This window comes from Phragmites australis, chromosome 9 (genome assembly GCF_958298935.1).
Source record: "Phragmites australis chromosome 9, lpPhrAust1.1, whole genome shotgun sequence".
In the NCBI taxonomy this organism is placed as follows: Eukaryota; Viridiplantae; Streptophyta; class Magnoliopsida; order Poales; family Poaceae; genus Phragmites; species Phragmites australis.
Window position 1 is genome coordinate 33,368,754 of NC_084929.1, and position 126,896 is coordinate 33,495,649.

The 126,896-nt window shown below is 43.3% G+C and overlaps 10 protein-coding genes, 1 long non-coding RNA gene and 2 pseudogenes across 19 annotated transcripts; 7 read left to right on the forward strand and 6 right to left on the reverse strand.

Moving 5' to 3' along the window:
- Positions 1–10,398: 10,398 nt before the first annotated feature.
- LOC133929889 (probable serine acetyltransferase 5) lies at positions 10,399–11,647 on the reverse strand. Its single transcript, XM_062376644.1, has one exon. The coding sequence runs from the start codon at positions 11,588–11,590 to the stop codon at positions 10,619–10,621; it is 972 nt and encodes a 323-aa protein (XP_062232628.1). The 5' UTR covers positions 11,591–11,647; the 3' UTR covers positions 10,399–10,618.
- Positions 11,648–18,857: 7,210 nt separating this feature from the next.
- LOC133928174 (uncharacterized) lies at positions 18,858–19,376 on the forward strand. The gene has a single exon (XM_062374420.1). It carries the CDS (start codon positions 18,858–18,860, stop codon positions 19,374–19,376), a length of 519 nt encoding a protein of 172 aa, XP_062230404.1.
- Positions 19,377–43,247: 23,871 nt separating this feature from the next.
- On the forward strand, positions 43,248–51,446 carry LOC133929294 (probable starch synthase 4, chloroplastic/amyloplastic). 4 transcript variants are annotated; one of them, XM_062375991.1, is made up of 16 exons: positions 43,248–43,556; positions 44,069–44,177; positions 44,766–44,841; positions 44,941–45,886; positions 46,005–46,056; positions 47,456–47,578; positions 47,659–47,734; positions 47,816–48,000; positions 48,108–48,299; positions 48,393–48,461; positions 49,337–49,546; positions 49,667–49,792; positions 50,137–50,286; positions 50,531–50,592; positions 50,685–50,760; positions 50,851–51,446. In XM_062375991.1, the coding sequence occupies exons 1-16, from the start codon at positions 43,432–43,434 to the stop codon at positions 51,019–51,021; spliced, it is 2,748 nt and encodes a 915-aa protein (XP_062231975.1). In that variant the 5' UTR covers positions 43,248–43,431; the 3' UTR covers positions 51,022–51,446. The 4 variants fall into 4 exon arrangements, 3 of the variants coding, with proteins under 3 accessions (XP_062231975.1, XP_062231976.1, XP_062231977.1); XM_062375992.1 differs by lacking the exon at positions 49,667–49,792; XM_062375993.1 differs by lacking the exon at positions 43,248–43,556 and having other exon boundaries at positions 44,157–44,177; positions 44,973–45,886.
- Positions 51,447–52,305: 859 nt separating this feature from the next.
- On the forward strand, positions 52,306–52,893 carry LOC133928175 (NADH dehydrogenase [ubiquinone] iron-sulfur protein 7, mitochondrial-like; annotated as a pseudogene).
- A 108-nt stretch (positions 52,894–53,001) lies between these two features.
- Positions 53,002–54,219, forward strand: LOC133929296 (uncharacterized). The gene is made up of 3 exons (XR_009911588.1): positions 53,002–53,511; positions 53,628–53,750; positions 53,834–54,219. It is a non-coding gene; the product is annotated as an uncharacterized LOC133929296 (long non-coding RNA).
- Positions 54,220–54,240: 21 nt separating this feature from the next.
- On the reverse strand, positions 54,241–56,852 carry LOC133929295 (pentatricopeptide repeat-containing protein At3g49240, mitochondrial-like; annotated as a pseudogene).
- Positions 56,853–59,099: 2,247 nt separating this feature from the next.
- On the forward strand, positions 59,100–61,231 carry LOC133929297 (uncharacterized). Its single transcript, XM_062375995.1, has 2 exons — positions 59,100–59,790; positions 60,851–61,231. The coding sequence occupies exons 1-2, from the start codon at positions 59,188–59,190 to the stop codon at positions 61,010–61,012; spliced, it is 765 nt and encodes a 254-aa protein (XP_062231979.1). The 5' UTR covers positions 59,100–59,187; the 3' UTR covers positions 61,013–61,231.
- A 6,122-nt stretch (positions 61,232–67,353) lies between these two features.
- On the reverse strand, positions 67,354–70,137 carry LOC133929890 (protein SODIUM POTASSIUM ROOT DEFECTIVE 2-like). Its single transcript, XM_062376645.1, has 3 exons — positions 69,611–70,137; positions 69,409–69,484; positions 67,354–67,702 (listed from the first exon to the last, which is right to left on the reverse strand). Exons 1-3 carry the CDS (start codon positions 69,821–69,823, stop codon positions 67,575–67,577), a joined length of 417 nt encoding a protein of 138 aa, XP_062232629.1. The 5' UTR covers positions 69,824–70,137; the 3' UTR covers positions 67,354–67,574.
- Positions 70,138–71,961: 1,824 nt separating this feature from the next.
- Positions 71,962–77,845, reverse strand: LOC133929298 (protein MLN51 homolog). 2 transcript variants are annotated; one of them, XM_062375997.1, is made up of 11 exons: positions 77,162–77,845; positions 75,856–75,958; positions 75,368–75,774; positions 74,480–75,237; positions 73,761–73,875; positions 73,354–73,476; positions 73,167–73,219; positions 73,034–73,079; positions 72,761–72,947; positions 72,361–72,443; positions 71,962–72,270 (listed from the first exon to the last, which is right to left on the reverse strand). In XM_062375997.1, the coding sequence occupies exons 1-9, from the start codon at positions 77,638–77,640 to the stop codon at positions 72,920–72,922; spliced, it is 2,112 nt and encodes a 703-aa protein (XP_062231981.1). In that variant the 5' UTR covers positions 77,641–77,845; the 3' UTR covers positions 71,962–72,270; positions 72,361–72,443; positions 72,761–72,919. The 2 variants fall into 2 exon arrangements, with proteins under 2 accessions (XP_062231981.1, XP_062231980.1); XM_062375996.1 differs by having other exon boundaries at positions 71,962–72,443.
- A 6,183-nt stretch (positions 77,846–84,028) lies between these two features.
- On the forward strand, positions 84,029–89,408 carry LOC133929300 (probable ADP-ribosylation factor GTPase-activating protein AGD14). Of its 5 annotated transcripts, XM_062375999.1 has the most exons (14): positions 84,029–84,145; positions 84,273–84,435; positions 85,402–85,463; positions 85,633–85,720; positions 85,813–85,874; positions 85,958–86,051; positions 86,148–86,543; positions 87,055–87,492; positions 87,602–87,766; positions 87,861–87,968; positions 88,060–88,140; positions 88,574–88,712; positions 88,822–88,879; positions 89,036–89,408. In XM_062375999.1, the coding sequence occupies exons 2-14, from the start codon at positions 84,337–84,339 to the stop codon at positions 89,148–89,150; spliced, it is 1,905 nt and encodes a 634-aa protein (XP_062231983.1). In that variant the 5' UTR covers positions 84,029–84,145; positions 84,273–84,336; the 3' UTR covers positions 89,151–89,408. The 5 variants fall into 5 exon arrangements, with proteins under 5 accessions (XP_062231983.1, XP_062231982.1, XP_062231984.1 ...); XM_062375998.1 differs by lacking the exon at positions 84,029–84,145 and having other exon boundaries at positions 84,155–84,435; XM_062376000.1 differs by lacking the exon at positions 84,029–84,145 and having other exon boundaries at positions 84,155–84,435; positions 88,574–88,709.
- Positions 89,409–90,928: 1,520 nt separating this feature from the next.
- Positions 90,929–96,497, forward strand: LOC133929301 (pentatricopeptide repeat-containing protein At4g18520, chloroplastic-like). The gene is made up of 5 exons (XM_062376004.1): positions 90,929–94,172; positions 94,266–94,339; positions 95,056–95,137; positions 95,583–95,899; positions 96,001–96,497. The coding sequence occupies exon 1, from the start codon at positions 91,111–91,113 to the stop codon at positions 93,787–93,789; it is 2,679 nt and encodes an 892-aa protein (XP_062231988.1). The 5' UTR covers positions 90,929–91,110; the 3' UTR covers positions 93,790–94,172; positions 94,266–94,339; positions 95,056–95,137; positions 95,583–95,899; positions 96,001–96,497.
- Positions 96,498–102,544: 6,047 nt separating this feature from the next.
- LOC133929302 (type I inositol polyphosphate 5-phosphatase 1-like) lies at positions 102,545–107,909 on the reverse strand. Its single transcript, XM_062376005.1, has 10 exons — positions 107,747–107,909; positions 107,454–107,634; positions 106,480–106,551; positions 105,721–105,808; positions 105,377–105,481; positions 104,258–105,074; positions 103,727–103,911; positions 103,430–103,538; positions 103,220–103,362; positions 102,545–103,090 (listed from the first exon to the last, which is right to left on the reverse strand). Exons 1-10 carry the CDS (start codon positions 107,882–107,884, stop codon positions 102,907–102,909), a joined length of 2,022 nt encoding a protein of 673 aa, XP_062231989.1. The 5' UTR covers positions 107,885–107,909; the 3' UTR covers positions 102,545–102,906.
- Positions 107,910–122,109: 14,200 nt separating this feature from the next.
- Positions 122,110–124,564, reverse strand: LOC133929303 (uncharacterized). Its single transcript, XM_062376006.1, has 2 exons — positions 124,291–124,564; positions 122,110–122,609 (listed from the first exon to the last, which is right to left on the reverse strand). Exons 1-2 carry the CDS (start codon positions 124,411–124,413, stop codon positions 122,490–122,492), a joined length of 243 nt encoding a protein of 80 aa, XP_062231990.1. The 5' UTR covers positions 124,414–124,564; the 3' UTR covers positions 122,110–122,489.
- Between the last annotated feature and the right edge of the window lie 2,332 nt (positions 124,565–126,896).

The window sequence follows — 126,896 nt, forward strand, 5'->3', positions numbered from 1 at the left end:
CTCAGCCTCATGTGCATGCGCCAGCATCAGTAGAGCCTTAGGCTATTTTGCAAAAATCCCCTAGAATTTCTCACAAATTGCAAAATGGTCCAACTACTAGTACTTTGTATTAAGTACTTTTCATGTTTAGGCCCTCAATGTTTATTATAATTACATTCAGTACTGTTTACTGTTGTAATTTAAAATTTCAGACCCTGTTTTTCTGAAATATTATACATTGTTCAATGTGTTTGCTTCATGCAATCACTTTAACATGCAATTATGTTTACAAACACTTTAATTTTGCAATTGAGATTTATTTTCTTGCAAGATTATACAGTAATTCACTTTAATTAAGCTCAAAGAGCTTTATGCCCAAAAGTGCTTAATTCAAGTAGAATTACAATGCAAAATCAAATTAAGTGATTACCTCAATTCAATATTTGTGAAACACAAAGTAATGGAAATATGGATCTACTGCATATTGCAGATTATCCATCATTACTGTGAGGTCTACATTTTGTCATCTTGACAGAATGACTACCTTCAATGTGCTCTTTCAAATATTCTATTTAGTCTAACACAAGGTAATAGGAACATAAACCTCTACTGACCAATATCAGATTATGCCTCCTACTACTGTGAGATTTACACCATATTTGGTGATTATCTTCAATGTGTTAGCTATATAATTTGAGGTCTACACTATGTAATTCAAGTCTCAACTTGAGTTTATAAATTTTGCATAATTATTACAACATTACCATGATAATTTTTAATTTACTTATAGTAAATTAATCAAATCTATGGTTTAAACCCATGTAGGTCAAGATGACCGGCAAAGAGTTCGATATACTCGCACTCGATGGTCACAACTACCCGACATGTGCAATGTACGTCAAGGTCAGCCTTGCGTCCCGCGGAATAGTAGCGGCACTCCAACCTCCCTAAGAGAGACCCACCGCTCACAAATCAAGTTAAATATGGTGCATTATACATAATAAGGCAACATATCCATCCAGATCTTAAATCTGAGTATCTGATGGAAGAAAATCCGAGCACATTGTGGCTAGCTCTCAAAATTAGATATGAATAGCAAAAGGCAGTCATTCTGCCTGATGCAAGTCATGAATGGACATATCTCTGACTCTAGGATTTCAAATCCGTCGGAGATTGCAATCATGCTGTTCATAAAATATGTTCTAAGTTGTGTTTTTGCGAAAAAGAACCTACAGAAGCGAAAAAGATAGAGAAAACTTTATCTATTATGCTTCTCACTGATAGGATCTTACAGCAACAATATCGTGTAAGAGAATACCAAGTTTATTCTGACTTAATATATGTATTACTTCAGACCGAAAAGCATGATGAACTCCTTCTGAGGAATCATCATCAGCGTCCAATAGACGCTGCTCCTTTACCTGAAGTACATTCTAATGTTTAGAATAGCAATAAGTTCGATTACTCTTCCAGAAGCCAACCAACGAACTTTAAAGGTAAACGCAGACGCAACAAGAAGCAGAAGCCACATGCACCGGAAAAGGGGAAAGACATTTCTAAACCCAGATTTAACAAATCTAATGTTTGTCGCAAGTGTGGCTGCTACAAGCACACTACTAAGAAATATCGAACCCCGAGATATTTAATTGATCTATATCTACAATCCGTAGAACGCAATTGACCTGCTCAAGGACAAAGATATGAAGCGCACTTCAATCTTCAAATTGATACCTCCAAGGAGCCTAGTTGTTCACAACAAGTTCCACAAGAACCAAATAACAACCAGACTCTTCAGCTGCCAGAAGATCCCATGAGCATGGAAAACATGATCGTCGAATTCGCTTCGCACGACTTGTTTGGGGACCTTATTTAGTCTTCCAATTTCAAAGATACTATGTTATCTATGTCTATTAGTTGTTGTAATAAAAAGTTGTCATCATTATATATTGTATGTCACAATATTGTATCAGCACTTATGATATTAAATAAAGTTTGTATGTATTCTATATATCTGATAAAAAATTTCATATTAAATTCTTCAATTATATATATAAATTTCTACAGGAGTCAATCCGATGGAGGAGGAAATGTGCCTTGTGGATAGTTGCACCATAAATTCTATATTTAGAGAAACAAAATATTTTCAAACTCTTACCAAGAGACAAGAAAATATTTTGACAATCGCTGGACGCGATGCAGTAATTGTTGGCTCAGGTCGTGCCATAATTACACTCCCTATAGGTACTCAAGTTATAATCAAGGATGCTTTATTGTATCCTGATTCAACTCGTACCTTACTAAGTTACAGAGATATCTGTCAGAATAGTTTCCATATTGAAATCGATGATGACAACAAGGAGGAATGTCTTCACTTAACAAAAAACAACGGATATGACAAACAAGTACTTGAAAAAATTCCCTCTTTAACATCCGGATTGTACTACACATACATCAAACTCGTAGAAAATGTTGCGTACAAGTTAATTTTTCATAATGTTAATGCATTCCAAACTTGGCATGATCGCCTTGGTCATCCTGGCATAGGGATGATGCGAAAAATCAGTAATTTTATTGGTCATGATATAAGTGATGCTAAATTCCATCAATCTTCGGATTTTGTGTGTACTTCATGTGCCATAGGGAAGCTAATTTTAAGGCCATCTTACCTTAAAATTCAAGCAGAATCACTCAAATTCTTTGAACGCATTCAAGGCGATATATGTGGTCCTATCCAACCATTAACCAGACCATTCAGATATTTCATGGTTCTAATAGATGCATCTACACGATGGTCTCACGTGTGTCTCTTGTCCACACGAAACCATGCATTTGCCAAAATAATGGCTCAAATTATTAAATTACGAGCACATTATCCTAAACATCGAATTCAATCAATTCGAATGGACAATGCTGCAGAATTCTCCTCACGTGCCTTCAATGACTATTGTATGACCTTAGGAATTCAAGTTCAACATTCTGTTCCATATGTTCATACTCAAAATGGTTTGGCAGAATCCCTTATCAAAAGAATTAAGCTCATTGCACGACCCTTATTACAGAATTGTAATTTACCAACTTCTTGTTGGGGTCATACAATTTTACACACTGCTGACTTAATTCAATTGCGACCTATTGCATATCATAGTACTTCCCCTCTACAATTAGTACATGGAAATACACCAAGTATTTCCCATTTGCGTAAATTCGGTTGCGCTACATATGTACCGATCTCATCACTGCAGCGTACATCCATGGGCCCACACAGGAAATTAGGGATCTACGTGGAGTATCAATCTCCGTCAATCATTAAATACCTCGAGCCCCTCACAGGGGATCTATTCACGGCCCGGTATGCTGATTGTATATTCAATGAGGACCATTTTCTGGCATTAGGGGAAGATTTCAAGTACCAGAAAGAATGCTAGGAAATCAATTGGAATGTCTAAGACATTTCCGCCTCAGATCCACATACTCAAGAATATGAACTCCAAATTCAGAAAATCATCAATTTACAACATATTGCAAATAACCTGCCAGATGCATTTACTGACTACAAATGTGTCATAAAATCCTATAATCCTGCCAAAAATGTGCCCGAAAGAGTGAAAGTACCAATAAAAACCACTCAACTCCCTGTTCAAAATAAGAGGTGGAGAAGTACGGCCACAAAGGAAGATACAGTTTCTTGCAAACGTCAAAGGAAACAGAGGAAGAAACCCTCTGAAACAGTAAGTGTAAGTCAACCTCAAGTTGATAGACACCCAATGGGTAGTATACACCCAGTGGATGGGCAACATCCACAACCCAGCTCAAAAGTGCACTCAATTAATGATGCTGGGACATCGGAATACCCTGACTCAATCGTATTGGGAAATCACGAACAGTCACCAAGGGTACAAGAAATTTCCACCAACTATCTAGATTCTGGAAAATCATATGACCGAAAGACTAAAATTGTCGACACATACTTCTCCACTATGATTGCAAACAACCTCCAAAATGATCCAGATCCCAAGACCATGGCAGAGTGTAAATAACGCTCGGACTGAACTCAATGGAAGGATGCAATCCAAACAGAGATAGCCTCGCTCACAAAAAGAGAGGTATTCACAAAAGTAATACATACACCTCCAAATATCTTCCCTGTGGAATTTAAATGGGTTTTCGTCCGGAAACGGAATGAGAACAACGAGGTGGTGAGATACAAAGCAAGGCTAGTAGCACAAGGGTTCACACAGAGACCCGTCATTGATTTCAATGAAACCTATTCTCCAGTCATGAGTGGAATCACATTCCGATATTTTATCTCATTGGCAGTACAAAATCATCTATCTATGTAGTTGATGGATGTAGTGACTGCATATCTATATGGGTCACTTGATTCGGACATATACATGAAGGTTCCTGATGGAATCCAAATTTCGAATCCAAACGCAAACCGCAACATATATTGTGTAAAGCTTAATAAGTCATTATATGGCTTAAAGCAGTCGGGACGAATGTGGTACAACCGACTTAGTGAGTTTCTTCTGCAGAAAGGTTACTCCAACAATGATGATTGTCTATGCGTGTTCATCAAGAAATCCTCGACAAGATTTTGTATTATCTCAGTGTATATTGATGATCTAAATATCATTGGCAACGCACAAGATATCAATAAAGCACGTGATTATCTAAAGGCGGAATTTGAAATGAAGGATTTGGGTAAAACCAAATTTTGCTTAGGTTTACAACTCAAGCACCTTCCCTCAGGAATTCTAGTACACCAAGCTGCCTATATCCAGAAAATATTGGAGAAATTCAATATGGGCAAATCATATCCATCTAAAACCCCCATGGTTGTTCGATCTCTAGACATGGAGAAAGATCCATTTAGACCACGGGAAGATGAAGAAGAGATACTGGGACTCGAGATTTCATATCTCAGTGCCATTGGAGCGCCTATGTACCTTGCAAATTGCACTAGACCTTATATCGTATTTGTAGTGAACTTACTAGCTAGACATAGCGCTGCTCCAACTAAACGCCATTGGGTGGGAGTTAATAATATCTTTCGATATCTCCAAGACACCAAAGATCTTGGTCTATTCTTTCAATTTCAAAGAAACCAAGATTTAAATATGATTGGATACACTGATGCTGGCTACTATCAGATCCCCACAATGCCATATCACAGTCAGGCTTCGTGTTCCTACATGGTGGGACAGCCATTTCATGGAAGCCTTCCAAACAGACTTTAGTGGCTACATCCACCAATCATTATGAAATAATTGTATTATATGAGGCATCACGTGAATGCGTGTGGCTTCGCAGAATGATAAACCACATACAAATATCATATGGTATTAGTTCCATTGAATCACCTACCATTATCTACGAAGGTAATGTTGCTTGTGTTGCTCAGATACAAACAGGTTACATAAAGAGCAATATCACTAAGCATATTGCCCCTAAATTATTTTATCCTCATGAGTTACAACAAAGTGGGGAGATAAACATCTTACAAATTAAATCTTGTGATAATCTCGTAGATTTATTCATAAAGTCCTTACCAACTTCGACATTTCAAAAATATGTTCATGATATTGGTATGCGACGACTTCGAGATTTGCAAAAATCAGGGGGAGTCTCCTTCTGAATTTAACATGTTCATACATCATATTGTACTCTTTTCCCTTTATGACTTTTACTTATAAAGTTTCTCATAAAAGGTTTTTAATGAGACGATATATACACAAGATCATATGTCATATCTCTTATTTTCCCTATCAGGATTTTTAAAGGAGGTATACAAGACATATCTATTGTTCCCTAAACTTGCTTATGGATTTTTCCTTTTACAAGGTTTTTCTCATATAAGTTAACAAAGAGACAATAATCAATATATGTTGTATCATTTTCTCCTTATTTTTCCACTGGATTTTAAAAGAGTTTTAACAGCATATCACTATTACTCTCCTCACATTTTTTCCATAAGGTTTTTGAAGGAGCTTTCAAGATGGATTATATACGTACATGGATCGGCATCGATCAAGGGGGAGTGTTATAAATAATATGATTTAAGTCAGGCAACTATTGTACAGTTGCTACATGTCCGTTGGTCGAATAGATGTCCGTTCGGGAGGGATGTCTTCCGAACGGACACCTCTTAAACATGTATATATATCAATCATCAATCAATGAAAGATATAGTTCGAATCATTTGTTCATTTGCCTACTTTACAATCCAATCAACTTACAATGATAGTATACTGTATGTACCACCTAGGCAGGGTCCGGCGCGCTGTCCTGGTGTGCGCTTCTTTCGGTGAGGCTGCATTCGGGCGTCCGAGCCGACCAAAAATATCTGACGCCTCGAGTACCCCTCCAATCGTTAAACCAAGTCACCAGCCATATCCCCTCCTTCCCCAAGCTACATCGCTCCTCTTCCTGGTCTCTCTATCTCGCCATGAGCTCGAGGAAAATGAGCTGCATCCACATCTGCGAACTGAAGCCCCTCCCCGCTGAGCTCTATCCTCCATCTCTCTTTATTTCTCTCTCTCCTAAGTAGGGATGCCAATTGTGTCCGATTAGCCGTCTACCCGTGGGCCTAATGGAGTCATATATGTTTCTTGTTCTCTGTCCACAGGCACGTTCGTGGATGAGCAGCATATATGTTCCTTGTTCTCTGTCCACGGGCATGTTCGTGGGCGAGCAGCTCTACCCGACAGGTAGATGAGCAAGAATATAGGTAAGACTTACTCATATCCGCGTCACCCGTTTACCCATGTACTTATATGGCAAGTGGGCCTAAAGGTGAAACCCAACTCCCCAATCGGTTGCAGGCACGGGTAAAGCTCCCCCATACCCAAACATGTCCACGGGCGACTGCTCACGGACGATGAGTTTGTTTTCCAGTTCTTTGTCCATTGCTGTTAGCAGGTATGTCCGCAGACGAGAAAAATCTAGAGAGCGTTGCATGGAGAGCTCTATCCGTACCCGCCACGCCCAATTACCATCCCTACTCATGAGCCACATCCACATCCACAAGTTTCAGCCCGTCATCCAGTGGCGGACTCAGAGGGTAGTTCAGGTGGGCCTAGGACTACCCTGAGATCTAATCCAAATTTGATTTAGTATGTGATCTAGCTCACGATTCGTAAAAAAAAAAGAAAAAAAAGAAAAAGCCTAATCGGTGCCTACCCAGCACTCTGACACTAGATCCGCCACTGCCGTCATCTACCTCCATCTTCCAATGAGATCGACCCTTCCCCCACCTCTGCCCGCTACCTTAGCCATTGCTTTAGTTAAACTAGACACATGAAATAACTCCTCTCCAAAGTTCCACCCCACCACAGCACCGCCCGTTCCCTTTCATGATGTCGTCGTCGAGCGCGTCGCGCTTCCATCACAGCGCAGCATCCGCGGCGCCCTTGGCCTATAGCTCCGAGGCCACCACCATCCTCATCGGCGACGCCCTTGGCGGACCGCCACGGGACGCTGCCCCAACGCCTCAGCGCACGGTAGAGGTAGGTCACGAGCTGCGCGTTGCCGTTGTGGAGCGAAACACGACGGCCATGGCGTCGTTCACCCGCAGCTCGTATGCCACCACCATCCTTGCCAGTGATTCCCCCGGCGGACCACCCAGCCGGACAGATTAGGCAGAGCCGGCCAGCAGCGGCGGTTGCACATGCGAGAGCGCATCGGAGCACGGATTGCGGCGAGTCAAGTGCGAGGAGGAGGCAGGATGGCGGTGGGTCCACAACACAGACGCGAGTGACAGCGATTCATGGCGAGCGGCGGCTGCGGGCGCCAATGCCGTTGAGGGGGAGGCCGACGCCAAAGTGGCTCGTAGGGATCCGGTGGCGATGGGGTTGTGGGGAGCAGAGGACCCATCGGTGGTGGAGGAGACGAAGGGGGCACTGGAGCGGGCAACGCGTGGATGGTGAATATGGGCCAAGTGTTTCCATGTATGATGACCGCGTGAGTGAGGGGCACCTGGACGGACGGATGGACCTAAGGAAATGATCCAACGTCTGTCAATGAAGTCTGTGACACACGTCGTGAACGGATAGGCATAGAGGCGGTCAGATAGTTGGGAGGGCTCCAATTTCATGTACTATCAGGATGTAGATATAGATATAGGCGTAGACCATGGTTTCACAAAGAGGTAGGTTTTAAATGTTGTTAATTTTCTTAGCCATGAATAGGGATGAGCACAACGAATATATGTTTTGTTCAATGGATGTGATTAAGATTCTGTTTGGTAGAGCTACAGCTATGAGATCTATGTAGGATTTAAAATTTATAGAATAAAATAAAGTTGTTTAAATATCGGTTTCCAATCCAAAATAAGAAAAGATGCCTAAACCAATGACCTTCAATCTGTCCACAGCTCCAGCTCTAAAAATTTCTGGAGCTAAAGATGACCAGCTCCAACTAAAACTCTGCCAAACAGACCCTAAATTAGTAAAGATCTTTACAAAAGTCTACATGATAGTGTTAGAAGCATGTAAATTTCTTTATCCTACCAATGTTATCTTTTTAAACCACTTGCCATGAACTTTTGCAGTGACAGCAACTTGTGAATGCCAAATGAAACTACGTGCTCGTTAGTAAATGTTATAATAAAAGCAATTTGTGAAAACCAAACGACGCTCATTATATTATTATGAAACTTGTAATGTGATAATGTTGATTTTTGACTTTCATATTCGAGTGTAGTAGCAATGAATCTGAACTGAATCATGGGAACATGCGATATCTGGGACACTGTTATTCATCCCCTAGTTTCTGATGGCCAATCGGTTTTGTGTTGCTTTTGTTATGTTATACCTATACGGTATAGACCAAGGTTTTAGAATTGGGCGGACTTTAAATGCAAATAAATTTCTTAGTTCCATGAATAAATTTGACTGTGTTTATTTGATGAATGCGACTAAAGTTACTTTGTAAAGGTTCCCTCAAAAGACACATGATAAAGTTTGAGAACATATGTAATATATTTATCCATTCAACATCATGTTCCTAGAACTGCTTGCACTGACAACTACTTGTAAAAATCACATGAAACTACTTGCGCATTTACTAGTTGTTCCAGACAAACAAAGCATGTGTAGCTCAATGATAGCGAAATGGTACCATCGGATCCATACTAGAAAGGATTTGGTAACAAAAATGTGAAAATTAATGAGAATGAACTACCATCGGATCCATACTGGCAGAAGAAAGAAAAGTTACTTATAATATAGGAATGTTTAAAAACATTCACAACAAGCATGCACCAATTTGAAGAAGTTCAGACAAACAAAGAAGTTGTATTGACACTCATCACCTTGTTTGAAAATTTGACAACGACTAAAATAATAGTGACAGTGCAAGCAATATTTAGTACTTTGGCTTAATTGAAAATAATGATACCAGAGTTAGGGGGGGGGGGGGGGGAATGTGTGGCAGCTACATCCATTCTAGATCTACATTTTGTGACATGATTAAGGTTGATATGCAGTCTGGTTTTGATGCCGATATATAATTATTATTATATATTCTATAAATATCGTATATCTATAAATGGTATGTGATGATCCTGTATATCTTACTTGATTTGGTATAATTTACAACCTCCATGGAGAAATGCATGAAGATAAAATATAAGAAATGTAATCTTATTGAATAGGAAAGCTATCCCCTATTCAGAGGAGTCTCCTAGATTTTCGGGAGATGAGCATTTGGAAAGGATTGCACTCGAAAGGAGTCCGCGTATGGTACACCCTCTTTGCCCCGACTATAAAAGGAGGGGAGGGGGTACGTCCAAGACACGCCAATTTACAGGAGCACAAGTCTCATAACAACTCGCGCATTCAGATCTACGAAGTCGCGAAACCCGAGAGCAAGTCTAGTCGGGTAGAACTATTGATACCCATTGAAGATTCACGACAAAAGTAACTTTCATCCGACTAGGGCATTAGCAGAAGGAACACGGAGAAATCCGCAAAGTTTCTTAGGACTAGATCCATACACACCTCCTTATTGTAAACTCTAATCCTAAAAATAATCGAGGCAAGTGACATAAGGCTATTATCCACTCGGAAGCCCGAACCTGTATAAATACCGTCTCTCTTTTACAATATTTTTCTACTACACGCATGTATTTTATATTTAAATTACAAATATTGACAGTCATGTACAATTTCTTGACATGTTTACAGAGTAAACTTGCAAAACAAACTGATTGATTGTTCAAATAATTTTGAATCTCCGATGAGTGAGCAAAATCTTCAATGTGTGCAGCAGATTCAAGTCACAAAATCATTCCATACCAAAGAAAGAACAAAATATAGAATGAAGAAACCTCCTCCAGATAAGATATCGTTTTAGACACTTCAATCTGTCCTTGAAGCTTGATTCATAAGGCAAGTGACAAAATCCAACCAACTCCTGATGGATACACAAACTTTATTCATCACAATTTATCAGTATCTGAGCATCAGAGCATGGCACATTCAACTGACAAAACGTTTGATCACAAACACTACACCTCTACAATACAGTTTGTTGCAAACAAAACCAAAGCACACAACTCATAGCAGTACATCACTATTTGGTACATCAAGACTACAGATGGTACAGAGGAAGAGTAATAAACCTCGGAAAATCCCTCTCAAATGGTGTACGACCAGTGCCGTATGAAGGACGTGTGATCCATGGACTCCCCCGGCATGTCCTCGTCCTCGCCTTCGGCCTCCTTCCCACCGATCATCCTTGCAGTTGCAGGGTTCCCCACCGCCGTGCTCCTCGCCGGCACATCTTTCAGCACCACCGACCCAGCCCCAATCTTAGCCCCGGCACCAATCTTCACGTTGCCAATAATCGTGGCTCCTGCGCCAATCAGCACGCCATCCCCAATTTTTGGGTGCCGGTCGCCCACCGCCTTCCCAGTGCCACCCAAGGTGACGTGGTGGAGGATCGAGACGTTGCCACCGACGAAGGCGGTCTCACCGATGACGACGCCGGTGGCGTGATCGAGGAGGATGCCCTTCCCGACGACGGCCGCCGGGTGGATGTCGACGGCGAAGACGTCGGCGATGCGGGACTGGAGCACGAGCGCGAGGGGGCGGCGCTCCTGCGCCCAGAGGACGTGCGCGACGCGGTGGGCCTGGATGGCGAGGAAGCCCTTGTAGTTGAGGAGGCAGTGCGAGAAGCCGACGCAGGCGGGGTCGCGGGAGTGCGCGGCGAGGAGGTCGGCGACGACGGCGGCGCGGAGGGAGGGGTGCGCGGTGAGGGTGGCGACGAAGAGGTCGTAGAGGAGCGTGGAGGGGAGGATGGAGGAGCAGAGCTTGTTGGCGAGGTGGAAGGAGAGGGACCGCGGCAGGGAGGGGTGGGAGAGCACGGTGGCGTAGAGGAACGACGCGAGCACCGGCTCCGCGTCCGCGTCGCGGCGGGCCTCCGCCTTGATCTGGGTCCAGACCCAGGTCTCGTCGTCCTCCGACTCCGGGGGCGGGTACGCCGGCACCACCTCCGCGGGGAGCGCGGGGGGCCTAGGCGGCGGCGAGTGGGTCCGGTGGTTGGAGTGGTTCGCGACGCGACCCCCGCCGTTGTCGGGCTCGTGCGCGTGCGTCTGGTCGGCCGGCATCGCGGGGCGCGCGGAGGGGTCTGTCTGATTGGTGTGCGAAGCGAGGAACTCAGGCCACTTGCGGCCGGTGGTCGATTGCGGCGAATTGGCAACGGGCAAAGCGGGTATATATATATACGCACGCCACGACGACGTTGACGATCCTACCAATCACCAATGTCATCTTTTTAAACCACTTGTGAATGCCAAATGAAACTACGTGTGTGCTCGTCAGCAAATGTTACAATAAAAGCAATTTGTGATGACCAAACGACGCTCGTTATCATGAAAATTGTAACGTGATAATGTTGATTTTTACTTTTATATTCGAGTGTTGTTGCAATGAATCTGGATTGAATCATGAGAACATGCGATATCAGGGACACTGTTATTCATCCCCTCGTTTATGAAGGCCAACCGGTTTTGTGTTGCTTTTGTTATGTCATAACTATATGGTATAGACCAAGGTTTTATAATTAGGCGGACTTTAAATGTAAATAATTTTCTTAGTTCCATGAACACAGGGGTGGATCCAAAGGGTGGCATGGGTGGGCCATAGAACACCTTAAGATTTTGCTTCGGCCCAAGGCCCATCGGTGGATCCGTAAAAAAAATTCAGCGTAATTTGTTCAGCCGTACCTCCGTTGCAGCGCCACCGGCCTGGCTCGGTGGCTCCCGTCCGCTCGCCGTTGCCGTCCGTCAAGCAGTCAAGCACCGCCGGCCCTAGCTCCCGTCCGCTCGTGCTCGGAGGCTCGACCGCTTGGGTCCCAACTCCCCATCTCGGCAGCAGCTCCTGTCCACTCCCATCCGCTCCTTGGCGCCCGTCCGCTCGGCAACAGTGAGCGCCATCGGCCATCCCCATCCCGTCCGCAGGTTCGCTCCCATCCGCAGTTCGCTCCTGCTCCCGTCCGGAGGTCCGCTCCCATCCGCAGTTCGCTCCTGCTCCCGTCCGCTCAGCAAGTCTGCAGCAGTGCTACTGCATTGTGCAGCGCCATCCGCATCCGGCCAGCAGGTTGCCATCTTCTTCTCTTTTTTTTAATGTTTTCTTTGCTTTGTGCTATGTGTATCATTGTATCAGACAGCAGTGGATTCTTTGTTTTTTTTATGTGTAGCAGTCAGCAGTGTTCGCTGCTTGCTTTCTTCTTCTTTTTTAGCTGTGCTTTCTTTCTTTTTTGCTTGGGTAACATTGAGTATTTTTGTTGTAGAATTGTTAAAACATGAAGAGGAATGGAGACATTGCATCTCTTTTTCGGAAACATGCAGCAAAGAAGATTGCCTCTTCTTCGTCTCCTTCTCCGGTTGCGGCTGTGGCGGAAGAGCAAACTCAAGAACAAGAAAGCACGTCAGAGCAAGAGAGAGTAATTGAAGAAATTGTGAATCTGATGCCATCTTCTCCACCTTCGGTTCCACTTGAAGATGTCTCACCACCGCCACCGATTTATGATATTAATCGCCTTCCACATGATCCTGTGGAAAGATTACCCATTACAAGTTATCCTGTCAATGATCAAGATGCAATTCGAAGAGCATATTGTCTTAAAGGTCCATTCCAACCTTATGCACATGATTTTGCAAAAAGAAAAATTGGAAATAGAGATCGGCAATTCACTCCTTTATGGTTTCATAAATATCATTGGCTTGAATATAGTATCAAGAAGGAATCTGTATTTTGCTTTGTATGCTACTTGTTCAAAAAGGAAAAAAGTAAGGGCAAGGGGACTGATGCATTTATTAAATGTGGTTGGAGAAATTGGAATAGAGGAGAGGAAGCACTTGATAAACATGTGGGTGGTGTAACAAGTGTGCACAATGCAGCTCAAGAGAGATACAACTTATTTGTCAATCTTAGTGCGGCAATTGATAATCAAATTGTGAAGGTGAATAATGAGGATCTACGTCTTTACAAGATCAGGTTGACTTATTCACTTAGATGTTTGAAATTTCTTTTGCATTAAGGATTGGCATTCTGTGGACATGCTGAAAATGAAGAGTCTAGCAATAGAGGAAACTTCCTTGAACTTTTGAAATGGCTTACAGCAAATAGTGAAGAGGTGACTAAGTATGTTTTGAAGAATGCTCCAGGTAATTGCACCTTAACTTGCCCAGAGATACAAAAGCAAATTATTCAATGTTGTGCCATAGAAACTAGAAAGCAAATTATTGAAGAACTTGGTGATGAGCACTATGCTATTCTAGCTGATGAGTCTAGTGATGTATCGCATAAAAGAACAACTAGCTCTTTGCTTACGTTATGTTGATAGACTGGGAAGGCCATGTGAGCACTTTCTTGGAGTTGTTCATGTAGATGATACTACTTCTTTATCACTTAAGGAAGTAATTCAAGCTTTACTTGTTAGTCACCATTTGACTATAACTCAAATCCGTGGTCAAGGTTATGATGGAGCTAGCAACATAAAAGGAGAGATTAAAGGGCTAAAAACATTTATCATGAAAGAGTCACCTTCTGCTTATTATGTCCATTGTTTTGCACATCAACTCCAACTAGTCCTTGTTGCTGTTGCCAAGGGAAATGATGATTGTGTGTGGTTTTTTGATCAAGTATCTTTCTTGTTGAGTATTATTGGAGTTTCTTGTAAGCGTCATGGCATGCTTCGAAATGTTAGACTTCAGAATATCTTGAAAGCACTTGAATGTGGTGAACTAGAAACTGGGAGTGGATTAAATCAAGAGATGGGGTTAGCTAGGCCTGGTGAGACTCGGTGGGGCTCTCATTACAAAACTGTTGTTAACATTATTGCTATGTATCACATAATCTGCGAGGTACTCATAACTCTTGGAGAAGATACTTCACAAAGGGGTCATTGGCCGAAAATACATACTATGGTTGGAGTGTTTGAGTCATTTGACTTTATTTTCAGTGCACACTTGATGCTTGTTATTCTTGGATACACAAATGATTTGTCCCAGTGTTTGCAAAGAAGAGATCAAGATATTCTTAATGCAATGTCACTTGTTAGTTTGGCATAGAGTAGAATGCAACAATTGAGGTCTGATGGGTGGGATGCATTCCTTCAAAGGGTCAATTTGTTTTGCAACAAACATGGCATCGAAGTTCCTGCAATGGAGGGTAATTATGTGCCTTATGGAAGATCAACACGGTTTGCTCGAAACCAAACAAATGATGACCATTTTAGAAGAGAAGTATATATTGGGGTCATTGATCAAATTAATCAAGAGCTTGACAGTCGGTTTGATGAGGTTAATATGGAGTTGCTTTCTTGTATGTCGGCCTTGAATCCTGTCGACTCATTTGTTTCTTTTGATGCAGACAAGGTACGTAGACTTGCTGAGTTTTACCCTAATGATATTTCAAGCACCGACTTGATACGACTTGAAATGCAACTTGATTACTATATTGATGACATGAGGAGAGATGATAGCTTCAAAGGCATAGACAACCTTGTTGAGCTCTCAATTAAGCTTGTTGAAACAAAGAAAGATAAAGTTTATGATTTGGTGTACTTGCTTCTCAAATTGGTATTGCTTCTACCGGTGGCGATGGCAAGTGTTGAAAGGGTATTTTCTGCAATGAGTTTAGTCAAGAGTAAGTTGAGAAATAGGATGGGTGATAGTCTTTTGGATGATTGTCTAGTCACGTTCATTGAGCGAGATATTTTCCTCAAAGTGAATGAAGATGATATAATCGAGACTTTCATGACCATTAGAAGGCGTAAGACCAACAAGAATTAGTATTGTAATCTTCTTTGAACTATTGTATGTGTGTATGCTTTGTAACGCAAATTTCAGACTTGTATGTTGGTAAAATTTCAGACTTGTATCATGCTTTTAGTAAAATTCTATACTTATATGTTGGCACGTTATATTTGTGGTATTAAAAAAATTATGTTAAGTTGGACCACCCTTGACCAAAATTCTGGATACGCCACTGCATGAACATGAATAGTTCTATTGGGGGATGCTCTCACTTGAGTGTGTGCGGCCACTGTTTACCGACAAGGATTACAACTGTCGTGGATTTATCATGTTGCAGAAACCCTTGAGATCTGCCAAAGATGCCTTATGGATGCTTGGCACCGCCGGAGTGTGTGCTGGTGCCGAGATCGACAAAGCCAGTGTGGGGCCTTCAGAAGTTCACCAAGGGCTTTCGTTGGGCTTCACGAGGGAATTGACTGAAGGGGCGTCGTAGGTGTCGCGGGCGAAGCACTCGGCGAACCTTCGGATGCCAAACGAAGGCTATCGCATGATGTCGCGAGGAGATCGTCTGAGGGAGCACCGAAGGTGCCATCGAATGCAGACCTTCGCGAGCCCAGGCGAAGGGGAGGACCTTCACTAATAGCTGAAGACTGAGAAGGGCATGATTGTAAATAGAACAGGTGTGCTTAAGGATAATACCGTATTGCCCACGAATATGCTGGGAATGTGGCAGTTGGAGGGGTATTACGGTACATTGTAACAGAGAATGGTTGGGTACGACCTATAAATAAAGTGACACTGTACCTAAAAAGACATGTGACAATTAATAGCAGTGCTCTATTCCCTAGATTGAGTGGGCCTTCCAGCAAGCCTTCGGATCTCAACCCAAATCCGAAGGCCCACCACTTTGTTCAGTTATGAAAGTTTCCAACAAGTTCAAAAAAGTTGACTGTGTTTATTTGATGAATGTGACTAAAGTTACTTTGTAAAGGTTCCCTCAAAATACAAATGATAAAGTTTGAGAACATATGTGTCAGTGTAATAGGTAAGGGGTACCCTGCCAGACTAGCGCCACACTGCCGAATGTCAGTCGGCGGACGGATATCATCAAGACAACGGCCTCACCTTGTGACCAGAATAGGGCTCCGTCGACCAGTCCCTGGTCAAGGATAAAACCATGCAACCAGCCTCTGTTGGTCGTAAGGTAGGTATCCACCTAACTAGTCAAATCACATTTAATGTCGCTCACTCAAGTGTTTTCATTCCCCAGACACCTCCTTTCGCGAGCAAGGTTGTGGGCGGACATGGAGATGGAGTGACCTGTCTCGTAGCATTTAATGCTACGGGATGGCCTTGTCGGCGAGCGTAACAACGTTTAGCGAATGGGACAAGACCTGCAGGACGACCAGAGTAGGTCGGGCATGCCTCTAGGAGTAGGTCTGCTATCATTAAGAATAGATTAGCTACATGGCTTGGCCCTATCCATTTGTACGTTCTCCTTTTCCCCTGCTATATAAAGGTGGGAGGGGAGACCGAGAGAGAGATTCTAGAACAAGTTCATCCAATCCATAAGAAAATACACAGGACATAGGACTATTATCCCACGGGAGGCCTGAACCTGGATAATCCCCCGCGTTCTGGTGTTCTTTCGATCCAACCGCAAGAAATGCCGATCTATGGGCATGTCGTCCGGTACACCCCGGATCAAACCGCAAGAAAAGTTCTGGCTTTTTTCGCGTTTCTTCAGGTTTTGAGACCATGCTTGGGCTTCCTATGTTCGGATCTGTGATGGCCGCGGAGTCCTATTTCGAGGACCCTGGCCGTCACGAGGTTTTCGTCATGGAGTACGACCTAGACAACCCCAGTGAGCTCCGAGTATGGGACACCATGACGGAGTCCGAAGATTCAGAGACCAAACATGAAGTCTGCATGGCGGACCATGCAACGGGGGGCAGCTGAGACGCTCGTGTCTCAGGAATCGGAGGTGAGCCCCAGGCCATTGGCCAAGAGGGAAACTAACCCAATGCCAGGCATGGTGGCGGTCCTATACTACCCCAGTGACTACAACACCACCTGCGTCGTCTTCAAGACCGTCGTGCCACACCACAGACTCACGTTGTATGCGGAACACGAGCATCGGGGGCTCTCCCCTCATGATATCTCAGCACTCCGTGGTCAGCGGCTCAATTACGAGGCCATAACCCTCACGCGGAACCTGCAGACTGCACGAGTGCTTCTTAGCCAGCCGCCGGTGGCGGTGCTGGAGAGTTCATCAGTAGCGCCATGGTTGCATGACCTCGCCCTCTTGGTAGAGACCGCCCAGCGCCAAACCGTTGTGGCAGCCACCTCATCCATCACAAAGAGTGGCTGAGGTCGCAATCGCCAGGATTCGCAACGAACCCCGTGGTAGGAGAGAATTCGTGCTTCCTTAGTAACAGGGAGTACGCAGAGACCCCCACCATGCCGGAACAGTCAACCCTCTGACTTGCGTGACTCTCTATGGGGCCAGAGGGCCACCCGAAGTTAGGAGAACCATGCCCGGCGTGAGTAAGCAAAAGGCAAGCAGCCTTGCCACTCGCCTTCTCCTCGTGGGGGACGGTGAACTCCTCCACCCCGTCGCCAGGGCCGTGAGACCATCAGCTCTCTCCCCGGTCGCGTGAAGCTGCCCATCGGCGGGTGGCTCCCCGTTACGAGATGGGATGCAATGTTTTCTCTGCACAGCTGCGGGAGGTACGCTGGCCGGATAAGTTCCGTCCGGTCTTAGCCGAAAAGTATGACGGCTCAACCAACCCGGAGGAGTTCCTATAGATCTAAACCACCATGGTGCAAGCCGCGGGTGGTGACGGGAATGTCAGGGCGAACTATTTCCCAACCGTCCATACCGGTTTCCCTCGGTCCTAGCTCATGAACCTCCCCCGTGAGTCGGTTAATTCTTGGGAAGACTTATGCATCCAATTCGTCGTTAAACTTCCAGGGAACCTACGCCTGACCGGGGGTCGAGGATGACCTGTACCAGGTCAGGTAGTGGCATGGCGAGTCTTTGCGAGATTACATCTAGCGCTTCACCAAATGCTGGAATACCATTTTGAAGTTCAAGGGTGAGTCTGTGATCATCGCATTCCGGAGGAGGGTCAAAGATCAGAAGATGGTCGAAAAGCTGGCCACCAAAGAGATCCAGAGCACCACCGAGCTCTTCGAGCTCGCGAACAAGCACGAGCTGGTCGCCGAGGCCCAAGAGCGCCATATCGGCATGAAGCAGCTGCCAAATGCTGGCCAGCCCATCTCTTCTAAAGGGACCGGTTGGAAAGAGAAAAATAGGAACAAGCACAAGGCGGGAATCACCCGACGTCATGGCAGTCGAGTAGGACGGCCAATCGCACCGATGCTTCGAAAAGAAGGGTGGCAAAAAGGACAGAGGCTACTTCCCAATCCACCGCATCGACGCGCATGACCTGACGGAGTGTAAGATCATGCGAAGCATCATCGACAAAGAGCTTGGGGCCACAAACCAGAATGCGACGATGATGATTCTTCGCACATGCGTCAAGCGCCCCACATGCATCAAGCGCCCCGGACGTTACCCCATCATGGTGGAGACCACAATACACATCGAATGGGGTGCGTACTGGTCGATGGTGGGAGTTCCATCAACCTCCTCTTCGCCGATCCACTAGACACCCTGCAGGTCCTGAGGAATCTGTTGAAACTATCTCCTCCCTTCTTTGAGATCACCCCCGACTCTTCAGCCAAGTCGTTGGGGTATATCGAGATGCCCGTCACTTTCGGTTTGCTGAGCAACTTTAGGACCGAGAGGGTCCTATTCGACGTGGTGGATTTTGGGACCGTGTACAACGCGATCCTAGGACGACCAGCGATGGCTCAGTTCATGGTCGTCGCCCACTATGCATACCAGGCAATCAAGATCCCTGGTCCTAAGGGAGCCATCGCCATTTTGGGCAACAAAAAGACGGCCCTACACTACGACAAGAAGAGCCTCGACATGGTCGAGCTGACTCTCGGGTCACAGCCTGAGGAAGAAAGGCCAAGCTGCTGCCTAGAGAAGGTCCACGTCATTGCCAATCCTGATGACCGGCTCAAGGCAGTGAGCCTAAACAGTGCCGACCCATCCTGAACGGTCCAGATCGGGGCTGGCCTGGACCCAAAATAGGAACTCGTGCTGATCACTTTCCTCCGGGCAAACACAGATGTTTTTTCTTGGAGTCTGTCGAATATGCCTAAGGTCCTTAGGAAAGTGATTGAGCACAAGTTGTCAGTGCGACCCAACGTGCTACCAGTAAACAAAAGGCGTGTCGGTTCGCACCCTACCGAAATGAAGTACTTCATGAGGAGATCGATAAGCTCTTGGAAGCAGGCTTCATCCGAGAGGTGCAGTACCTAGAGTCGTTGGCTAACCCTGTCATGGTCCGAAAACCCAATGGTAAGTGGAAGATGTGCGTCGACTTCACCGACCTCAACAAGGCGTGCCCAAAAGGTTTCTTTCCTCTACCCCGGATCTACCAGCTTGTTGATTCAACTACCGGTAGTGACCTGGTATGCTTCTTAGACTCCCATTCAGGGTACCATCAGATCAGCAAGTATGAGGTAGATGAGGAAAAAACCGCTTTTGTAACGCCCTTCAGGATCTTTTGTTATGTAAAGATACCTTTTGGCTTGAAAAGTGCCGGTGCCACTTGCCAACAATGCATTCAGCCCATCCTTCAACCACAGATCGGTAGAAATGTCGAGGCATACATTGATGACATAGTCATAAAAACTAGGACCAAGGACGCCCTGATCGCGGACCTCCAAGAGACATTCGACAACCTCTGAAAGTACCGCATGAAGCTGAAACCGGAGAAGTGCACGTTCAGAGTCCTGTCAGGGAAGTTGCTCAGTTTCCTCGTGTCCAGCCGGGGAATAGAAGCAAATCCTAAAAAGATCAAAGTCATCGACTAGATAAGGTCCCCGATAAGGTTGAATTAAGTCCAGAAGCTGACGGGGTGCGCTGTGGCATTGAGCTGGTTCATCTCGAGGATGGGAGAAAAGCGGTTGCCGCTCTTCAAACTTCTGAAGAAAAGCGACAGCTTCCTGTGGACGCTAGAAGCGGATGCGGCTTTCTGAGATCTCAAAAAGTGCCTCCCTTCCCCTTCTGTACTAACCGCTCCTTGACCAGATGAGGAGCTCCTGCTCTATGTTGCAGCTATCCCGCAGGTCACGAGGGCAGTCCTGATCATCAAGCATGAAGGTCTTCAGTGACCAGTCTACTACGTCAGCGAAGTCCTACACGACGTGAAGGCTCGGTACCCGCATCCACAGAAGTTGTTGTACGCCGCGTTGATGATCTCTTGTAAGCTCAGGCACTACTTCCAGGCCCACAAAATCAAGGTAGTTTCCTCGCTTCCGATTATGGAGATCCTCCACAACAAGGATGTAGCAGGGAGAACAATGAAGGGGGTAGTGGAGCTCATGGAGTTCGATATTCAGTTCATCCCCCGAACTGCTATCAAGTCGCAGACGTTGGTTGATTTTGTGGCTGAGTGGTCGTCCTTAGAGCCCGAGCAAGAACAACAAAAAAGAGACGGAAGAGCACTAGACCATGTACTTCGACGGGTCATTCACCCTGAAGGGAGTGAGGGCTAGAGTGGTCTTGACCTCACTGACCAGCGACAACCTCAGGTACATGGTCCAATTGTGTATTCCTGCAACTAACAATGCTACAGAATATAAGGGCCTCTTGTTCGGAATGAGAGCAGCCTCCGCACTTGGTATAAAATACTTGCTAGTGAAAGGGGACTCGCTAATGGTGGTAAACCAAGTGTAAAAGGATTTTTAGTGTTCGGACCGAACAATGGTGGTGTACCTTGCTGAAGTGAGAAAGCTAGAGTGACATTTTCTCGGTTTTGATGTTAAGCATGTCCAGCGCAGGGACAACTTCCTCGCGAATGAGCTGACCCGTCTAGCTTCTTCTCGTGCATCTCTCCCGATCGGAGTCTCACACGACCATCCATCGCGGCCCCAGGAAAAAGTGAAGGGGATGCTTCACTCGAATATGGAGCACCCGAGGTAACACCTTTGGAGGCAACGCCTCCTTTGGTGCAGTCCTCGGGTGACCATACTGTGGCCACCCAGCTTGATTCTGGTGCGACCTAGATGGATCAGATCTTAGCATACCTTCAGAATCGACCGATCCCTGATGATGATGCGTCAGCAGAAAGGGTCACGCGGCAAGCTCGCAGATACTCCGTGGTAGAGGGACACCTTTACCGCAGGGGGAGCAACGGTCTTTTACTGAAATGCATCACTCAGGAAGAGGGGAGCACCCTGCTCTCTGATATCCACGAAGGCATATGTGGTAGACACGCTTCATACCGCATTCTGGTCGAAAAAGCGTTTCGACAAGGATTTTATTGGCCCACATCTCTCCAGGATGCTTGTGAGCTGATGAAACGGTGCGAGCCGTGTCAGTACCATGGTTGGCAGACCAACCTACCAGCCTAAGCACTGCAAACCATATCACTCTCTTGGCCTTTTGCTGTTTGAGGGCTCGATATTGTGGGACATTTCCCAAAAGCACTTGGCGGTTTCGAATTCCTGTTCGTGGCAGTCGACAAATTCACTAACTGGATTGAGGCCGAGCCGGTCAGGAAGATCACAGCCGCGGTAGTGATTAAGTTCAAACAAGGGCGGGTGGCGTGGTTTGGTATTCCAACCCGCATAATTATGGACAACGAGACTCAGTTCATCAGTACTTTTACAGACAACTACGAAGAGATTGGGACCAAAGTATGATATGCATCGGTGGCACACCCCCAAAGCAATGGGTAGGTCTAAAGGGCAAACAAGATGGTACTACAAGGGGTCAAAACTCGAGTCTTCAATTGGCTTCAGAGCTATTAGAAATGTTGGGTCGACAAACTCCCCACATTACTATGGTCGCTGCGAACGACTCCTAGTAGAGCCACGATCGAAACTCCATTCTTTCTGGTGTTTGGCGCTAAAACAATGCTCCCCTCTGAGATCACCCTCTAGTCTCCTTGAGTAACCAGCTACTCGGACAATGACCAATTGGCTCGATAAGAGGATGACATAAATTTGATCGAAGAGTTCCGCGATCGCGCTCTAATTCGAGCAACCCGATACCAGCAAAGCCTCAGGCGTGACCACAATTGCAAGGTATGGGAGCGAACCCTAGTTGTAGGCGACCTCATCCTAAGGAAAATCCAGAATAAGGCAGACTGGAACAAGCTCTCCCTCAAGTGGGAAGGAACCCACACAGTGGTCGGGGTTACCCAACCTGGTACGGTCAAAATAGCCATCGAGGATGGCTGGGTATTACACAATTCATGGAACATAGACCAGTTGTGCAAGTTCTATGTGTAAGGCTGCTCGAGCGTGAGCTCATTTTCTCTGTTTTGCAGGATCTCCTGGACAAGAGCGGACTGCCCTCGGCTTGCAAATTTTTCCGATTCAAATGTTAGACCGCCTTGTCGGCAATTCTTCCGCCGACCAAATGGCCGGGGGGCTAGAGTAGTATCAGATTCATGTTCCTTTTTATGCTCCTAGATTATTTTGCCTGTTCGCGCATATTGTGAGTACCAATTCGCTTAGGGGGGGGGAAGAAAATTACCACTCGCGCAATGTCAGGGATGTGGGTGGCTAAAGGAAAACAACCAAGATGTCGTAATTCCCGATTCGTGTCGAGTGCTGGTCGCCACCGAAGAGCTTGTTGTGCTAAAAGTTGTACCAGGCACCACAGACCTAACTAGCGAGCAGTACGGAAAACCTTGTCCCCCTGTACGTGTAACGAGCAATTAGAGCCTACTCACAACATGAGCGTAGGGAAAATCTATTTAGGAGCAAATCCTTAGGTTACAAAATGACCACCTGTATAATGCCTGGGGCTTAATCTATGGCAAGGCTGGCGCACCTCGAAGATCGCTCTGCAAAGTCTCTCGCTCGACTGCGAACTTAAGTTCACACTCGGCCACTGCTTCCCGGCTATGCTGGTCGATGGAGTCATCGATAGAGGTGGTCGGGGGCATGGAGCGAGTAGAAGAGCTAGTCAACGCAGAAGCACTACAACCACAACAGCAACACAAGCCCATCAAAGAAATGAAAAACTTTATTCAAATATGCTACAAGCCTAAGGTACAGTGTGGTGTTTTACTCTTCGGTGGTCACCACCAGGAAGAGAGACCCTACATACTCCACTGTCCCTTGACACTCCACTTGCAGCCTCGCCTCGGCTTCAGGACCAGCGGTCACAACCCCCTCCCAAACAAGCTCGAGGTTGAAGTCAGGGTCGCGGCAATGGTAGCACTAAAGAACGTACTCCGCCACGGCTTTCGCCGCCTTCGCAATGTTCTCCGCGGTCCTTGATGCCAGGATGCCCGGGAGCTGGGTGAACTTCTCTGCCAATACGTTGATGGTGTAGACCCAGCCCTGTGCGGACTCTTCCTATGGCCCAATGACTTTCAGACCAACGCTCCTCAGGGGCCACCACATTGCCAGGAAGGCATCCCTCAGAAAACCGTAGGTCATCCTCTCAGCCTCCAACTGCTTGGCGCTTTAGGTGATGAGCACGACCTTCTCCTGCTCAAGAGTGCGCCTCGCCTCCTTTTTGTCGGTCACCAGCCTCTCCAGCTCGGCACATCTGTAGGATGCCACCTCTTTCTCTGCGATCAATTTGCTAATGGAGGTAGAGAGGCTGGCGACTAGGGAGAGCGGGTTGGAGATAGGAGCAGGCACCGCGGGCGGCTCTGTAGTTGTGGAGGCCACAACAGGTAGTGTCAGTGTCAAGACCATGGTTGTCCCGGAGGAGTTGCGGCTGGAATCGTTGAGGGGGCCAGGGACCTAAAGCGACAACAATTTGCGGAGTCAAGGAAAGAACGCGAAGAGGCTGGGACTAACTGAAAAGCTTATAGCTGGGTCGTGGCAGTGAGCACAACGCTTGTCCTCGTGAAGCTGCTTTGAATAGGCAGAGGGGAGGATGTGGCTGCCAGACAGCTACCAGTGGTCGGCGTCTTACGAGCGCGTTAGGGGGAGGCTGGATCCGTCGTAGGTCTCTTCTCCCCTTACTCTGAGGCTTGGCGAGTAGCAGCATGGGCACCACTGGCTGGTTTGGAGCAGGGCTGGTCGCTTCCATGCTGGCCGGCACTGCTCGCAGAACCCTCATCCATGGTCGATGGTTGACTTTAAGCAAACTGGTCGATGCCACAACCAAAAGAGTTAGTACCGCGACCAGGTTGGTTGTCGACTGGGCCAGTACTAGGCGGGGTAGAGATCGGTTGGGTGCCAGGTTGGCTGTCTAGTCGAGCCTCTCTCACCGATGCAACCTCAAGGACCCCCATGACCTCATTGATTATCAGGTGCAGGACGTCGACATCCGGAAGACCCTACGATGGCACAAACCTTGAAAGCCTAGCCCATGAGAAGGCTTGAGGCAGAAATTTTGGTGAATGTTGAACATACCCTCCTGAGTCGTGCTCTTTCCGGCAAGGTAAGATCGCACGGCGGAAGGGCACCTGCTGGAGGACACTCTTTCCTCGGGGCTACCGTCGGAGGATGAACCCCTTGAGCGGGGATCCAGAGGGACCCCCTTTTGAGATTCGGCTGGGGGGATGATTATGAGTTCCCCTCGCCGCACGGAGTGGACGCGCGTGTGTATATGGGAACCAGTAGGGCTGGTGGACAAGGGAGAAAGAGGCGATTTATACAGGTTCAGGCCGCGCGGAGGCGTAATACCCTACTCCTGTGTGTGTGTATTGTATTATGAGGGCTCTTGGAATGCCCTTCCCTGGATCTCCAACTCTCTAGAGCTGGTATGTATTACAAAGGTGTTTTTGTCTATCTATCTTGAGCCCGGGTCTTCAAGTGTCAGACTCTCTGAGCTTGATGAACTTCCTTCTGGTCTTTTCCGCCTAGACCTCTGTAGCCCTCTTCGATCTCTTTCGACCCCTTTCTTCCTGATGAAGTGCTCCCCCTCTTATACAACCGGGGGAGGCTTGCGTGCCCAGCACTGGGGCACAAGTTCCCGTAAACCATAAATGGAGAACAAGCATCATGGGTCTACAGTTTGATGTTACAGGGGTTGAAAACACACCCCCTGAGTTGTCCCGTCGGCCTTCACGTCCCAGCTTTAGCAGGTGTAAGGGAGGGGGCCCGCTGGGCAGCCTTCGAGCCGCCCCGCACACCACTCGGTCAGAGTGGGTCTGACACAGCAGGGGGGTAGGTGATAAGCCTCATTGCATTAAATGTCCCCACGCCTCCCTGCCAGGCGGTGGCAGGGTTTGACGATAGGCGTGGGGGGAGTGGTCGGAAGTGACAGGCCATGCTCCTGTTGAATGCAGCATCGGGCCTCCCACCGATTGACACCTCACCGCTGAGCCCTTGTGGGGTCCAGCGGCAAGGGGCTTCTAACGTCGTCGGGAAACTGCGGGTGCCCAGGGGCCACGCCCGAGCACCCTCTTCCCGGAACTGTTCGTCTTGGGTCTTCGGGGAACTCGGGTGCTCGGGGGCCACTGTTCCTGACCCCGAGCACCCTCTCCCGGCACTGTTCGTCTTGGGTCTTCGGGGAACTCGGGTGCTCGGGGGCCACTGTTCCTGCCTCGAGCACCCTCTCCCAGCACTGTTGGCTTTGTGTCATCGGGGAACTACGGGTGCCCAGGGGCCACATGTCCGTGGCCCCGAGCACGCCACCTCCCGGAACTATCTTCCTCAGGTCCTCGGAGAACTCGGGTACTCGGGGGCCACTGTTCCTGGCCCCGAGCACTCTCTCCCGGTACTGTTTGCTTCGTGTCCTCGGGGAACTCCGAGTACTCCGGGGCCATTGATCCTGGCCCCGAGCACTCCTTCCTGGTACTGTTCATGTCGGGTCTTCGGGGGACTCCGAGCACTCGGGGGCCACTGATCCTGGCCTCGAGCACTCCTTCCCGGTATTGTTAATGTCGGGTCTTCAGGGGACTCCGAGCACTCGGGGGCCACTGATCCTGGCCCCGAGCACTCCTTCCCGGAATTGGTTCTCGGATCCTCGAGGAACACAGGTACTCGGGGACCACTGAGCATGGCCCCGATCACCCTCTCCCGGAACTTGTCTTCCTTGGGCCCTCGGGGACCTCCCGGGGAGGCGATCCCTAAGGCATGGCGCCACATGGCACTGCTGCAGTCCTGGCCTCGGGAGTCGGGGACCCCCCGATCCCATTTCACCGACAGCAGCCCCCGGGCCCATTTGCAGTCGATGGCCCAGAGACTGCAGATGGGGCCTTTATTTCTTCGAGGCCGACTACAGCATGGGTGCCATGTGACCTTTTGTTGTTTGATGATGTAGAGCGTCCTGGAGGGTGTCGTCGACGAGGTACGCCGGTCACTGCGTCCGGCGAGCTCCGACTGCAGCCCCGCCTGGGGCCTCGCCACATCCCCCGAGCTCGCACGGAGAATCCTGTGCCAGGGGTGCGCAGCCCCCGAGCGCTCGCGGGTATGATGCTGCTGAATCAAAAAGACACATACAGACAAATTTCTTTGTTCGGGAAACAAATCCGCCTGACACGGTACACGCCATGACTTGTGAACGCTTTTTGCCCTACGACCTCTCAAACAAATAGACCGGAGACACGCGCAGGTGGAAAAGCCACCACGAGTCCCCCACGGTTTGGTGGTGTCCGGGGGAGGATTGACCAGGCCGAGCACCGACAGCCCGCCCCTGGGGTCTAGACGGTCCCGACCACTCTTTGCTCAAGCGGTAGGATTACCCGAAAACCCCAGAGGCTCGGTAGTGCTTGGGGTACTGCCACGATAGCCGGACACCACGGCCACCATAAAGGACTTAGGTAAGCGATCGTCGCCTGCGCGGTACACTGACTACCGTTTGTTCTTATCATTCTGGAAAAGCGAACACGAAGGCAGGGTTTTTGCTCGCGAGGAGATTGCCTCACCGAACAGATTAGAATACGAGGGTCCCGAGGAGCAACTCAGGAACAATAGTTTATTGCGAATGTATGAAAGGAAATTCAGATAACTTTAGTGACTCATCGAGTCGGTGGTTGGGCGCCCGAGAGCACGGATTCCCCTATGCAGAGCGCTTAAGCCCTTGGGACATCCTTTTAGCACCCGAGTACTGCAAATCTGGTGATGGAGCCGATCCTATTTTACCGACAGCTACCGACATTAAGTTCCGGACCCGTGAGTCAACAACCTCGTCAGTAAGTTCTAGATAAAAGGGGAGAAGTTAGAGGTCGCACACTTAACAAAAAACACCAAGGGAATGATTGTGGTATTACTTGACGAGCTCTCCCGGGTGACATCGTCAGGCCCAGCATATTGGAACGTCGGACGTGCTCTCCTCCGCAAGGGGCACAACCGGCGCTTGATGAAGTCACGGACGACATCTGACCCCGTCAGCTTAGCCTTTCGAAGCTGGCCGATAAGTTTTGCGAGGGTCAGCAGCTCCGGGGTGGTCGTGGGGATGCTTCCCCAATTGTTGATGACTTGCGCCGGTGAGCGCAGCACACGGAAGTTGTCCTTCCGCTACAATGTGGAACCACTCCTCCCTCCAGCTTGCACGCGACGACTTGAGGCCCACTTCGATGTAGGAGTCCACGGTGCCATCGCTGAGGCAAAACTCGTAGTTTTTTGTGACTGGCCCGGTCACCTCCTGACATTTATAGAAGAATCGGAAGAGATCCCGGGACGGTTTGACCCCGACGAAATTCTCACACAGATGAGCAAATATGCTCAGCATGAGAATGGAGTTGGGGTTGAGATGGAGGTGGCAGATGTCATAGAAAGATATGATTGTGGTAAAAAAAACTCGGAGAAGGGTGGCACGAGGCCAGCCAAGAAGAAGGAGGCGAACATCACAATCTCCCCCTAGCGGAGAGCAGGCACGCTCTCCCCAGAGCAGTACATAGAAGACAGGCATCGAGTGAGCTGGCTGGCGTTGTGCATTTGCTTTAGCCTCGCCGCATCGCACTTGGATCTGGGGAAGGCAGGCTCGCTGCTGGTGCGCACCATCGAACGTCGGAGGAGGATGCTTTGGTGGTGAGAACAGGAGTGGAGATGAAGGGCTCTGGGCGTGGAAGCTTGGAAGTAGAGGGAGACACAGTGAGACGATGGAAAGGTACGAGAGGGGCCTCGACGCTCCAATTTAAAGGGTCATCGCGGTGCCTCAACCACCGCGGGGACCACTCCTCTCAAAATTTGAAAGGCTGCGCTTGGGGAAACAAAAATCCCTTAGGTTTGGCGGGGTCTCATATCTCCCTCCCACGTTCTCTCTCTCTCCCCAGACGTTTAACCTCCCCTCGGGATGCGATTTCCTGAGTCAACCATGAAAGCGGACCGTGTCGTCGACAACTTCCCAGGCGAACATGTGCTCACCTAGGGCCCATGTGGCATGACTGGACCTAAGCACGACCACAAGACGCGTAGCGACTATGGGCCGCTATGGTGAACCATTCAGTCCACTACATCCACATGAGAGCTTGGGGTCTACTTTCGGTGTAATAGATAAGGGGGTACCCCACCAGGAGGGCGCCACACTGCCGAATATCAGCCGACGGATGGATATCCTCAAGACCATGACCTCACCTTGCGACCAGGACAGGGCTCCGTCGATCATCCCCCTGGTCAAGGATAAAACCCTATGGCCAGCATCTACTGGTCATAGGACAGATACCCATCTAACCAGTTAAATCACATTTAATATCGTCAACTCAAGTGTTTACCTTCCACATGCACCTCCTTTCATCGAGCAAGGTCGTAGGTGGACGTCAAATCACATTTAATGCTACGGGATGGCCTCACCAGCGAGCGTGACAACGTTCAACGAACGGGACAAGACTTGCAGGATGACCAGAGCAGGTTGGGCGTGCCTACCCCCGTCATGATGAACTAGTAGATCTGCTATCGTCGGGAATAGGCTGGCTACAGGGCTTGACCTTATCCGTTTGTACGTTCTTCTTTTCCCCTGCTATATAAAGGTGGGAGGGGAGATCGAGAGAGGGATTCTGGAACAAGTTCATCCAATCCATAAGAAAATACACATGACGTAAGGCTATTATCCAACGGGAGGTCTGAACCTAGATAATCCCCCGTGTTCTTTCGATCCAACCACAAGAAACGCCGATCAACACGCCTGTCGTCCGGTACACCCCGGATTCATTGTTAGGGATCATCCCCGACAATATGCAATATATTTATCCTATCAACATCACATTCCTAAAATGGCTTGCACTGACAACTATTTGTAATAATCACATGAAACTACTTGCTCGTCAATGAACTTTGCAACACAATTAACTCAAGAAGACTACTTGCTTTCTTGCACATTTATTAGAGAGCAAATTACTTATTTCCCCCCGTTCTACAACCGGCTCCCTTATTTGTCCCTGTTCGAACCAACTTCAATCACGTACCCATATTTTGGAACCGGATCCCTTATTTGCCCATTTCCGTCTGGAAAGTTAGAAAGTCCACCGTTGACCGTTCCATTTCTATATGCACATTGTTACAATTTTACTTATGCCCAGACTACCCTCAGTTCTACAACCGATCCACATACTCGCACACCTCACTAAAAAAAATGCATAGACGGGCGCTGCTGCCTCCCTAGGCAACCTAATGGAGGGTTCGCCGCCGCCGCCGCCTCACCTTGATCCACGGCGGCCGACGCCGCCAGCTCTCCCTGATCCACCGGGGCTGACGCCACCTCTCCCTAATCCACCGGGGCCAATGCCACCAGCTCGCGCCCCCACCCCCCTCCTCGCAGAGCTCCTCGCGTGCCCCCTCATAGGCACTATCCTTTCTTGAGCGCAGCCACCTCCCTGCCCAACCCCATGCAACCCCCTTCTCGCATGACCCCTCCTCGCGCAGCCTCCGTGGCAAGCGTAGTCGCAGGCTCGAGGCCGAGCGCAGCCACGGCCAGGCCCTCGCCGCCTTCGAGCACACCCGCGTCCAGCTCCTCTCCGCCCCGGCCTCCGGACCTGCCCACCCTCGAGCGTCAAGACCCCGAGGTGCCTCCTCCCCCCCAGGGCACGTGCAAGAACTCCATTCTCCAGGGGGCGCGCAGAGACCCCGAGCTACCCGATGTGAAAGGGGGTTGCGGGAGGATGAAGTCCCCAGGGCATGTGCAAAGCCTTGATTCGCCGAAGAAGCTCAATCTATCGTGGGTTCCCAGGGGTAACTCTCTTCGATTTATTTTGTGTGCTAGGTTTAGGGTTCATATGTCCTGCAAATTGTTTGATGGATTTTCGTTTTCATATGTAGGATGGATCATAGCTCAGCTTGTAGAGTTGCCATTAGAGTTCCTGTGTATGTTGAGCTGCCATGTATTGAGTGAGTATCATGTGACTGAGGATGTAAAATTGATAGTAGACAAGGATACTACGAATTGGGTTGAATTTTTTGGCAGACCTACATGCAAAGATTAAGCATGGCAAGGAACAAGAGTTGCATGTATCTTTTTGGGATAAAAATAGCAAACAGTATGCCCGGATTGCTTTTGATAGTGACTTGCTCAATGCATTTTCTCAATATTGGGAGATAAGGAAGCTTCCATTGCAAGTGATTGTACATGATATAGCTGAATTTGACAATACTGTTGTGCCTACTTCTCAGCCCAACCCTCCAGCTACAAAATCAAGCATTGATGTTCCATGTACTCCCACACTTGCAACAGCAGCACCACCTAGCCAAAGTCAACATAGCAGCACCACCACCTCCACAAAGGTTGATGAAGTGGATGAGGTGCAAGAGGTTGACGAGCTTGAATTGTTGGGTCCGAATTATGTGCCAGAATATGTTGGTGTGGATGATGAGGGCCTTTACTTGTGTCCTAATGATGCTGATGCAGCCCCTACTAATGTCATTGTAGCTTGTATCGATGTTGCGGTAGTTCCAAATGTGGGTGGTGACAAGGAGGGTGGTGAAGAGAGTGATCAGGAGGGTGTTGATGATGCTGATTGGGAAGGCACAGAAGATGACAATGTTTTCATTCATGTAGTTGTGCATGATAAGAAAAATCCAGTCATGAAAGTAGGCACAACATTCTCATCCATTCATGAATTTCGGATTGCAATATCACAATATGCAAGTAAAAAGGAATTTGCTTTTAACATTGACAAGAGTGAACCTGTGAGGTTTAGGGCTCATTGTGCAGCAGAGGGAAGTAAGTGGTTCATTTATGCAAAACCAATGATGGACAAGTCAACATTTCAGGTATTATATGTGTGTTGTTATTCTCCATGTTATTTCTATTCTCTATGTTGTTCCTATTCTCTAATCATTTTTATTTTGTAATTAAAGGTTCGGAAGCATCATGTGCAGCATAATTGTGCTACCACACAGAGAAGTGAGAAGGTGAAGAATGCTACAAAGGCTTGGATATGTGACAGAGTTATGGATTGGCTGAGGGAAGATGCTACTATTGGAGCAAGTGAGTTAGAGAGGAGGTTGCATGGTAAATATCACATTCACATTCCTTACAAGCGAGTTCATACTGGTAGGAGTATTGCATTGGATAAATTGTATGGTTTATGGGAAAATAATTTTGAGAAACTATATAACTTCAAGGCTGAAGTGGAAAAGAGGTGCTGTCGGTGGATGAACACCGCAAGCGGGGATCCTGAGGGACCCCCTTTGAGATTCGGCCGGGGGGGCTAGTCCTGGATCTACCTCGTACGTGGGGTTAATGCGTGTGTAAGGGACTTAGGCGGGACAAATGATCGTCGGCTAGTAGGAGTAAATGCACCAAGGATTTAGACAGGTTCAGGCTGTGCTGAGGCGTAATACCCTACTCCTGTGTGTCTAGTGTGTTATTAATGCTCTTGGAATGTCTTTCTCTGGATCTCTAGCAATCTCGCTTTCCTCTGTGTTACAAGCTCTTGCTATCTCAAGTCAGGGTTTTTTGGTCTATCTATCAAGTGCCCTTTCTACGAAGTACCCCCCCCCCTTTATCTACCGGCGGGGGGGAGGCCCTCCAAGGAGTGCCCAGAACGGGGGCACAAGTTCCCGTAAACAATAAATAAAAAGCAACCATCATGGGTCTACAGTTGATGTTACAGAGGGTTGAAAATGCACCCCTTGGACGGTCTCGTCGGTCTTTACGCCCCAACTTTAGTAGGTGCAGGGGGGCCCACCAGCCAGCCTCTGAGTACCCTCTCTTGCCCGTCTTGTTAGAGTAGGTCTGACACGGTCTGATACAACAGGACGATAGGCGATAAGCCTCAAGCCCGTCGCAGATATCTTCAAGCCGTCTGTCTCCATGGGCCTCGCGAAGGGACATGCGATGGGACTCGCCGCATTAATTGTTCCCACGCCCTCCTGCCAGGCGGTGGCAGGGACTGACGTACTCAGTACGGCAGGCATGGGGGAGAGTGGTTAGATGTGACCGTCCACGCTCCCCCTTAAATGCAGCATCGGGCCTCCCACCGATCGACACCTCATCGTGGAGTCCTTGCGGGGTCCACCGGCATGGGGCTTCTCGGGTCCTCGGGGAACTCTGGGTACTCGGGGACCAACTGTTCTTGGCTCCGAGCACCCCCTCCTGGACTTGGCTTTTCTCGGATCCTCGGGGAACTCTGGGTACTTGGGGACCAACTGATCTTGGCCCCGAGCACCCCCTCCTAGACCTGGCTCATCTTGGGTCCTCGGGGAACTCTGAGTACTCGGGGACCAACTGTTCTTGGCCCCGAGCACCCCCTCCCAGACCTGGCTTCCCTCAGGCCCTCGGGGAGGTGGTCCCCAAGGGAGGGCGCCATGTGGCACTGCGCTGTCCTGGCCTCAGGACTCGGGGACCCCCGGATCCCATATCACCGACAGCAGCCCCCGGGCGTAGAATCCTGTGCTCGGGGCGCGAGTCCACCTGGCACGATACACGCCACGACTCGTGAACGCTTTTCGCCCCGCGACCTCTCAAACAAATAGACCGGAGACGCGCGCAAGTGGAAATACAACCAAGAGTCCCCACGGTTCGAAGGTGTCCGGGGTAGGACTGACCAGGCCGAGCATTGACAGCCTGCCCCGGGGGTCTAGGCGGTCCCGACCACTCATGTTCGAGCGGTAGGATTACCCAAGAACCCCAGAGGCTCAGTAGTGCTTGGGGTATTACCATGCCGGCCGGGCACCACAGCCCACCATAAAGGACCTAGGTCAGCGATCGCCACCTGTGCGGTACACCGACTACCGTTTGTCTTTGTCGTTCCGGAAAAGCGAACACAAGGGCGGGGTTTTGCACGCGAGGATATTGCCTCGCCGAACAGATTAGCATACGAGGGTCCCGAGGATAACTCGGGAACAATAGTTTATTAAGAATGTATGAATGGAAATTCACATGACTTTTTTATGAAAATACCCCAAGTAGTAACTTACCGAGTTGGTGTCAGCCGACCAAGCCAGGAAGGGGTGGATGCCCTGGTGCTCGGGGCGCCCGGGAACGTGGATTCCCCTGTGCATGGTGCCTTAGCACCCAGGTCATCCTTTTAGCACCTGAGCACTTCCCGGGGGCTAGGTGATCCCGACCACTGATGTCCGAGTGGTAGGACTACCCGAGGACCCCAGAGGCTCGGCAGCGCCCGGGGTACTGATGCCCCGGTGCTCAAGTCGCTTAGCTCTCGAGCATTTATCTGTAAGCTTAAAATAGGCAAGGTTTCTTTGCCTGGTGCACTCTGTCGGTGCGGTACTCATTATAGCCTGCTCTCATTTTTGACCCACGACCTCTCGAATGCCCGGACTGGCGAAGTGTACAGACAGATATACGACCAAGAGGTCCCATGGTTCGGTGGTGCCCGGGGTAGGACTGACCAGGCCAGGCTCCGACAGCCCGCCCTCGGGGTCTAGACGGTCCCGACCACTCATGTTCGAGCGGTAGGATTATCCGAGAACCCCAGAGGCTCGGTAGTGATTGGGGTACTGCCACGCCCGCCGGGCACCACAGCTTACCACAACAGACTTAGGTCAGCGATTGCTGCCTGTGCCGCATACCGACCAGCATCCATTTTTATTAGCGGGAAAATGAGAGAGTGTGTGTTTTTTAGCACGAGTCGAGCATCTCACCAAGCAGATTAACATATGGGTTCCAGAGGAAAAACTCAGAACAAGAGCAGCATAGGCATATATTAATGATTTATACAGAGGTGACGAATTTAAACAGAAAGTGATAACTTACAGGGTTGGTATCAGCCAACGACCCTCTGGCGCTTCTCCCGCTGCCTGGACAGACGGGTGCCTAAGGAGTGCTTGCGCCGCAAGCAAGACACTCCCAGGGCTGGCGTCACCAAAGCTGAGTTTGCACCGTATCGGCGCTCGGCGTTGTCCAGATGCCGATCTTGCGGCAGGGACGATTGTTGCTTGCTGCGGGTTCGGCGGCCCGTCCGCTGCAGTCGCGGCCCTACTGGGCCCAGCGCTGTTGTCCCCGACGCGAGGAGGCGCCGTGTGAGCTGACTGTTGACACTATAGAGGATGAGCTGGAGCTGGGGCCCCCTGGGCCCCGTTCTCCATCTCTTCGTTTGAGTCCGCAGGAGGGCGCTGAAGACGATGTCCACCCGCCATTTTTTCTCGAAAAAACAAGGTGGATTCAGTGATGCAACCCCCCTACCTGGCGCACCAGCTGTCGATGAATGAACACCGCAAGTGAGGATCCTAAGGAACCCCCTTTGAGATTCGGCCGGGGGGCTGGTCCTGGATCTATCTCGTACGTGGGGTTAATGCGTGTGTAAGGGACTTAGGCGGGACGAATGATCGTCGGCTAGTAGGAGTAAATGCACCAAGTATTTAGACAGGTTCAGGTCGCGTGGAGGTGTAATACCCTACTCCTGTGTGTCTAGTGTGTTATTAATGCTCTTGGAATATCTTTCTCTGGATCTCTAGCACTCTCGCTTTTCTCTGTGTTACAAGCTCTCGCTATCTCAAGTCAGGTTTTTTTTGGTCTATCTATCAAGTGCCCTTTCTACGAAGTGCCCCCCCTTTTATCTACCAGCGGGGGGAGGCCCTCCAGGGAGTGCCCAGAACGGGGGCACAAGTTCCCGTAAATAATAAATGAAAAGCAACCATCATGGGTCTACAGTTGATGTTACAGAGGGTTGAAAATGCGCCCCTTAGACGGTCCCATCGGTCTTTACGCCCCAACTTTAGCAGGTGCAGGGGGGCCCACCGGCCAGCCTCTGAGTACCCTCTCTTGCCCGTCTGGTCAGAGTAGGTCTGACACGGTTTGATGCAACAAGACGATAGGCGATAAGCCTCAAGCCTGTCGAAGATATCTTCAAGCCGTCTGTCTCCATGGGCCCCGCGAAGGGACATGCGATGGGACCCACCGCATTAATTGTTCCCATGCCCTCCTGCCAGGCGGTGGCAGGGATTGACGTACTCAGTACGGCAGGCGTGGGGGAGACTGGTTGGATGTGACCGTCCACGCTCCCCCTTAAATGCAGCATCGAGCCTCCCACCGATCGACACCTCATCGTGGAGTCCTTGTGGGGTCCACCGGCATGGGGCTTCTCGGGGAACTCTAGGTACTCTGGGCCAACTGTTCTTGGCCCCTAGCACCCCCTCCCGGATCTGGCTCGTCTCGAGTCATCGGAGAACTCTAGGTACTCGGGGACCAACTGTTCTTGACCCCGAGCACCCCCTCCCGGACCTGGCTTTTCTTGGGTCATCGGGGAACTCTGGGTACTCGGGGACCAACTGTTCTTGGCCCCGGGCACCCCCTCCCGGACCTGGCTCATCTCGGGTCCTTGGGGAACTCTGGGTACTCGGGGACTAACTGTTCTTAGCCCCGAGCACCCCCTCCCAGACCTGGCTTCCCTCGGGCCCTCGAGGAGGTGGTCCCCGAGGGAGGGCGCCATGTGGCACTACACTATCCTGGCCTCGGGACTCGGGGACCCCCAGATCCCATATCACCGACAGGTGCCCTGGCTCTATAGTTGCAATAGACACGGAGGTGGTGAAGGGCAAACAATGCTTTAGGAGGGTATTTGTTGCTCTCAAGCCCTGTGTTGATGGCTTTCTTAATGGTTGTCATCCTTTCTTGAGTATTGATAGCACTGTATTGACAGGTACACTCCATACTTTGCTCTATACACTCCATACATTGTTTTGATGGCTAAGTACTTATTTATGTTTTATGCATGATTATAGGAAAGTTTCGGGGACAACTAGCTACTAGTTGTGCTATTGATGGCCACAACTGGATGTTCCCAGTTGTATATGGAGTTATTGAGTCAGAATCATCTGAGGGGTGGCAGTGGTTCATGGAAAAGCTACGAGAAGCTATTGGGAGCCCACCAAATCTTGCCATATGCACTGTTGCTGGCGTGGGGATATGTGAGGCTGTAGCAGCGGTTTTCCCTCAAGTTGAGCATAGGGAGTGTATGAGACATATGGTGATAAATTTTAGAAAGAAATTTGTGGGTAAGGTGTTTGATGACCACTTGTGGCCAGCTGCTTATTCATGGACTCTAGAGGATTTTGAGTCCCATATGGCACCAATTGTGAGGAACCGTCCAAACAGTATTCAAATTAATCATCAGGAGGATCATTAGTCATAATCCAACCTCGACGATTAACCCGAATACCATTTTGGTAGTCCCGGCACGTGTTTTGTGCCCAAGATCGGAACACATGCCTTTCCAACATATACATCACAACAAAGCTTAAGAAAGAGCGAGTAATTAACATTATATTACAAGTTCTTAAGCATGCAACAAGTTATCACAATTTACAGTAAAAGAGAGCTAGGAGAAGACTAAAACCTGCTCAACTCCTAACCAGCAAAAGAACTAAGCAGCGGAAGACTAAAAGCTATACAACAAAAGGGGGATGGAGCCATATGCCCATAGGCTCCATCACAAAAGCACGATCACCCAGAGTAGGATGCACTACTCTTGCCCACGAAGTAGCCAAACACCGCCTCTTCCTCACCGGTAGCCAACTGAAAATGCAGACATGAGTACGAAGGTACTCGCAAGACTTAAACCATATAGAGCACATATACATAGCTCGACTCCAAGGATTATGCATTGATTATTAGCAAGGATGAGCCACAGGTTAGGTAAAACATATGCACTAAGCAACCTAGATATATGTATGAGCGACTGAAACTTAACCAAAACATATGAAAACTACCTTGCAACTGACAACTGAGCAAGTGTAACTGTAACCAACATGTGTATCAACAAGTAACAAGAACCAACATCACCATCTCCCACATACCGAACCACAAACCATACTCAAAACTCTATGACCGATGCAGATAAGCAATTGCATGCTCATGACCGAGAGCGCGACAGTTCGAACTGTTTATACACCCTGCAGGGGGATACTCCTGGACCCACACGACTTGAGGACCATACGGTTTGCATGACCACGCCGGATCACACGAGGGGGTACTCATGTCAACCTTTCCCAACCAGCCCCAACCGTTTGCGACATGCATCGCTCGGTGCGGCGGTACTAGAACTACTCCCGGAGCAAACTAGTACCACTACAAGCCCGCCCGCTCACACCGTCGATGTTCAGGCCCCAAAAAGCCACAGCTGCGAAGGTATTCGTCTCGCCTTACCATTAGATCGACATGTGGTGAGTAAGGAAAGTGCTAAAGTAGACTACACCGACGATCGGTGCTTAACCGGTGCAAAGCGGTCTATAGTATCCGGTTTCCTCTACCGACCTACCCAGTGGAACTCCACATCCAGGCAAGACAAAACACCTCCTAGCACCGCCCACACCTCATCTCATACTCACCACTCATACAACCATTTCAATCTCAACAAGTGTATGTAATCATAAAAAGGTCCTATGCTCGCGAACAACGGGATGCGCCGTCGTTCGACTTCTACCGAATGACCTAAGCATGGCTAAGCATATGAGTCGAACTCATACCTAGACATTGACAACACCTCAAGGCTACAAGGAATGTAAATACACAAGTATTCAAAGTAGAAGAATGCAATCGGCATAGATTCTACCCATTGGTACCCGACACTGACTCACTAAACATGCATACATACATAAGCATATGTCATCAATTTTAGACTTATCCAATTACACAAGAGGGATCAATATGCTTAGTTGCTTACCTTAATGTACTGGCTCACAAAGGTGGGGTGCCTCCGGACCGCCCTCGCTCGTCGGGATCAGCGGATCGGCGTTCTCTAAAAAGAATAACACGTGCAATGCCATGAGTATGGATGAAATGCAATAATGCATGTCATAAGATGCGCAAAATATGTTAAAAGTGCAAGCATGCGAGCTAGAACAAAATTGGGACTCAAACCAATTTGAAAAGTTACCGAAAGTGTGGAACCTCCGGAGAATTCTCCGAAACCTCCGGACATATGCGAACTATCCGCAAAATTATGCGAAACATCCGAACATTGACAGGAAATGTGTTTTCGCTGATTCGTTGATCGATTCAACTTGAACACTAAACATACTCTACCTAAACGTGGTCATACACTATACCAAAGGGGTTTAGACTCAATTAATTACGAAATGTTAAAGATTGAAACTATTTCAATGACTCATTAAAACTTAGCACGTATCTCACTAACCAAAGGAATTCAAATGCTCATTTTATGCCTCATAGCATTTCTAATGTGTAGAGTATGTTAATACAAGGCTAACAAAAGTGGTTTCAAAATTTTAGGGCATAGTATCGATTATTAGTGACTTAACCAAGTTGAAACACATTTAATTAACTCATTAATTCTCAAGAGTATTTTCTGGAGTTCTAACATTTTTAACACGTATATCATACTCATAAGAAGCTAACGCAACTGGTCTCACGTCGTTTGGAGGTTGGATGAATTAATTACAAATTTTACAAGCCTCTACGCGCCTGATGAATAGTAACTACGGACCCTCCACACTTTTATGAGGAACCTCCGCATTTTTGCGGACTATCCGCACTTTTTTGCGGAGGTTCCGAACTTTCCAGAACTGCTCCTATTTGAGGGGAAACTTTGCCAAATCGATTTGCGATCTTTTTCACTCTAAAGAGGAACATGTTTGAGATGGTTTATAGAGTCTAGAATTCACTTATCAACCTAGCAACTCGATTCCTAACTCAAATCTCATCTAAATCCTCATTTTGGTCCAAAATCTCAAAAACTCATGAATTTTGCTAAAACTTGAAATCGATCAACCAAATCATGAATTCTTGCCATGGGGAGCCTAAGAGACTTACTCGAGATACTTGTGGAGTTGGGTAACCGTCGAGAAGTGAAGGAAATGCTAGAGAAACGAAGAATTCCGGTGTTCTTCTCGTCTTAACCCTAAACACCAAAATGAGCCAAGAACGACTCAAATCCTCCGGGAATTCAAAATGAATTGGATGGATGGATAGCTTACAAGCTCGTGATCGCAATGGTACCACATGCTTACCTCCAATCCTTCTCTAGAGCTCGGATTTGAGGGAGAAGAGGAGGAAGCTTGAGAGAGAGAAAGGGAGAGGGAGAAGGTAGGTGGGGGCTACCCACTTGAGTGGTTGGAGGGAGTGGCTGAGGTGTGGGGCCCACGTGTTAGAGAAAGGAGTCCGTTTTGACTGCGAATTCAACTCTTTTCTCTCCTGAATTTTCTTCTCTCATCCGAATGACTTTAAACGAATCGCTCTAGAGTCACAAAACAAATTACACAAAATTAAACATAATGCTTAAGAAGTATAATTATGCTTAATTATGTGATTATAGAATTTGGGACATGACACCAATCCTAGCAACTAGACCTGAGATAAAGAAATATCTATCTATATGGCACAACCGGTTGTGGAGTAGAAGTAAGTTTGCAAAAGGTTGCAAGGTTGACTATGTTGCTAACAACCTAGCTAAGTGCTTCAATAACTAGGTTAAAAAGCACAAATGCTTGCTGCTAGTAGATTTGCTTGACAAGATTAGACAAATGCTCATGATAAAATTCAAGAAAAGGAGAAAAATTGGCAACACAATGGCTAGTCTTATTCTTCCAAGTATCATGAGAGATCTAAATGAGAAGAGTAGAAACTTGTGCTATGAAGTCAAGTCTAGTAGCGACACAATGGCTGAAGTAAGTGGCAAGGACATATCAAGGCATTTCAGACACATTGTTGAACTACATACATGGACTTGCACTTGTAGGCGATGGCAGGTAACCGGCTTGCTTTGCTTTCACGCCATTGCTTTCATAACATCACTTGCAAACAAAAAAAATTGCTGATTTTGTACACCCATACTACTACATTGAGAAGTTCAAGTTGGCTTATGCTGGAGTAATTCCACCACTTACTGACCAATCTAAATGACCCAAAGTGAACCTTGGATTTAAATTGCACCCTCCAATACTTAGAAGAACTGCAGGGAGGCCAAAGGTACAAAGATATAAAGGAAGTCATGAGGGGGCCAGCAAGAGGGCACCTGCAAAATGCCCAATATATGGTGATACCAGCCATAGATAGAAAAAGTGTAAAAGAGGGCAACCTGATGCTGATGATGAACCCAAGAAGAAGAGGCATAATTTCATTTTTTTTATTTTAGTTTACCTATCCTAGCCTCATTGATTTACTCTCTTTTGCTTTATTGCACATAGGAGAAGAAAAAAAAAAGGCCCTATTGTTGATGGCTCAAATCAGCTAGAGGGAGACTTCAATCAGCTAGAGGGTGCATCAAATCAGCTAGAGGGAGGTTCAACTTCAATTGTGACAATGGAACAATCTTCATGCTCTACAACACCACCTCTTGTGGGGAGATAATTGCTACACCCGATAGCCCGGCGTTTGGAATAAGAGCAAGAAAGAAGCTTAGTGGAAAATACTAATTGTATTATTGTTGTTTATCTTTTGGTCTAAAACTATTTGATGGATGGAATGTAATCTCAAAACTTAAATTTGATAACTGTGTATGGATGTGTGAAACCTGATTTGCTCGCACATATCTGTTTTAATGACATATTATGGATGTGTTGTTACTCTATTGTGAAAATGGTATATTGTTGCATGTTTATATTTTGTGCAATATGAGAAGTCTTATTAAATCTAAAAAAATAAGGCAAATAAGGGAAAACTTATTGAATGTGTTCAGATTTTAGGGCAAATAAGGGATGTCTTCATTAAGGATAAACTTGTCTACATAGCAAAAACTAACAACAATAATCTGAAAAGGGCAAATAAGGGTAGTGCTTTCAAAATTTAGATACATAGTGGAAGCTGGTTTGAACGGGGACAAATAAGGGAACCGGTTGTAGAACAGGAAGAAATAAGTAATTTGCTCTTTATTAGAATATCATCATATATGCACCTAATATGAAATACATTTTATCTTTATTTATAAGTTCGCAACAAGATCATTTCTACAAAAACTAGTATATCCCACTTATTTACTGGTAAATAATAATCACTGGGTGCTTTTGTTTCTCTCTACCACTATGATTCCATTTCCATGAGATCGTGGTACTATGAAGTTGATTAAAGTTAATCGAAGAGATTCTTGCTAAGGTTACACTATGGTGTTAGAGAGATGTACAGTTTATCCTATCGAATCATCTTTCCAAAGGTGCTTGACGTGAACCTTGCACTGAAAACAATTTGTAAATGTCAAACAAAACGATTTTTGCGCGGTGAATTTTGCAATGACAGCAACTTGTGAAGACTAGCAAGGTGCGACTGCTTGCACTGTTGCACACAAAGGAAAAGGAACAGAAAGGTTGAAAAAGTAATGCTATTTATACTATAAAATCATTATTTATTTGACATTACTAAAACCAAGGGTCTTTGACGCCATTGTTTCCCTTTGGCGTTGTGAAATCGATTGGTGCTTATTATCTTCTAAACTGAACATACATCACTGTGTAAGCAGTGACAGAGCTTGGTCACGAAACAAGGAGAGGCCAGGTAACGAATTATATGAGAAGATGTAGCTGTTTTATTATGTTCAAACACTACATATACTAAATGTCCAATACTTTATTTCGGTCTTTTTTTTGGATAGGTTTGTTTTTGGTTTTTTCTTGAAAAAAGCTAGAAACTATTTAAAGGGGTGGTTTTTTTTCGGTTTCTGGTGGCTGAGGAAGCGGTTGCGGTTAAAATGAACTAGAAGCTAAGAAGCAGTCTGAGATAAAAGCTTTTCAAACTTTTAGTGTACTGAGATGGTAAAAATTTATTGTAAATATCAACAACCAAAATTCAACAGTCACAGTCACTTCCCCAACCAACTAAAAGCTCTAAAACCACAATATATCCAAACAGAGCCTTAATGACTTGCAAAATTGAGGAGGGAGGGGGGATGGCACTTGTTGGCTTTCACTAAGCTCGGTCCCTATGTGTAAGCACCTCCTAATGAGAACCTTTCAGCTTTTACATCAAAAATTTTGAGCTATGATGTTAGTGGAACAAAAGAACTGAGTATAGTTTATAGCCCACTCAAGTTTGAGTTTCATTCTCGACATGAGTGCTCAACTTAACTCAGAATTAACTTTCAAATATGAATAATACATGTATATGTAGGTATGGATATGTTTAGTAGTTAAAGTGCATACTCATGCTGCGTGGGGGCTGTGCTCCAATCTAGTTTAGACCTAATCTTCTGTACTATATAAAATATGAGTTGGTACCCACGTCATATATTCCCCTCTTCTCCTTCCATCTAATAAAACTCATAAAATTCGATTAGTTCATCTACTCTTATTTTCCAGTCTCTTCGTCTTGTTACCGACTACAGATATGAAACTCATTTTACCAATAAAAATAAATAAATAAATTATGAGAAAAATTAGTAAATAATCTCCTACTCATTTTTCGAATCATATCTAAAATCAAACTACGATATCGCTTCTGATATATTCGTTCGGCGGCGCTTTCGTATCATATCCATATCTCCATATTTAAAGTTTTTATTTGATATTATAATACTTAAATTTATATTTTTATTGTAACTTATGGACATTTAGCTAGTCTAGATTACACGTGTGCTGCAACGCACCACGTCTCTGCGTGGTCCTCCTCCTCCCCCGTCTCTGTTTAGCGGGGCCCAGACGGCCAGATAGCCCCCCGTCTCTGTTTGGTCCTCCTGCTCCCCCGCCTTCCCCGCGCTCAGCGCACGGGACACCCGCCGCCCCCGTGCACCGCCACGCGGCCCAAACCACGCTTTCGCTCCACTCCGCTGCTTTTCCAACCGCCGCTCACGCGAATCTCGACGCCGCCGCTTCGAGCCCCCCCTCCTCCACCTCCACTTCCTATGGCGTGCTCGGTGGCGGCTGGTGCCGAGGCGACCGCTCTCCTGTTCCGCCACCCCGCCCCGTCTCTAATCGCCGGGCGCCGCTGCCAAGCCGTGCCCCGCCGGACTCGCCACCGAAATCTCAGGTGAGTTGCTCCGAGTGCGCGCGTGTACCCGTGGCCGTAGGAGCTCCTTCTGGAAGGTGCTTGTGATGTGTTTGGGGTATTACTCGTGACACGGAGTGATGGAGCGTTGGCGTAATGGCGATCGCTGGGTCGTGGTCGGATTCGTGTCGCTGTGATCTCAGGAAAAATCCACCTTGCCCTAAGCACCTCCTGTGTCACTCGAACGTTCAGTTTGCAGTTCCTGCAAACTATGGGAAACAAGGAGTGGCATCTGGCTGGAAAAACTGTGTGCCTTGTATGCACGAAATGGCCATGTCCAGTCTCGGCTAATGCTATTATCATGTTTGGTCGCGCTGTTCTACCATCTGTAAACAGTAGTGCCAAAATATGTAACTTGTGTTTTGCAATCATGATCAAATCATCATAGGTCGATTTCGATGCTGGCATGCTGTTGAGATTCCTTATTTAGAAACTTTAGTTGCTGGAATTTACAAAATGTCAGTGGGAGGCCAACTTTTGTTTTCTGATGCTAGGATTGGCGTGCAGCCTCCTCAGAAGAGTACGCCTAGTGCTAACCACCGTAATAGGCCTAATATCCAGAGAGATATAGCAGCAGCTTCCAGTGACGAAGATCGCCGACAGGTATTGTAATCTTTGGGAGCTTGTGTGCCCTAGTTCTTTCATTTTTCTTCCTATTTCTGCTTGCATGTAACAGAACTATCATTTCATATGCTTTAATGAAAACTTAGGTAGGGGCCTCTCCTCCTGACTTCCTAAAAAAAATCTGCTGTATTACCCTTGGGGTCGGTATACTATCTTATTCTTGAAATGAATAGCAGCGCTCCTGCCCTTGTTTTAAAAATAAAATCTACCGTAAGGTGTTTTGTACTCAATAGTGCCTGACAGTGGCAGAGCTTGGTGACAAATATAGAGGGGGCAAGCTTAGAAAGCCATAGGTAGTTTGATACTTTTGTTAAGTACAATCAAGTAATTTCTTGAGAAATCTGAAGGAATAGGAGGGGCCATGGCCCCCTTTGGCCTGGCTTAAGCTCCACCACTGGTACCTGATATGAGTATTTGTTCCACACTTCGTATATTTTGAGTCTTACCTTGCAACTTATCAATGTTAGCATCAAAATTATCAGGAAATTTGAACATTTTTTTGTTTGCTCTTATTTGTTTACTTTTGTTACTTTTTTTAAGCATTTCTATTTTGATATCGTTCCACAGAATTTTGAAGACGAAAATGGCCTGCCAAACATTCAACTGGAAGATTTGGTAGGAATGATACAGAATACTGAGAAAAGTAGGGATTCCTTCCTTCTGAATATTCATGTAGTTCTTTATAATATACAAATCTGTACACGTGCATGGTAAACACTGATTTCAAAATTTATTTGGTTAGATATATTGCTTCTGAATCAAGCTCGTCTTCAGGCATTGGAACATGCTGACAAAATTCTTATAGAGAAGGAAGCTTTGCAACGGAAGGTTAACATTTTAGAGATGAAATTGTCGGAAACTGGTGCACAACCAAAGCTTTCAAGTGAAGGGAAGTCTGCTGCAGAGATTAGTGACTCTCAGATTCTTATGGAGTTTGATGTTCTAAAGGAAGAGAATATGCTACTTAAGGATGACATAAAATTTCTTAAAACAAAGCTTATCGAGATCACTGAGACAGAAGAGAGTCTATTCAAATTGGAGAAAGAGCGCGCTCTTTTAGATGCTTCTCTCAGAGAGCTGGAGTGTAGATTCATAGCTGCCCAATCTGATATGTTGAAACTTGGTCCTCTGCAGCATGATGCCTGGTGGGAGAAAGTAGAAAATTTGGAAGAATTGCTTGAATCTACAGCAAAACAAGTCGAGCATGCTGCTATGATACTAGACCGCTATCATGATTTCCAGGATAAGGTTGAAAAATTAGAAGCATCATTGGGAGCAGCGAAGGTATCAAAATTCTGTTTTTATTTGGTTGATCTTTTGCAGCAAAGGGCAAAATCAGTAGAAGAGCGCTTCCAGGCATGTAATCATGAAATGCATTCTCAATTTGAACTGTATGAGCACTCAATAGTGGAATTTCATGATACTCTCAACAAAATAATAAAGGAAAGTGAGAAAAAATCACTGGAGCATTATGCAGAAGGCATGCCATCTGAGTTCTGGAGTAGAATCTCTCTTTTGATTGATGGGTGGTCGCTTGAGAAGAAAATATCCTGCAATGATGCAAATATGTTAAGAGAAATGGCTTGGAAAAGAGATAATTGTCTTCGGGAAGCATACTTGTCATCCAGAGGTATGGAAGAGAGGGAACTGATGGATAGTTTTCTAAAGGTGGCACTACCTGGAACGAGGTACCACTTTCTCCTTTGCCCATAAGAGGAGAAAACTTGTTTATAGCAATAACCTGCGCTTCAGAAAATATTTGTCTGTGTTCTTTGGTGTTACAAAACACTTTACTATTTAATGCAGCTATGGTTTGCACATTGTCCACATAGCAGCAGAGATGGCTCCTGTTGCAAAGGTGATCCTTGTTATTAATTCAGCCTTTCATCAAGTGTATTTGATTGCATAAGTGTGTCTCTTGACAAGTTGCTATGTAATATGCGGTATAATCTAGGCGTAAAGAGAAGATAATTTCTTCTAAGAATTCCAGTTCTGTTGATACTAAAGCATCATTTCCACTGTCAAATGTAAACTGGAGTAAGTTGTAATAGGTGAAGTATCTAGTTTTTGCTTGTTTTTTTAGAGGTGGGAGGGAGGCATACCAAACAAGGTGCTGTGGCTTGTGTCTTGCGAGTGGTTGCGTAGATTTTAGGAGTGGACGACAGAAGGGCGAGGTCTGTAGCCTCGCCTCCCTGGCGTCGTTGTAGAGGGAGAAGTGGAGACGGAAGGGGTAGGAGGAATACTTCTTGCTTGCCTTTATTCTTAAAGTTACCGCTCCTTATATAGAGGAGGGTGATTACAGATTCTAGCAATTCAAATCCAACTCCTAACAAACCAATCTTATCTCCTAAGCAAATCAAATCCAACTCCTAACAAACTAAACTTATCTCATAAGAAAAACAAATGGCAAGACTTATCTCCCGGTGGCAGCTCCTACTGCTTGGCGTGGCGGCTGTAGGCCCGTCCCACATAACACAAGGCTTCACCAACTCCTTTATAACATAGTTTGCGCTTCTCCTCAAGTATGCCACAGAGTCTGTGAGGATCCTAAGGGTTGATGGGAAAGAGCAGCAAGTTTGATATAGGTGAAAGTACGCTACTTTTTTTATGCTATCACCCACAAAGTTACAATCTTGATGTTGGTTCACTAGTAAATTGCCTCAAAGCTGTAAAAAATTAGGCTGTAACTCGTAAGTTGAAGTAGGTTAATCTCCCTCAACCAGAGTATATTTTAAGCTCATTGGATAAAACGCTTATTGAGTTACCGATACAATGGTTTACTAATTGTTTAGAATATTAATTGTTGTCCATGCCTGTTATGGACTTGGTTGGGTTAGGCCTTTAGGCCCAATCGAGGTGCCCCTGGTCCCAAGTGGGACGATGGCTCCGCTGATGGGCAGCTGCACCACAATGGCAGGGAAGACGAGACCAGAAGCTCTTTTCTCTTTCTTGCTTGAAGACTCCTTACACCCTATGGCAACCTTTAAATCATAGGTGCCTTAACTCTAAGCCAACATGCCAATAAACATAACAACGGACCAACTGATAATATCATTCGTAACAATGAGAATCGTATCTCCTAGTGACTTTTGTTCCTAAGGCTATCTGACTTAGATTGCAGGTGTACTGCTGCTGCTGCCTCATTGTGCAGCCACTGCTCACAGGGCTCAAAGCCCATAAAATTACACCCCTTGTAGCAAGATTCATTTTCAGTCCTATGGTCGTATTTCATCTTGCTTATATGCATGATTGTTTAGGTTGGTGGTTTGGCAGATGTGATATCTGGTCTTGGCAAGTCACTTCAGAAAAAGGGGCATCTAGTTGAGATTATTCTTCCCAAATATGACTGCATGCAGCATAATCAAATTAACAATCTTAAGGTATATTTGTTGGTTAATTCTTATTATGCTTTTTCTTGCATCTCTTGTTTGGGTAAGATTGCTATTTGGTGATTCTGCAGGTTCTAGATGCTGTGGTACAGTCCTACTTTGAGGGACATGTGTTTGGGAACAAAATATGGACTGGGACTGTCGGAGGTTCCGAACAATCCTCAGTTCAGCCATTTTATAAACTTAAAATTAAAACTACATGGACCTAACTAAAATTAGCATATGCAGGCCTTCCTGTCTACTTTATTGAGCCACAGCATCCAGCTAAGTTCTTCTGGAGGGCACAATACTATGGAGAGCATGATGACTTCAAACGTTTTTCCTACTTTAGTCGTGCAGCACTGGAATTACTTTACCAATCTGGGAAGAAAATTGACATAATCCACTGCCATGACTGGCAGACTGCATTTGTTGTAAGATTTGACAATTATGTGGTGGACTGAAAATGGATCTTGTTTTCCTTAGTTGATTTATAAGTTGAGGGTATTAAGTTATGCTTTTTCTGTGTTGAAAACTCCAGGCACCTCTTTATTGGGATGTATATGCAAATCTGGGCTTCAACGCAGCTAGAATTTGTTTCACCTGCCACAATTTTGAATATCAAGGAACTGCTCCAGCTCAGGATTTAGCATACTGTGGCCTTGATGTTGAGCACCTGGATAGACCAGACAGAATGCGAGATAATTCGCATGGCAGAATAAATGTTGTTAAGGTATTGACTATGGAAAATACATAGCCATAGATTTGGAATCCAAGCTTCAGCTTTATATTATCACTCATGCTTTTTTGTGATTATTGTGTTCAGGGTGCAATTGTTTATTCCAACATTGTCACAACTGTATCACCAACATATGCTCAAGAGGTCCGCTCAGAGGTAACAATCTTCTGACCTTCAAGGTTCAATGTGTACATCCGTTTGATTCTACTAATGTGTTGATTGGTTTGCATTTCTCCTGTCTGTTTTATGACAGAATTATTTTGGTACCCTTACTTGTCCTGACCTCTTTTTTCTCAAAAGTGTAAAAAGTATAGAAAGTGCCTGATGCAATGTTGAAAATGTTCCCAAAAATATCGCGGATGTAATACATGTAATGATATTCACATGTTCAAAACTTCAAGGTAAAATTGGTCCATATTGCATAATACTGAAAAAGTAGTGTGTAATGCACATTTTGCAAATGAAAGGGTTCATTCCCATAGCGATAGAGACACCAAATTAGTTCCTCCTATACGTCATAGTTTCAGTCTTACTTGTGAGATCTATGGGGAAATAGTAGATCAATTATAAGGATGCTGAATTCGGCATGTGCCTCAAAAGGTTAATCTTTTGGGTGGAAACTTGATGAGAAAGGAAGGACATATATTATTGCACAAGTCACAGGGAATCTAATAGATATATTTACGGTGGTCTTCCTTTGTCCAATAGTGCCATGCTGTTCTGTTGTGCAATCTTTCTTCTACTGATATTTCTCCATGGATTAAATAGATATTAGATCATAACATAGGAGTTGCATAAAAGAGGTTGAATACTTGAAATACACTAATTCAGATATACTATCCTATACATCATCATATGGGCCCCAAGCCCCCAAGCTGGCCCTGGTGTTCCTAGTTCCATTATTTATTTTGTTTAGAACCATTAATTTAATGTGACCTAACCTTCTTTACCACTGTAAACATTAATTTTTTTCCCATTTGGAAATGAATTATCTCATCATTTTGTTATTGACAAAGCTCCTCCGTGCTCAGGGTGGGCGTGGGCTCCAAGATACACTTAAAGTGCATTCCAAGAAATTTGTCGGAATACTTAATGGAATCGACACAGACACATGGAATCCTTCTACAGATAAGTTTCTCAAAGTTCAGTATATTGCTAATGATCTACATGGGAAATCAGCAAACAAAGCAGCTCTCAGAAAGCAGCTAAAGCTGTCTTCTGCTTATGCTTCCCAACCACTAGTATGTATTTTTATCCTCTCAACCATTTTAAATCTCCATATGTATAAGCTGGCCTGTACTTGATTTGAGCATCTTTCATCTCTTCACGATTAACTAGAGAACTGAAGTTTTCTCAAGCAGGTTGGTTGCATTACACGGTTAGTTCCTCAAAAGGGTGTACATCTCATCAGGCATGCGATCTACAAAACAGCTGAGTTAGGAGGACAGTTTGTTCTTCTGGGTTCAAGTCCAGTACCACATATTCAAGTGTGTTTTCTTGATCGATTATTTATGCAGTTCAAAAAAAAACTCGACCGACCTAGAAGTAACTAGGTGGCATTATATTAAGAAAAAATAGACACTCAAATTCGAATTGAAGAGGACTCGAACCTAGGTGGTAGGGGTGTACACCCACACCTCTCACCAACTGAGCTAGGCTCAATTCCTAAATAACAAAAAGCATGCTTCACTTCCTAATGAATAATTCATTAAAATCATGAAAGGGTTATGACTTCATTGCTTGAAATACTGTAGTTCTTTGCTCTCTCAGTTGAGTAGCTGTTTGCTTACGGTCTTAACAGCGAACATTTTGTTGTTCATTTGTTTCACAGAGGGAATTTGAGGGTATTGCAGACCATTTTCAGAACAACAACAATATCCGGTTGATTTTGAAGTATGATGATGCTCTGTCACATATGATTTTTGCAGCTTCAGACATGTTCATTGTTCCTTCTATGTTTGAGCCATGTGGCCTCACTCAGGTATGTTTTCTTCATATCTGATCTAACTATGGTTAGCAATTATCGTCATACATAGTGTGTATAAGTATAAATACAGGAAAGTAAAAAAATAATCTGTTGTTTTTTTAGCAGGATTCATAGTATGTAACTGTGTATCAATTACTGACAAATGTCCTTTACTTCAATAATATTGCTCTTCTCTTCTGTTTGATACAATTTGTGCCTGTCTTCTGATGTGCAATTCTGACATGTTTTTCATCCACAGATGATAGCCATGCGGTATGGTTCTGTGCCAATCGTTCGAAAAACAGGTGGTTTGAATGACAGGTAAATACTAAACCAGCTATTTCCTTCAAACATTATTGTCACCTTCAGATAAGTATTGCATAATGCCTTCTTGATGTGTTTTGTGATTCTAGTGTTTTTGACTTTGATGATGAAACGATACCTGTGGAACTGCGAAATGGCTTTACATTTGTGAAGGCTGATGAGCAGGTGGTTGCCATCTCTGTATACATCCTAGGTCGTAACATGAATTATAAGATATTTTGGTGGGTGCAGCTCATGAGATGTTCCTTTTGATAGGGTTTTAATAGTGCAATGGAAAGAGCTTTCAACTACTACACTAGAAAACCAGAAGTCTGGAAACAATTAGTACAAAATGACATGAGGATAGATTTCAGCTGGGATTCTTCAGCTTCACAATACGAGGATATCTATCAAAGAGCGGTTGCTCGAGCAAGGGCGGGAGCGTAAACTCAGATGATTTCCTGACCATGAACAGTTCCGGATGATGTGCTTTATTGTATGGTAACTATGGTTCTATGAGCTCTGAATTACGCATCCGCTGAAGAGAAGCACATTGTGGATCGCTACTCGGGTGTACAAATGGCGACATTGCGTTATGTGCAGTTCTCAACAGAGCAAAGAGACAGAACGGATTTGTCAGAACCACACATGAAATGAGTATGCTTCATGCTGCAGCGGCTGTAGGATGCAGAATTACTAGCTGGCCCCTGGCCCCCGTGTATGCTCAGTGCCAGTGCAGACTAGTTACAAGTTATACGTGATTGTTCGGCTCTGTCAGGCTGTGAACAGATATTACATAGTTCATGTAATTTGGTTGGCATGAAGTGGTGTAAATTGTACTCTCATCTGTGCAAAGTTTGTGTTGTCTTGTCGTCGAGACGAGAGAGAGGAGGGGTATGGACTACGAATCAAGGCAAAATGATTGAACGCTAGGCCCCGTCCTGTTTCAAACTTTCAATCACTCCAGAAGTTGTATATACCAATCAATAATTCTAACCACGTTCGTTTGAACCTGTATTCTATAGGTTCTATGTTTGTTTCGTAAAACAATTGGAAAACAGATGGAGGCATCACCAGTATTGAGGGACGTGGTCCTTTCCCATTCCCAAATGGCTCGACACTCGAGCCGCGTACGCGGCGGATCCAACTGTGAGAGGCGCCACAGTAGCTTGCAGTTATTTAATGTATATTTATCAGATCTAACGGCTCATACCGATTTGAACTTGAAGTCACGATCTCACCTCATGTCAAATCGGGGATCAGCCTTGGAGTCTTCACTGCCGGCCTAGTGATGTCTTTATAGGCGCGAGGATCACTGGATCAGTTCGAGCACGGCACGATTCAGCCATCATACGATCTAAGAAATAGACAAGTCGACACGGACACGACCTACTCACGACTCACCTCGCTCCACCACACCGTTGTGCCGCCTCGTCCCACCCGTCGCCCGATGACCCCCCCACGTTGCCCCACTGCCACATCATCTGTCACTGACCTACCTACCTCGTTCCCGTGCCACCACTCACCCTGTCACTGTCCTACCCGCCCCCGCGTCGCTGCCCCGTCCTCCCCGTTGTAGCGTCGTGCCCACTAGACCAGCTATGCCGTAACCGCGACTAGACTGGCCTGATGACTGACAAGGCCACACCTTTAGCACATGCAGTAGTCGAGTCATGCCTAACAGTGCCCATGCCGGGTTAGCCTGACAGGTGGCCGCCCCACACACAGACCCCACTCGAGTGGTGTGATCGTGTCCCTGCCACGCGCCGCACCGCTCCCTCTCGAGCGCACCTCACCTGCGTCGTCAACCCGGCGGGCATCCCACCTCCTCCCTCGCGGACCGATCACCATGGCGCTCCTCCCACGCACGGCGCGGCTGGCGTTCTTCTCCGCCTCCCCGCGCACCCACAACTCCGACGCCGCCGCGGCCCGCCCTGCGCCGTACAGCGGGGCGGCGGAGTTCGTGGTCTCCAAGCCTCCAAGGTGGACGACCTCATGAACTGGGCGCGCTGGGGATCGATCTGGCCCATGACGTTTGGACTGGCCTGCTGCGCCGTTTGGAGATGATGCACACCGGCGCCTCCCGCTACGACTTCGACCACTTCGGGGTCATCTTCCGCTCCTCGCCGCGCCAATCCGATTGCATGATCGTCGCCGGCACGCTCACCAACAAGATGGCACCCGCGCTCCGCGAGTACGCTTTGCCCCCAACCCTTCACCTTGGCTTTCGCTTACATAAGGATCACGGAGACCTCAGATTTGTGATTCTGTTGATTTCATTTGGGAGGATCGGAACAGCTCGACGCCTTCTTTATCTAGATTTTTGTGTTTCTCAAAGTACTTCTGTACTGTTCAAGACATCACTCTCAAAGTACTTCTGTACTGTTCAAGACATCACGACTGTCCTTTTGGGTTTGGAATACCAACATGTCATGATTTGCGGAATTGCCGTTGGACAAATGTTCTTGAGAAATCTTGCTATCTTAATGCTGTAGGTTCAGTTGCTTGACATTTACTATACACTTTTTTTTTTGTTTAATCTGCATTGACAATAGAGATAATATTCAATAATTTCCCACTTAGATTGAAAATGATAATCTGATTGCCTACGGCCTGATCCCAGAATTCATTGGAAGGTTGCAAATAATAGTTGGCCTGACTCATCTCAGTGAAGAGCAATTGATCCGGTTAGGAAATTTATTTGCATAAGTTTGTAATTTAGTGCAAATATTTCTTACAATCACCTCTATCTTTTAATTATTTGCCTCTAGAAGGATCTTCACATCTTATTCTATTCTACTAGTTGGTTCTGCATTTTTCTTTTTCTTCCCAAGAGGACCACAATCTCAAAACTCTAGCTAATTCTCTTTTCAGGTGCTTAGGGAGCCCAAAAACGCAATAGGAAAGCAAAACAAGAAGCTGTTCAAAATGAATGATGTTAGTCTGTGATTCGTTCCGTCAGCTATTGAGATGATTGCAAGCTTTCGTTGAAGGTTTTCTGTAATAATTTATGACCAAGAAACTTACTTGTGTTCATTTTTTTACTCCATAAGGTTAAGCTGCATGTTTCTGAAGATGCTTTGCGGCTAATAGCAAAGAAGGCAGCTGCAAAAGAAACGGGAGCTCGACGCCTACTGTCTGTAATGGAGTACATTTTGACAGAAGCAATGTTTGAGGTAACTTCTATCTTAATTTTGCCATGCCAGTGAGTAACGGAGTAGCAGCTCGACTGACATCGCTTTGGTCCTTCAATTTGCAGATTCCTGATGCAAGAGAGGGGAAAGAGAATAATTGCTGTTCTTGTTGATGAAGAGTACGTACGGCCGCTACACCGTCGAGGGTGCGGAGCCAAATTTTTGCGTGATGATGGAGCATTGGAACTGTATATTTATCAGAATAATATCAAACTGCCCGGTCTAATTCAGAGCAACCCCAGACGCAGTCGCATTCCCCCTCTCTGCCTTCTAGTAGCTTTGTCAGCAACAAAGCTTTGGATTTACCAGACATTCCATTGTTTTTCCTCGATATATGAATGGATTGTATTGATGCTGTGCGTGGCAAACATTTTTACAACAACAACAACAACAAAGCCTTTCAGTCCCAAACAAGTTAGGGTAGGCTAGAGATGAAATCCAATGAAATATAATAAGGTTTATTTTCATCAGTTTTTGAGAAGGCAATACGATTGCTGGGGCTCACTCTCTGCTTTCTTCTGTAGTTTGTGTTGCAGTTGCATTGATACTGAACAAATAGAAAACGACTTCCAAAAATCACGCATCAGATTTTCGTGTAACTATTTCTCTTTCCATGCATCAAGTGCAGTAACACATGGCTCGGCCAGAGGCACAATAATTTTACCAAAATATTAAACTTTTGGCAGCTCAGAAATTACTGATCAATGCTCCTTAAATCGAAGTAAAATGGCAAGCTATAGCTTATGACTGAAGTGTCACGGACAAATTCTGGGCAGGATTTCTCTCGTGGTCATCACCATTGTCCTTGCCCATTTTCTTGTTTTGTTTCAGTACTTGCGGAGTGCCTCGTCTCCAGCTGATCTAATGCGTAGCTTACTTAGAAGCCCACCATCCAGAGTGTTTGCATCAGGCGCAGGCGCCTCTGTTCCATTCTGAGTCTTACTTTTATGGGCAAGAATAGCTTCAATTGCAGCAGCACTAGCTCTAGCTGCGGCGGCGTCCTTAGCCGCAGCCTCTTCCCTCCTCCTCTCCCTCTCTTCCCTGGAAAGAGCCTCTGCCCTTGCCTTCTCTTCTGCAGCGCGAGCTTCTGCTTCAGCCTTTTCCCTCTCCACGTCCTCATATAACTTGGCAATGTCATCTTCCCTCCCATCTCCACGGAATGCTCCTTCCAAAAGTTCCCTCATTTCATCGCTGAACACCACATTCTCGTCCAAAACAATACCTTTTGCAACCTTGGCTGCATCATCCAGCCGACCAGCACCAACATACGCCTTCAGCAGTGTTTCATAGCTTGAGATGCTTGGGCCGACTCCCTTCTCCTTCATCTGATCGAAGTACTCATGTATTAGAATAATTCTAGCTGCTGTTGAGTTGTAATTCTCTCCTTCTTTTTCGTTCTTTCTGTTTTAGAGTTTGTTAGTTTGAGCCGCTTCGTCCGGCAGCAGAATAAGCGCGTGAGTGATCATGTAAGTGGAGTCCAAGGTGTGCGCGCCGCGTTCAGGAGCGTGGGATGGCACGTTGTGGCAATGTACGATGGCGCGCAAAGTCAGGGCCGTTTGGCCGAGTCCTTAGGATTGTAATCAGCTACTTATATTCAGGAAAGTGTCAGAAAAGCTGAACGTCGTTACGCAGCACCAAAATCTCTGTTTTCTGAGTTCTTCTAGTTCTTGCGAAACTTCTTACATCATGTGCCTTGTCAAGCATACTGAAACCGACCAGGCCATCGATAAGCTTATGATATGCAGTTGCATCTGGCTTCAACTCCAATTCAGACACTTTGTCAAAGTAACAGATACCATCATGGATGCGATCAACATTGAAGCATGCCTCCATGAGCAGTACATATGTCTCCTCGTCTGCAACAACACCACACTTGGGCATCTCATTGTAGAGCACCTCCACCTCACCTAGCAACCGGTTAATCCCCAGATGCCGTATCAAATTATTATAGGCTCTTATGTCCGGCACCAGCTTCCACTCCCCCATCCTTCTGAACACCGCAATCGCATCCTCAAACCTCCCAGAAGCACAATAAGCATCGACCATCACACCGAAGCTTCTCACATCAATTGCATTCCGCAGTGGAGGGTCATGCTCCCCGAGCATTCTGTCAAACAGCTTGAGGGCATCCTCCAACCTCCCATTCTGCCCAAACGCATCAACCACCTCATTGTAGCTCTCAGCGCTAAACCTAACCTCCGACTCCGCCCCAAGCACCTCTTTGTAACACTCCATCGCATTCTCCTCCATTCCCATAAGGAAGTACACCTTCATGAGCTCCCGTACACAATGCCATCAAGAGGCAGCTCGCCCCCAACCTCGTCCTTGAGTTCTTGGTACAACTCCACAGCTTTGGCTCCATCACCAGCACCCACGAACCCGTCCATGAGGAGGCTGTAGACCTTGGGATCCGGCCCGACGAACCCGGAGGCGAGCATTTCATCCTTGAGCTCGACGGCATCCGCGAGGCGGCCGCGGTCGGCGACGAGGCACTCGACGACGACACGGTACGCCGTCGGGGAGGGCGGCACGGGGGATCCAGGGCGGGCGAGGAGGTGGAGGTGGTGGACGGCGTCGTCGGGGAGGCGGCGCGCAGCGAGGGCGGAGACGTAGAGCGCGTGCGTGGCGGCGGTGGGCGGGACGGCGGCCTGGAGGGCGAAGCGGTGCAGCGCGAAGAATTCGTCGAGGCAGCGCGCGTGGAGGAGCGCGGCGAGGACGACGGCGCAGGTGAAGGAGGTGGGGCGGCAGTTGGAGTGGAGCGCGTGGCGGGTGAGGAGCGCCGCCTCGGGGAGGTCAGCCCGGGGGCCCGACAGGAGCGCGAGGATCCGGTTGTGGAGCGCGAGGCGGGACGGGGCTAGCGTGGGGAGCGGCTCCGCGAGGCGCACCGCGCTCTGGGTGGGTTTAGGGGTGGGGGGCGTCGCGACGAACGCGTCCCGGCGGCGCTCGCGCCGGGAGGCCGCGGCTGAGGCGGCGTCCGCGTGCGCCAGCGGGAAGAGCGCTGGCACGAGGCGGCGCGAAGAGAGCGACATGTTCAGCGGCGCGGCCGTGCTCGCCGCTCGGAGAGCCGGACGGGGAGGAGGGTTTTGGGTTGCGGGAGTCTTATATTTATTAACTGAGGCTTCTTTCGGTATCTTCGATTAATCCTAAAAAAATACTAGAAATTCGCATAAAAAAAGTAAAACATTCGATCATTGAATTAATTGATTGACTAACTGTAACCATATATCAACAACCAGACGAAACAATATAGAAGATTAAAAAACAAATAATAGAGTCCAACCCTAAGACTACTTCTTACCTTGTCTTTTCTTTCTTTTCTTTTTTTTATACCATTTGTTCAATAAAGTTACATTAGCAAACTCCAACTTAATTACGTTAGCAATCAACACACTTTTTCAAATCAATTATAATCACATTACAAAATTAAAACAACAGAACGCAAATATATTATGAATTATCACACAAAAATAATATCAAAGAATTTATAATGTATTTAAAAATAATAATATGAGATACGGTGACGACATTAAAAATAATAATAATTTCAAAAAATCAAAAAAAAAATAAAAATCAATTTGCATAACACATAAAATGAAAATTATAAATTAGATCTATTCACAAATAATAAACATGATTCCAATATTATAAAAAAAATATTTATATTTACATTCTAATATTTAAATATAAATAGTTGATGTATCTTAGCATACAACTATTATTAACATAAATATCTATAATTCAACCGTAAGTTAAATTTTTAATCTACTTAGTTACACGAGTTGAAACGCTAATTTGGCCAATTGAGAGGGGAGGGGACGGCCGCCCGAGGATCTGAGAAGCGGGGAGTTCAGAAGTGTCGCAGTGGTAGACGGGTTTCTATGTGATACGCCTTCACTGAAGGGAAACGTACTATGCTGTTCTGCGACTCAGCTGCGAAATACATGGCAGCATTTGGCATTCTATTCTTGGCGTTCTTGGTTGCAAGTGAATGTCCAGAGCGTTTGGATGAAAAACTCATTTCCTTCTTCTCACTATCGTGTTTCATTTCCAGTGCTCAATTCTGAATGGAGAGGCTCAGGAAGATAATAAGAAATGGCTCGTCTTCTTCGACTTATTCTAATCTTGACATAGTACTCTTCTCTGCTGATTATCCTCCGAGTAACATCATCATTCTAACATACTCTGGCGCTAACAGATTCAAGATGAGGTCACCGGTAGGACTCAATGTAAGGACTAACAAATTTCTTCATATATTTTACTTCCTCTAATTATAAATAAGTGTCGTTATAGATTACGTGCAGTTAAACATTCTAAACTTGGTTTATAAATTACTTTTTATGTATTGAATTTAAATATTTAAAAATAATATGAGTAGATTTATCTTAAAAAGTGTTTTCTTAATAGTATATTTTTTGTATTTTATAAATATATTACAATAAAAAGTAACGGTTAAAGCTATGTTTTGAGGATGTGTTGATGTTTAAAATATTATTTATTTATAACCGGACAGAGTAATATAAGAATAGATCGTCATTGAGGCCAAAACCATCTCTCTTTTGCTGGAGCTCAAAAGGAAAATGAACCCGTCCGAGGCCGCTGAACATGCATCACTCATGTGGAAGAAAGAAATGAAAATACTCACATTCACCAGCAGAATATGCTAGAGTGGAACCCAGCATGCTTTTCTATTGGAAGCATTCCCTTGCAATCTTTTCTATGGAAGGAAAATACTCAACTTTATTTCTTGTTTTCGTTTTTCACAATGACAACAACGTAGCACCACCACACAATTCTCAATCTAATTGGCCCACTAAGCTGTGTCGTTCCAATCCATTTCTTGTACCAAGCTGTGTTAATTAGATACGGATATAGGTGTCAAAATTCAATTTAGATTTAGATGTTTAATTCGATAAATAAAAATTAAACATGTGAAGTATAACTCGGGATCTAACTCGAGTGTCAGAATTCGATTTTGAATTCGGAGTACCCGATTTTAAAAAAAAAATAGACACAGGTATCCTGTGTTTAACACAGATACCAGTAGCCAGAATGAAAATTAGTTGTGTATGCGGTATGATGGAGGGTATGGCCACAAGCGTCCCGCCGGGATTGGCCAAGAAACAAATTTTCAGATCCACAAGCGTCCCGCCGGCGTTGTTCGCGACGGCGACACCGACTCCGACCAACCCAGAATCTTCGCTGTAATATGCCAGAAGCCCCTCTCCGCTTCGAGTTTCCGGAAACACCCCTCCCTGATCCACTCAAACGAAGCTGACACCCGCCGTGAATACGAGGAAGCTTCGGGGTAGTTTTGTCCAATGAGATGTCGGTGTAAACCTGAGCCTAATCGCTACGGTCACACGGCCGCACCACCACTTCTCCGCGCGGCGTCCTCCAGTGGCCATGCGGAGCAGTAGCCATGGAGGCGCTCAGCTACATCCGCTTGTCTAGGGCTCTCCCCAACCTCCTCGACACCGTCACCAGGCCCCTCAAGCCCCCGCGCCGCCGCGGCGTCCTCCAAACTCTAGCCTCCGCCCCCGCCGCCGATGCCGCGCCGTCGGCTTCCTCGCCGTCGCTCACCCGGTTCCTCGTCGCGGCGCTGCGGGGAGGCCGCGCGGGAGGGGAGCTCCCCGACCTCGCGGCCGCGGACGCGGGGGGAGCGGGGATAGGGACGCTACTGATGAGCACGACGGCGGCGGCGGTGTCCAAGGCGCGGGAGAGCCCGTACCTGCTGGCGCTGGCGGCGAACCCGACGTTCGTGTCGGGGCTGGTGGCGTGGGCGGTGGCACAGGCCGCCAAGGCCGTGCTGACCTCCTTCGTGGAGCGGCGTTGGGACCTGCGGATGCTCTTCAGCTCCGGGGGGATGCCGTCCTCGCACACCGCGCTCTGCACCGCGCTCACAGCCTCCGTCGCGCTCTGCCACGGTGTCAGCGACGCGCTCTTCCCCGTATGTCTCGGGTTTACTCTCATAGTTATGTACGACGCCACGGGCGTCAGGCGCCACGCCGGAATGCAGGCCGAGGTAAGCTGACGATTCGGTTGCTTTGTTCATTTTCTATTGTATTGTGTGGTACGATGCAAATCACTCTGAATATTTTTGCTTTCGCTGAGCTAATTTTGTAAATTGAGGCAAACCAATGTAATATGTGCAGCACAATGGAAGCCTGAAACTACATTCAGAAAGTAGAACGCAATGGAAACTATGGCTTTCCATCACTATTAAACTATGCTGAAGGATAGTTAGATAATAACATAATACATGTACGAGATTTTGATTTGGTGTTCAGTTCCGCTAAATTGCGAAAATGAATTATTGCTCATTGATATGACTTGGGTTGTAGAACTTTTATTTCTGGGTGGCGGCTCAAGGTGTCTGTTTTCAGTGTCTTTCTGTTGTGTACTAGTTGGCTGTGATAATTGTGATGCCACTATTAATAGTCATAGTTTAATGTATTAAGCATAACAAAATGTGGTTATATATTTTGCGCTTTGTAGGCTAGTAATCTTGGCTGGGTGCATGATAGATAAATTTTCTGTCCTCCCTAAACTTGATTGCTATGTTGTTTAGCTCAGAGAGTTTTATTAACCATATAGCCTGTCGTTTGTTCGAAAAACCATATAGCCAGAAACTTATATTTAAAGTGTTGTCATTCGGCTGTTTCCCTTGTGGATCACATTATAGCTTGCATTAACACATAGAGTGGCCTAATGAGCGGATGAGCCTACATCAATAGGCCACTCCTATTGTCACTTTTCCAGGACGAACTCAGTTAAGCCATTGAAACAGTCATCAGCCTGTTAATGCTTGCTGTCTAGGCATTTCATAATGGTTATTGTACTCCAACACTCAAGTTCAGGTTTAGGACATCTTTGGCTATTGATTTGGATATAGGCATCACATGAACGCAGTAAGCAATGATGTGTTATAACAGTGTGTTTCCTTAATGGTGCCCATCACGTGCTTGTAGGAAATTTAGTCCTTGAATTTCGTAGTTAAAGTGAGACTAATTTTACAAACTGTCACTTTCTAATACTCACCTTATTATTGTTAGCTGATATTGTATGCTTTATGTTTGACACAGGTACTCAATAAGATTGTTGAGGACTTGTTTCAAGGCCATCCAATTAGCGAAAGAAAACTCAAGGAGTTGTTGGGACACACTCCATCACAGGTTTTTGCCGGAGCATTTTTAGGCATCTTGGTAGCCTGGTTTTGCTGCCATGGTTGTATTGTTTCCATCTGATGTTGCTATTGTATGACTGCTTCAGAAATGAAATCATTATCCCACGAAGATTTTGCATGTAGTGCAACTGTTGTTCTGGAAAATAGTTGATCTATTGTCTTGACTAGTTTGATCTTTGATCATTGTCAAGAAGGTCACTGTTGCCCTCCATCTTGGGCACTTCCTCCTGTATATATGTAACACAATAGAACAAAATAATCAATATTTCGATTCTCCCAAGTCTCAGTTTAAGGTTGAGGCTCAAGTTCTTTATGATCTGAATTTTGATCGCCACTCATCCATGAATAAACGATCTGTGTTGTGTTAGCTTAGATGAGTCATTTTGTTGCAATCTGTGTACTTGACATACAGTGTTGTCCATCAAGAGCCCATAGTTACTGTTACAGATAAAGTCAACTGCTGCTTTTTGTTTGGCGTCGGAGAAACATGGCTGTCTTGACACTGATCTTTTCTGATATGGGTCCTGATATCGATCTGTTACCCCTCTTGATAATTTTACTGCGCAGAAATTCTAGCTACATGGTTATCGGGCTGGATTGCCTGTGCAGAACTGTCAGATTTGCAAATGCCTGTGCAGAACTGTCAGAGTTGCTGTGCAGGGGAAATTATCAACAGGGGAAATGCCTGTGCAGAACTGTCAGATTTGCAAGTTCATCCTGTTTTCAGGGCGGGAGGCATAAGGAATATAGAGTTACTACCATTCGAAGTTTTTTGAAGTGACGAGGCACGGGCAGCATGTGCCGTGTAGATATGGGAAAACTGCAAAAACCCCCCCAAAAGTCACTTGGATTTTGACTTTCCCCCCCAAAAGTTGTTTTGTTGCAAAAAGCCCCCCAAAAGTTTGACTTTGTTGCAAAAAACCCCCTAAAAATTCAAAAAAATAAAAAAATCATTAAAAAAATTCTAAAAAAAACTAGAGACAATTCTAAGACCTTCTGTGAAATTTGTTTTCAAAAATAATATCCTTTGCATCATATTTCATGGAGAGGAAGTTTGGAAAAAAAAGAAAAATATGCAGCTCATTTATTAACTCATGTTATTTTAAATTTGTCATGTCTACCATTATTTTTCCTACACAAATAATTATTTAAGTAAACTAATAAAAGTGGTTTCACTAATTTTGGGGGTGTTATGGATTAGTTATGAATTAATCTATCTGCAACCCATCTACTGAATCCTGCACGTTACAATAACTATTTCAAGATTTCATGTATTTTTACAAGATAGAGGATCATGTAAGAAGACTAAAAAAATTTGTTTCATGATTTTTGGATTAGTAAATAATTAACTATGCATTTAACTCGAATTAATAAATGAGTTGCACGTTTTTCTTTTTTTTCAAACTTACTCTCTATGAAATATGATGCAAAGGATATTATTTTTGAAAACAAATTTCACAAAAGGTCTTATAATTGTCTCTAGTTTTTTTTAGAATTTTTTGTGATTTGTTGTAAATTTTTTTGAATTTTTAGGGGTGTTTTTGCAACAAAATCAAACCTTTGGGGGTTTTTTTGCAACAAAACAACTTTTGAGGGGGAAAGTCAAAATCCAAGTGACTTTTGGGGGGGTTTTTGCATTTATCCCTGTAGATATTGGGCATCTGCAGAACCCAGCACCTGTACGACCAGGAGGGCGCTCGCACGAGGCAGGAAGGGCAGGCCGGTCTTCAAGTCGATCGCGCGCGGCAGGCATAGCACGATAGCAGCCGCCGGCTGCTGTGTTGTGTCCGCTCAGCCTGCTGGACGTTGCTTCCCCTCGCGCAATGGTTACTTAAGTTCTCGTTTACATGGGCTGAATCCTGGCTCGATCCACGTGGGTGCGTCAAGAACTAGTTGGGCTGAGATTCGGCTCATCTGCATTTTTTTTTACTCCCTCCATTAAGAAATAGTAGGTATATTTTTTAAGAAAAGTCAATTTTTATGGACTTTGATTATCATTTAATCAAATTATATGAATCTCTAATATATAAAAATTATACAACTAGATTCATAAATTTAAAATAATATCACACTATATAGATTTTATAACTATAAATAATATATTTTATGAGAAAATCTTAATTAAAATCTAACTTTAAAGACCGAGTCTAAAACCTCATGTTTTGGCAACAACTCTTTTATCGTAGAATCAGACCTACTATTAACGTCCATAGAACCAACACAAACCTCATGTTTTCTAGTCGAGCAGCATATAACACGTAAAGAACTTAAGAGATCACCAGCATATAAACTCATTTTAATTATATATTTCAAGTATTATGTGTTTTTAACACAAATTTACTACCCATGGTTATGGTATATATACATAACGGAGTTTTTTTTCTTGCCAAACTTTACTAAATTTAAAATATTTGTCCTTGATGGTCATGATTCATGTTCCATTACTCTTTATTAATCTGAGCTCTAGTTATACAGATTTTCTTAGTAACTTTCATGGTAGACCCATATCGAACTAGCAAAGCCAATATCAAAATGTTGAATAGATAGATATCGTCATCCATTATATAAAAGATCTTACATTTATTATTATGAGTGAATTTATATATAAATAAAATAATGATATTTTAAGCTAATTAAGGAAAATATATTCATCTCAACGACTGTATTTTGTTCTTCTAAAACCGTTTTAAATTTATCTCTATTCGTCCCCTATCATCCAATCCTAACTCTGTCCTAGAATGCTTCCTAATTATTGCATATGGCATCAAAATCGAGTCTTCCTCTAGTACATCCACAATGGCGCCCTCCTCTTCTGTCCATCAGCCTTTACTTCACTTGGTCAGCCAATCTTGGAAAAGCTCAACAAGAGCAACTATCGCTTGTGGAAGGCTTAGGTCCTCGCCACTCTGCGATTTGCGCATATGGCTAGCTACCTATACGGCACCATCCCGACATCAAAAAAGATTATTGTCATCACCAAGGGCGACAAAGAAGCTGAGAAAATTGCCAACCCTGCCTATGCGTAATGGATGGGTAAGGAACAATGTCCTTATTATCTTCTATCCTCTCTTTCACGAGAAATTCTCATCCAAGTTGTCTCTCTAACGAGTGTGGCAGAGGTGTGGAAGACCATCGAGGGAATGTCCTCCTCGCACTCCCGTGCACAGGTCATCAACACCTGCAGGGCGTTGTCAATGACACAAACAAGTAAAACATGAGTGTTGTGGAGTACGTCGGTGAAATGAATGCGCTCGCAGATGATGGCAAACGTCCCAAAGATGAAGAGCTCATGCCCCGCATCCTCGTCGGGCAATTGAGCATAAACTTATTTATTTTGATAAACTCGATTCATGTTATATGTGACAGGTATTTGATTTGTTCGGTCTCAAACGGAATAGGGTGATCGATTCTGTGGGATTCATGTTAGCAGTCTGATATGTGCTTTCCGACTAATCGCAACTAGAAGGAGCAATGAAGGAAAGAAGGGTGCGCATATCTTCATCTGTAGCTGCAGCTTATAAATTAGCATGTTTTAGTTGAGCTGGCATGCGCCCTCTAGGGCACGGGTAGGTTGAGGAGCCACACGTAGCTCTCACGGCTACACGGTATCGGCGTCTGTCGGTAACATGGGAACCGGGGGGTCCCCGAGTCCCGAGGCTAGGACAGCAGAGTGCCACGTGGTGTCCTCCCTCGGGGATTATCTCTCCGAGGTCCGATAAGACCAAGTTTCGGGAGAGGGTGCTCGGGGCTATGAACAGTGGTCCCCGAGTACCCGAGGACCCGAGAAAACCAAGTTCCAGGAGAGGTTGCTCGGGGCCATGAACAGTGGTCCCCGAGTACCCGAGTTCTCCGAGGACCTGAGAAGTCCTTCGCCGGTGGTCCCCGCAAGGGCTCAGCGGTAAGGTGTTAATTGGTGAGAGGACCGATGCTGCATTTAAGAGGGAGTGTGGCCTGTCACTTCCAACCACTCCTCCCACGCCTGCTGTCAGTACCTGCCACTGCCTATCAGGGAGGCGTGAGGACATTTAATGCGGCGGGTCCCATCACGCGTCATCCGGCGCGCCTCGGGATAACGTCACAGGGCTCGAGGCATATCGCATGCTGCTCTGCTGTGTTAGGTTCGCTCTGACTGGGCGGGCACGCGGGGTTGCTCAGTGGCTGCCCGGTGGGCCCTCCCCGCAGCACCCGCTGAAAAGCGGGATGATGATGACAGGACCGGACGGGGGCGCGTTTTCGACCCCCCCCCCCCCCGTAATATCAAACTACAGCCCATGATGGTTGCTTTCCATTTATAGCGCCTTGGAACTCGTGTCATCCTTTCTGGGCACGCTAACCACCCCCGAAGGGGTATAAAAGGGGGGCGGGCTCCCCGGAGAAAGGGGATCGAGCTCGACAGAGATCAAGTCCTTCGAGAAGGAGTTCTTCAGGACCGAGACAAGTCGACGAAGAATAAGAAGCACGAAGCTCTAGACTTAGACAGAAACCCTTGTGACACTAGAGATCCTCAGAGAGGTATTTTCATAGCATTTATAGCATACACACAGGAGTAATGTATTACGCTCCGTACGATCCGAACCTGTTTAAAATCCCCAGAGCATTTATTTCCTCCTGCATCTGATCATCCAACCCATCTGCATCTCATTTACTCCTATTTATTTCACGTACGAGGTAGATTCAGAATCATCCCCCGGCCGAATCTCAAAAAAGTCTCTTCGAATCCTCGCTTGTGGAGTTCATCCTCCGACAGCGTCCCTAACTCCCTTTTGTAAGTAGTAAGTGATGACTATCATGACCTCTTTGTTTGTTTGAGCCAACGAAGCAGTATGCAGTGCCGTACTGTATTGTTGAAGACCAGCTGCCACCAACCTCGGAAAGCAAATTCTACATGATCATGTCTAGAAAGATTTTTATGAGAATTTATCCACGTTATTTATCCTGTTATACAATAAATAGATTGAAGAGTAGAAAGAGTTAACACATATCATCGTAAAAAAAATGATTTTTTTTAAATAAAGTCGTATAAAATTTACTACAAAGTCGTGGTTCAGCTCACACAATACTATCCGGTGGAGCCTCCCTCTGGCTCAATGACAGCCGACTGTTTTCACGGCTAGCCCGCGTCGTGATTTGATAGGGCTTACTGTTGGCACGATTTTTGTGCAACACCCACTTTTGCTTCTGCTGGCCGATTGTTAAACAAGAATGACCGCTGCTGTTGTTTGTGTACTATATACGGCACTGTTGAGCTTTGATGTGTAGCACCAGAAGAAAAAAAAACAACGATGTGACGTGATGGTCACAGCACCAGGGGGCTTCGATGTGTAGCAGGAACTGTAACAGAGCCGTAGCGGTACTGTGGCAGTACTGTTCGCATGGGATCGTTCGCGTGATGCTTCTGTTGACGAGGCGTGCTGAGTGAGGGGGCACGGGAAAGAGAGGTCTTCCATTTGTTCGATCTCAAACGGAATGGAGAAAGTTATCTCTGAATTTCCTGGAGAAAGTTCAGAATGTTGCTGCCACCGAAACGTAGCCTAACAGGATGATGACGATGAAGAGGACACGTGAATGATAAGCGGCCATCAGAGGTTGCCAGAAAATAATTTTCTGATCATGCAAAGGATTCGCTTGTTCAAGGAATCAGTGCGAGTCAGGTTCTTAAGGTGCTGGCTCCTGAAATGTTTCATTTTACATCTTGTATATAGTTGTAAAGCAGCATGACTGGTGAGGAATAGCAAATGTGGATTGTAGTTGTCTTTTGGAAGGGCATGTAAGATGAAAGTAGTCATAGTCATCTTCTGTTAAGTGTTCATATGCTACTTGACAAATACCAATTTTTTACGGAGTGGCGATTCTTTGCATCTGTCAATGAACGTCAGTCATATGGGCTTTACATGCGCCCGGAAGGGGAAAGTCCATGTGCTTGTGCTATGTTAAATCCATGGGCCATGGCAGTTTCATACACACGGTGTCAGGAAGCAATTTTCTCTTTTTTCTTTTCAAAGGAAGAAACGCTAGACCATCAACTATGGTGAAAGCCTCGAGACCTCAAGCTCTCCTGTGACACCAGCAGCAAATAAAGTCGTGTACCTGCAAATGAAATTACTTCACACAAAGTAGTACTACTGCTGGCGGCTGCAGACTGCTGGTGCGTAAAAACGAAGGAGCTCGACGAAAGCTGGCCGAATCTGTGGTTCAGGCCGTGCACCTGCTCTCTCTCTATATATAGTTACGAATTATTTTTTTTGAAATTTTATAAATTTCGGAGGAAACGAAATATAAAAAAATATTGATATGTAGGACCTACAGAGCCAATGACGAAAAATGACCGAAATATCAATAAAATTTCACCAAATTTTAGTTGATGAACGAGAAAAATTGTAAAATAAAATTGAAATCCATAGTATATACCATGAGAAGCCTTGATCCTATTTTTCGGAAGGAAGGATCGAAATCCAACAGCTGGTTTGGCGCGGATGATCACAGAACTTAGTAGCAACCTTCCAAATGGAGTCGAACCAGCTAGAGTTCGAGCCTCCGTCTCACACCTCAAATCTCCAATGAAGACCACATCGTGGGAAGCGCCGTTAAAAAAAATCGGCATGCTGGTGATCCGCCACCGTCAGTCAGTTGGGGGCCATCCACAGCTGCGCGAACTTCACCTTGGAGACGCTCTGCAGCACCTCGAACGGCGTGACGTCCCCCATCACCACCACCTTCTTGCTCTCCAAATCCACCTCGAACGATGTCACACCTGCAGCACCACAGGCGTAGACATATGCATGATAACCGTTGCCCTTTCTTCATCGATCGATCGATCGATCCTGCTTTCTGGACAAGCCCAGGAGTAAAAAATTGACAGAGTCTTGGCACCATTCGATCCAAATATCTACCGGCAATGGATGTGAGACATTCAGACATACACATGTGCGCAGGACAAGCATGTGCGGAATGCCGGGGAAGGCAAAGAGTGATAGAAGGACAGAGCGAGCGGCACCGAGATTCGAGCCCCAAGCGAGCTCTGAAGCAGGCCACCAATGGCCGAAGCATGTACGTGAGAGTAGAGACACGCGATGTGCGAAGCTCAGGCTGATTTGATCGGTGACGAGACAAGAACTGGCGATCCTGTGACTTCCTGTGACAACGCATGGCAGCAGCAGTGATAATATATGGCAGATACCGGCATGCCAACTGCATGCAAGTTCTTTAGTAAGGTTCCGTTTGGATGGCTAGATGTAGCTGGGATATGATTATGCACGTTTATCTGTTGTTTGGTGCACTAGAGAGCGGATGGGGTGATCGAGAGCGGATGAGGTGGTTAAATATGGGGGAATATTTCTGTAGATGTTGGATGGCTCGGTCCGATCAAATCGGTCGGATAGAGTTATTCAGGCTCACGTGCTCGTTGCGTGTTAAGATTTTTTTTATTTAACTCATGATTTTATTTTAAGATATAAAAATGGTTAAAAAATTTAAATATTTTTATGAGTAAATTAGAGTTCATTAGCAACCCGTTTTAATTGATTTGATCCAAAAAATATGAACCAATATTTAATTAAAATTATCTAAAAAAAATCTACTTTTGTAACTTTTAGCAATTTTTAATGTATCAAATAAATTCTAAAAAATCTGAAAAAATTAACTAATATTTTTCTCATGTGATGTACTATAAATATGAATAGATCATCCTATCCACTTTAATCCTAACAAACAAACAGAAAACTGACTCATCCTATTTACTTTAATCCCACCAACCAAACAGAAAACTATTTCATCTCATTTATCTCAACTAAACAGAAAATTAGATCATCTTATAAAAAAAACATAAATGACTATATCTCATCTAACTTCACTCGCTAACCAAACACATCTTAACTGTTTTTCTTGCTAGGCCACCATATCAATTCGAGATAACGGATACATGGTAACATAGATCAGGACCATTTTTAGGCCGATAGGGTCAGGGTTACAGCGTCATGATAGGATCAGAGCCACAGACTCACAGGAATGCAGTGGCAGGACAGGGAAATGAAGAACGGTCGATGCATAAAAGCAGCGGGCTCAATGTTCGCCGTACCATGCGTCTACTGCCTTGATTCGTACGGGTTTTCAGTTGGCCATCTTGAAGATGCGCCTACACTGTTTACCCAGCGCACTTGGAGAACATAACTGCTAGTGCACTCCAAAATATACAGTATCTAGCCTGGAGAAGATAACCTACTCCAAAAATACGCAGGCCTGAATTAACTGATCTCTTAAAAAATGTGGGAAGAAATTTGGCTATCCGATACAAAGTGGCTGCAACGTCAGGGAAACAAGGGAGAAGATACCGAAAAGGGACTGTGGTTTATCTGACAAAAGTATCCCAAGTTTGGCATGGATATGGAGTTCAGTTCAGTTGTCTGGCAAATAAAATCGGCTTTGTCGTAGCAGTGTAAGAGTAACATGTTCTGATGATACCTTCCATCTTGGAGATGTGTTTCTGAACTTTCCTGGCGCACCCGTTGCAGTGCATGGACACCCTGAGCTCCACCGTCTGCATCACGCAGAGCAGAAGACCGAGAAAAAAAGAGGGAAAAAACACAACATATCAGGCAAATTAAAGGTATCGATTGCACATTGGCATCTCACGGTGGAGAACGGAATCACCAAGCAATAGCACCTTCGGTTCTAGATGGAAGCCGAGCGTCCTGGTTCCATCGACGACGTCCTTGAGCCTCAGCGCCTGCTCCAGTTGCCGGTGATCGCCCACCAGCGCCTTCCTCTCGACGGCCGCCTCCTCCTCGTCTTCCAGCGCGCGAATGCAGACGCAGGTGCTCGCGCACAGGGCGAAGGAGAAGCAGTCCAGGACCTTGCCAATGCGCAGCCTCCTCATTGCCTTGCCCTTCAGCTCTCTCTCTCTCTCTCTCTCTCTCTCTCTCTCTCTCTCTCTCTCTCTCTCTCTCTCTCTCTCTCCTCTGTGTCCAAGTTGCTACAAGCAAAGGCGTCTCTTAAAGAAGCAGGAGCAGCCAATGTTCACTTCTCTCTCATCATGACTGGCCGGGATCTAGCTAGTTATGCCCATGGTAAATGAAGGCTCGGTACAGTTGCTGCCATGGGGCACCACCTCTGGCTCGGGCTCTGCTCCTGCAAGCCTGCAACTGCAAGAGATCGGCGAGGCTGGTGCATACATGAGCCAGTAGACCTGCCCCTACCAGGTACCAACAGTACCGGCTCAGTGGGCTCTTCTTGCTCGAATATATCGAGCAACGGACTGCGTTTCTTATGTGTAATTACAGATATTTTTGCTGCCTGGTTGGAACCACGGCGAGTTGAGTTTTTGGCTTGGCTAGGGGACAAGTTGCCGAGCTCTCCATGTGATAATGTGCTATCAATAGTGGAATCGCATAGTTGTTTGATCATAGCCTGTTGTACCAGAAGATGAACTAGATGACACTATGTTGGGAAAAAGATCAATCATTGCTTCTAAAGAGCGATGATAATGCGGATGAAAGACCATGTTGCCAATTGGCTGCATGTTCTGTTTCGTAAAGATTCAGGACTAAAGAAAGAGGCAGGATCTGGATGGCCAATCGCCGCGTATATTTCTACTTTCTACCATTTCCTTAGGTAACAAGAATGGAAACATTTCCTACTTTAAGATCCAGTGCGCAGTGCAAGTCATGATTCTACTTCAGAGAGACGACATTAGCAAAGCTTGGTGCGGTGGGGATCGGAGGACAGGGTACGGGCACTGGACCGGCAATTCCAGCACAAAATCCAGTTGGGTCGGTCGGTGCACGGCACACAGATCACTAATCGAATCGGGTGTACCAGCAGCAATACGCCAAGGCTCTGTTTGCTCTGCTCTCGTTGTGATGCAAGGCAGTAATTGTACACGGACTAGAACAATAATTCAAGGCTGTCTTTGGTTCCCGGATAAAGTTTGATAGAGAGCTGCATTGTGTATAAGCAGAACGATAATCAAGTTGAACAAAATCATACTCGTTAAAAAATGAGTATTTAATTAGTTATATCTGTTTAAATAAATTGAGATTGGTTGGTTATATTTAGTTAATTGAATATGAGATCATATGAGTACATATGAAAGTTAAAATTATGATTTATTATTCGTGTGAATGTGATTTTATGACACTAACAAGTAAACATATCTATATAAGAAGCATATACAAAGCTTACATTCATCGAGTCAGGATAAGATCGTATATTTATATCCATTGAGTCAAACTAGAATAATAGGCATGAATAACTAAACATGTTTTTCTCTAAAATTATACACATTCACACCTAAAGTGCTTGACCTGCATTTACTTCTTTTTTTTTAATGGGAGGCATGCATTTACTTGATCCAACCAAGTAGGAGTACAAGAGAAAGACACGTGCAACATTTTTTGTTAGATCATCTTCAATCATATTTTCTTTATTTCGTTCTCTTCTTAATTCTCTTACTCGTTCCTATTTTTTTTATTTTCTTTTATCTTCAACAGCTTCTTTTCGAGAGAAATCGCGAGAGGACAGTAAAAAAAATCCCGCTATGAAAGGAATGATCCTAAGAATCCCTTCATAACTGAAATTATGAAGAGAAATCATTAGAACGCTAAAGAGAATAAAAATCTCATCACAACAGAATTTTTGCCCGCGACAAAAATCCCTTAGACATAGTCTTACTGATTTGGTGCTACTTCTAGATTGCACAAGGAGATTTTTTTCTTCCATCCGTTACAGCGGTGTTCTTTTTTGCTGGAACCTGGACATGTTTGTTCTTGATATAGTCCGGATTATTTCTGGCTCCATGCACCCGTGACACTACGCTTATTCAAAAGAGAACGTGACTACATGCACTCGTAATGCCATGAACAGCTCACTTCTAAGCAATAAGACAAGGTGAGCATGTTCGGAAAGTGTCGCAGCACGAGCGACATGTCCAGATGAGCATAGTATGCACTGCCCTTTCCCATAGACTAGCAAGCAGCTCATCGTAGCATTCCTCCTTTATTACTCAAGAATGCTAAGTTGATAATCTGGGCAATAACATCCCAATAATGACTCACCACCATAACTCGGAATATAATATTATCTTGAACAGAGTGGATCAGATAGCGAGAAGTGTACATGTTCATGAACATAGAGTGGGCAAGTCAGCTGAACACTACGAAGACAGGCACAGAAGCAAACACACACCCAGTACACCAACTAATTTACCATGGGACACGAGCTTTACAGAATGCAGACCCCTCGTAATTTTCATCACAACCTTCACGCTTATGGCTGTACACGCGATGTGACGCTCGATAACATGGTAACATAGAGTATCATGTAAACCTCACCAAACAATGTAAGACACCAGAGTCAGAACGTTCACTGAATAGCAAGTACTAAGGATTCAAACACTTGAAATGTCGACAACCTTACCAAATAATGTAGCACCACCAGCCCATCAGAATAATCACAGCAACTGAACATAGTGAGGATTTGAACACCTTCAGCTGTCAAACCTGCACATGTTATCAAGTGTGTCAGATCCTGTAGCACAACCAATAGAGTGGATAAGCACTGCAACCAGATTCTGAACTAGCTTCTGAAATCTAAAGTCTACAATCTAAGCAATGATTATTCTCCAAACCGGGTTGTTCACTACATCCACTGAGATAAATAAAGCAATCTCAAGTGAATACCAGGCAATATTATACTTACACTAAATAATTGTGAAGTGAAAGACAAGACATGTGAACAGAAAGATATACAACAAAAATTCCAAAAATCACACCATACTGGGTATGTGCTCAGCGTGCAATAGGTGAAGCTTATGTACCTGGCGTTTGTTGGTTTACAAGTTAGCCCAAAGTGCTAGACATCAGACAGTGAAATGTTGCTAGGACTCAGGAAGGCTTTAAGATAGTAGGTATTGCACAAGTCTGACTCAGACCCAAAGCTGACAAATGAGTCCCCAATAACTACATCATCACTATGCTCATTGGCCAAAGTTCATCTCTGAGTACCTGTAGCGAAAAATACAATGATGTCAACATATAGCATTAAAGCAGAAAGTATACAATTTGCAAATCATACATATTTTTTAACGTACCGACGTGGTTTATATTGGCGTTGACTGAGTTCATCGCTTACAAACTCTGCAAAAGGGAAAAAAGTTTCAAAACATTTATAGGACACAACCAAGGCAAAGCTACTAACATATCTGAATAAATAGGATGTTTTACCTGTCATTTCTTGGGACTTCAACGGAGAAGAGGCATTACTTCCACTAGGTTCTCTGCATAGAGGAGAAACTAGATGAAACAGCAATAATAATCCACCCTTCTGTTACAAAATGAAATGCAATGCAATACGATATCCAAGATCCTGTATGGCGCAGCATATTAATATCAGAGTATTAGACCAACATACCTAAGAGAAATTGATGAAGATGCCTGTTCAGATGGTCGGGAGTAATAGCTCCCATCCACAGCTATATGAGGTGAACCATAAGGTGCTCCTAAAGCTCCAGAGGCACCAGTCAACATTGGCAACCTAATTTCATGAAAACACAACAAAAAAAAATGCAACAACAATGTGTCAGTATGTGCAAATAGTACATAACTGCATAATACCAATCAAGAGTGCTTTATCATCCTTATATGACTGTACAGTCATAACAATTCAAAGTGGTTAATGACAATGAATATTGCCCATCAACATACTAGGAGCAGAGTGCTAACTTCTACATGGTGTATAATTCCACATTGCACCAATTATAGTTCCTGAAAACAAAGCAATGGTTCTTTCAAAAGGTCCAGAAATAATTAACTCCTTACCAAGTCATCTCAGAATTGCTGAGACCAAGTTGTTGTTGAGACACAAATCCTGGTAGAGCCATACCAATCGAAGGAACACCGGGTCCACCTAGACGCTGGCCTCCAAACTGCATAACTGGACCCAAAAAAAAAAAAGGTTGAAAGTTAGATTGATACAATATATGCAGGATTAAACCAAGTATGGAGAGATAGTAAGCAACTTAATGCTGTATAATGATGCATGCATCCTCCCTATGTTAGTTCCCGTTTACCAGAATATCGGTAACCTTGAAGGCATCACAACAGTATGCTATTGAACCAAATCCTTATTTTTTTGGAAAAGAAATAGCAACCTAAAATATAATGGTAAAGGTTTTATGTAGGTTGGCCCTGGATTGAGACTCAGTTCAGTCCCTTCACTGGAGCACCAATATTATGAAAAAAAACTCAATAGTTGTACTAATAGTTTGAAGTAATTTATTTGTTTGATATGCTAGAAAGACAACTGGTAAAGATCAACTTTGGTTTACTAGACAGACAACTGGTAAAGATCAACTTTTTTGGTTTACAATGCTACCAATCCTTTCCCTCATACGCACAAAAGCCTGTGTCTGTCTAGTATCAGTTGACAAGTGCGATCCTTCAGATGGTTGAATAACTCTTTTCCCCTCGGACATGTTATAATTTAGCACTCATGTCATTAAATTGCTATTGCCATTCCACTCACTGACAATACAAACCTGGCAACAGTGCCGGGGTGCCATGGAAACCTTGGTCACCAAGTGTAAGGCCCATTGCAGCTGTAGCCCCAAGAATATGAGCTCCACCGTAGAGAAAAGAAGCATGCTCTTCTCCCAGGTCACCAGGTTGTCCCTTGACTTTGAATTGAGTATTAAGTTTGTCTGATCCACTAGGAGAAGAAATTTCTGTGTCTTCATTCAAAATTGGTGATGCTGGTTGTACGGAAGATGGCATTTTATCGCTACCACCGAATTGTGCACCAAACATCAGGGCAGGCATCCTTGGTGCAGATTGTGTAGACGATTGAACTGGACTTGGTTGAACAATTGGATGTGAGGGACGAACATAATCTCTAGTGACTTGATTAGCTGCTACAGGAAATGGACCATTCGGTGATGATGCAGATGAATGCAATGCAGGACTATTCATTCTCTTCATAGTTGCTTCAAAATGCCCAACTGACGGTACAAAGGCCTTTCCTCTCAATAGGTTGCCATATTGTGAGGTCGGAGAAACATTCTCCATGCCTATGGAGGATGAGAAGGGTCTACCAGTACTACTAGGTTGCCCATTCCCTACCTGACTAACTGGGAGTTCCTGATGGGACAACCTAGAAGGGTAAAAGGGTGGTGAAGCCGAATTCAAGTTTGATGCAATGGTTTGCTTAACTGGAAGAACTTGTTCAGGTCGAGAATTTGAAGTTTGAGGTTGGTGTTTTCCCAAGTTTGCATTTGATGGTGTGTTTTCATTCTGAGACCTGAAATGGAATCAAAGAAACAAATACGATGTTATTAGTTCTACATATCATTAGTTCATAAAAAAGGCGATAAGACCACATAAGGAACCTTTCACTCATGATAAGACCACATAAGGAACCTTTCACTCACTTATTGTTTTGCACTGAAGATAGCTCAGTGGTACTCCTCCATCGTGGTTGGTAGCGTCTAGAGCCTCTTCCTCGAACTACTCTTTGTGCATTCTTTTGACTTTTAGCATCACTGTAGTAAGTGTGAGATTCTTTTGGAACAATGTCATAGTTACTCACATCATCATAGTGAGCACGAGACAGTTTTGGAACTCTGTTCTTCCCGTTATCGTAAGAAGCATGCCAAGCATTCTTGGAATTATCATGGTAACCATGAGATTCCTTTAGAACGTAACTGTAGTTCTTGTTACCCTCATGATAGTATGCTCGAGATCTGTTGCCCCTGAAATTACCACGGCTAACACCACGAGTTCTACCACCGGGCCCACCACCACGTCCTCTTAAACGACCTCCCTGCTTTCTTTTTGTCTAAAAGTAGAGTTGAAGAAACAGTAACTTGGTAAGAAAAGATGCATTGATAAATAGAAAGTAAGAAAACATAATACTCACATTGTCACCATGAAAATTGTGCAAATTCATCTCATCAAATCTGTCGTGGACCCAGGCTTGCTCCTCTTTAGGATTCCACAACTTTCTAGTGTTCACCATTCTCCTATATGGACAATATGGAAATATTAGGCAGCAGCCAAAACCCCGATCATAATCCATCATGAATATCAAAATATTGCTCGTGATGAAGCAATATTTCTTGTGTTAAGGTAGAACATTCATGCAAACTTTCTTGTGTTAAGGTAGAACATTCTCCTATATTGTTCACCAGTAAATGTGCTCACGTGATGAAGCATGACATCAACTTTCTTGTGTTAAGGTAGAACATTCATGCAAACATAACCAGAGTTCTCAAGTCTGAATGAGTTCAGCATACAGTTCACTGGTTGGAATGCTGACTCATCGGTCAGGCCACCTCTTTTTTTAAATAAGGAATGTTACAATATATATGCAGTATCACCTTTTTGGAAGAAAAAAAAGTAACAATACATGCCATATGTAAGGTCCCCAAGCAACATCTAATAGGTCAACTATACTCCCTCTGTATCATTGAGCCTAAGTCAGTTTATGCTTTTGCTTTAGTTTCATGCTGATTCATTCTACCTCTTCAAGAAACATTTTTCCAAAGTCCCCATCCAGTATCCTTCACTCCATTATATCCTCTTTTACCATGCATCTTGATTATTGTGCTAAGAGCTAGAGTGATGTATAATATGAAAACAGAGTGAATTAGTAACTCGTGAGAAAATCTATATTTCCATTGGTTGACATCACAAGCTAATGGTTTCCATACCAAGCTTCAAGTTCCCATCTACCTTGTGTAATAGTTATTCTTGACTGGTTTTGCTGTTTTATACTAATTCTAGATCACTATATATAACGCAGGACCGCTCTTTTTTGCAGTGCATTATGCACTGAATTTTTTTGCTCCATGTTTCTATACACAATAATGAACTTCATAAGTAAATGTTGTGCGTGTGCGTGTTATGGCCGCTGGTAGTGGTACAATGCATCACGCCAATCATGCATGTTACAATGTGTAATCTAACCACTTTCACCTCCTGAATAAATGAGTGCAAATTAGGCGAATCAGTTTTATCATGTGTTTTCAACAATTTATTAAAATATATCTGGATCCTTCAACATCTCACAGAATTAGTTATTATTCAACACAATACTCTCTTTCGATAAACTTAGATGGAACAAATTGAAAACGGAATCCCCTCAGGCTGTAATCAGCCGCAGCTAAACTAGACCAACAATGCAACTAAAGTAGACTAACAAACTGAAGAAGGAAGGTCAGAACCTTTGGCACCCACGGCCACGGGCCTCCTGGAAACGGTCGTCGTGCATGTAGAAGGCGCCGGTCGTCGGCACGGCGTAGGGCTCGTTCCCTTTCTTCTCCTCCCCTGCCGCTGCATCATCAGCCTCCTCGGCATCTCCATCCCCCGCCTTGCCCTCCCCATCTCCCGCCTCAACCACCGCCTCGGCGGCCACCCCGCGCTCCCCGCCGCCTCCTTCCTCAAACTCCTCGTACGCCTCCTCGTGTTCCTCGTACCCCTCCTCACCATCCTCGTAGGCGCCCTCGTCGTACGCCTCGGCTGCGCCCTGCCCGTCGGAATCCGCGTCGGATCCGGCCTTCCTCGGCCGCGAGGGCGTCCCTCCGTCCTCATCCTCCCCCTCGTCGTCGCTCGCCGCGGCGCGGCGCCGCACCGCCGGGAGGGGCGCGTCGTCGAGGTCGCTCTCGTACTCCTCCTCCGCCTCCGGCTTCTCCTTGTCGGCCATTGGTGGGAATCGAGAGATCACAAAACGGATCGGACAAATTCGATGAGAGAATTAGGGCTCGGGGCAGGATTCGGTGGAACGTGGAAGCCTCGTGTTGCACGGTAGGGGATCCGGATCATCTACATTAAAGATGAATTATCTAATCATTAATAATGTAGCAACAGTACTTGGTTTAAAGTACAGTAGTACTGATATTGTAATAGTACTGTAACACAAGATACGAAACATCCATCATCAAATCAGCAACTCAGTCGGGTCTAAGGCTAACTCCAACGGCTTTTTTTCCCTCAAATCACTGTATTTACGTTTTTTTAAGTATTTTTGCCAATCGGGTGCTGAATGAACGCCTCCAACAGCTCCCTTATCCAGGTCTACAGTTATACAGACACCGGCTCCGACAAATTTGCCGATGAAAAATGAGTCTGTATTACTGTAGTAGGAGGATTGCTGTAGGCCCGGGAAGAAATAGAAAATAATAGAACTTAGTAAATAGGGTAGTTGTTGAAGATAAAAAAATAGATGATATTATAATAGTGTTAGGGGATGCTGTAATAGTATTATAGGGGATGAATTTTTAAAGTATCTATTGAATATAGCCTAAAGTTAGCTTTTATCCTGTAAATCACTGTATCGATAGTTTTTACGTTCTTTTGTCGATCCTAGCGCACCGTAAAACACTCTAAGAGCTCCAGTATCAACCTCTACGAGGATATGAATTAGGGTTGGAAGTCAGCAAATTTGTGGAGGGAAAAAGTATTTTGTATTATTGTAGCTAGAGTATGCCTGCGGGTTCGAATGGAGGAGAAAAGTAATAGAAGTTAAAAAATAAGGTAGTTATTAGAGATAAAAAATAGATGATGCTGTAATAATATTAGAAAATACTATAATAATATTATAGATGATGAATTTTTAAAAATCTATTAGAGATAATCTAATACATTCTACAGTAGCATCTGAGGATCCCGATCCTTCTCAGAAGGATTAAAAAAGATTTAAAGCTATTGGACTGTCCAAATCCTCGAATAAAGCAGTGTTTGGTTGGTTCAACCACGCTCATGCCTGTCTGGGATTCGTAAAGGAAGTATGTAGTTTTTCGTTCCTGTGGAAAGGATTTCGTCGGACGTGTTTGGATCAAATGAAATGAAATGAATCGTGAATACTCGGTTCCCTTCCAAAGGAAAGGTATCCTACCTATACTTTTCACGGGAAATAAAAAATCCAGACCGGTCCAATGGTAAGAATCTTTGCTGTCTCTTCCTCCTCAGCCCTAACCACGGTAAAATACTCATTGTGAAAATTCAACCAAATATTGCGATGCAAACGGCTTAAACTTTCTATTATTGTGTTTTGAGTTCACGTAGTTTTTCATTTTTCACTTCATTCTATTTATGTGTTTTAATCTATCCTTTATTTTGCATTCCATCGTTTTAAACAAGATCTAAATTGGATGCTATCGTCTGGATAAACGGTATGGTTCGAGATGAGATTGTATAAGTAAGTTATTTTATTAGATATATGAGATGATATAATAATATGTTTAGTTAGATGTATTGTATGATATAAGAACGCATTTAGTTGTTTAAAAGTATGTATAACTTAATTATTTTATAGAAATAATAATTTTTATATTTATTATTATCAACAAACTATGCTAATTAATGCTCATCATTATTAATTTTAGTTAATCATAACTTAAGTTGTTAATAATCATCATTAAATAGTAATAATAATTATTGGTTATGGTTAATAGCATCTAATTATAACTAATATTTAACTAAAAATCCTTAATAACCTTATCATCGGAGTCGCCAGAACCTGCACGGGTCATTCGACCAATTTTCCTAAATAAGAAGAAAATATTTCTATAACATCTATCACCTTATCTTAAACAATCTGATATCATTCAACCAACTTAATGCAAAGATAAAAACATATCCAAAATTTCATACATATACCACTTCATACATACAATAAATAATGTCCTTTAACAGAACTGGTCCACATCCTGCTGCAACGGTGGGGCCACTCGCCCGTTTTGTGATACTAGTTGCAAATTGTAATTGGTTTTGACTTTGTTTCCGTGTGAGTTAAGAGTCTAAACTGTATACAAATTGCCATATACAATACACGATGGCAAAATTATTGGATGATTTATTACTAAATTTGAAAATAAGTTTACATCAATCATGCTCGAGTTTAATGACTGGAGATGAAACCATCGGTATCATGCATGTTTATGTGAAAGCATGGCATACTACTCAGTCAACCGCGGAGATGAATTTTTGCACAAGAATAAGAGGCATATATGCACGCAAGTTTTGAGAATCAATAAGAGAACCCATTTGGCTAATTACAATCTTGTTTGGACTTTGGACAGATCGCGTAGCATCAGGAGACTTGGCAACTCCTAGTAAAAATAGTCCACTTGCTTCTATTATATCTATAAAATACCGGAATTACAAAAGCACTTTTCTCAGATAAATATACATACACCATCATTATAGTCCAATTTGAATATTCATGGGTAAATTGATAGTTCAAGTTTGAATAGTTTGACTACATGTATCCCAAAGCTTAGCTTATTTATAAGAAGCAACCAACATCCCTCTAGCCATAAAGAGTATTATTTTGAACATAGATACGGTTATCAACGTGCTACTTCGACTATTAATTACTAGTATAAAATATATTCAAAATATAACAAAGTTGCAATATATAAAAGAGAAATTCCTTATTTACCACTCAATGATAGCTCTTTCTCGAATCTACTATTGACAATTCTCAATTTTCGTATATGCTATTGGGTCTAAAACTTTATCCCCATTATGCCACTCTCGTCACGTGTATTACCCGCACGTGCGTTAGCCTTGTTGACCTTTTAGTTTTTTTGCGGAAATAGCAGTCCTATCCATGGTCATCTTGTTTCTCACCTTTTCGTCTTAACCCTTCTTCCATGGACCACTTATGAGTTCTCATCAAGCTTAGCAATGGCGACAGCAAGCATCTTGCATCCAAGGATTAAAATTTTGTCGAAAATTCGATGAAATTTTATGAATTTCGGAGGGAAACGAAATATCTAATTTTAAAAAATTTCTTTTACTAACATATGGGATCCACATAATAGAGGAAAAAAAATAACCGAAATTTCATGAATTTCGATCTTTTCACTAATGAAAAAAATGTAAAACAAAATTGAAATCTTTGCTTGCATCCACTAGCAAACCCTATATCTTCCACCTCTGACCTCCAACTTCAGAGAGACACCCTGACCTCATTCCTCTACGGCATGACTGGTGACCCTACCGGCCTCCGTGCCACTGCTTGCCCCCACCCTCTCCCCTCTGGCCCTCTGTGCAACTATTATGCACTTCTTCTTCTTCTTCCCCTCTATAGGCTCACATCCAACAGACCCAACGGGCCTCCACCATCTTGCCTGCCCCCGGTGCGATAAGGCCTACCACGACCTTGTTGTTGATGCCCCCCCCCCCCCATTATTGTCCTCCACAACTCGGCTGAGGCAAGTAGGAGCTGAGCTCGGGGCAATGAGCTATCATATCCCTTACAGTGCTCAGCTTGAGGTGCTTGGAGCAGCAAGGAGAACTCGTGAGGGGCATGCTAAGTGCGGTTGGAGGCAAACTCGACCACGATGCTGGTTCGCGGAGCGCATCGAGAGGCTAGTGACGGCCGATGATGCTATTCCAGTAGAGTCAACCCTAAAATGATTGTAGGCTTTGATTTTCTTGAAAATCTAGATGATAACGGCATAGTGGGGATAAAGTTTTAAACTCGATGATAGATATATAAATTGAAAATTTTTGATGGCAAATCTATGAATGGCTAACTTTGAACAGTAAATAAGGAATTTACTCAGAAAACTACTTTTCAAGAAAAATCTAGCTATACCATTTTAAAAAGTTCAATCAAAATATTTATAAAGATACTGATGGTCAAAGTTTAAACATGTTGACAACACAATATCAAAACGACATTTCTTTTACAGGAGTAGCAGCATTTTTCAATATCTGGTATGAAGAAACCTTTCAAACTTCTGTACGCTAATAAAATAACACATAATCTGACCAAGTTTCTCTCTAGCATATGCCAAATGTGGATTCAAACCCATGGAACTATCCATCTAGGTAGCATTTCGGTTACATTAGCATCAGAAGATTAAATAAGTCTGCGAGGTCAATTTATTCTAGAACAATGTACTTGGATTCCAAAGAATCAAAATCTCTTCCACCATGTCATGCAATCACCGTTGAAAAGCTCACCTTTTTTCGTCACCAATGACCAATGACCTGCCGTAACCAACTCGTTACTCGTGCACCGTTGTGTTTCGGCGGTGATTTCACGTTCTCAGAACAGACATTCTCGTCTGAAATGGTCGTCAAGTCCTTTATTTTTCATCTAGAAAAGAGCAAATTGTCTGGATTTTGATGCTTCTCTCCAGTTTCCTGAATTCCGGAGCCTGTAGAAGTTGCAACGCCGTCCCTATACCATTAATGCCCTCGAGAACGGAAAGGCGAGTTTGACCGTTCATTACCAGGGCTGCTTGGTCTTCTTTTGGAAAATTTAGGTTCTTTTTCGAAAGTTTTCGAAACTAGTGACATGATTATAAATAGTATACAAATGATAATAAATATCGTAATTGCAATTAATGCAATGACAAAAACCTAAATTTCTCTTCTTTTCCTTCGTGCGAATTGCCTGGCCTTCGTTTAATCTATTCACAAGTCGCTTAACCATAAAGTCACTGAAGAGGATGTCTCCTTTAACTAACCGATTTGTTAAGGAGCTGCCTATTAGAGTAACTCCAGCAAAATCGCCGTACTGCTCGCCGTCGTCATCTACTCATCTTTGGCCATCGATCGAGAGAACACGGCTCTAGATTATCCAAACGACTCGTTATTATTGTGTACTTGCTGTCCTCCTCTCCCGCGTTGGCAAATGTAGCGAGCTGATCCGCTTCTGTGCACGTCGGCGGGAGGAAAGGAGGCCCGTGCACAGTATCGGATGAACAATACCGAAATTTCCTAAAAATCAGAATAGTGGTCTTTTATTGCTCTAAAAATACTATAGCTATTATGTTGCTCTAACAATCCTTTTTTTTTTACATTTTTCATAATTTTTTTAGTACAAAGGAACTAAAATTTTCACCATATAACTTAGAGCTGAAAATAATTTTAGAAATTAGACACATAAATTATAGAAAATATACAAGAAAATTTAGGATTTTTAGAGCAACAGTAAACCACTATTTTAATTTTTTGAAATTTTGGTATTGTTCATTTGGTACTGGGAAACAAGTAACTTATAATGATAAATAAGGGATTTACTCAATAAATAATAAAGAACCTATTGTAACCGGTTCTAACTAAAAATTTATTACAAATTCTAAATAAAAATTCTCTAATGTGTGACTCACCTTCTAACTAAAAAACTAACCGTTGAAATATAACCGTTAAACAAAATAGTCATTAGAATATAGTCGTAGAACAAAATAGCAGTCGAACAAAACAACCGTTGTGAATATAAATATAGTATATGAGATATAGAGAATGAGATTTGGCTAGTCTGCTTGAGTACGCAGAAATATGGATGGAGAATTATTTAGAGTGAATAGCCAAATAAAAATATAGCTAGTCAAATTTAGCTAGTTTACTGGAGTTACTCTTAGATATCTTTTCGTGGCACTTACGCATAATCCACTAATTGATAAAAAAGATTCAAATCAAATATGGCTGATAAAATATAGTCCTGAAAATGTCCTGAAGACTAGTCCAAAATAGTACGTTTCAACGAATAGCAAGGTCGTGCTTGAAAACAACTCACTCAATTTCTACGTTATTTAAAATTCTAAAAAAATTTAGAACTAGAGCGGTTGATAGATTGATAGGATTTAATTAAATCATATTATTTTTATTTTAAATTAAAAATAATTATTTAAACCATATTATTTATCTACAAACTTTAAATACCGCATGTCTCCTTAGACAAGCTAACAAACCATCCTTAAGAGCATCTTCAGCGGAGACATTTTTTTAGTGCTACAGTGCAGTGATTTACCGATTGGCTGAGCGCTCGTATCTGACTTTAGTAGGAGTAGTATCGCTCCCTACAGTGATACAGCCGAAGGTGAATAGTGATATGTAAGAAGTAAATTTGGTGTCTCTCTGTATCGCTCAATATTATTTATAGAGTATGTTTGTTGGTCCGATGAGAGTAATAGAAGGTAAAAAATAGTGTAGCTACTGGAGATGAAAAAAATACAAAATAGTGTAATAGTATTAAGGGGTATTATAATAATATTATAGAGAATAAATTTTTAAGTATATATTGAAAATGACTTAACAATATAAGGGCATTTTTTAATCAGCCATGTCCCGGGCTCCCAGCACAGGTAAGCACGGCCGTGGCGTGGTGGACCGGCGCACGGCCAGTCCGGCAGCTGGGCGGGCACGTAAGCCGCCAGCTAGGCGACCAACGACGCTACAAAACCCCGGTCTCTCTCCCCCTCCGCTCTTTGCCAAGAACAACGCAGAGCAAAGCTACTTTTGATTCCCCTTCTAATCTCCGAAGCATTTTGCTCTCGGCCGTCTTCAATCCACTCACCGGCCATCTTCGCACAGGCCCCTCGGTTCTTGCTGCTCGATTTTGCTTCCGGAGCTGCGGGATTCCGCAGGGATCGGGCCGATGGGTAGCAGGGTGAAGGAGGAGGAGAGGAACGAGAAGATCATCCGGGGCCTGCTCAAGCTCCCCGGCAACCGCCGGTGCATCAACTGCAACAGCCTGGTGAGCTCTGGTTCTCAGAAATGTTTGATCTTTTAGGTAACAGCGCACTAGCGAGAGGTAGCTTGCACAGGTTGGGCGAGGAGGGCTTAAGGTGTCCTTCTGAGTTATGAGTTGTATGTCCGGGGATTTGTTGGACTTTGGAAATGGCCTGTTGATTTGTTCTTGGACGTTCATAGAATGTTTCCTGTGGATTGATATCCTATTGGTGGCTTTTCTCATCCTTAGCTGAAGGATAGTGGTGTGAGGCAGGCAGCTCCTACCTGATTCTTTGCGTTTATGCTTCTGTCTGAATCTGGAGCCGTGTCTGAAATTCCTGCCTGTTGGTGGTTTGATGATTTTCTTGTGTAATTCATGTGTATCAAACTAACTGGCGTTGGATATCATGTATGTAAAGATAAGAATGAGTTTATGTCCAACTCTGGTAGGCAACACATTTAAATAGTTATCGTGCAAAAGATTGTAAATTGGTTAAACCTATTAGCATGTCACAGTGCATGTTAGCTAACACTGCAGTTTTAATCGAGCTGTTTCCCCCCTTTTGTGTGTTGCTATTGGTACTTGTGGTTTGGGTCAATAGTAGGAATTAAATAAAGTAATAGTGCAATGATTTTTGTGTTAGCTTTAGATATTTGCTGCTGTGCATGATCCCGATATCTGTAGTGAAGCACTGAAGCTACAAATCGGTGGCAGGAGAATGAGCAACGTACAAGGATTTCTGTTGTGCAGAGTTGCACGGTGAATAAGTCCATATGAAACCTATCTTCCGCAATAGTTTGGGGGGGGGGGGGTCAAATGAACTTATAGATATCTATAAAGATGTCTGTGACTAGCTCGGCCCTAGTTCCGACACTGGAGCTGTCTATCAAACATTGGAGTTTCATAAGCATTGAAGACAATGTTTATATGAGAAATAAAACATGCATGACATTCTTTGTGACATAATAAAAAAGTATTCTTCATTAACAGGGTCCACAATATGTATGCACAAGCTTCTCAACTTTCATCTGCACTAATTGCAGCGGAATACAGTAAGTGGTGATCAGATTCATACAATATTATTGTGATTTCTCTTTTTCTCACTTAAAACCTGCAACACCTTTTACTAGTTTGGCTGTATTACAATTGTGAACTTCTCCATAGAAGTAATAAACTGCTGATCAGTTCTCTGCTCATTGCTGAATTGCTGATATTTTATAGTCGAGAATTCACTCATCGTGTAAAATCAATATCAGTGGCTAAATTCACTTCTCAAGAAGTTTCTGCTCTTCAGGAAGGGGGCAATGAGGTTGGCCTAATATCATTATTTATAGTTTGCAAAATCCTGTGATATCTTACATTTACCTTTTGTTTTTACAACGTATATTCTCGTTATCTCAGCGTGCCAAAGAAATTTATTTCAAACATTGGGACATCCAAGGCCAGTCTGTTATTGACAATAGGTTAGTCACTTAGTTCAGTTAATTATCTTCACATATGTTGTAGTTGCACAGTTGAAGTTTGATTGCTGTGTTTTCACATCTAGTGATGTAGATGGACTCAGAACCTTTATCAAGAATGTATATGTTGAGCAGAGATACACAGGTCAAAGAATTGGTGATCATCTACCACAAGCAAAGGTAGCAATCTGAATTGGTCATTACTCATAGATTTGTATGCAGGATTCCCAGTCTCTCCGGTATCCTTATTTTTTAAACCCATTAATCATCTGAAAGATCCAGGGTAGTCGGGACTCTTGTGGAAACAGGAATGAGGATTCATCTCAGGTTGTTTTAAGAAGTCCATATGTTGGAACTTATGAAGATAATCATGGTCCAAAGCCTATCATAGAAGGTCTCTCAGAAGATCAAAACAATTCCAATGAACATCCATTAGGTCATACAGTGGATCGAAATAATAGCTCTAACTTTAGAAGCCATCTGCGTCCAGATGATCTTCCGAAAACTGGTGGAAAATCAGAAAATGATCAGAGGGATGTGACTGCATCAGCTTCTTCTGTACTACAAGCTTCCAAAAACACTAAAAGTAATAATGTGATTCTGCCTATCAGACTTCCTGATCCTCCTAGGTCTCATAAAGCAACAACATCTAATGCCTCTGCTGAAGCACAGGTAATGTAATTCTTATTGATATAATTTGTTTCTTTTTAAACTGCACTATCTACTTGTCCACAGTGTTACTCTTTTCCTCTTTTAGTAGCTCCAAGCCTCCAACTATTGATTCATATTTACCATGGGTATGTCAAAGCTAGCTCAAAATCCAGAATAATTTAGCTACAAGCTAGCAATAGAAAACAGCACAGGTACTTCACAGCATATGATCAGTGTTCTACTAATTTCTGTATGCTGGTATGCATATGTTTGTGTCTTTGATGCATGATTGGTTACCTTGCTCTACCGATCTGATTTGTCAAACAGGCTTTAGGGGCACCTAAGCTGTTCCCAATTTGTATTTCTTCATAACCATTGAGAATTTTCCTTGTTCAGAGTCCAGACAGTATCCGTATCAAAAGAAACAAAGTTAAAATTGGAAAAAATAGCATTAGTCTACTACATGACTCCTAACGCCATGTGATTCTGCCCTTGTCAATTTATGCTTAATGGGTAAAGTTTGATTTTGCAGAAATCAACATCTCAGTGGACCAATGATCCCAGACCTGGAAGCATGCAGGATGCTAAATTATATGTGTCAGAAAATCTGATTGACTTCGATTCAGATCTAGAACCTCCTCAAGATGTTGTTCAGACTAAAATTCAGAAGAACCCTTTACCTCCGACAGATATTGGTTGGGCTACTTTTGATGTTGCTACTCCCCAAAACACTACAACCATGACTTCAACTTTCAGTACCAATTCTTTAGAGGGTTCAATGCTACAGATCCCTAATTCGGCATCAATGCCACAAAGTAGACTTCCAACTGTGCAAACTGCCAAGTCCTTGTCCTTTTCCCTGGCAAATCATGGAAGTCAACAGCACCAACATTATTTCTCCCCTGTGAATAATATCCAGTCTAGTAATCCTCCATTGAACAGAACTACTAGTGCTCCAGTTGATAGCCAGGTTAGTATTCTTCTTTGTGTTCGAAGAACTCCAGTTTTCAGATGGCAAATGTTTTTTTATGCATATGGCAAATGTTTTAGACCTCTGTTCCGGTGCATGCATTTTTCAGTTATGGAGAGCTGCATCACATGCGCCAATGCTACAAGGGAATAGTATTCTTCCTTCTAATCAGGGTTCAAATATATTAATAGGAAATCGTGATCCTGTTACAGTATCAGCGTCACAGCAACTTCTTGCTGATATCACATCTAATGGAAGAAAGGCGCTTCCAGAGGTAATGGGTGTGGGTATCTCAACAATTTATGCTCTGTTCTCCCATTATTTTTTCTCTTGTGTGCCTTTTGTTCTAAACTCAGAAAAAAATGCAGGATATTTTTACAATGAGCTATCGTCCAGTATCTTCATCCTGGAATTGGCAACCAAATCCTCGTGTAAATATGGGATATGGACAATATGGCACGCATTATCCTGTTGGGGTTGTAAATTTATGTTCTGTGATGTCAAATCAATTAACACATTAAGTTTACTATTTTTCTTTCCTTAGGTCTTATGTTGTTTCCTTTGCAGATAACTCAACATGCCCATCCATACAATATAAATCCAGTTAACCTGGCAAGAGGACCTACATCTGCTCATGCTTCCTCCAGAGTATGCAAATTTCTACCACTTGTATTAGTAATACATATACAAAGCAACAAGATTTAGACAGTTGAAATGCTCCAGAGTTATACAATATAGAACCTCATTGGTTGCTGTTTGTAGGCTTTGTTTTCTGGCCTTTTGATCAAGCATGATTATAAATGTACTATTTATGTTGCCTCTACTTTTTACTATTTGTTTTATTCCATTGTATATTTGATAATTGTAAAACTATAACCTTTTATCTCCATCATCAATGTGGCTGCACTCCTCTCTTTTGTACTTTTATGTTCAAGTGTTGCTATCTACTTGTGTCATTCAATAGAAGTTTATTGTTTCTGGCAACACATGATGAAATGCGATTTCTAAATTGTCAAGTACTATTTCCAGCTTCATTGTTTTTAACTAGGTGAATGAAGGAATGATCTTGCTGTCTGTGCAGTTCCCATCATTAACTTCTATGCAAGAAGCATTACCAAATGTGGCCAGTACGGCCTTGTTGCCGCATGCTCCAGGCATGGGATCTGTTGGATCAGTTCTGTCACCTCGGCAAGTTGCATTCCCATCAACAGCAGACAGTAGTAGTTCCTAGTCTCTTTTACTTCATTTTAACTCCATTGTGATATTTTGATTTTTCTTTAGACCTTAAGGCATCATGACGCAGTAGGTGATACAATGATTTATTTACAGATCAATACATGATCCAGCAACATGCAGTTAAAGTACAAAATGATACTTTCCCCATCGGGTAATCCCTGCTCGTTTTTTCTTATGCTCACATTGTCATTGCCATCCATTCTGACGTATATGGTGTTTTTTTGTATTGAAACCAAAACCAGATCCCTGGCATTAGTCCTTCCAAAGTTAACCCGTTCTTTTTATTTCACTGTCTGAATAATTGTAGATACGGAGTCAGAGGATTCGCCACAACAGCCACCGCATATGGTTTATCTCCAATGGATCAACATTTGGCTGCTCAAAATGCTTTACCCCGAGTTGGCGGAAACCCATTTGCTTAGAACTGGTTCAGGTACCTCGGTGTTGTCATTGTATATAGTGATAGGATTTGAAGCTATGTTGGTATGTCATGTATAAGTGCCAGTTTAATAGTGGATAGCAGAAAAGAAAAAGTTGTTTTCCTTGCATTAAGTAGAATGTGAAGAAATGCCCTACCGGATTTGTGTATAGCAATTTGTTTTTGCTTAAAGAAGTCAAATGGTATTGTAAATTGGATTAACTCCCCCATATGACATAAGTGAGAATGTGAGATAGTACTGTAGATTGTGTGGGTGCTGTTCATCTTCCGCGAAATGAATTGCTCTCGTCAATTGCGTACCTTGTTACCCTGGAACTTTGGGCAACTGTGGCCTGGTGACATAACCACACCACCTGCAATTTATGGCCTAAAATTCGTTCAACATGCATCATATGCTGTGACTATGAGTGATAAGATGCAGTGAGGATTAATGATGATTTAATCTATACTGCGGGACGAGCTTATGCACGTTTAACAACTTGAATGGTCTTTTATCTAAAAGGGTTAACCTGCAAGCGCTATGTTTTAAGACAAAAAGCATAACAAGCTAGTGCTCATTGTGAACCGGAAATAGGGATTAAGGGTCAGGTGTTTACACTGCATATTGATGTGTCAAATTGCAACAGATCTTGAAATTATTGATAGTCAAAAAATTAATAGATCATATTTTGATACGACCTCTCGATATTATACATGAACTTGAAAATATTCATTGTTTTTTTATTTATCATGGAACGCTATTGAAAGAATGCTATTGAAAGAAAGAGATGCAGAGGAGGAATGAAGAAGAAGAGACAGAGATGGACGAGTATAGAGCTCAGTGGTAGCACGCGAGGTTGGGGTTCGAGCATCTCGTCCCATACCTTATGGTCTCTAATAATGATCTCATCATGAGAAGCACCGTTTAAAATAAAAAAGAAGAAGAGAGAAAGAAGATAATGATGAGAGTCTCTATACTTTGCTCATGCGTCTCCCACTACTCACTTTTTTTATTTATATATTTTTTAATATAAAAATTTATTTAAATATATCTCAGATGAAAAGATTTTAAAAAATAGACGTAACCCGCCATCTGAAGGGTAAGCCCCCCGTGCATGAACAGTAACCACGGTGAGCAGTACTCCGAATTTCAATTCTCTCCTATCTTATCTGTTCAAAATAGTGATGCTCTGTTGCTAAAAATCCTAAAATTTTTTGTACGTGTTCCATAATCCACGTGCAACCCATTTTAATTGAATTTACACAAAAATCATGTGTATAATTTAAACTAAAATTCTTCAAAAAAGACTACTTTTATAACTTCTAACAATTGTTAGTGCCTCAAATAAATTTTTAAAAATTTAATAAAATTCACTAATATTCTTCTTATGTGATGTGATAATTTCTAAAATTATTTTCAGCAAAACCCGACAAAGCTCGGCAGCCTCCATGAAACAACCTGAAATTCGGAGTACCGTTCACCGCGGTTAAAAAAATCATTCGTAAATCTTTTCATTCGGGATACATTTAAATAAATTTTTATGTTAAAAAAATATAAAAATAAAAAAAGCTCCAGGTCTGGGCATACCTTGCAGGGCCGACCACGGCCCGATCCAAGCCCTGAAAGGCAGGTCACCTGCCGCCCTGTGGCCCATTATTATCAGGTTTATTTTGCATTTTCGCGTCATATACGAAGCTTTCATGTCCATCATCCGGGTAAATCTGGACCCTCCAGATTACGGTCGGACGGCTCTCACAAGCGCGAATAACTCGGTGGGCGGTGTTGGGAAAGGACTCGAGTCCTCATCTCGCAATTTGCAACAGATCAGACTGCAGCTTGGAGACGGCCCTCCAAGTCCCGCCGCCGCCGCCGCCGCCGCCGGCGACTATGCCATTGGCGACCCTGCCATCTTCCTCCGCCGCCGCCGTCGCCCATCTCCGGCGACCCACACACCACCTCGCTTATGTTAAGGTCCCTCTCTTTATTACTCCTCCACTCATCGGTCCCCGCCAGGCCGACCCCATCTAGACTCCTCTCTTCCGCCGCCGCCGTCTCCGCCTCCGCATCCGGTGCCCTAGGCGGCGGCGGCGGGCATGGAACCGTCTCCGCAGTGCTGGAGATCGTCGGCCCAATCGAACTCCTCTTCCCGGCCTCCGAGGCGCGCCTCTACGTGCGCCTCGTGCGGCGCTGCGCGCGCGACGCCCTCGCCGCGGGCACCGCCGCCGCCCACGCGCACGTAGTTAAGCGCGGCTTCGCTCCTGACGTGCTCGTATCCAACGTCCTGCTGGACTCGTATGCCAAAGGCGGTTCCTTGGCGGCCGGACGCCAACTGTTCGACGAAATGCCTCACAGGGACGTCGTGTCCTGGTGCACCGTCATTGCCACGCACGCCAGCCGTGGGCTCTTCGTTGAGGCAATTGGGCTGTTCAAAGAGCTTTTATCCTCTGGTCAGGTGAAGCCAAACCAGTTTGTTATCTCGTCGGTGCTGAATGCCTGTGCCAGGTCTGGTGTCATGGAGCTCGGACTTATGGTGCATGGATTGGTGGTCAAGTCTGGCACGGGTGTTGATAGGTTTGTGGAAGTTGGATTCGTCGACATGTATGCGAAATGTGGCAATGTGGGTGATGCTGTTAGGCTGTTCAATGAAATTCCAGTGAAGAGCTCTGTTGCTTGGAATGCAATGATTTCGGGTTTTGTCGAGAATGGTTGTTTCATGGAGGCTGCTGAGATTTGTCGAGATATGCATCGAATTGGCATGGCAATGGATGTGGTGACACTGAGGGTAGTTGCTGGTGTTGCTGCTATTCTAGGAACGTTTGAGCTTTCTAGAAACATTCATGTTTACGCACTTAAAGTTGGGTTGGGAACAGATTGTTTTGTTGTGTCTGAATTGATCAAGTCAGCCGGGAGGGTAGGTGAAACTCAGTACATTGGGAAGCTTGTTGCTGCAGCTAAAAGGCGTGATGTGTCTTTGTATTCTTTGGCTATCTCAAACTATCACTCAAACGGTTGTCAGGATGAAGCGGTGAGACTTGCAGAAGATCTTCTTTCTTCATGTCTCAGTTTAAGGGAAGGAGACATGGTTACAGTGCTAGGCATATGTCATGTAAAAGAGGAGGTTCAGCAAATGCATGCTTTTACTTTGAAAACAGGAAGGTTCTGTTATATTAATATATGCAATGCTCTTATATCAGTATATTCTGATATTGGGTCACTGATACAAGCGGAATCGATCTTCAAAACTACACAGTCACCAGATATTGTATCATGGGCTGCAGTCATGGCAGGCTGCGTCAAGAACCTTCAATTTCAAAAAGCATGTGGTTATTTTAGAGAGCTAAGCAACACTGGAGCACCATCAGATCAGCATTGTGTTGCTACTATCATAAATGCCTGCACAGGTCTTCAGGACTTGGATAAGGGAAGGCAGATTCACTCTTTAGCTCTTAAACTTGGGCTACTGCTTGTTGATTTCGTCAGTGCATCCCTACTAAACATGTATGCAAAATGCCACTGCATTGAGGGTGCTGCTGAGTTATTCTCCCACACATTGTTTCCACGAAATTTAGTTGTAACTAATGCCATGCTCTCTGGATATTGCTGGAATTTCCTGCCAGAGAAAGCGCTTCTGCTCTTTTGCAGGGAATACTATTTTGGTCTGCGTCCTGATCATTTCACCTTCTCAACTGTTCTTAGTGCATGTGCTGATATAGGAGCAAAGGAGGCTGGTGAGCAGATCCATGGCAACCTTGTAAAGATTGGTTCGGAATACTTGGATGTCATTGTTGGAAATGCTATCATAGACCTTTATGTCAAGTGTGGGTGCATTGCTAGTGCTTGTAGATTTTTTCATAGCATGAAGAGTTGGAACATGAATTCATATGCCATGTTAATGTTAGGTTATATTCAGAATAGATGCAGTGATGAAGCTCTTCAACTTTTCTCAAAGATGCAGCATAGTGGATTGCATGCAGATCGTGTCACCTTTGCAAGAATCCTACGGGGATGTGCTGATCTATGTGCTATTGATTTGGGAAGACAACTGCATGCTTCCATTATAAAGATGGGTCTGATTTCTGATGTATATGTTGCAAATGCACTTGTAGGAATGTACAAAAAATCTGATGTTTGGACCAAATCAAGAGGAAACACTCAAGAAACTTCAGCAAGAAATGATCTGGAACAGGATACCAGAGATAATTGCTATTCAGAACAAATGTATGCAAGCAACACTCTTGAAGAAATTGGATTCTTCACATTGGATGAGAAGATAGACCATGAAACTTTTGCTGATGCACAGAAGAACTACATTGGTGCTGCTTCTCAATTCTATGGAACTCCAATTCCCCTCCATGTGGTTGGGCATAAACTTAGGATTGATACTATCGTTCGGAATGGAAGGAGTGTCAGGTGCAATGAAAGTAAGCTCTTGCTAAACTACAAGAATGCCGGCTATCAGGGAAATGGATGTGGATCTGTTAAGTTGTTTAACTTGTTACAGGAGGACAGCACTAAATCTGACCAATTGGTCCTCGTTGTTTTCATTGATAATGGAAATTCAAAGATGAAGGATGCAGGGTTTGTTAATGTGGAACTAGTGAGAAAATCTGGTGATGTTCCAGCACTTGGTTTCCCTCCCTGACAAACTATAGTGCAGGATAAAAATTATAAATTGGACCTGCCGTCATCATGCAGCAGAACCAAACTGGCTACATATTGGAGAGACATGTGAGGAAAACCAACTATGAACATAGCTCAGAGTCCACGCATCAGAAACTTCTCAGATAGATGAGTGAACTTCACATGATGCACTTTCTTTCAATATATCTGTGCATTTAGATGAGTGATCTTTATAGCATCTTCAAGCAAACCAATTGCTGCCCTGGAACGATGGAATTCAATATATCTGTGCATTTAGATGAGTGATCTTTACAGCATCTTCAAGCAAACCAATTGCTGCTCTGAAGTTTTTCCGATCGCTGGATGGTTGAGTTGCATGGAAGAATAGATTTAGAACATTAGCCGGTTAGTATAAAATAGATGGCTAGCATGTAACCTTTTTTTATTGTACTAATTTATGGTTAACGACATGATTTTGAGGCATTTTCTTTCATGCAGGGGACACCCTCTCAAGCATTTCCAAGAGAGGAGGAATTAAGCTGGGAAAATCAGCTTGAGCTTCAAACATTGATGTAAGTAAACGGATATAAAGTTTGTTAAACAAACTTTGACGGTGCTGAAGCATATGTTTTTTGTGCCTCTTTGGTTGCTACTCCCTCTTGCACAGTAAAAACTCACTTTTAGTCTATTCCAATTGTAATATCAATATCATGCATCATAAAAAGAATTGCAACCACTCATACAGTTATTTTGCATCATCTGCTAATATTTATCAACTTCACTGTTGTAATTATGGAACTGAATATCTCCCCAAGAACACGCTCTTAGTCTTAGTTAACATTTTTCTAATCTGGATTCTGTCTCAAAACATACCTTTGAGACATCAAGACCTATCTAGATGCACATCATTGTTTTCCTTTTGTCTTTATCTGCCTCTGGCATACTATTGATATTCATACGCAGAGGAGTTCTTTTGTGGTAATGAAATTGAGAACATGTGGGTGGCTTAATGACAACATGTGGGTTTGATATTGCTACCAACTGACATTGTTGAATACTTGAATTCCATTGAAGGCCTACTAGTTTATTTAGGTTCAACCTTAAACAAATTGGAATTCCAAAGAAATTTTATAAAGAAGAATTCGTATTATTTCCTTCTTGAAAACTCTTCTTGCTATTCCAAGAAATCACTTTGCTGTCACTTTTGTATTTTGAAGCCTAACAACGTACAATTTGCATGACTGACGTGTCCATTCTGACTAGGCTCATTTTTGTTTCATTTTGACAGGTGCTGGCATTACACTTGCATGAAAAGGATGTTACAACAGATGGAACAAGTTTGGTCGTGCTTATTCCTAGCCATCATCAGTGTAAGATTGTCCACTCTCCCACATTTGTATTTCTTTTCTGACTTCTCTCTTGTCTGAGAAGTTTTTCTTCATGAAAGTTTAACAGCGATGTTTTTGCTGATGACAGTGCCAGCATGGTTGTAACAGGCTCATCTTAGGGTCTTAGTATAGTATAATTGTCCCAGCCACCCTATCATGACTGATACATCATACTCCATATATATATACATATATCATGGCTAATACACCATACATGCATGTCTATTTGATGGTGCTAGATGTTTTTTAAACCAAACAGTTACATCATTGAGGCTTAAATGATACTCATTAAAGTTTTCCATTGATCATATGGCGTTGTGTGCTTGTTTTCTAAGCCATCTTCAGTCTTATTTAGCGGCATACGCAGCCATCAGAACATTTTTTAAAAGATGGGATCACATGCTAATGTTTTTTGTTTGTTCATCAGGGCCTGAAGATACCTGCAGCGTCACTCTGTGAAACACCACTTATGTTCTACTGCACGTATCCGAAGCAAGAAACATCAGTGCACTTTTTCCCCACCATATCATCTAACTGGCATGCACCTTATTTATTGGTTGGTGCACTTGGAATGTATTGTATGTATGCTAGAACTAACTTGAGGCTGTTAGCTGTACATAGAGGGCATTAGCTATAGGTATAGTGATACTCATGTTGGTTACCTTAGATGCTGGATTCAGAAACTGTTTGAAGCAACAACTTAGGGATCTCCCATGTCATCATTCACTAATCCTACTAACCCAGGTGAGTCTTCTCTCTCATTGGAAGTTTAGGTCAGATCTAAGTGATTTCTTCTGCAATGCTTATTTATCTAACATTTTTCTATGCTGGTCAACTTTTAACAGACATTCGCATGGCTGCTGCTGCTGCTGCTATGAGACATAGCAATAGAGCTGCTTAATCAACATCAGTATAAAGGAGGCAGCACCATGGTGAGGACAAGCTTTTGGTGGTTGGGGCGTTGGCCCTATTATTTCAGGCTGAAATAGAAGCCGAGCAAGATTGGGACTTGCAAGTCCCATTGGTTCACAGTCCTAGGTACTAGAAAGTGACCTTTTTGGCTACCATAATTTAAGCAGAGTCGTTGGCCTCCGGTAAATGTTACCTCTCGGTTATACTGAAGTTGCCAATTTGTCATAACTGAACTTCTTTATTTTTGGAGATTCCATGACTTAGCTGATAGATAGACTGCTTTAGACATGATATACTATAGGCATCTGGCAACGGCATGGTTGCCTTGTTGAGGTTAATAGAAAGGGCCCTCGTGGGCTGTGTGGTTGTTCTTGTCCACTTCAAATCTCATCTTCTCTGGGAGCAACTAATCATCCTCGATTTCCTGTTACTTTATTGAGATGAGTAAAATGTTCCTAACAATTTTATCTCTACTGTATAAAATACGAGTTGGTTCCATTGTCACATCTTCTCTTACTCTTCACCCATCTGATAAAACCTTTAAAATTTAAATAAGTTATTACCTATTTTATAATGAATTTTTTTAATAAATTAGTGGATAATTTTTTTTATCTTATCTGAAATTGAACTATGACATTGTTCTTATATATTTATTCGGCGGTGTTTCTATAGTGTATTCATATTTACATACTTTAAGTTTATACTTGATATTAATATATGTAATATTTGTGTTTTTGTTGTAACACACGAGACACTTTGCTAAGTAGTATTTTACAACCCAGTCAGTCCACTTCCATCAAATCTTTTACTCCATTTGGTCAATATTTTTCTTCTTCTTTTCATGTGACTGCAACGCCTGCATTGCAGATGACATGAAGAAGCTTCCAGCTCTCCTTTCCCTCCTTTTCTCGAGTGCTTCCATGCTCTCCCACCCGAATTGTGCACTGATATGAAGGCACATATGAGTTTACTAGTTTTCTCTAGGGACCAAAACGGTGGCACGACGACGTCTCAACCAGTGGACATTGTCGATTGTCATGGGTTGACAGGCTGACAGCATCGGTGTTGGATGGGAGTCCCTGCTATACAGATGCAGCAAATCGACTAGCATCGTGGCCCGGCAAACCGACCCTGCCTGCTGTACCCCAGCGAGAACGCAGCGGCTTCTCCCCACGCTCCTCGTCTCTTTCGCCAATGCGAGCACACTCCACCCACCTCTCCCGCAAGGCGTAGCACCCCAAGCCTCCGATACGGCGACCGTGCGTCCTCAAACGAGCTCCAGTAGCGACGGTTTCGAAAACAGTGGTGCAACAAGGATGCGGAGAGACAAGAATGTACCTTAAATTCGCTGACCCTCTCTTCTCCTTTTATCACTGTTCATAGAGAATAACTGTGAGTCTAAAAAAATAAGAAGAGTGATGAAAAGATAGGAAATATGATAGCTGCTGAAGAAGAAAAAACAGAGAATACTATAATAATATTATAAGATATTGTAATAGTATTATAGAGAATAAGCTCTTAAAATATCTATTTTAAGATAACCTTACATTGCGTGCTCCGGTGTGCCCGACGGATTGGCGCGGCGCATGTGATCTGCACTGTATGACTAGTGTTTGGTGGGATTGTGTGGCAAGACGAGTTGCATGCCTTCGGGTGCGCACGCGAAATGCATGTGTGCTACTAGAAGTTGGGTGGTGCTAATAGCGCGTGATGTTCTCTGGTGCGTGAAAAATGTCTGATATAATAATGTTATTACTCCCTGCAAGTCAAAAATACTTGACACTTTGTGTATCACAGTCTTCGATACGTACTTTTGATCATTATTTTCGACTAGAATATATTTATAAAATCTAATAAACTTATGATATTATAAAATTATTTTTAAAAAGATATATATATATAATTTTTATGTTATAAAACTAAATATTTTAAAAGTTATAGATGATCAAAGATTTAAAAGATTAGAGGAAGTACAATAGGACTTGGAGTTGTGTGTACTAGTGATTGCGTAGTTTTTATTTGGTGGGATGTCGCAGTGAGATGTGCATGCATGTTTTTTTAACTAACTTTTGTGTGCACATTAAAGGTGTTTAGTGTTGTTATGTGCTAATGCATTTATTGTTTGATCTTCTGCAGGTTATCATTCTCTTCGTTTTGAGCAAAGGAGTGTTTCGTTGTAAAAAACTCAATTCTTCATTAATGAACCGTAGAGCTCCTGTCCTCTTTTCAGAAAAAAAAAGAAATACCTTTTATGCATAGTAGTATTAGGCATGGCATTTATAGGTTTCTACTTGTACACTGCCAAAGAAAGTCAGGATGAAGTTTTTGTTTGATTTAAACTGCTTTAAAGCTACATTGCTTTGAAAATGTTTTGTGACAATTTTGATGTGTTTTACTGGTGAGGTTAGGAGGAACTATAAAGTACATGGTGCACCATAATTTGGTACTAGTATAATACTTATACGTTGCAACGGTTCTTGTGTCATGCCCGTTTTCTCCCTCTCTCCAATCTTTCTTTCTATTCTCTCTTTGTTGTGGATCCCATTGGTCATCTCCTTTCTCTCTCCATCGAATCCTTCCCTTCATTTTCTCTCGCACTAGCTTCTCGATTCAATCCCGATGAATATGCACGGGAGTAAAAGATGGAGGCCATGATTCCTCTAATATTGGTCACTGCAATGAAGAAGGCCATCACACCGGGATCAAATTGCAAAGAAATAGCGCAAGAGAAAAGGAAACAGAGCCGAATTCTTTGCCTTTGTCATTATTCCCCGCCAGCTAGCTCAATCCCGCCTCCTTCCTCTAGCAACGTCTGTTACTGTAGCAACACTGTAGCTGTACTGTTTACAGAGGCCGACAGCGGGACCGGAGAGAGAAAAAGAGAGTAGAAGGTAGAAAATAGGGTAGCTGCTGGAGATGAAAAAATAAGGGATGTTGTAATAGTGATAGGGATGCTGTAATAGTGTTTTTAGGATGAAAATTTAAGGTAGCTACTGGAGATTGCCTTAGACAGAGCATCTCAGGTGAAAACAACCTAAATATAGGAAATTATGCAAATTCATCAAAAACCCTATCCAGAAGCTTTAATTTTTTTTCAAAAATTTCACGACATGTTGTGCATCCATGCAAAATTTCAGTGCAAACTCGATTCCATTTGTAAGATAAATTTTTTTGACTAAATTCGATTGTAACAGATATAAACAGTACCTTTGTCCTTTAGTGCTATTACACCTGGAGTTTGCATATGAAATTTTGTGTGGTGTACAACATGACCTCACCTATAGATGTGGAATTTTGGAGAATTTTTTAAAACTTCTAGATATAGTTTTTGATGAATTTGCAAAATTTCTAATATTTATAGTGTTTTTACCTGAGATGCACCCTAGATCTAGAAGATAGGACTAGCTGGTCTAAGCAGCGGATTGTAATATCTAAAAGATCAGCTAACACGGTACTGTTGCTTGACAAGGTGGTGACAGAAATGTAAGTGTTATCGAGCAAGCGTATGTTATTCCTATGCTATTAGATAAATAAAAGGTTGATGATGAAGAACGTTATAGATAGGAACATTGGCGGAACCTTGTGGAGGCCAAATTGGGCTCCAACCCTCTTGTCGGCATTGCAGTAAGGCACTATAGAGGCTCGCGTGTGGCGTGTTCTCGGATATCGGTTCCTTGCACTCATGCCTCTTTACGATTGGCTCTCTTTTTATTTTATGACACACTCCGTCAATGTATAAGGACGATAATTCCCTTCCAATCCGACAAAGAGACAAACCCATGAAAAGCCGCAAGAGTCGGCATCCTGAATTCATTGTCAAAGTGCATCGATGAATGACCGTTAGCCGCCGTTTTGCCAGAGGAGGGTAGGCCGGGCGCCTCCAGCTGGGTTCTCGAACTCTTTAGTTTTCTCTACAGGAAACATTATCAAAAGACAAGAACGAGTTGCTTTTTCAGCGATTTCAAATGAACCTGCGATGTTCCTAAAGGGTTCCTGTATTTACCGGCAGAAGGTATTTTTTACTGATTTCCTAGAACCACTTCACCAGCATTGTTGTCTTGTTTAGAGCAACTTCGAGGGGCTCGCTACCCCGCTTGCTATCGGCAAATTTGCTGAGCGGGACGGAAAAAGCAGCTCCAACAGATTGGCTATCGCACTCGCTATCTGCTCCGCCTCACTCGTCACTTCCACAGAGCGTCCGAGGCTCGCTATGCACTGTAGATGATGATTGTAGCGCAAATCAAAATCTCGGTTTTCTGTTACTTAAAAATCTTAAATTTTTTGCGTGTTCCATAATCCATAGCAACCTATTTTAACTAGATTCATCTAAAAAATTATGTAGAATTTAAACTAAAATTCTCTAAAAATGAACTACTTTTATGTGATGTCAGATAAATTCCAAAAAATCTGAAAAAAATCACTAATATTCTTCTTATATCATAAACTAATTTATACCTAGGTTATATGATGGAAAAGTAAATTCCTTTGTAATGCTCAATTTATATGCATTTTTACCATTTCATGCGATATTCTTTTTTTAATTCAATTTTAATTCAAATAAAATTCAAACATATACAAAATTTATTCAAATGCCCATTGAAAATATAGCCGTTGCAAATATAGCAGTTAGAAATATTTTTTGGTTATAGGATATCAATAAAATATATGTGTATATAATTTAAAAGTCGGTTAGAGCACGTAGAGAAATAGAGAGAAAATGTTTTGGAGATACTCTATATGAAGATATAGGGAGCAAGATTTAGTGAGTCAGTTAGAGCTACTTTTATACTGCATTCATACTAATATGGTAACACAGAAGAGCGATGTAGCTCAATAACATTGTAGCAATGGTTAAGAAGCAACTTTTAACTTTCATAATATTAAGATTGAAGCAACTTTCCATTCACTATACTGAAATGAAGTTCTGGCTTTGAACTGTCATTGGTAGTGTCCTCCAATTGATTCCGAAACAATTTCTTAAAACATTCCAAATGAAGTGAAACTCGGCAACCATGTTACTACCAAATTTATTGATCCTGTCTTGCTGCAATAGACCATGTGGGCGCTGCTATGTCTGCAATTAGATATTTGCAGAGAAATTCATGATTTTTTATCAAAATTTTGGTGAAATTTTAATCCCTGCTCTTATTTCTGGTTGTTGTCTCTTAAAGCGCGCGTTTGGTTGGTTAGACGGAGCCGTCAAGAAGCTGGCTATCCAACTTTTTATGTTGTGTGGTTGATGGACCGGAGCTGGACGGGGCCATTCAACACAGGAATATTCGCTCATTATGCCGGATGGCTCCGTTCGGTGAAATTTTTATCATCTGCTCTATGAGTCTCATGTATCGATGAAAGAAAATTTTAAAATTAGATATTTCATCTCCTTCTGAAATTCACGAAAATTTACCAAATTTTAAAGAATAAATTCCCCTGGTGCTATTAAAAATCACTCAATTTCTTGATGTGTCAATGACATATGGGCCAGACCCACATGTCACTGACACATTCAGTAGTAAATAGAAAATTAGATGAACTTTCAATAATAAATAATAAATTCTCTTAAATTTCAATCCTAGCAGGGACCATAGCCCCCATGATCCGTCCTGAGGAGGATCCCTGACTTCACCGCTTGTCACTAATGTGTGAGAGCAGACCCACACGTGAATGATGAAATCACGTTGGATCCTGATCCGATTCGTCCCAGGGTAATCGCAACGAGCGTCAGTTAGGGAGCCTGCCGGAGCGTCGGTCAGTAAGCTGAGGGTCTGTTCGTCCTCGCCACCCACAGCACCAGCTGCATCAGCCGATCGACGACCACCACGGTAATCGCAACGATGGCGTCCGCGACGAGGAAAAAAATTATATGAGACCCTCTGCAGAAAGGCCTCCGTGAGACCCTGATCTACACCGTTCGTTCTGGATCTAACGGTCTGATTGAATATATGTGAGAGAAGTACAGTATACGTGTCACGCAGAGATGAGGGTCTTTCTGTGAGACCGGGTCTCACAGAATTTCCTTCCCCGCGACGAGGCCCACACCCACCAACGACGATGAGACGCGCAGCCTGCGTTGTACTCTTGCACGCAGCCTTGCCGGACTGCCGGTGCGTCGTGCGCCGCCGCCCATTGCCGGCCTGCTGCAGCCGTCAGCAGCCAGAGAGCATTGACGGGACCTTGGCCTCGGTGTGTGTTTGTGCGTTGTTGTGAGTATTGAGATTGCTCGCTCCGCGGCTATCTCCTAGCGTATGGATTTTTCTTCTCTCATTATTCTCCCTCGAGTAAGGAGGGGGTTTCTAAGATTTTCCGCCTTTCTTTTTCTACGAATCATTGGCTTGTCCTCCAACTGAATGATAAAATTGCAAGGTGATGTCATTTTGCCAAGAAATCTCTTGAAATTTATGGAGTATTATGTGAACAGATTTGGTACAAAGAACTCAACAAAGATATTTGGGGATTCCAGTCATTTTTTTTAAAAAAAATGAAAGACTATACACAAGAACTTGAACGACAATGGTCGTTAAAAAAATGATATACATGATTTTGTACTTTTTCCTAACTGAAGATGAAGTGAGAACATTATGAAGAAAATAGGAAAAAATTCAAAACACACTATGGCTTGACTCCTGTAATGAAGCATACTGCATGAGATGTTCTTGATCAATGAATATCTGAAGTCATACGCAGCCGGTCCTGGTAAATTCATGTAATGCAATTGAACCTCCTCTGGCAAGTTCTGAAAACTGGCATTGGCATTGCTTTTCCTCACTTGGAACATGAGCTAAGAAATCGCATGTCTCATGGTTCAATGGTTTTTTGTTCAGAAAGTCAATCCTTCCCAATTATTGGTGATGTTCAATCTCTGTATCTGTGAATGTTAGAGCTCTCTGGAGCTTTCTATGGCGGAAAACTTCAACCTCTGCCATATAGACTGCAGTCACAGGGCGGTGATCAGAAAGTGTAAGCTCCCCCCTCTTGTAGGCAAGTAGCCTGATTCCCTTCCCGTATGAGAGAATGCGGTCACACCTGCACAATTAGGTGAGAGTGTTTGCTTATTCTTGTCGGCATATCCTCTTGTCGGATGTCTAGAATCATTTAATGGACTAGGATGAATAATATGCAGAACAAAAGGTGGACCTTAGAAGAACAGCATACCATGCAGGTGTTCTTCTCCCAGATTTTGTCTCATCGCTTACATAATTCCCTGAGTCAAACTCGTATTTATATGTTGGGGGAAAGCTGATAACTCCTTCAACCCAACCATCAAATGTGCATCCTTTCCTAAATTCTCTCTTCAGCTGTCACAGAAGAAGCATGAGCTAGAAATTCTATGAAAGTAATGAATGTACTACGCCATCAAATTACCTGATCCTTCTCGAACAATCCATCCCAGTCCTGTTTGGAGATAAGTTCAAGCGTCTTTTCGTATGATAAGTTGATCCGATAGTTAAGATCCCCTAACCATATAATCCTTCTGAAATGAAGGACATATATTAACATAAAAATCATGGAAATTGTTGAATACAGCATATATAGGGTGTCATCCTGATTTGTATCCAACTATCTAATAATCACCATATAACAGTAGATACACATGGACTATTGAGTGCAAGCTTTGGAGCATAGCACAAATTACCAGAAGTTACAGATTAGCTAACTTACTCGTGGTCATGTATTCTGTTAGGCATGCCTACAATAGGAGCCGGGTTAAACACTGTTCTTTGGAGGATTTCTTCAACATTTGAATTTCTTTTTAGTTCATCTCCATCTTTTTCACCAGCAGTCAGGTGGCAACAAACAAAGCAAAAATGAGTCTGATGTATAGACATGCTGACTGATATTGATCCCTGGAGCATTGAAGAAACAAATGTCAGCATGTGATTTTCTAAATTAGACAACAAACAAGTGCATCCATGATGTACGACAAATGGTGAAATCTGAAGATGTGAACTTTAAATAATAGAACACTAAAGAATGTTAATTATCTCTCTATAGAAAACATGCCATCAAAACATGTATTTTGAAACTCCAGTTCATCAGGAGAAATATTTAGAAATTAACCTTGGTTCCAAACAATGGCAGTCACCACGTTATGTGATGAGCAACATTCTAACCAAGTATGATCCAGATATCACTAAAATATCAAGCTACACGAATAATAACAGATAAAAAAAGACCAAATTTGACACTTGCCTTGTTACCAATATAACCCATTGCACCTACACCTACAGTTGATACTCTCAAATTCTGAATGTGCTTCCGCAAGCTTCTACGAACCCATATTGAAAGAAATATCCCCACCATTTGCTTGCTTATTATCCGTACAAATTCTGGTCTCTTCCTTTTAACTCTGTTATCTATGTTCACACCACGGGCTGAATCCTCTTCTGAAAAAGCATTGAAATTCTCATGTGTTGATTTGAAAGACACAGAAGATGTTAGAGCCTTCACTGAAGTAGATGATTTTGCACTGTCCTGAAGACGGCGAGCCAACATATCCAATGGTTGTTCAGGCCAAATCATTCCAAGCCTTTCTGAGTGACTGAGCACTTTTGTTAACTTCTTTTGTTTGGTCGGCTCTTCCATATCAGATTTCAATTTTTCATAACCCAAGTCATGGAAGTGATCAAAAGTATTTACTGAAGGAATCCTGCTTGAGTCCTTGATTTTCTGTATTCTTTCGTTTGAAGCAGAAGTGGGTTTTTTACATGTTTCATCATTAACTTCACTGTTATTAATAACTATATTAACACCTTTCTCAATCAATGGATGAAGTTCCCCATCACTATCGTTGCCAGACTCACTATGCAAATCATCTTCCATCGCAAGAACATAATTTGATGGATCAAACCTTGATGGTGAAGGAGGATCACTATGACATTTAAACCTCGATTTATTTGGACAATTTTTATTCAAAGTTTCACGGATGATATGCTCCCATACTTCAACTGGACGATTGTCTTCCGCACCAAATATATTACTGGCATTTAGTGGAACAATCTCTTGAAATCTGAAAGACAGCCATAATTTTGATGGTAAATGAATTCTCTTTTTTGAAAAAAAAAAACAGTAACAGTGGCACTACATCATCTCATTGCTCAATAGTAAGCTAGCGACCTAGTATACAACATATGAATAACGACTTACTTACTTAGATACATGTCACCTTTTAAGATACTTATCAAGCTTCTTGTGAAAACTAAATAACTTTAATTATAATACATTGTGCATGTTCCCAAACAGATTTTGTAGAACTGAACGGTGGGTTTGGCCCACCTGAATCGAAAGTTTTTTGAGTGATAAATTAATTACCCAAGAACATAAATATCAGCTGGCTCCTCCATATCCAACCATCCCTGAATATCTAAGTCACTGGGTGGGAATCTGCCTCCAACATTCCATGTCCCTACACAGATCCTGCATATTAAAACTTGCAGATTAGCTGAAAGAACATCACCACAAAACTAGCACGTTTTATTTATTTTCAGCCTAGTAGAAATCGTGTTTAATTATTTATTAGTAATCTTCCGCGATACGATACGTATCACAGTATCAGGAGGAATATAATTTCAACTCAAAGAAATGCTGAGAGAAAAGTGCCGTCAAACAAATAACTAGGCACAAAGAAATGTTAAAAAGGGGCTGGATGGCAATACCTGAGTTCTCTAACATCAATATACTGAACACGAAGGGTCTCTGATTTGTGCCTTCTAAGCTTGTAAGTTACATCCTTCATTTGATTACCTACGAGGCATAGTTGATCGTGTTAGCATACAAGGCAACACACCAATCCCAGACTTTTCATCAAACAGGTGCTTGTGCAGAACACACACACAAAAGACGAACAAAAAGAAATAAACGGGTGCTTGTGTCAGCACATAAGGCAATCTGACAACTCATGCCTTATCAAGCAGGCGCCTAACAAAAATGAACTTCACAGTAAGTCAAAACAAATACTAAAAGCCGTCCATGTTCTTGCTAACTTTCCATCGATTATGCTTCCATTCACCATCATCCATGATTTTTTTCTGAAATATTTATCAACAAGAACTGGAAAACTGCCATAGACTGTTTTCTTAGAGCTATGTAAGTTCAGAAATCTAGAAGCATCTATTCTTTTCAGGAAGAGCAGCAGATGCGGTTCATGGCCCAAGATTGAGGCAGTAGAAGCTGCCTATCTGGTTAATGAACTGCAAATAACTATGCATAATCAAATTAGCATTTTCTCTGCTGGGTGATTATTTCACTAACGTTACTGTATGCATAATTGCTTGTCTAGGAGTTAGCTAGGAGCCAATTCATCTCAAATATGAATACATAGAGAGAAACATAATTATCAGACACTAAATATGCAGTTCTTTTGCATGCTTCTCAAAACAAAAAACAAAACAAACATGAGGTACCAATCAAGTTACCAATCGTGCTTGCACCCAGTCCACCTAATATCCTCTCTTCATCAGACAGCTTGCGCTCCCAACCAAATATATCTGCATGGCAGGCATTACAAAGGCAGCAATCACAATATATCATTATTAAAATTAATCTGAAAACTTAAGGTGAAGGACAGCAATGACTAAAAAAATACAATGCAAGTGTTTCTTTTATTAAAGAGAAAAACATATGTAACTTTGTTTAGGAGAGGGGCATACATAACAACCATTAAGGGCATGTTCGAAAGAAGAGAATTGCCTCAGGAGTTTTTAGGATCTAGTTCAAAAAGGATTTGGATCCCAATCACCCCTTTCCAAACAGGCCCTAAATAGTGAAGTCAAGTAGAAAAGATGGCCACATTACCATTCCTGGCTAAGCTGACCCTTTTGAAGAAACACAGTCAAATAATACAAAGCAATGGCAAACGCTTAGGAGCCTTCTTCTTCTTGTTTCCTTAAAAAGGGTTGAATACACCAAAAGAAATCGCTGGCTTGCAGAAAGTACTAGCCAGCTAGCCGCACATCACAATGGTGAAGTTGTTCTCAGAGAGATGACCATACCAACATACCATACCGAATTGCCGGCACTTGTAGTGGCAAACAACGAACGATTACAGTAAAGCAAGCACCAAACAATCAAAACAACCCAACTTGACCAACTCCAGTAAACAATACTGACCAATTGTTCAAGATGAAATTTTCTAATCTTCACATAAAAAAGAGAAAGTCAAGCTACCAGAGCCCAAACAGCCAACGTACAAGAAACAACTTTCATTGCAATATCGTGGTGTCTGCTCTGCATTACCGTCAACGCCTACCGCTCAAATTTCCGCACCAAATTGTCCCCAATTTTGTTCCAAACAAGAGCAAGCTTGAGTAAACGGATCGAATCAGAAATTCGAAACAGCTTGCGCGCAAGAAACGGAGGGAGGAAATAGAAGAGAAGAGAGGCAAGTAACCTTCGCGGTCAGCCTCGCCACCGGAGGTGCCGCCCTCATCGGCGCTGAAGTCGGAGTCCCCGGACCCCGAGCCGATGTTGAGCCACTTGCGCAGCACCACCCTGTTCCACAGCTGCGGCACGCACCCCCAATCCACGCCACAACACAACACCATCTCAGCCCACCTCTGCATCACAAGATCCTTCCGCCGCACAAACCATAGACAAGAACAACAAAAAAGGCAACAGTTTTGATTCAAGAAACGGGTGGTTCAAGAACGAAGAGAACAAGCTCCGGGCACACCCAAGAACTACCTGCTTCTGCTCCCCACCGCCGTTGCGCCGCCTCTGGGAGGCGACGAGCGGAGCGGACATGGCTGCCTCCTGGTGTTGTTGGCGAGCTAGGAACAATGGCCGCGACAAGGAGGGGAGGGAGGAAGAAGAGGTCGCCATAACCACGGCACGAATACAGTGGCCCGCCCAAGTAACCATCAGGTCAGACTAAGGCCAACAGTTTCTTGGAAGGAATTTTTATTTTCTTCAGCGTTTTAACGATTTTTCTTTATATTTCTCGTTATGAAGGGATTCTAAGATCATTTTTTTTAAGACAGGATTCTCTCTTTTTTTTCCTTTGTAATTTTCTTTAAAGGGAAAGATGAGAGAAAATAAAGGAAATAAGAACAGGAAAAGAAATTAGAAAGAGAACGAAATGAAAGAAGTATGATTAAAGATGGTCTCACGACCATAAATATGTGATGGGCTGATGGCTTGGCCGCCCTTTTGTGAGAAAGACTATACCAATTAGTACTCTCCGTTCAAAAATAAAGCCGTATTTTATTTTAACTCGATATCTAAAGATAGATTTTTATTATTGTTTTCTTATAAAATATATAGTTTATAGTTAAAAAATAATATAATGTGAAAGAGTTTTAAGATATAAACCTAGTTGTATAATATTTATATAATAAAAGATATTTATAATTTAATTAATTATTAATTAAAATATATTGAATTTGACTTTTTTTTTAAAATACACTTTATATTTTTATACCGAACGAGTATCATTTTTTCCCTTCCAGTGATGACATTTTTTTCGCCAAGAAACATGTCATTTATTTAAGGATTAGCTAAATAGTGAAAACTGTATGAACGGTGGTGTTGCATACAATTAATTGAATGAAATAAGGGGCAAGCTAATTGACAGTGGCCTGAAATCTGTCTTTGTTACGGTCAACGAGCTCTAGCCGTTAGATGCGAATCTTACTGACTAAAACCCGAGCAAGTGTTTAGTCCCAAATTATCCAATATAATTAAATGGTTAATCATGAGTTATCAATCCACTATAAGACCGAGTAAATGATCGAGCTATCACAAGAATGATATGCATTTTGCTTATAGCTTAACTGATATCATAAGATAAAGGGATCAGTGTATGTGTATATAAAGGTTTAGCCGATATGATCTTTATATGTTCAGGAGTTAATATACCCTACTAGATACCATTATTGACTTATGATACGGGAAGGATTCCTAGGTTACGGTCGTTTATACTTGGACCTAACATATTACACACTTAAGGGGTTGAGACACTAATTCGGATTGGATTCATTCGTAGGCTACACATGTAATGATTTGCGAGCATTTAGAGTTCTAATGGGTTTTCAACGTGTCAACCTATTAGCAGACTCTATATAAGTGAAGATGTGTGGCTGTGGACGAGTCAATTCTCCCACCTTGAAACCCTAGCTGCAACCTCCACCTAACCTCCCCACGAAGCCCTAGCTGGGTGTGTGGCGCTATCACACTGACGCATGACGTTCCACTCTTAGATGTGTGGATACCGTGAATGCATTGTTGTTAGTATTGCAGTGCTGATCAGCGGCAAAGATGCAATTTGGAGATGTTCGGTTTGTTACAAGATCGATTATTTCCTTCACACCAAAGCATGTGGCGTTGAACTAGGCTGCTTTAACTCTTCTTCCATTGATCTGCTCGTCTAGTGGTAATAATCCATGATTCGTTACTAATATGGTTTACTAGTTGAGTGCAGTAATTTTTTGATTTACGCTATCTTAGCCTATCCATTCATCAACAGCTGGCAGTCTGGCAGTGTTCTTTTGTACTCTACTAGATATCTAATCAAGTGTGTTAGTGAATTTCTGCGAGCAAGCTCGTTTAGCACTGAAACCATAAGAGGAACAGATTATACGACAATACCATGCCCATTAATCTTTCAGAATGCGCTGATCCAGCCAACTAAGCACATTTCAATATCAATCAGCTAGTGCCAGGAGACAAAAAAAATGCCTTTTATTTTAGCCACATTATGAGATCCTTATTCAGAATCGTATCGCATTACAGCTAACCACCGTAGGCATTCAAAGTTCAGAATGTTAATCATTGAGATTTGGCAGTGAATTCAGGATTTGGACCTAACATGTTGTAGGCCAAATTTAACATGATACAATGCTGGCGGTATTTGCCACACCCAAGCAGACATTTTCGATAGATATAATAGTTAGCGTTCACTCACTGTTCACTTGTCATCACTGGTGTCAAAGATATTTTCAACATGTTTGAAAGCGAAATTAAGCCTATCTTTTGCATCAAAGAAAGCACATGAATTATCTTTTAATCTCTGAATAATCGAGGGCCACTGGTTTTGTTGGCCCCATAATGAGGTTGCTTCTTCCAGTTTTGTTATTTTTAATTGCGTTTCGGCTCTATCTGAATTATGATGGGTAGTACTGCAGTAGCATTTGTACCACGTTTGTGGCATCTTTATCTTAATTAGTTAGGCTTAGCAGGAAAAAGAAAAGGAAGAAAACCCGGTCAGGGAAGATGTTATGGTTTTCCTTCAGCAACGTCCATGCCTTACAGATAAATCCTCTTGGTATGGTTGAGAGTCCTAATCATTGTCTTGGTATGGTGTTGAATATTGGCAGGCGTTTTTCTAACTAAATTATGCTGGAAATGCTGCCACGATTTCTCTGGGTTCATGATGTCATTCTGTCTTTGCAGATGGTACACAGCTGATAATGACATTAGCTGTGCTATTTTAAGATGACGATTTAGAACAGACTAAGATCTTGATGATATCAGCCTGCCTGTAAACGGCATCTTTTTCATTGTGACAAATCTGAACTATACACTTATCTGTCATCTGATGCCTTACCTAATTTTTTCGAAATGACGACAAGAGCTCAGCTGATTTTATATTAGAAGGAGAGGGTTGATCCAGTTTACGAGGAAAACTAGATCCGAAAACCATATAGCTGCACAGAACGCACCAACAACCACTTGTACACCTTAACTGATAGAATACATCGTAGGTTATCGTTGCCAAGCATGATTACAGCTCCAACTTCCTACGGTGATCCACAACTACCGTCTCTATCCACTAAGGCAAGCAACCTGACAAAAGAAAATACCCAATAAATAGAAGGTTTGGAGTGGTCGAAACCGCCGCCGAAAGATCCACGCCCACTCGAACCCAGGAAGGGACCTCCGTTGTGATACTCCAAGGAGGGAACGGCATCCGCAGACACCATCATCGCTTGTCCAAACACCTGGAGCTCGGTTTTCACCTGGGGAGTCTCTAACCTGAAAATGGGGGCAACACAACAACGCCATCAAGAAGAGGAGTAGCGCCACATGCGTCACCGTTGTAGACGTCGGCAAGAAACCGAACGGGGCTTTCGCCCGTGTCCCCCGCACCCCAACCGACAAGCCACATGCAGACATCGCGATAGATCAACAAAAGCAACCACCCCTTTACACAGGCGCCACCTTGGGCCACCACCATGCCGCCAAGCTCTCCACGGGCCAGATCTAGGGGAGAGAGGATAGGTCCGGCAAAAAGAGGAGCATAAACAAGATTGAGGGCTAGGAGGTGACCACAGGGGTGGAGAGGGCATGCAGCCACAACAGATCCGCCACCGGACTGGTCACCTTGCAGTCTTCGCAATTGAGTTACAGGCAGTCCTGAAATTGGCATTCAAACTTTACCTTGCTGCTAGCTTTGATCCTCGCAGGTGAACGTGAAATTTGCATTATCTGACAAGAACATTGGAAAAAGATGAAGTTTTGAGGCTGTAATGAGTGTTTGCAGGTTTCTTTTTTTTCGGGGGACAAATTTGTCGAACAAAAAGGATTATAATACTTTTTTCAGTGAAGAAAAGGAGACTAGATATTTTACAGTGCCCTCTGTCCGCAAACCTCACTGGATTACTCCAAGAAATTTTGACTTCTTTACAGTTCCGGGACTGACACGAAAGACACACATCTGTTTTGCTGAAGATTGAAGAACCCTATCCACACAAAAGTGAGCTAACCATCAGACACGCAAACAAAGATCTAGCATGCAATACATCACCAATTCGTATTCCATTCCAACTTCCATGTCAACGAGCTAGAAAGAGACTTGGTGCAATACAGAGGTCAGCACGAGGCATACCAACACGCAACAGGCCTGAATTCCCAATTCCCATGCCGACGACATGGATCATCTCGAGCTGAAATATAAACTATAAGACTACGAACGTGTTTTACGTTGAGCACCCAATCCAACGCCTTCTGATCGAATCCAACAACTTCATTGCGTCCTTACCGAGATCGAATGGATCTGTCAGGCCAGCCTGGCACAGGTCTATCTAGGTATGATTTGATTACGGTATGATTTGATAGGCCCGATAAATTTAATGGATCGTGTCGTACCGGTTTATGTACTGAAGTACGGCCCATGACACGGCTCGTTAGCTACTGTGCCGGGCTAGTATGGAGAACTATTTAAATAGTATTCGGAGCTAATCATTAGAATGATTATTTTTTTATAATCACACCCATAATGATTAATCGGAATATCACATCGATAGTCCCGGCATGTGTTTACTTTCTGGACATGCCTTTACAATAAGTACATCATCACAAGACGATAAATAGCGAGTAATTAAATTGAGTTACAAGTCTTTAAATAGATTTAACTTTACATCAAAATACATAACCCGAATATTTGCTAGAGTAGTTATGCAACAGAATAAGTTAAATAATGATAAAAGATAGGTAGAGCCATTTGCCCTAAGACGTCACCCTAAAATAACAACACACGAGTAGAAATATTGGCACTACTCCTGCCCGTCGCCAACATCAACAGACATAAAGTAGCTAAAAACTAAATTTTTCTCACCTGAAAAGCAAACAAAGCACGTGCATATGAAGGTACTCGCATGACATAATCCATAATGGACACTTATAATTAACCTGACTTCAAGGAGAATGCATATGGGTAATTAGCAAGAACTCTGCCACAAAGATTAAGTAACTTCATATCTAAAAGCGATTTAGACTCAAGTGTAAGCTTCTCCACCTAAACAAACACCCTCATATCATGAGACCATCAACATAATAAAGCTGTAACTTGTATCATATTAACTCTTCATCAGCATCACCAGCTATGCCACAACATCCAAGTAACAAAACTCTACGATTGATGTAAATAGACAGAAACATGCTCATAACCGAGAGCGCGACAGTTGGACTTGATCTTACACCATGCAGTGGTTATATCTTCACCCATATGACATAATGACCATTCGGCTTGTGTCACCCGCTAAAGTACACACAAGGAGTATCTGTGTTAACCTTTTTTAATTGAGCCTCGACCATTTGAACATGCACCTATAGGTGCGGAGGTCCACTATGGCTACTTCTAAAGCACCTTAGTTATGCATAAAGATGTGAAGGTAGCTAGAACTATTCTCCGAGTAAATTAGATACCTCTACAAGCCTATTATGCCCATAACACCTTTACGATATTATCTCTACAAGTCTACTATGCCCACGAAACTATAGGCCGACAAGCAAAAAGGTCACAGTTACAAAAGGTATTTGGCTTATCTATCATTATATCGACATATGGTAAATACGAAAAGTGCTAAAGTCAACTACAACAACAGACGATGCTTAATCGATTCAAGCGAGTCTATAACATCCAAGGCTCCTTTCTCGAGTCATCCCTATTACCCGCCCGAATCTCGGCTCATCCTCACTGACTTACACATCCCATCATCATCATTGTATTTATGAAATAAGAGTAGGTCATAAGCTCGTGAACGATGGTCGAACCACCACTCGCCTTCTACCGATAACTTAAGCCTTGCTAAGCATGACATATTCATTTTAAGTTAGACCTTGAGTGCTATACCCAGGATTACAATAGATCAAGAGATAACAGTACCAAATAAGGGTAATACAACAATTAGGATATACTTAAAAAACCCAACCTCAACTAACTATCATACTTGACATACATATAGTATACTCTATCAGATTAAAGACAACATATGATCCAAAGTAATCGGTGCAATATGCTTAGATGCTTACCATGGTGCACAGTTGCTTCACACACAAAATCATAATCAGGTTCCACCTCAAAAATACTCTCGTCGCTCTTCGGTCCGTCGATCGCTAAAAGGAAGAATGGTGCATCACAATCAACGTGAAAAAATGCTATGAGAAATGCACCAAATGGCATGAAAATTTAATGGGGGATGTGATACTGAGTAAAGATCAAAATGCAACAATATTCACTGGATTGAAGTACATATACTCATGGTATAAATAATTTATTTAAGGTCTATCCAAAAAGGACCTTAATTAAGCTAGCTATCAAGATTAAATGGTATTCAACAATTTAAACAACACTTTCATACTAAATTATATTTTTCCTAGATAGAACTGATCATAACATGAATTTTTCAAGTAGTTTCATAATTTTAGGACATGATATTAATTAAGTATGATTTAATTAAACTGAAAAGCATTTAATTAATTAATTAATATCAGAAAGTATTTCAGGAGTTCTAACATTTTTAACATGTATTTCATACTCATATAAAAATAACACATCTAGTTTTATAATTTTGGAGTTCGTATAAATTAATTAAAAAATATACAATCTATCAGCAAAATAAACAAGCTGTCGCGCGCCACCGCGACGACCACCTCACCGAGTTAGCCGCGACACTCTTCCGCTTCTCACGCTCTCTCCTCTCTCTGCTGCTGCCCATGCTTCACGCCATACCATGCAATTTCCGCGCCCACACCCACGCTTGGCCGGCGCAGAGCACGCCCATGCCCCAGAGAAAAAGGTGGGCGCCGGCCGCCACCTTGCCATCGACGTCCCCGTGACGCCAGCCCACATGCACTGCCTCTCTCCGCCTCTCCCTTCCCTTTATAAATAGCATGCCTGGTCTCTCTCTCGCCCCTTCCCCATTTTGCCATCCACGCCACTGCCGTCGTCGCCATTACCGCCGCCGCGACCTCGCCGTCATCAATCCGCCGACCATGTGCTACCGAGGAGCTTCAGGACCTGGCCGCCGTCCTTGTGCCACCGTCCAATCACCGGAAGCCCGACGAGAGCCCGCCTGAGCCAGTAGTCGAGCGGCGCCGCCAACGCCCCTTCGACAAATCGCCGGCCGCCGGCCCACCCGTCGCCGTTCCTGCGCTCGGTGAGCCTCCCAGTTCCCTCTTGCGTTTGCATAGGTAGCGTGTAGTGTCCCCGGGACCCCTCCTAGCTTATCACTGTGCGCCTCCATGATTTGAATTCCGCCACCGTAGTTGTGCTCACCGTCGGTGTATTTCTGCACTGTGCTGAGGCTCGGCCATTGTGCCATAATGACAAGAGGCGCTAGGCCTCTCTTCTATGCAGGTTGGCCCCTCCCCGTGTAAGGAAGGTGCTGCCTAGTTCTAGCCGCGCCATTGCCTCTCTTCAGCCGCTGTCTGGTAGCACTCTCACCGCCGACCGCCGTCGACGAGTGCCCAACCGAGTCCGCCATATCGCATAGTAGGTCAGCGTGCATTCGTCTTCGTGGAACCCCGGCCGGAACGCTTCTCCGACGAGCCTCCCAGTGCGCGCCGCCGTCGATTTCTCGTCGTCAGCCGATTCTTCCCTCCCCTCCGCCGCTCACCCAGCGCCAGCGCGCACGCGCTTGAATTGGCATCGGGCCGTGGCTCAACCTGGCCGATTGGGCCGTGGCTTGGCCCAGTGGCCGGCCGGCCTGCCAGACTGGCCCGGCTGCCAAAAGGTCGTATGCCATGGGCCGGCCCACTTTACTTAACCCATTAGCTGCCAGCCCAACACCTGAGTGGGCTAGTACTGTGCGGTCCAGGCCCATCTAGGCCCGGATTCGACCTATCCAGGCTCGGATTCGACCCATCCAGACCCTTCGACCCATCTAAGTCCATTCAGTCTAAATTCGTACTATTCATATGGGTCCCACCAATCACTGTTTATGTGGGGCCAGATTACTGTTCAGTGGGTCCCACCCGTGGGCCCACCTATGAACAGTGTAATTTCTTAATTTCTCGATTTAAATTCTGATTAAATCTTTCGGGAGCCGTAACTTCTCTGTTCTGGCTCTGATTTCGACGATTCTTTCGCCGAAATTCATCTAAAATCGGGATCTACTCATCTGTCACGTTGTGGTATCCATTAGGGCTCATTTAGATTTTCATTTGGTGTTAATTGATTCTTCTTTAGTATCATCGTTATTGATCGTAGTCGCGATTTCAGGGCAACCTGAGTTCTGCGAGTGCTGCGCTGGAAGCATCAGGAGTGAGGAGGATCCCGATTACAATTAAGACTTCGAAGAAAATTCTGGAGAAGGCAAGTCCTATCTCTTTGATCATACTGAACCTATGGTTTTCAAATAATATACTTGATCAACTAAAACCGAACTTATTATCGCATGTGCTATATATTACGTTTTCTTTCAAACTACTTGTAATAGTTAATCCTACCAATACTGTCATGCCTTACATATTATCATCCAGAATACATATCACCCTAGGATTACCTGTCGTTATCTATATTAACGTCGGACGACTCCATGATATCTAGCATGCTTAGGATTGAATACATCTTCTCGGAGATGTCACTTTTAAAATACCTCTCCTCAGAGACAAGATTTACTGATATCAATGACAACTCATATGCCATGCCTCCTTGATGGTTGTGAATTTCGTGATAATCGTGAAATCCTTGATGCCATGTGAGACATGGATGGTGATGTGTAAAAATAGGTGAAAACTGTTTTGGCACGGGCAAGTAGAGTGGTCCTACAGGGAGGATGCTCTTGGGGGCTTGAGTTACATGGTGGTATTCATTACCTATGAAGATACTTAGCCTGGCCGCTTAAGGACCTAGTTTTGCGCCATCATGCTTAGCCACCCCCGTGCAAACATGCGTCCTGTATGGACAGGACTTGACTTTCTTTCACTGATCTGAGTTGGGCATCATACCAGGAGGCTGAGAGCAACGAGCAGCCAAGGGTCCATCTGTCCCGATGTTTGGAGGTTTCAGGGACCGGCTTAGGCTTAAAAAGGGATGCTGGCCTTCGGAACATGCAGCTCTGGGACTTGGCGTGTCTCGTGAAAAAGCCCGACAGGAAAGGTGCTTGGAGAGTTTCGGTATGATTCGCTCCTCCGCATGCAACGGTTGGAGGTTGAGCATATCGTGTGGGTAAAGTTGTACCATCTCTTCAAAGTGTAAATCTATTCGAATAGCCATGTACACGGTCATGGACATGCGAAGGTATGGTCACGCTTGAATAGACTCTGGGTGCGTGAGTTTTGATGAGAGAGTGTGTGGACTAGATGTCCGTGTGATGTGGTTCCTGGCTCACTCCGTCAGAAGCTATGTGGTACTAGAGGTACACCAGATGTGATAAAAGGGACTGTGGAGTGAGGTGTAGCCCCTCCCAGGATCGAGAAACCCCAGATACAGCTCATCACTGGTTTTTGAACTACTTAAATTATCTTGAAGCCGATCATAGTGGATACAATTGGTAATATGCATAAACTGCTTTACGCTTAAATCTAAACCATAAAGCCTATCCTTGAATTAACCTCTTTATGCATCTATCAACACTTTGAAGTAGTATAGGGCTTGCTCAGTACCTTTTGTACTCACTCTTGCTATCATTCAGATGAAGAACCCAATGCCGACTTCGCTGGAGGTGAAGCCGGGGATGAAGATTAGTCTCCGAGGTCACGTTCGCCCCCTCGTTACTTGTGGGTTGGGCTTTTGCTTCCGTTGTGTGTTTTGCCGGCCGCTAGACCAGGTTTGTAATATTCGGTATGGTTTGTAAGGCTTTTTTAACCCAGAACCTTACTATTTATACACGAAGTTGATTGTGATACTACAACTGTTATACTATACGTATCAGCTACGTAATCTAGGGACTGATACAAGAGGTACAGGAGATCCTGGTAATGGAGATCTTACAATTTGTGTCAAAGCATTCCAAGGACAACTTCAGTGGAGCAAGTGTCTCCAATCATAGGTGCAACAACATCTACTTCTCCGAGCCTTATATGGTGATCAAAACGAATGGGATCAGAGTTTATAGATTGTCGACATTGCCATTGGCACATTAGAAGCAGAAGCTTTCCTCCAGAAGATGCATCATTCAAAGGATCTATGTTGGATTCGACCTAATATTTGAAAAAAAAGGTACGTGATTGTTTGTTTTAAGGTTTATATATTAGGGAAGATAATGTGGCATGTCGCAAGTGGCGACAAAGAGGTTAGGTATGCTATATTGGTTATTTATTAGCTCACGAACTGAGTTGTGTCAATATCGTAACTGACATGGCTCACACGTTATAAAGGCAAATGTGGCTAGTTCTCTCTTTTATATCATTTTTTTCACTTTTTATACCCACATGGCTAAGCCGTTATAAAGATGAATACAGTTAATATCTCTTTTATTTTAACTTTGACACACAATTTAATTGCCCACACTACTGTGGTGTAGTCATCATGGCTAAATGTGCATGGACATTAGTAAAGTTGTGGCGGACATGATCCAATCATAAGTTGCTAGCCACTCTATATTTTTGTTTCCTAGAGTTTTATGAGGCTTATGAATATTCAAACGCCCATGTTGGCAGGAAGACATGTGTGAGGAATAGTGACGTTCTAAGAGGGGGTGAGAGGGAATGAATTAGGACATTTAGAAACCAATGGCTCCAAAAACTTCACAAGATAAACCTATCTCAAATTCTATCTAAATGTGCTCTAGATTTTTCTAGTGTATCTACTCTACCGCTCAAGAGGATTGCAACCTACTCTAGCAAGGTAAATTGTAAGTATGTAAATGCAAAAACGTAAATAAGGTAGATAAAAAACTCGACATAAGGGATTTTTATCCGGTGGTATCGATGATATGAATGCTACATATAGTCCACGTTGGAGCTCCACCAAAGATATGCTCCCAGTCGGCAACCGGTCATGACTCTTGAGCCACTAAGCCACCAAAGTAAGGTATCATCACTAGTCTCTCTTCTAGTCAGTTGCCACCATGATCACTTCGAAGCTTGAGCCACCAAAGCAAGGGTCTCCGTGTCCCTGTACACGTGTCTTGCCGCCGCTTCACACCAAGTCGGAGGGTCAACAAGCTTGAGCCACCAAGGCACAAGATGCCAGCAAGTCACCAAGACTATAAGGTACCGGTGTACCTCTTGGTACAAGATAGGATCACTCCTTGATCCCTTTTTCAAGCAGCAGCACCTAGATACAACTCACTCTATACCTATAAACACTAAATACTCTCTAATCTTATGCTTAATCATCTTAAATGATCACTTTAAGCACTTTGGTGGTTTGTATGTCTTCTAAAGTGTGTATGAGCTTCCTCTAGACTTCAGTAGCATGCCACACCTTCAAATGACTAAGTGAAGGGGTATTTATAGCCTCAAACATGCCAACTTGCTATTTTTCCAATGGCTCAAAGAAGCTATTAACACCGGATGATACGGTGAGAACATTAGTACTAGCACTGAATTATTCGGTAAGTACAACCTCAAAAACTAGCCGTTGAACTTCCACTCAAAGTCTTTGTGAATACCGGATATTTCAGTGTACCTTCAAATCTATCATTGGACCTTCTGGTGAGTTATCTTGAGCCATCCGAGCCTTTGCAGCCTCTTTACGTAAAATGCTCTGATGTATTCATCTTTAGAGCACCGGACCTTCTGGTGGGTTATTCTTCATTCTTCAATACTTGCAGTCGTCTCTGCAAGAAATGCTTTAGTGTGCACAAACCAAGCACCGAACCATCCGATATGTTGATCTTTAGTCTTCTACACTTGCACTCTTCTCTGTATGATATACTCCGGTGTTACCCAGTGCAAATCACCGGACTATCTAGTAAGGTTCTCAATCTTATCTTCTTTTGTTAGAAATACTTTGGTGGTCTCAGATCCTATTCATCAGACTATCCGGTGAGACTATCAACCTCTAGATATAGTGCTTCGGTGAGTGCAAACTCTTCTACATCAAACCATCCGGTGAGGCAAATCTTCTTGGGACTTTTCCAATTCAATCAAAGTTTGTCTCGGCTTCGGTGACTTCTTGATGTATTGCATCCATAAGATCTACTAACATATATTCTTGACAAACATGTTAGTTCCAATGACTATATTATCATTAATTACCAAAATCACAATCATGACCTAATAGAGCTATTTTCGCTACAACAGGCTACGACTATCAACATTTGATGATTAACATGATCAATTATTTCCATACACAAACATGATCGATAACCATGCATGTGCAACAAACACGCATAATTTTTGTACATCTATGATTTCTGATATGGTTTTAAGGCCAAAATTGTATAGATGTACAAAAATTGCATGATACGCACGTGCATAGTTACTAGTTGAGTAAAGTCCATCGGCGATCCTTAAACTAGTCCACGGTATTATCTAGGTTCTTAACTCTTAAAATGTAGATCTAGGTCTCTAAACTTCTTTAAGTGTGTCACTCCTGGTCTAAATCTTCCTAATTAGCATTTACCTTCTTATGTGGCACGCTATCGGTTAGATCTTAACTGTACACTTATGCTAATTAGAGTGATTTGTACCTCAAGTGACACACTTAATAAGTTTAGAGACCTTGATAAGCATTTTAAGAGTTCAGAGATCTAGATAATATCACAGGACAAGTTCAAGGTATTTTACTCGCTGAAATTATATTGGATGACTGGTGATTCGCAGACAGGGCATGGTCCTCCGTCAAGTTGGTATAGTGGTGTTGCATTACTGAACAGTAGGAAAGCAAATTTTATATGATCTTATTTAGAAAGACCCTTACGAGATCCCATCCATACTATCTATCTTGTGATTTAATAGCTAAGTTGAAGATGAGAGAAAGAGAGTTAACACGTGTTATCACAGGAGAGATTGTTTTTCATAGAATCGGATCGTATAAAATTTGCTTCGGACCAATGGGGTTGACATTTCATTCGCAATCACTGCAAAATTTGCAGAGGCTTGACAAGGATGTGAGGGCTCTTCACAGTTAGCACTAGCAAGGGTAGGGAAAGTTTTGTAATAGCTGAAGGGTAGTTTGACACGACAGCAAGGTTTCACTTACCGATTGGGATTCGGTTATCGAGTCCATCCGATAACCGAAAATTCGCGATTATGGCGATAACCGCTCGAAATTTAGCTGAAATTCGGACAAAATTTATTTGCTAAAATTTAAAATTTGATCAAAATTTTGTTAGAATTGCCTCTCGGTTACCGAGCGATTTTCTCGATTTATCGAGCGGTTTTCTCAAATTTTCCGTATTGTCGGGAACCACTCGGTTTTCTCAATTTATCGAACGGTTTTCTCGATTTTCAGTGAAGTTCAACAAAAAAACACAAAAATTAGCTCAATCTTGTAAAATCAATAACTAATTCATCTGAGCTTCAAATCAAGTGAAATTTTTTTTGTTGGTTTCCTTGTAACATGATCTACATGATAAAAGTATTTATACTCATAAGAAGTTAAAAACTTTCTGTGAGAAAATGTATTTTTTAAACCGAGTTAAATGCATAGTTTACTCTTTGCTAATCCAAATATCATGAAATTAATTTTGTTAGTCTTCTTACATGATCCTATATCTTTTAAAAATATATGAACTCATGAATTAGTTATTATAACATGCAGGATTGTGTAAATGTGTTGCGACTAGATTAATTCATAACTGACCTATCACGCCTTTAAAATTAGTGAAACCACTTTTATTAGTTTATTTATACTATGCTTTATGTAGGAAAAATAATAGTAGACATGAAAAAATTAATTACAGTGCTTTTTCTTCATATATTCATTTTATGCTTGTGAACTTTGTAAAAATCATAGAGAAATTAATAAAACTTTAAATGAAGTGGAATCAATTTTAAAGATTCTCTTAAGATACGTCCTAAATAATAAAAATATTTGAAAAATATGTGTTTGTATGTTAAGTTTTTCCTTAACATAAGTTAATAACTGAGCCGTACGTTTCAACTTTTTTCATTTTTTTAAACTTCATCCCTATAGAATATGATTCAAACGACATTATTTTTGAATTTTTTTTTCACAGAATGTCTTAGAATTGTGCCTAGTTTTTTTTAGATTTTTTTGAATTTTTTGAATTCAGATTCAGTTACCATTCGGTTTCTAAAACCGGACCGAAGCGATAAGCTTGATAACCACGAATTTTGACCGGTTACCGTCGATAAATTAAACACTGCACGGCAGACGGCAGGAAGGAGTATTGTTCTCAAGGTTCATCAGTTTTACACGAACAAAGGTCACTTGAATGCAAACAGATTGTGTACCGAAGACAAGCGAAATCTCGAAAATCCATTTTGCATGGTGATTTTATTTAGCCTCTGACCACGACCAGTATAGCATCCAAGCCACCGCGTAAAGAACACAATAGTATATTTTGCCATAAAAAGCGAAAGAATCAGTAAAACTAGCGTCAAATTGGGTTTCGGTTTACGCCCATTTTCCCTACGTTCAGTTTGCCTGGCCTATCAGAGTTCTGATGTTTACGTTTTGTTCTAACTTGAAATGCAAACAGTTACATCTCATCCTCAGACATTTGCAGTACAAAAGAAGCATCCTAGATTATTTTGTTGTCAATCAGGCTTCCTGCTTTCAAAGGAGAGGATAACTGAGATAAAGAAAACAGACATAAATCATCCGCGTTCAAGCCTCGTAATGAACAGACTAATCTGATGGTGTGTCCACATCCGGTGCAGCCCCAGCACTGTGCTGGCCTTCCAAAGCTGCAAGTCGCTTTTCAAGGGCTTTGTAGCGGGCGTCAGTAGAGTCCTGGAGTCCTTTTACCTGAGAATATGAACTCAAAAGGTCAGATACTTAACTTCAACCCATGTACACAACAAAAATCATGCAGTGCAGAGTGGAATTTGACATATGCAAATTATGCAGAAAATTTGTGCAGAGCAGGATTTGAGCAACAGAAACAGGGTAAGTTCTAAAGTTCACAAACATTTCTCAGGTCTTCTCTACATAATTCCACTCATTTCTGTGAATTATCACATTCCAGTAAAATGCTTACCGAATGTATCAGGTTTTGAGCATCAGAAACAGGGTAAGTACTGCGGTAAACAAAAATCTCCCAGGTCTTCTCTACATAATCCCACTCGTTTCAATGACGTTATCACATCCCGTGAATACTTACTGAATGTTATGGTTTTGAGCCTCAGAAACAGGGTAAGTTCTGAAGTTCACAAAACTTCATACTTATATCTACTGTCTACTCAAAAGAAGAAAAGCACTACATACTTCACAAAATTCATACATGAACAGATTGATGAAACTGAAAAGCCTAAAATATGCTGCACTGCAGAATGACAATGCGTATGCTCAAGTCATTTGTAGAAAACCGGTTTTTATTCAGCTTTAATTGTGTCACACTATTGAATGTCAACATTAATTGTTAGCTTAAAATTCACAATCACTTCCACAGTTCCACTTGTTTAGAACACGAGCACATGATCATCCTGTGTCTGCAAGGGACTGCAAAAACATTGTTTTCAGTCTCAGAGTAAATATACAATTCAGTAAGGGCTGTGGGCTGTAAAATAGTTCTGCAGAAAAACATATCTATTCATCCATATTCCAGAATCTCAAGTTGCAGCAAAATAACGGTAAACAGCCAGATAAGATATACTAGTTGGTAATTTGACAGCAAAATAATGGTAAACAGCCAGATAAGATATACTAGTTGAAATTTGACCAACAACAAGTTTGTTTGGCTCTGTCCGTAGGCATCTGCAGAAGCCATTTACTGATATGAACAATGTATTCCAATCTCCCAGCATAGTACATAAATGATACGAGCAATTGATTAAGGAATTGCCAAGAAAACAACTTCTATTTGACATGCCACATCATATGATGCAATGCTGGAGTCGCAACCATATATTTCATAAGGGCGTTGCTCGTTACATTCTGTAGATATCGAAGTATCGAACAGAACATGAATCATGATTCGGTACGAGTAGGAATTAACTTGAACGTGAAAGGTCCATGACAACCTTAACCAGTACCTCACATATTACCACCCAAATATTCAGGAAACATTCGAGGTTCAGGCTCGGGATGCAAGCATCTAACATCTCAACGACCCAGTTATGCCAATCCCCTTGTCAGTGATAGAAAGAGCACACACAAGCACATGATCTAGGTACAAATGCTATCCTAATCTTGTGTCAATCAATCAACACAAGCATTATTGGCAAAACGAACCACAGGAACATTGAGTCAACATAGACGGACGTTATGGCCTGGGCGTAGGCTCGCATTTCGTCTGCAAAAAGTCACGGCCATCTCGACAAGGTGTTTCCCTGATCCCCAAACCGCACGCAACGCGCTGATGCGCTTCGGGCATGGAATTTCCTACTCGACAGAGCAGCACCGCTAAGGGCTCTAATTGCGATACGCGTGCGAGAATTTATAGGATCTGATGGAAGGAGAGGAGAGGGGGAGGGGGCGGAGTGCGTACCTGCAGGGCCATGGAGTCGTGGGCTAGCTTGTAGTCCTTGTAGAGGAAGTAGCCCCCGCCGGCTGCGGCGGCGGCCGCGCCGGCGAAGAAGGAGGCCAGCCTCGCCCGCAGCATGAACCCCATCCCGCTCCGGCCCTAGCAACCTACGCCGCCTCTACGCTTGCTTGCTCGTTCCGTCGTTCGGTTCCCTTCCTTCCTCCTCGCTTGCGCGGTCGCGCCGACTGCGACGACACGGGGAACGGGATCTTACGACGTTGTGCGACGGTGTGCGTGGTTACTGTTCATAAAAGGGAATGGAGAACTATGTGTCTCTAACTTTGCTTTAAATCAATCGAATGTTGGAGAAACGATTAGATTTAGAGCTACAGTAGATCTATCGTGGGGCCGAGTCTTTGGGCCTATCGTGCGCAAGGTTTCATTTACCGACCGGAGCTCGGTTACCGAGCTCCGGCGGTAACCGAAAATACACGATAACCGCGGTTATCGGTTAAAAATTCAAAAAAATTCGGAGAAAATTCATTCGGCAAATTTTAAATTTTTGCGAAAAAATCATGTTTTTTCCCTCTCGGTAACCGAGCGGTTTGGGTCGGTTACCGAGCGGTTTGGGTCGGTTACCGAGCGATTTTCTCGCATTTTTGATTCGGTCGGTTACCGAGCGGTTTGGGTCGGTAACCGCTCGGTTTTCTCGATTTATCGAGCGATTTTATCGAATTTCAGCGCAGTTCAACAAGAAATCTAAAAAAGGGTTCAATCTTGTAAAATCAATAACTAATTCATCCGAGCTTCAAATCAAGTGAAACAAATTTTGTTGGCTTCCTTGTAACATGATCTACATGATAAAAGTATTTATACTCATAAAAAAGTTCAAAATTTTCTGTGAGAAATTTTATTTGTTAAACCAAGGTAAATGCATAGTTTACTCTTTGCTAATCCAAAAATCATGAAACTAATTTTGTTAGTCTTCTTACATGATACTATATCTTTTAAAAATATATGAACTCATGAATTAGTTATTGTAACATGCATGATTGTGTAAATGTGTTGCGACTAGATTAATTCATAACTGACCCATCACACCTTAAAAATTAGTGAAACCACTTTCATTAGCTTATTTATATTATGATTTACGTAGAAAAAATAATAGTAGACATGAAAAAATTAATTACAGTGATGTTTCTTAACATATTCACTTTATGCTTGTGAACTTTGTAAAAATCATAGAGAATTTAATAAAACTCTAAATAAAGTGAAATCAATTTTAAAGATTCTCTTAAAATACGTTTTATACAAGAAAAATATGTGTTTGCATGTTACACTTTTCCTTAACGTGAGTTAATAATTGAGCCGCGCGCTTCAATTTTTTTCATTTTTTTCAAACTTTCTCCCTATAGAATATGATGCAAACGATATTATTTTTGAAAAAAAAATTCACAGAAGTTCTTAGAATTATGTCTAGTTTTTTTTAAGATTTTTTTTGAATTTTTTTAAATTTTTTATTTTTTCGAATTTTTCGAATTCAAATTTCGGTTACCGAGCGGTTTTTGAAATCGGACCGGACCGGGAAGGTCGGTAACCGCGATTTTTGAGCGGTTACCGACGGTTTTTTGAACCCTGATCGTGGGTCCCATATGTGGAGTTCATCTGTACATGCGTAATTTAAATATTCAGCTAAAAGGTCAAACAAAAAGGCAAACTAGCCCAAACAAAATGTATGGATTTATCTTTTGATTAGAAATGTATGAATATCTTCCTTTCTTAGTGCACACAATCATTTGATTTCAGGAAATAATACTGAACAGGTTGCTCATTGTTTTTCGTTTATACGGGGTGCTATACATTTCAATCAATATATAACTAACAGTGATAAAATTTATGCATTTGGTTTTAACACGAGTAGTTCCCATTTCGTAAAAAGGGCATGAATCAACTATCTATTGATCGATGACTTGAGATCGATAATGTTTTGTAATAATTATCGGCTCGTCCGTCCTTAGACGTAGAGATATGGATGTGATTGATTCTATTATCTAATAAAATAACTTAGGATCAAGAGGGCGTCTGACCCTCAAAAGAAAGAGATACTTTTTTATTTGTCATTGCAAATGTTCCTAATCCAGAATCTGCCATCACAAATCGGCTCATCCGGTCCATGCCATCCACGTCGCAAATCTTACTCTTACTTGCCACTATTTATCATTCAAGCCATGAAATGTCCTCTTTATCCTTGAGTAGTCTTCTTCCTCCCGCTTGTCTTCTTCTTCCTCCATTCTTAATGCATCAACTGAACACACATGTAAGGTAAGGTGAGGAGCACAATAGATGACTATAGCCATTGTGAAATGGACGGCTAAGGGCCCAGACTAGCTGCAGCAGCAGCCACCGTAAGTAGCATTGTGCATGAGCTCACCACCTTAGGCTACTAGCATCACAATGCGTCACACAAGGCTGCCCTAGAGGGGGAAAGCGGGGCGGCCATCCCGCCCCCTCCCCAAAACTTAGCTACCCTCCTATATAGGTATACATGTATATTACTTATGACTTAACAAAGCACAACAATCCAAATTTCAATCGACTGGTGGCCGCAATTATATCATCGTGCATGGGCT

What these genes read in the sequence shown, in the direction of transcription:
- LOC133929889 (XM_062376644.1), bottom strand. Translation starts at nt 11,590, where the DNA reads ATGCCGGCCGACCAGACGCACGCGCACGAGCCCGACAACGGCGGGGGT.
- LOC133928174 (XM_062374420.1), top strand. Translation starts at nt 18,858, where the DNA reads ATGGGGTGCGTACTGGTCGATGGTGGGAGTTCCATCAACCTCCTCTTC.
- LOC133929294 (XM_062375991.1), top strand. Translation starts at nt 43,432, where the DNA reads ATGGCGTGCTCGGTGGCGGCTGGTGCCGAGGCGACCGCTCTCCTGTTC. An exon ending in CTCAAGAGGTCCGCTCAGAG is followed by an intron (nt 48,462 to 49,336) that starts GTAACAATCTTC and finishes CTCCGTGCTCAG; the next exon opens with GGTGGGCGTGGGCTCCAAGA. An exon ending in TTGTGAAGGCTGATGAGCAG is followed by an intron (nt 50,761 to 50,850) that starts GTGGTTGCCATC and finishes TCCTTTTGATAG; the next exon opens with GGTTTTAATAGTGCAATGGA.
- LOC133929297 (XM_062375995.1), top strand. Translation starts at nt 59,188, where the DNA reads ATGGAGGCGCTCAGCTACATCCGCTTGTCTAGGGCTCTCCCCAACCTC. An exon ending in ACGCCGGAATGCAGGCCGAG is followed by an intron (nt 59,791 to 60,850) that starts GTAAGCTGACGA and finishes TGTTTGACACAG; the next exon opens with GTACTCAATAAGATTGTTGA.
- LOC133929890 (XM_062376645.1), bottom strand. Translation starts at nt 69,823, where the DNA reads ATGAGGAGGCTGCGCATTGGCAAGGTCCTGGACTGCTTCTCCTTCGCC. An exon ending in GCTTCCATCTAGAACCGAAG is followed by an intron (nt 69,485 to 69,610) that starts GTGCTATTGCTT and finishes TGCGTGATGCAG; the next exon opens with ACGGTGGAGCTCAGGGTGTC. An exon ending in ACACATCTCCAAGATGGAAG is followed by an intron (nt 67,703 to 69,408) that starts GTATCATCAGAA and finishes GTGGTGCTGCAG; the next exon opens with GTGTGACATCGTTCGAGGTG.
- LOC133929298 (XM_062375997.1), bottom strand. Translation starts at nt 77,640, where the DNA reads ATGGCCGACAAGGAGAAGCCGGAGGCGGAGGAGGAGTACGAGAGCGAC. An exon ending in TCTTCAGTGCAAAACAATAA is followed by an intron (nt 75,238 to 75,367) that starts GTGAGTGAAAGG and finishes ATTCCATTTCAG; the next exon opens with GTCTCAGAATGAAAACACAC. An exon ending in GAAGTCCCAAGAAATGACAG is followed by an intron (nt 73,080 to 73,166) that starts GTAAAACATCCT and finishes TCCCTTTTGCAG; the next exon opens with AGTTTGTAAGCGATGAACTC.
- LOC133929300 (XM_062375999.1), top strand. Translation starts at nt 84,337, where the DNA reads ATGGGTAGCAGGGTGAAGGAGGAGGAGAGGAACGAGAAGATCATCCGG. An exon ending in GCATCAACTGCAACAGCCTG is followed by an intron (nt 84,436 to 85,401) that starts GTGAGCTCTGGT and finishes CTTCATTAACAG; the next exon opens with GGTCCACAATATGTATGCAC. An exon ending in ATCATCTACCACAAGCAAAG is followed by an intron (nt 86,052 to 86,147) that starts GTAGCAATCTGA and finishes ATCATCTGAAAG; the next exon opens with ATCCAGGGTAGTCGGGACTC.
- LOC133929301 (XM_062376004.1), top strand. Translation starts at nt 91,111, where the DNA reads ATGTTAAGGTCCCTCTCTTTATTACTCCTCCACTCATCGGTCCCCGCC.
- LOC133929302 (XM_062376005.1), bottom strand. Translation starts at nt 107,884, where the DNA reads ATGGCGACCTCTTCTTCCTCCCTCCCCTCCTTGTCGCGGCCATTGTTC. An exon ending in AACAGAATACATGACCACGA is followed by an intron (nt 103,539 to 103,726) that starts GTAAGTTAGCTA and finishes CCTTCATTTCAG; the next exon opens with AAGGATTATATGGTTAGGGG. An exon ending in GGGAGAAGAACACCTGCATG is followed by an intron (nt 103,091 to 103,219) that starts GTATGCTGTTCT and finishes CTAATTGTGCAG; the next exon opens with GTGTGACCGCATTCTCTCAT.
- LOC133929303 (XM_062376006.1), bottom strand. Translation starts at nt 124,413, where the DNA reads ATGGGGTTCATGCTGCGGGCGAGGCTGGCCTCCTTCTTCGCCGGCGCG. An exon ending in ACGACTCCATGGCCCTGCAG is followed by an intron (nt 122,610 to 124,290) that starts GTACGCACTCCG and finishes TCATATTCTCAG; the next exon opens with GTAAAAGGACTCCAGGACTC.